Genomic DNA, 121,896 nt, shown 5'->3' with positions numbered 1-121,896 from the left:
TATTTCTAGTTCTAATTCCTTATTATTTACAGATCTAATTCATCATTATCAGTGTTATTTCCGGCTCTAATTCTTCTTAATTATCATTGTCATCACCTTCAGTATTATAATTAATTTCTACCTCAAAATACGCAGGACTTCTAATCCTCACACAGAGGGTGGAAGAAACTATAAAGAAGGCTCTCCAGAGATCCGGAATCCCCGTCCCCGAAGGTGTTCCGCCGCTTCCCCATTGGTGCCTCAGGTACTTCCTGTTCAGAGACACGCGACTTCTCTCAAATCTGCTCCCCGCCCGTCCCCGCCTCCTCCATCGTATTTTGTTCCTTAGCAACTGACGAAAGAGTCTCTTTTACCTTAGCAACGAAACTAGACTCCACCATGGCTGAAGAGGAGGAGGAGAGCGTTGCTCCGACCGAGAAAATCATCAGAAGCCAATTAGTGTTTCTGAACCTGCTAGATACATACAGCAGCAAGAATATCGGGAAGGTGAGCAGCGGGAGGCAGCCCGGGGCCCTGTCCCCCCATATTCATACACTCGTGGCTCCTCAGAATTGTGCATTGACCTAACCCATTCTCGGTCTCTAGACCTCGAATAACACCCCGCATACAATTTTGAAAAGGGTAGAGGAGTCATAGGCAAGAACCTGCCCCCCGATTCTTAAGATTTTTGGGGGGGGGGGAGGTTTGGGGGAGGGTTGTGCCAGAGAGGCCACAACAGCTCCTGCCTTAGCAACGTTACTTAGATTGTTGCAGATTTCCACTGATGATAAGTGATACACTGCTTTCCTTGGACCAGTCTGGATAGACAAGGCTTATCATCAGTAGGTTGGCCCCTATAGGTAATGAATTCTTTGACCATACTAGCCCACTACATAATTTTTGTTGTTGTTAATGGCCCTCAGTCCTAGGCAAATCCTCCCTCCCTCCTCTACTTTTGCAGGAATGAAATTGCACAAATGAGGCAGAAGATACAGAGAATTATCTACAAGCATTAATTTACTAGTTGTTATGTGAAATCACTGAACAACCATTACATACTGACCTCTAGGTGAAGGCGTCCAGTGCTTTGAGCTGATCTTGCATGGTGGATTTATGGAAGGATATATGAAAGGAATCATACAGGATAAGAAACTGTGAGATCTATCAAGGATGAAAGTACTTAGTATATAAGTACATAGTACATAGATACCAGTTGAACCCAAGCTCCTAGCTTCAGGGTCAATTATCCATTCACTATGCCATATAGTACATTTTAAAAAATTAATCAATGCTTATTGAAATGAATTGCACTCTGCTAGGCTTTATAGGATATACAGAGTTTAGATTAGATTTGATCTCATTCCACATGCCATGGAACTTATAGCTTAGTAGAAAGGGATAATATACATATCAACCAAAAAAATGTATGAAAGATACAAAAAAATGCAGTGACAATTGTGCATGCTTGTACATATATTTTCTGTATGTGTGCTTAGTCTGGCTCAGCTTCTCTTATATTCATTTTCTAATATAGCCAAATATTGAGTCCAAATGTGGTGATTCTATTGTCATTGATGAGAATAGTTTGTTATGGAAATGTATAAAAGCTACCCTAATTTTTTTTTATCTGCCTATTTTTCTGAGTTTCATCTTTAAATTCTTGGAAGAAAATGGAATCACAGAATTTCAGAGGTGAAAGGGAGCTCAGCAGCCATCCAGACTTAATCTATCTGCCTAAAAATGAAGTTCCACATCTGCACCCCTGACCATTTAGCCTCTGTTTAAAGACTCCTAATGAGAAGAAACCAATTACTTCCACAGGCGGCCCATTCTACTTATGAATAGCCCTAATTATCAGAAAAATTTTCCTGATATCAAACCTAAATCTACTTCTTTATTTTATTCCACCAATTTTTCTTCTCCCAGTTTTTCTCTGGGATCAAAAAGAATGATTTAGTCACTTTTCCACATGACCAACCCTTCAAATACTTGAGCCCAGTTATCATGTCCCTCCATCCTTTTTTCTCTAGGCAATTACCTATTCTTTCAGGTGCTCCTCCTATGGTTAGGATTTATATCCCTTCACCATTTTAGCTGCCTTTGTCTAGAAGCCTTCTAGCTTTTCAATATCCTTCCCCAACTTGGACTTCCCAGTTGAACAGATGTAGTATAAGTCAGAGCAGAAAACTATCATCTCATTCTCTGAAGCTGTGGCTTTCTTAACATAGCCCAAGAGATCACATTTGCTTTTTTGGTTGAGCTGTCTCTCCATTAAAAACCTCAGATCTTTTTTAGACAAATTGCTATCTAATCTTAGCTCTAACATCTTATACTTGTCAGGTTGGTTTTTAAAATCTAAAGCATAAGACTTTATATTTATTCTTGTTGAATTTCATCTCTTCTCAAATTTAGCCTAATATACTAAGCCATTGGTAGTCAAAATTTTTTTTGATCATGCACCTCTTATCAGTAACAAAATCTTGAGCAAGCATCCCCAATATGTGTATACATATTTATTTTTAATTAATGTATCTTACCATTCTACTAATAATTATGCACATATAAAATTTACACAGAAATAGATACTGAAAAAAGATGAGATAAAGATGAAATAATATACTGAGCTCCAGTGGAAAATCACTACCTGAATGTTGGATTGGAGAAGGGAGAGAGTTGAGGCAAATGAACCATTTATGGGAGTGTTGCAATTATTTAGGAGAAAGGTAAGGAAGGAGATGGAGCCCAGTGCAAAAGATTTGGGAAAGGGAGAAAGAAGGAAAGAGTGAGCATTTCTTAGGTGCTTAATATGTACCTGCCACTGTCCTAAGTTTGAGGATGCAAATACAAATAAACAAAATATAAAATGGAACTTGAGAGCTGAATGAAGGGGTGGGAGAGGTGTGAAGAAGAGTAAGGTATCAAATATAATGCCAAGGCTCTAAACTCGAGAGACTGGAAGTTTATAGCCTTTTCAACAGAAATGGGGAGTTTGGAAAAGGGAAGATTTAGATATATGAGTTCAGTTTAAGATAAGCAGATAAGCAAATATCTAATGAAATGATGTTTTTGTCAACTTTATTTAATTCTACCCAGAGAATTTGCTTGTCATCCTTACATATAGCCACAATGTCTTTATGTTTTTAGTTTTATTTATATCATGAATATATCAGTATTCTTTACTTGTGCATGAGAATCTCATATTAAGAATATTTATGCTTAAATGAATATTTGTAGATATATTCAAAACTATGCTTTCCCTACTGCTACTCTGTTGCTATAATTATAGTTGCTGAAGACAGCTGAACAAGACTACGGACCAAATTTGTTTCAGGGTTTGCCATGGTCAAAGAATTCATCACTTAGTAACAGCTCAATAGTAGAAGACTCAGATTCTTTCTTGGCAAGAAGGCAATAATGCTTCATTTGTACAGTACTCAAAGCCAGTATTCCAGCACAGTGTAGACCCAAAAAAGATTTGGTCTGTGGTCAGGATACTTGGTTTCTAGGCTCAACTCAGCTGCTATCTAGCCAAGAAACTTTAGGTAGATCACATCACCTATCTTTGAGCTTTTTGTTTCCTCTTCTATAAAAGAAAGCGTTGTGACCAAATGATATTTGAAATCCTTTCCAGTTCTTAAGATTTGGGAAAGGAGAGAAGTAAGCTAGAGACAAAAATGTAAATTTAAATTTTTAAAAGAGAGACTGATAAGTAATAGGAGAGGTACAGATTAAACTAATCATTTCACTTACAATGTTTAAAATATTACAGTAACAAAAACTTCTGTGTGAATTTAGGCGAATCATTTAACCCCTCAGCATCTTAGTCAATGGGAAATTCACATAATCTCTCAGCAATTCAGTTAATCATTAACATTTATTAAATGCCTATGTGTCAAGGCACAAGGGTTTTAAAACTAGTTTTCAGTGGGGCAGTTAGGTGATGCCCTGGATAGAGCACCAGCCCTGAAGTCAGGAGATCAAATGTGATCTCAAACACTTAACACTTCCTGGCTGTATCACCCTGGGCAAGTCACTTAACCCCAGTTGCCTCAGCAAAACAATAAACAAACAACAAAAAAAAAACACTAGTTTTCCTGGTTGCTGACTTAAATCAATTGTCATACAAAATAAATTCTCATCTCTATCACTCTTCCTCTAAAAATGCCTCCCTCCAGAAAAAAAAAAAAAAAAAAAGACATCATGGGGAAGTTAATCTTTTTCTTAAATTGTTATTTGTACTTGAAATAGTTTCTGGTTTTCTTGTAGTACTTATCTAACTGTATAGTTGGGGCTTCACTTGAAGAAATTACAGAAGAAGAAGAAGAAGATATTGAAAGCAAATCAGCTGGTCCAGAAGCCTTAACAACTAAATCAAAGGAAGGTACTTTTCAGATAGTAGGAACTCTTTCCAGTCCTGAATGTGAGCCTCCAGAATTTGCCATGGAAACATACACAGTAAGTCTGGGCTATTTTGTCAGGTCTGGGGGAAAGGAATATATTAATATTAATGTCATTATGCACACCTTTTTAATAGGCTACTCTTCACTTTGCATGCCCTCTTGTTGCTAAAAGCAGGGAAAAAAATCAAGTCTACCTGGATTACGGCTAATAAGTCATCTCCGTTTCAAAGGTGAAGAGGTCATTGCAAGCTAAATGATTAAACAATAGAAAAAGGACATGTTATTTCTGGATTTCAAATTCAGAAATTCCTTGTCCTTTATTTTAGCTTGTGTTTTCAGTATATTCTAGTCTATACTGAAAACTGGTATTTTCCACCTTATTAAAACTGTAAATAAAGGTTCTTGGAATTTCAATAAATGAAACAGGCCTATAGGAAAAAATATTTGAAGGCAGAAAGGCCTTCACAGTACTCTCAAACTACACAGTAGGGAATAACATAATGAATAAGTCTAATACAAACTGGGATTGAAATGAATAGAAAGTGTAGTGATTCTCACCCTTAGCAATATAAAAAGAAAACAACTTTCAGAGTTTCAGAACTCTGATGGACAATAGCCAATTATGACCAGAAGACTTCATTATGAAGCATGCTTCCTGCCTTGGGGCAGAGGTAATGGAATGAGGTGCAGAATGAGATATACTTTTTCAACATAACAGTTATATAGATTTATTTTGTTTGACTATACTTACTTGTTGTAAGAAAAGACTAGTTATGCATAGATTTTAGTGGGTAGTAATAGAGAATAAAAGAAAAAAAATCAACAGAACATTAAAATACACAGAAGGAAAGGCAATTCAAAAGGGGGCCCAAACTAGAAGATTTTGGGGTTACTGTGTTAAGCCTGATTTGTACTTTTAAAAAGCAAATATACTGTGAATCAGGAACCCATGATTCTAGTCACACCCCTGCTTCTTTATTGTTTAGACTGCAGTTTCTTCACTTGTAAAATAAGGGACTTAAATTATATGATACCCCTTTATTAATGTTAGCTAAGAATGTGATGCCTCAGTTATAATAATATAGCCAATAGTCCTGACTCATTCTTAATAATTCTATTGAGTCTTTTACTTTGGGGAAAAAATGTTTTTTTGAACAGGTTTATTATTTTGGCTGTATTCATGTTTTCCATGAAAATAAATAGATTTTTCTTTCATACCTGAAAAAGATGTTATCCCATTGAAGTAATAATAAAGATATTTCTTTCCAAAGAGAATTTATCCAAAACAGTTGCAGTCTTTTTCTGATTCTTGTAAACTTGCATGCATACTATTGTAGCACTTGTCTCCCTCTTTACAGTCATATAAGTTCTCAAAGACTCCATTAAAACTCTTTAATAATTTAACAATTATATGGGTTTTTATTATATTTCAATAGATGCTTCATCTTTTCTCCTGTTTCTGTAGAGATTATCCCTGTCTTCCAGAGCATTATAGGAGGTTATGAAGGATTTTAATGGTCTTACTCCCTACATTTTAGAGCTAAGGAAACAGATTCAACCAAGTTTGGTAGTTAGGTAACTTGCTCAAGATCATAAGGCTATTAAGAGGGAAAGCTAGCACTTAAATCCTAGCCTAGTGCCCTGTTTATTACTTCATGCTTTCTGCCTTTTTTTTTTTTTAAACCTTTTCATTAATGGTTCTTTGCCCTAGACAAGTTACAAGTTCACTTATTCAGATGTTTTAAATTTGGGGGCTCTAAATATATTTTATAAATATTTTGATTTTATTTCAAATTAATTGATTTCCTTTGTGATTTTGTATACTTTTATGCATTTAAAAACTTATTATGAGAAGGGGTCCAGATTTCCCCAAGCTGCCAAAAGATTTCATAACACAAAGAAGTTATGAACCCCTGACCAATGGATTCTTCATGTTTTGACAGGCAAAATCTGATCATTTTAGGTACTTAAAACTTAATTATATTAATTCCTTGAATATTTTAGATATCCAAGATACTTAACACAAACAATCCCCACCCAATTGACAGTTTTCTTTGTCCTAACTGCATTGAATTGTGTTCATATAAAAACTTTTAAATTAAATAGAATCAAATTATTTTATTTTTTGTGATCTCCTTTTGTTATCCTTTATTTGATTAAAAATTATACTCCTAACTATAATTGTAAAAGGTATCTTCATATATTTTCCTGCATTTAAGAAATTATGTAACATACTATATTTAGGGCACTTATCCATTTGAAACTTGATACTATGATATATATGGTATGATGTTATACCAAATATATTGTAGTCTCAAGTCCTGTTAAAGATAAACTTTATACTTTAATAACAAATAGATTGCTAACTTATGGGAGGTATTGAAATTACAGGAAAATCCAAGCAATATGAACTACCCAATTAAAACAGAATAGATTAATATACTTTATAGTCATTCTTGAATGAACTAGAATATGGCTAAAATGATGCTGAATAAATTTAGAGATACTTATAAATACATTTAAATTATTTTATTCTAGTATTTTCTAATATTTTCCTTCTAATTCTGAATGAAACATAACACATAGACGTTCACTTAAAATCAACTATTTAGACTAAAAACTATTTTGTCTTATCTTAATTGCTTGAACTATTTTTATTAAACTTTTTTGTCCCATCAAAACAACATATGGTATTACTAGAAGTATAATTTTAAGTAGAAATTCCTTTGTAGATATATTTCATATGGCCTTCTTCTATAGTACTATTTTAGAAATTTTAATCTAAATATTTTAAGACTACTCTCTATTCGCTTCTTCCTACAAATGACAGTTTTGGTGGTCTTATCCTTTTAGAAACTTTCCCGAGAAGAGCTGCTGTTACACCTGCTTGAATGTGATATTATTATTTATAACATTACAGAAAATATACCACAAGTTGATGAAGCTATGTGGGCTGTTTCTGGTTAGTGAAGTGTTTTCTTTCATTAATTACAAAAATCATGTATATTGTATTTGTTTTGATAATGGCCTAAATGAATATTGTGTAAATCATGATCATAAAAAAAAGAACTGGATTATTCTAAAATTCTAAATTGAATACTCATTAGAATATCTCTGTACTTCAAGGATGGAAAATTTTTGATCATCAAAACAGAAGATAAACTTTTAAAATTTATTAGAAAATACAATGTCAATAAATACTAAATTCATTACTAACAGAACAATGCTTAGTATTTTATATATGCTGCTGGTTTAACCTTAAAAAATAGGATGGGCCAGGTGGCAAAAATAAAGGTTCAGAAATTCACTGAAGAAAAAATTCTCTAAAAATTAGAATTGTGCAGGTGAAAGCTCATGCCATCATGAATGGCAAGAAACAAGAAAATAAGATAAAAAGGATTAAAAAAAAAATAGAAGATAATGTGAAATGTATTATTGGAAAACAACTGACCTGGAAAACCAATTGAGGAGATAGAATTTAAAAATGATTGGATTATCTGGAAGCCATGATCAAAAAAGGAGCCTAGGTGTCATCTTTCAAGACAATTGCTCTGATATCCTGGAATTAGACGATAAAATGAAGAAGGGTCCAAAAAAAGGGTCAATAGCTGCCTCAGTTTATAGGCAAAGACACCAAGAAAAAGACCAGCTTCTTTTTTTTTTTTTTTAAAGGTTTTGGGGAGCATACAATAAAGGACAGAAGAGGATAAGTAACATGGGGTTGATAGAAAACTCATTGGTCATATAACTGAAGCATGAGGAATAATTAGTTGGAAGTTGGGAATGGGAGCTAGTAACAATCTTCTCCTTTCCTTTTGTGGCTAAGAAGTGTTCATAATTGGAGTCCATCTGCAAGATAATGACCTAGAAATCCTTGAAGAATCACTTGGTGGTATAACGATATTAGGCCTGTGTAATGACCGCGTACTTAAAATCAGCCGGAGTCAGGAATTCAGATTAAGGGAAAAATCTTCAATCGTCTTATTGAAGTGAAGAGGTGAAAAAAGAGTGCGATAGCAATATGGGCAAGAAGGATTGCGATAGCAATATGGGCAGCTGCGACAGGAAGCCAGCTAGCAGAGGGAGACATGAGCTGAAAGGCCATCGCAATGGCAATGAGAGCAGTCTCTCTTTCCCCTTCCTTTTTCCCTCCCCTGCCTCCACCCACCAAAATCGTCATTTCCTATACAACACATCAGGACTTGCACAAAGAGTGGGTGGGGGCCATTCTTTCTCCAAGCTTGTATATTAATAGAGTATGTGGTCCAATTACTATTTAGCCTCATGTGCTTGGGACCTCAGTGCATCAACTCAAGCCTCAGCCCATTACAGGCCAGCTGAATTCTGAACTGAATTCAATTAGAATACAAATAATTCCCCAATTGAAAAATGGTTTAAAAATATGAACAGGTAGTTGTTGTTGGTTTTTTAAATATAGCTTTTTATTTACAAGATATAAGCATGGGTAATTTTTCAGCATTGACAATTGCAAAACCTTTTGTTCCAACTCTTCTCCTCCTTCCTCCCACCTCCTCCCCCAGATGGCAGGTTGACCAATATATGTTAAATATGTTAAAGCATAAGTTAAGTACAATATATGTATACATGTCCATACAGTTATTTTGCTGTACAAAAAGAATCGGACTTTTAAATAATGTACAATTAGCCGAACAGGTAGTTTTCAAACAGAGTAATCGAACCTATCTATAGTCATAAGAAAAACTTCTCTAAATCACTATTGATTAAAGAAATGCACATTAAAATAGCTCTGTGACCCCACCTCATACCTGGCAGATTGGCTGATATGAAAACAAGGAAAATGATTAATATTGAAAGGGGTGTGGGAAAACTGGTACACTAATGTAATGTTGCTGGAGTTGTGAACTGATCAAGTCATTCTGGAAAGTAATTTGAAATTTTGCCCAAAGGGCTATAACAGTGTACATACATACTCTATGATCCAGCAATTCCACTTCTAGGTCTATAACTCAAAGATTTTTTTTAAGAGGAAAAAGATCTATACATAAAAAACCATTGGTGACAGGTTTTTTTGGTGGCAAATTGGAAATTTGAAGGGATGTTCATCAGTTAAAGAATGACTACACAACTTGTGATATATGATTGTGATTTACTATTGTACTTTAAGGAAATGACAAGATGCTTTCAGAAAAATCTGGAAAGATTTACATGAAATATGGTACAAAGAAAAGAGCAGAACCAGAAAAGTTAAAAAAAAATTCTCATCAGTGGAATGATCCAACACAATTCTGAAGTACTAATAATGAAAAATGCTATCTATCTTCAGAGAAAGAACTGATGGAGTCTGAAGGAGGACCAAAGCACCTTTTTAAGCTTTATTTTAAAAAAAAAAAATTTGGTCTGCTTCTTTCACAACATAAGTAATATGGAAATATGTTTTGCATGGCTGCACATGTATAACCTATATCCAATTGCTTGCCATCTCAATGAGGAAGGAGAGGAGGCAAAGAGGAAGAGAATTTGAAACTCAAAATTTTTAAAATGAATATTAAAAATTGTTTTTATATGTAATTGAAAAAATAAAATGTTTAATTAAAAATTAATAGATCTGAGAATGATGTGTATAGAGATGAAAAGTTATCCATGATGGCTTACTAAGGTCACAAAGTGAAAAAGTATAGAGGGAAAAGAGAAGAGAACCCAGGACAGACCCCTTATAGGATACCAGTAGATAATGGGTGCAACTTGTTTGAAGATATAGCAAAGATGATTGAGAAAATTAATGACTGAGCATTAATACAGTATGAGAACCAGGAAGGAGGAATATTGTAAAAACCTATAGAAGAGAGAGTATGCAGGAGGAGTGGTTTATTGACAGTGTCAAAAACTGCAGAAAGGTTTAAAAAGGATGAGAACTGAAAAAAGGCCATTAAATCAATGGTAACTTTGGAGACAGCAATTTCAGTTGATTGATGATGTTAGAAGCTAAACTGCAGAGAGTGAGAGGAAAGGAAATGGAGGCAATGATTATAGACTGTCTTCTCAAAGACTTTAAGCCATGAAGATGAGGAGAAGACAATAGATGGTGGGAATGGATGGATCAAATAAGAGTTGGTTTTGTTTTGTTTTTTTTTTATAAGGATGAGGAAGACATTGGTATATATAAGTGTCTACCTCCAATAGACAGGAAGAGACTGAAAACTGGTAAAAGAGTAGGTATAATAAAGGGCAATCTGCTCTACAGGACAGGATGGAATGATATCACTTGAATATATAGGAAGGTTCTCCCTGTCTTGGTAAAAAGGGCTTCCTCTTCTTGTGAAACAGTTTTGATAATAATAACTACAAATAATTGTACATAAAATGTGCTTGTAATAAACCTTTTTTTTTTTCCATTACAGCACTAAGTGAAGAAACAAGCCATTTTGAAAAACGAAAGATATTTATCTTACTATCAACCATGATGACCTGGGCAAGATCTAAACCCCTTGATCCTGTGAGTAAACAAACCTTCATTTTCTCATCCATCTATGCATTTATCTTTTTATCTAGCCATCTATTCTTTTAAGAAGCATTTATTTAATGTTGCCAATATCTACCTAGGGCCAATCCTGAATGCTAAAGGTATTAGAAAAAAAAATAAGATATTTCTACCCTGAAGTTTAATAAGACAGAGAAGACATGTAGATAAACATCAGTAAAGTAAAACAGAAAATGTGTAGAAGAGAGGCAAAGAAAATGCTATGAGACCTGAGAGTCAGAAATAATGTGCCAGAGTTGTAGCTGGTTTATGTGGAATTTTCTTGCACATATACTTGTTTCTTTGAAGTTCTTAATTATTTGGGATAACCTAAAAATAATTTGCTATACCAAATTTTCTCAGAGCCTAGATATTTGAAAGCTTTCTTTTAAGTTCTTCCAGGTTTTTAAAATAAATTTTTCTGCATTTAGGTATTAACTTATAGTAGGGATTATCTTAATTTTTTTTAACAATTTTTGAAACTCTATTGAATATAACTCTGATGAGATTGTAAGCTTTCTTCTTGAATAAATAAAAGTATAGTGCTGCTTTCTCTATATTTCTTTGCTTATATAGCCGTTTTAGTCTTTATTTGCACACTAATATATATTCAGTATATATGACTTTGAACTTGTCTACATATTTATTTTGTAAATATTTTTGATTTCCTTTTAAAGTGTATTTATTCTTTCCTCTCCATTTGACTAAACATTTCTCAAAGGATAGAATCCTACTATCTTCTCTATCTTCCCATAAACCATATTGGAATATTTATCTATCTCAAGAAAAGGATTGACTGGTTGGCTGACTGAGGAAAATGATCCATCCTTGTTTTAAAAAGGCTGATGTTTAGTATATTCTTTTCCATGCCATCCTTGGAGGTATAACATCTCCAAGGTTTTGTACTTTGAAGTTTCACTCTCTCACAAAAATTTCCTATCACCTTTTTTACATATTCTCACACTAAATCTATACTTTTCCTTCATCAAGATCTCTTAATTCTTTTATCACACTATATTCTTCAAATTAATCTCCCCCATTCTACTGTCTTTATACCTAGTATTTACCCTCTGGTCTTCCACATTAGTAGTTGGCTGGCCTTACCTGCAGGTACTCTGTCTAAATGAATATAATTTAGAAAAAAAATTTTCTATGGATTACTGAAATCTCCCAAGATATCTTAGGGTTTACCAGCTACATTTCTTTCTTCAGTATAATTCCTTAAACCAAAATCTCTCTGACTTTCATTGATTGGCCAATAACAAGTCCCAAGCCAAGCTTTGATTGGTCATTGTTTGTGCTCTGCTTGACTCAAAGTGAATGTAAATACCATGTTTCCCTGATAATAAGACACTGTCTTATTATTTTTTGGACAGAAAAAACACCAGAGAGCTTATTTTCAGGGGAGAGCTTATTTTTAATGAACATTGACAGCAATTTTAATAAACAGGTAAATGTGAACAAAAAAAAGTACCTTTATTCAATAATGATCATGTTGTCTTCTTCAACATCATCATAAGTGTCCATATCCTGAATTCCATCCTGGATGTCTTGAGCCTCTATTTCCTTCAGAAGAAGTGGACCCAATCTGTCATGTTCAGCAATATAGCTCTCTTTAAATGAACATGTCTTGTCCAGGTAACCTGCTCGTAATGCCTTGGTGACACAGCTGTGAGTAATTTTATCCCATGACTTCTTTACCCAAGTCATGACTTCTTGCAGACAGGGCTTCACAAAGTTTCAACGCTGATTTCTTTCCATTCTATTTTCAATGTAGTCATTGACGTCCATGCGCAAATGGTCCTTGAATGGCTTGTTTATTGCAATATCAAGGGTGTGGAGATAGGCAGTCATTCCTGCATGAATCATTACTTGATCTGTTCTTCTCTCTGCAAGGAAGTTCTTCATTTCTTTAGAGCAGTGAGTGCTGGCTGAATCCCAGATTATCAGACCTCTTTGGTTACCTCGCATGACAAGTGGCAGCATTAAATCAACCCACTTTCTTATAACGGCTTGTGTACACCAGGCTTTTTGGGTTTCAAGAACGTAAATGCCTGATAACACGTTCAGTCTTATCTTTCTTGCCCTTACTGATGATTAGAGGTGTGACTTTCTTTCCATCCAAACGAATTGCTAAAACACAGGTGACCCATGCACTTTCATAGCCAGTGGTGGGAATGTAGATTGACATTGCAACCCTGTGATGAATTGTTGTTTGAGATCCTTGTCCCATAAACACTGCAGTTTCATCCATAGCAATCATATTGCAGGTTTGCTACTTGGAAATGTCGATCCTATCAATAAAGAACTTGAATGCAAGTGCACGTTTAATAACTTCAGCATCTTCCAGCTTAAACAGTGTTGTTGATCTTCTTAGGGACAGTTCATACCGTTGAAGGAAACCGTCCAACCAGTGTTGTGATGCTTTGAATCCTTCTGAGACCATTTCAAACTCTGGTGCCATTGAAAGGGCAAATGCTTGAATATTAGCCCTGCGCACAACCAAGGCTTTTGCTCTCCTGTCAGCAATCCATTCACCAGTGAGGATCTCCAAGTCAGGATATAAGGGTTGCCGACATGATCCAGACCTGTGCTTTTTCCCTTTTCCCTCATCCACCTGTTGATTGAGGTTATTATAATCTGCTCTCCATTTTCTGGCTATTCGAAGATCCAAAAGTTTTTCTTTACAGAAAACTGCAAGATTCTTGCCATGTGACTCCTCTGCAATTGCTTTCTTGGACTCAACAGTATAGCTCTTCCTTTTTGTACTAATGTCTGGGGGGTCAAAACAGACAGAATAATAAAATTATGACCATCAGTTCTTCTTTTCACTCCATCATGCCCCTCAATAATGTTTTAACCCCATCATGCTCCCTGAGTGCTCCTTCTATCCTCCATGATGCCCCCTGAGTTCTTCTTTTATCTTCCATCATGCTCCCTGAGTTCTTCTTTTATCCTCCATCATGCCCCTTTTATCCTCCATCATGCCCCCTCACTCCCACTTAGAGGGTACTGAATGTAGCGTGTAGCACAGAGGATCACCTTCACTACAATAGCAATCTCAATAGGGCTTATTTTCGGGAGAGGGCTTATTTTAGAGGAATCTTACACAGTAACAGGAGGGCTTATTTTTGGGATAGGTCTTATTATTGGGGAAACACGGTAGCATTGTTTCTGTTTTGGCCAGAAACCTAGAAAGTTTTCCCCTCCCAAATTAGATTATTATTAATTTTTTTGATGAAGTTAAAAAGGCCATTTTTTGGCCTCAATTCTTACCTAGCCTTAATCACTGAATAGATATTGCCTCAGTCGAATTGAGACCTTTTAAAATCTTAGCTTAAAAAGGTCAAGGTCCCCCATTGCACACAGGGTTATTTCCAACATCCTGATCTGTATTTTACTATTGGACCCAGATGGTTCTGGATCAGAATATGAGGCTGGTAACTTTGCAAAGCTCCCCCCTCACTTACATCCAACTCATTGGCATGTTATGGCATCACCTCCCTGATGTCAAGGTCCTCTTCAAGAATGAAGGACACATGAGACACCAAGAATCAGTCAAATAAATTAAAAAGAATGGAAAAAATGGAACAAAATATGAAATTTCTCATTGGCAAAATAGCCAAGCTGGAAAATAGATCCAGGAAAGACAATTTAAAAATTATTGGTCTATCTGAAGGCTATGACCAAAAAAAGCAGCTGGATAGCATTTTACAAGAAATCATTAAGGAAAACTGCCCTGATATTATAGAAATAAAGTGGGAAATATTCATTCAAAGAATACATCAATCACCTCTGCAAAGAGATCCTATAAGGAATATTGTTGTGAAACTCCAAAACTATAATCTGCAAGTTGTTAGACAAAAACAATTCAAATATCAAGGAGCAACAGTCAGAATTGCCCAGGATTTGGCAACTTCTACAATAAAGGACCAGAGGTCCTGGAATACCATATTCCAGATGGCAAAGGATATAAGGTTACAACCAAGAATAAACTACCCAGCTAGATTCAACATCATCTTTCAGGGAAGGAGATGGTGCTTCAATGAAATAAGAGATTTTCAATCATTTCTATTGAAAAAACAGGACTAACCAGGAAATTTAATCTACGAATACAGACTCAAGAGAAACCCAGAAAGGTAAACGAGAAAATATATATTTAAAGGTTAAACGATATCTGTATACTCTTTGAGAACTGGATCTGTCACTGGGGCAGACAAAGGAGGGCATCACATAGATTGAAGGTATAGTTGTGAAGGACTTTGTTGTGATAACATCAAAGAAAAAGACATTATGGGGTGGGAGACAGTCCAAAGTAGAAAAAGAGAAAAGGGGAGGTATAATGGGACAATTAGATCACAAGAAGAGGTGCAAAAGACCTGTTACAATGAGGGAAAAAAGGGAGGGTCATGAGCATTGTCTGAAGCTTGATCTCATCAGTTTTAGCTCTAAGAGAGAATAACTTAATCATTCAATTGAGTATAGAAATTTATTTAATCCTATAAAGAAGTAGGAGGAGAAAGAGGAAAAGAAAAAGGAGGAACAGGTAGAAGTGAGGGCAGAAACACTAGTAAAAAAGGTAAGAGAAGAAGGGGCAGCTAGGTGGTGCAGTAGATAGAGCACCAACCCTGAAGTCAAGAGAACCTGATTTCAAATCTGATCTCAGACACTTAACACTTCCTATCTGTGTGACTCCAAGTGAGTCACTTAACCCCAATTGCCTCAGCAAAAAAAAAAAAAAAAAAAAAAGTAAGAGAAGGGAGGAAAGATAAGGTAGTGAGTGGGGTAGAATGGGATGAGAGAACAAAAGTATGTACAGGGGAGAAAATAGGATGGAGGGAAATACAAAGCTGTTAATATGACTCTTAATATGAATGGGATGAATTCTCCCATAAAATTGAAACAAATAGATTAGATTAAAAAGCAGAATCCTAAATATGTTGTTTACAAGAAACACATTTGATAGATACATACAGAGTATAGGTAAAAATTTATTATGTCAGCTGAGTAAAAAATTACAGGGGTAGCCATTCTGATCTCAGATAAAGCAAAAATAAAAATACATCTTATTAAAAGAGATAAAGAGGGAAAGTACATCTTGATAAAGGGTACAGTAAATAATGAATTACTAGTGATACTAAATGTTTTTGCACTAAGTGGTAGAGCAGGCAAATTCCTAGAGAAGATTTTAAGCCAGTTATAGGAAGAAATAGACAACAAAACTATTCTAGAAGGGGACCTCCACCTTCCCCTCTCAAAATCAGACAAATCTAATCACAAAACATACCAGAAAGAAACTAGGGAAGTTCATATGATCATAGAAAATTTAGATATGATAGATCTTTGGAGAAAATTGAATAGGGAAAGAAGGAAATATATCTTTTTCTTGGCAGTATATGACACTCAAAAATTGACCATGTTTTAGGACATAAAAGCCCACAATCACATGCAAAAAGACAGAAATAGTATATGTCAGACCACAATGTAATAAAAATTATATTCAATAAAGGGCCAGGGAAACAGACTAAAAACCAATTGGAAGTCAAATAATCTAATTCTAAAGAATGAATGAATCAAACAGTAAGTTACAGAAACAATTCATAATTCTATCTAAGAAAATGACAATAATGGAATAACATACCAAAACCTATGGGATGCAAACAAAGCAGTTCTTAGGGAAATTTTTCTATTTCTATATAGCTACATAAATAAAATAGAGAAAGAAGAAACCAATGAATTAGGCATGCAACAAAAAAAGCTAGAAAAAGAACAAATTAAAAACCTCCAATTAACCACCAAATTAGAAATTTTGAAATTCAAAGGAGAGATAAAATAGAAATTAAGAAAATATTGAACTTATTAAACTAAGAATTGGTTTTATGAAAAAAACTTAACAAAATAGATAAATCTTTGGTTAATTTGATCAGAAAAAGGAAAGAAAAAAACTAAATTACCAGCATCAAAAATGAAAGGGGTAAACTCACCACCAATAAAAAAGAAATTATAACAACAATTAGGAGCTATTTTGCTGAACTCTAATGCAAGTCTGGCAATCTAGCCAAAATGGATGAATATTTTCAAAAATATAAATTGCCCAGGTTAACAAAAGAAGAAATAAAATACTAAAATAGTCCCATATTAAAAAAAAAAAGAAAAAAGAAATTGAACAAGTCATTAACAAACTCCCTAAGAAAAAATCTCTAGGGCCAGATGTATTCACAAGTGAATTCTACCAAACATTTAAAGAAAAATTAATTCCAATACTATGTTAACTATTTGGAAAAAATAGATAAAGAAGGAGTACTGTCAAATTCATTCTATGACACAAATATGGTACTGATATCTAAACCAGGAAGAGCCAAAACAGAGAAAGAAAATTACAGTCCAATTTCCCTAATAAGTAATGCAAAAATTTTTAAATAAAATATTAGCAAAGAGATTATCACCAGGATAATACAATATGACCATGTAGGATTTGTACCAGGAATGCAGAACTGGCTCAATACCAGGAAAACTATTACCATAATTGACCATATCAATAACAAAACCAATAGAAATCATATGACAGTCTCAATAGATGCAGAAAAAGCTTTGGGCAAAATGCAACGCCTATTCCTATTAGAAAAACACTAAGAGTGCTCATAGGGATAAAGGAAGCTTTCCTTAAAATAATAAGCAGTATCTGTCTAAAATATAAAACAAGTATTATTTGTAATGGAGAGAAGCTAGACACATTCTCAGTAAGATCAGGAGTTTAAAAAAAAAAATGCCAATTATCACCACTATTATTTAACATTGTACTAGAAATGTTGATTTTAGCAATAAGAAAAGAAAAAAAAAAGAGAATACACAATGAGAAAATAAAACTATCACTCTTTGCAGATGATATGATGATATACTTAGAAAATCCTAGAAAATCATACAAAAACCTACTGGAAACAATTCACAACTTTAGTAAAGTTGGAGAATATAAAATAAATCCACACAAATCATCAGCATGTTACTGACAAAGTCCATCAGCAGGACGTAGAGAGAGAAATTCCATTTAAAATTACTGTAGAGAAAATAAAATATTGGGGGTCTACTTGCCAAAACAAACCCAGGAACTATATGAACACAATTATAAAACATTTCTCACACAAATAAAATCAGATCTAAATAATTGGAAAAATACCAGTTGTTCATGGTAACTATGGACTGAGGCTGAACCGTGGCCAAGGTAATATAATAAAAATGACAATTCTGCCTAAGTTGGTCTACTTGTTCAGTGCCATAACAATCAAACTGTCAAAACATTATTTTATAGAACTAGGGAAAAAAATGGCAAAATTCATCTGGTCAGGAATATCAAGGGAATTAATGAAAAAAAATACAAAGGAGGATGGCTTAGCAGTACCAAACCTAAAACTATATTATAATGCAGCAATAATTAAAACCGTTTGGTATTGGCTAAGAAATAGATTGATGGATCAGTGGAATAGATTAGATATACACAATACAATAATCAAGGCCTATAGCGGTTTAGTATTTGATAAAAACCCAAACTCCAGCTTCTGGAATAAGAACTCACTATATGACAAAAATTGCTGGGAAAACTGGAAAAATAATATGTCAGAAAATCGGCATACATCTGACACCCTATACCAAAATAAGGTCAAAATGGTTACACATTACATGGTTACATAAAGGATGATAACATAAACAAATTAGGGGAGCAAGGGATAATTTACCTGTCAGATCTTTGGAGAAGAGAGGAATTTATGACTAAAGAAGAACTAGAGAACACTAATGCATTGTTGGGGGAGTTGTGAAATGATCCAACCATTCTGGAGAGCAATCTGGAACTATACGCAAAGGGTTATAAAACTATACATACTCTTTGATCCAGCAGTGCCATTACTGAGTCTATATCCCAAGGAAATCATTAAAGAGGGAAAAGGACTCACATGTGCAAAAATGTTTGTAGCAGCTCTTTTTGTGGTGACAAAGAATTGGAAAAGTAGTGGATGACAACTTGATTCTTCTTAGAGGTTCAGTGATCTGAACCAATTTCAATAGACTTTGGACAGAAAATGTCATCTGCATCCAGAAAAAAGCTTAAGGAAACTGAATATAAATCAACACATGCTATGTTCATTTCTATTTTATGTGTTTTTTTTAAATATCTCCCCTGGTTTTTCCCTTTTTCTCTCCCAACATGATTCATAAAGTAATGTGTGCTAAAAAATAAATAAACTCACCACCATAAAAGAAAGAAGAGTGAAGGACACACAACAAAAACAATAACAAGAAGGTTCTCTACAATCTGACTTTTAAGATAATTTTCTGGCTTTATTTCCTATTATTATCATTCTTGAATTCTGTTATAGGTCAAACTAGATGACTAGCCATGACTCCAACCAAACTTCATGATTTATTTGAACTGAGAAATAAAAGGGAAAGTTCAGGAACCTGAGGCTTTAATTCATTGTACTAAAGATATTCTCTATAAGTTATTTATTAATTAACCCATCTTAATAAATTAAACACCAAAAGGAATTTTTTGCTAGCATACTTTATTTATTTATTTATTTTTAATAACTTTTTATTGATAGAACCCATGCCAGGGTAATTTTTTACAGCATTATCTCTTGTACTCACTTCTGTTCTGATTTTTCCCCTCCCTTCCTCCACCCCCTCCCCCAGATGGCAAGCAGTCCTTTACATGTTGAATAGGTTACAGTATATCCTAGATACAATATATGTGTGCAGAATGGAACAGTTTCTTGTTGCACAGGGAGAATTGGATTCAGAAGGTATAAATAACCTGGGAAGAAAAACAAAAATGCAAGCAGTTTATATTCATTTCCCAGTGTTCTTTCTTTGGGTGTAGCTGCTTCTGTCCATCCTTGATCAATTGAAACTGAATTAGCTCTCTTTATCGAAGAGATCCACTTCCATCAGAATACATCCTCAAACAGTATTGTTGTTGAGCTATATAATGATCTCCTGGTTCTGCTCATTTCACTTTTGCTAGCATATTTTAACCTTGATTGCTTTTACACTAGTAGATGAAAGAAATGGCCCACCTCATCAAAATGAGTAAATGATGTTTTAGAATGTCATTTAAGATTTTTCTTACTATATTTATATCCTTAATAATTTGACTAATATTCAAATTAGTTTGTATTTTCTTGAGAATGTATGAACTAGCATAATGGAAAGCTATTCAAAAGCACTTTACCATCTGGCAAGGAGAAAGCAGGAAATAATTGATATTTTACTTCCCAGAATGGGAAACTCAACCATCTCTCTAAGCAGGTTAATTCCATTTTTTCTTTGTTTTCTTTTTTTAATAATAGTTTTTTATTTTCAAAATATATGCAAAGATAGCTTTCAACATTTACCTCTGCAAAACCCTATGTTCCAAATTTTTCCTCCCTTCCTTTTCCCCACCACTTCCCCTAGACAGCAAGCAATCTAATATATGCCAAACATGTGCAGTTCTTCTATACATATTTCCATACATATTTCCATTTATCATGCTGCACAAGAAAAAAACAGATTAAAAAGAAAAAAATGAAAAAGAAAACAAAAGTGAGCAAACATAAAAAAAGATGCAAATACTATGTTATGCTCCATATTCAGTCCTTTTTTCTCTTTCTGGATGTAAATGGTGGTCTCCATCACAAGTCTATTGGAATTGTCCTCAATCACCTCATTGTTGAAAAAAGCCAGGTCCATCAGATTTGATCCTCACATAATCTTCTTGTTGCTGTATATAGCTAATTCCACTTTTGGACAGCTGTAGCTGTTTCTTCTGACATCACTCAGATGTATTTTATATAACTTCAATTGGATCCTCACTGCTGCTAGATAATTCTACCACATCTCACTCTTTAACTCATTATCCCACTCTTTTCCAAACAGATATGTCCATGTCTCTCTCATCCCTCACTTTATCCTTTTGTTCCCACTATCATCCCATATCTCTTCAATGCTTTGTGGCTAAACTCTTTACTATCTACAACAGGTGACTCTACTTCTTCTCTGACTCTCTTTTTCCCTTTACAATCAAGCTTCTGACAATTTTAAGGAAATTGCTTTCTTCAAAGTTGATAATGAGCTCTTTGTCAAATCCAATGGCCTTTTCTCAGTCCTCATTCTCCTTAACTGCTCTCTAGCCATTATACTTGATTACCTTTTCCTTATTGCTCTCTTCTCTCTAGGTTTTCAGGATATCATTCTCTTGGTTTTCCTGCCTACCTAACTACTCCTCTTCAGGCTTCTTTTCTGGATCCTCATCCATATCTCCCTCTAACCATAAATGTCTCTCAAGGTTCTGTCCTGCTTCCTTTTATCCCTCTCTCCTTCTTTCTTGGGTGATCTCATCACTTTCATGGATTTAATTACCATCATTATGCTGATGATTTGCAGATCCATTGAGAACTTCTAATCATATAACTCCAAATAACTTTTAGACATCACAAACCAAATGTTCAGTAGACATCTTAAACTAAACTCACCCATAACTGAACACATTATCTTTACCTCTAAACCCCCTCTCTTCTTCTACCTTCCCCAGGAGAAGGCAACCCCATTCTCCTAGTCTTTCAGACTGGCAGTCTGCGTGCTATCCCTCAACTCCTCATTATCTCTCATTTTCTATATTCAGTCTCTCACCAAGGCCTGTTGATCTCACCTTTGTTACATCTCTCAAATATGCTTCCTTCTCTCATTTGACACTGTCATCACTCTAAGGGCAGAGCCTCATCCCTTCCCACCTAGACTATTGCAGTTATATGCTAGTAAGATTAACTGCCTACTGACTTTCCTGGTTTCCTTTAAATCCCAACTAAAATCCTATCTCTTATAAGAAGTCTTTTTCAACCCTTCTTAATTCTAGTGTCTTCCCTCTCTTAATTATTTCTCATTCATCCAGAATATAGCTTACTTTGTATATATTTGTTTGCATGTTGTCTACCATGTTAGATTTTAATCTTCTTGCGAGCAGGAACTATTTTTTGCCTTTTTTAAATAGTGCCTGGCACATAATAGATGCTTATTAAATGTTTATTTTGACTGATGGGAAATAAGTCAAAGACAATAAGGTGATGAAGTGGAATGCCTTGATTAATTGAGAACTATCTGTTTGCAGAAACTTAGCTATAGGGTCATATATTTAGAGTAGAAAGGATCTTAAAGTCATCAGTCTTTCAGTGTTTTAGATGAGGAAACTGAGACATAGGAAAGTGAAGTGATTTTTCTTAAGATCTTAAATTATTTGCAGTTAGAAATCATATCTAGCTCTGTGACTCCAGATCCAGTGCTCTTTGCTGCATCCCACTAATTGTAAAGATCAACTTTCTAATTGTTTGAAAATCTCACATTGCCAAAAGAAATGAATCTTTTTTTTTGCAACATGAATAATATGGAAATATATTTTAAATGATTGTACATGTATAACCTATATCAGATTGCTTGCTGTCTTTTTTTCTTTTTTCTTTTTTTAAAAATTTTATTATAGCTTCTAATATACAAAACATATACATGGGTAATTTTTCAATATTGACTCTTTTTTTCCCCTTCCCTTCACTCCCCCAGATGGCAAGCAGTCCTTTACATGTTAAATAGGTTACAGTATATCCTAGATACAATATATGTGTGCAGAATCAAACAGTTTTCTTGTTGCATAGAGAGAATTGGATTCAGAAGGTATAAATAACCCGGGAAGAAAAACAAAAATGCAAGCAGTTTATATTCATTTCCCAGTGTTCTTTCTTTGGGTGTAGCTGTTTCTGTCCATCCTTGATCAATTGAAACTGAATTAGCTCTCTTTATCGAAGAGATCCTCTTCCATCAGAATACATCCTCAAACAGTATCGTTGTTGAAGTATATAATGATCTCCTGGTTCTTCTCATTTCACATAGCATGAGTTCATGTAAGTCTCGCCAGTCCTCTCTGTATTCATCCTGCTGGTCATTTCTTACAGAACAATAATATTCCATAATGTTCATATACCACAATTTACACAACCATTCTCCAATTGATGGGCATCCATTCATTTTCCAGCTTCTAGCCACTATAAACAGGGCTGCCACAAACATTTTGGCACATACAGGTCCCTTCCCCTTCTTCAGTATCTCTTTGGGGTATAAGCCCAGTAGAAACATTACTGGATCAAAGGGTATGCACAGTTTGACAACTTTTTGAGCATGGTTCCAAATTGCTCTCCAGAATGGCTGGATGTGTTCACAATTCCACCAACAACATATCAGTGTCCCTATTTTCCCACATCCCCTCCAACATTCCACATTATTTTTCCCTATCATTCTAGCCAATCTGACAGGTGTGTAGTGGTATCTCAGAGTTGTCATAATTTGCATTTCTCTGATTAATAATGATTTGGAGCATATTTTCATATGTCTATAAATAGTTTCAATTTCTTCATCTGAGAATTATTTGTTCATATCCTTTGACCATTTATCAATTGGAGAATGGCTTGATAAAAGAAATGAATCTTGAAGTCACAATTTAAAGAACTAACTCTGAGCAAATAATAAGTAGAGATGAGACTAGTATTCAGGGGGCATAATGAATGATGGAGAAGGAATTTTACCTCCCAGTTTAGGCATTTACTTATAAACGAAGGGTTGAGTACCAATTAGGGGCCAAGTAATAGGTAAATCAAGCACTACAGAAAGGAGGGGAGCTAATATAACCCTCTCTTTCTAGTTGATGCTCCCATTGAGAAGTTGTATTAAATGCTTTTATCATAAAGTCTTTAAGTTCCATTCATTACCAAATACCATGACAGTGATAGACACAATAGAAAAGTTGGTATATCCTTCTAACACTGGCTCTGCAAATTTGTATTGAGAGGAAAAGAGCATAATTTTACTATTTTAGAATTTTGTTAAATATGAATATGAAATATAAAACATTTTCTACAAAATGTGAAATTTTATATAAATTAATAGAAATAGGAAATATTTTGTATGCTTTAACAAAACATGACTAGATCATTTTTAATAAGATAATTTGAAGAATTTTGAAGTGAAAAATAGAATTTAAAGCTTTGTGTGGGCCTATGTTAACTAATTAGGTTGGAATAGTTGTATTTAAGGGAACAAACTTTGGTCTTAGAATCATTCAAAAAGTATGTTTAATTCATAGCTTTGTTACCTGAAGAGCTGTGTGTCCTTAGGAAAGTCATTTAAAATGGAAATTATAATACTACCCGCCAGGACTGTTTTAAGAAGAGCAACTTGTAAATTATAAAACACTAAATGTAGTTATAAATATTTAGTATAGAAAATATAAGTGGTTCAATTTTATAAGATCTGCTTTTTATTTTACAGGAAGATCTTGAAATTCCCTTTAGTGAAGAGGATTATCGTAGGAGAAAACCTCATCCTAATTTTTTAGACCACATAAATGCTGAAAAATTGGTCCTAAAAACTGGAAAAAATGTAAGTTTAAAATCAAGAATACTATGGAGTAGAAGAAAAATTCCTTCTGGTCAATAATTTTAAATGTTGTTGGATATTTTCTCCAACTTCAACTATTTCTTTTTCAATTTTTAAGTTTTTTGTTTTTTTGGTATTTATTCATTCATTCATTTATTTTATTCATTGCTTTATTTCTTACTAAATTTGACATAGCAACTTTAAATCTACATCAAGGGATGCATATTTTCTTATTATCTAACTTCTTTAATGTTGAAGAAAGGTATAGTTAGAAAATAATATATTTCTGACACCATTCTTCTGTGCAGAATATAGCATTGGTAAGACAGTTAAAAAGTTAATAAAACATTTTAGAATAAAATAATTAATAAAACAGTCATTCCTAGACAGACATATGACTAGATCTTTTTTTCCTCCCATATAAAGGGAGAATGAAGCTAACAAATTTAGAACAGTAGCTAGAAGGTGACACCAAGTGGTTTCAGCATACATTGCAAGTAAGAAAAAAAATGGACTAGACTTAATTTAATAAAACTGTGTTGTTGTTTTTTTTAATTACTTAATGAATTCATATTATGGATTCTTGTCTCAGGAAACAAACAAAAAAATATTTTTAACACTGTTATTCTGCTGGTGAGGTTATATGTCTTCAGATTATGACAGCTCACAGTCTCTAAAGAAGCAGAATTTCAGATGATCCAAAAAAACAATCTAGAGATAAAAAGTATTAGCTACAGCAGCACATTGTTGACAATGATTCACCTATAAGAAGTAACATAGCAGATCATAAGATTAAAAATCTAGAATTGAAAGGGACTCATAAACCCTCTATAATTCAACCTTTTCATTTTACCAATGAGGAAATTAAGACCTAAGGAGGCCAAGTGACCTTCCAAGATCACATAGATATTAAGTGTCAGAGGAGTGATGTGAACCCCTATTCCTCTCATCACAAAACTTTTTCCAAAGTATTATTCAGCCTCCAGGAAATGAAAATGTAGGAAAGTCATCTGTTGTCATCTATTGAAAACAGTCTTTAGTGTTGCACCAATATTCCCATGATATCAAAACATGTAGAGAAAGTCCTCTGAGATGTTTAGCCCTCTTGAGAAAGTATAGAAAATTATGGATAAGAGTTGTAAAAAATGAAAAGGCACAATTGTATTATGATCTTTGCCATTAGAGAAAATAGCCACATTAATAAACCATATTTCTATTGAAATATTGAAGCATATGACTTGTCACTCTACTGAGTTGCCACTTAGAAAGTCAAGGTTTCAATGACTAAGGAGGTTTTTAGACTCTTTTGATTTCCTCACCAAGGTGCCTAATTTATATTAATTATACTTCTTTAAGAAATGGAAATAACTTCACATATGCCAGTTATTTTGTTCATTTTAAATTTTTTGGTCATTGGCAGCATAAATTGGTCAGGTTAGAATTACCTTAATTTTACATGATGTCCTATTTTTTCCTGTCCCCTGATTTAGTATTAATTTTGGGTTTATGCTCTTAATAAGTCAAAAGCCTAACTATACATTTTCAAATGATTCCAACAAAGATAACCATTTGTTTCCTATTTTTTACAAATAAAATCAATTTCCTTTGTCATTCAGAACTCTTCTTATATTGTACATTCCAACTATCTTTTTTAGGTGTATATTCTTGATGTGTAATGATAGAACTAATATGTAATCTATAAATCTTTGAAATCTCGTATTCAAATCATGATTTCCACTATATTTTTTTATTATTCCTCCTGTGCTCATACTTATTTGGAAGTCACTGAGAATTTAACTCTAAGCTGATTTCATTTGGAGGATTATAACTGAATTTTTCATAGAATTTCTTTATATTCTCATTTTATACAACATTTGTTAGTGCATAAGTCAGTTATTTTCATGAATCTTTTTTGGTATATCATCAGCACAGCAATAAGAAATAATCTAATATATCATGAAATTATGCTTCTTTTTAATTATGAACACATGATAAAACTAACTCCTCTCCGAGGATAACCTTTGCACTGTCCTTCATTTAATTGCAATTTTCTTTTGTTTTCTGGTTTTATATAAAGAATGTCAAGATTGTTATAATCCAATTCCTTCAGTAGTATAGACCTATTATTGGTCACTGGAAAAGAACCTCACAATTAGCATACCAGGAAGAATTGGAAGATGTAGTGTTCTCATTTGGTTTTCTGGAATTCTTTGAGGCAGCCTTCTTTTCAGTTCAGTAATCACCACAAGAGTAGCCAGGGGTTAAAGTCCAAACCCTTTATTATCTCTTTCAAAGTCTTGTTCTCCTTTCCTGGGCCCTGGAATCTTGGTTTCAGTGGAGAAAATGCAGGAGGATAGGTCTGCCACCACAGGGTGTGAGATGGGATGAATGAATCTGGGTCCAAGGGCTTGTGCTTCAACCTTCAGTCCCTCTTGTCTTCCCTATCTCTGAATGAATCTAGCTGGAGCTCCCAGTTTATATGCTCTACACTGAGTATAAATGAATCATTATATCACTAGAAACCATTATTTGTTGTAAGATTAGATCAATTATGCTGAACTCAGAGAACTATTAATCACCATGCTAAACTAGATAACCATTGTCTCATCAATTACACTGATTTAACATCTTGTAAGAATCCTTGTTTCAGAGTTCTGGCCCATAACTTCTCCCACTTTCTTTTGTTTTAGAATATAAGGTAGTCATACTCTGCTTGGCTTCTCAAGGGATGAGAACCCCAAAAAAGGAGGTGATCATGCCTTCCTTGACTCCTCAAAAAAGGGTTGAAAAACACCAAAAAAGGAGGTGATCACGTCCTTCCTGACTTCTCAGGAAGGGAGATGCACCAAAGGAAATGGTGCAGATTAGCGGGTTTCTGAAGGGTCTCACTTGAAACAGGTATACATAAATCCATCAACATGGGAGTTATTACAAAGAAATAACACGAATCAGCATGAGGAATTATACATGTCCATAAATTCTAGAAATAGTCCAAAACCAATCCATTACTTCATGTGTCAGAGAATCCAATGATTCCTGCAAGTTTTGAAGTCCTGCAATACTCTCATCTTGTATTAGGGAATCCACTGATTCCTGCTGGTTTTGAAGTTCTGCAACAATCTTATCAACAATTTTTTATCTCAGAAAATCCAAGATTCCTGATAGTTCTGAAGTTCTGTAACAGTTTCATTATCAGCCATGCTCTTTCAGTGTCAGATGTTTCTTAGGTCTTCTCTTTTGTTTCGAGGTTTTTCTCTTTTTTTTGTCTCTCTTCGATGGACAAGGCAAATACGGCTCTTTGGCACCCATCTGATTCCTTCTCCATTTGTAGAGATGCAAGCAAACCCTCTCCCCCAAGCAATTAACCTATCTAGTCCCTTCTGTTCACCATTTTCTAGATCTCTCCTCATCACCTGGCAATTACATTGGAGCTGCTTGCACTGGACATTGCCCTCCTATTGGGTTAAAAAGCCTATATTCTCCCCAATTGTAATCCCTTTCTCCCATCTGATTGCTTTTTGTCTGATTGATCATATCATGGTCCTGAACTTCTAAAGGCTCTTTGGGTGTAAACTCAGCTGCTGTCATGCCCCACCTGTTTTCTGTTTGAGGACTTGGAGCTGAGCCTTGCCTCTCATTTCCCTGGGTCAGTCTATATTCTGAGTTCCAGTGGAAACCCTTTGCATTTTGGACATGGAGTTTGGGGTCTTGTTCTCTCACTATGTTTTCTCACTTTATCTCTATGCCGACATTGAGTTTTCAGATGCCCCACTTTACCACACTGAAAGCATTGACAAGTCTCTCTGGAAGTCCCTTGCAAAGGGGGACTCCATTTTCCCATGTTCTGCATTATAGCCTGGATATAAAAGACATTTGTGCCCACTGTGGCACAGTGTCTTATGATCTCCTCTAAAGGAGCATCATTGTGTAGTCCTAGTATGATTCTTCTACAAACCTTATTAGCATTTTCCTTAGCCAGTTGTCTTATCATAATACCTTTTTCTCTAATCGTTTGTATGACAGCTGTTTGAAGACATCCTACAAAATCAGCAAAGGTTACATTTGGACCTTGCTTTTTTTTTGTGAAGGCTTTGCCTTGATCTTGTTTTCCTGGGAGAGTGCCCCATGCTTTTATACTAATAGAAGCAATTTGCTCATATGCGGCTATGGCACTGAAGTGTCTGCATACTGACCTTTACCTGCTAGTTGGTCAAAGGTGATTTGTATATTAACTCCAGTTTGCCTATTTTGTTGGGCTTGTATCCTGCATAGTTCACTATACTCTGAAAGCCACAAGTTTTGTCCAGGTTCTAAAACATGACCTGGCTATGGATTTCCAATCACTAGGGGTTAAAATTTCATAAGCCAAATTCTCTAATAACATCTTAGCATAAGATGATGTAGCCCCATAAAGAGTGCAAGCCTTTTTCAAATCCTTGATTTTTTTCAGATCAAAAGGAGTATATCTTTTCCTGGCTTGACTTGAAGAATAAAATTCTTCAATCACAGGGTATGCATTTATCAAATCAGATATATCCTGTCCTTTTTTAGCTTTAACTAATGTCTTTTGTAACCTTGTCATAGGCTGCTTCATAGGTGGTATTGATTGTGTTGCTGTCCCTCCCCCTCCTCCTTCTCCCTCCACCCATGAAAGATTAAATCAGGGAGATAGGTCAGGGATTTGGGAATGCCCTAATGGTTTCTGCTGTGAAGCACCACACTCTGTAATTTCATTAGAATTGTACTTAACTCCTTTATTGTCTAATTCTTCATCCTTTTCACCTAATTTGTCAATATCCTCCCCCTCCTATTTTTTCTTCTTTTTCCTTATTCTAATACTTATATAATTCTTTAAAGCCAGTTGTATTAAGTTTTATATATAAATACAAACACACACACACACACACACACACACACATATATATATAGATAGTGTTTCTTTAGAAATTGATTCAGGACCATTATCGTTATAGTATTCATATACTTGCTCTCCTACTAATTTCCACTCATCTGGATCTAATTCTTTTTCCTTAAAGAACCAACGAGATGTGTATTTTAATATGTCAAAGAGTTCAATGATCTTCATCCAAGTTACAATCAGACCTTGGTTTTTCATAAATCTAACAATCTAAACATTTGTCCCATTTCAGCTTTAATCCTTAATAAAGTTGCCGTGTCTATTTTTGTACTTACCCTAATTTCTGGGTCACAGATGTAGGTCCTTGGTCCCACATTCAGGCACCAAAATGTAATGTTCTTGGTTCGGTTTTCTGGAAGTCGTTGGACCAGCCTTCTTTCAGTAGAGTAATCACCACAAGAGTAGCCAGGGGTTAAAGTATATATCCTTTATTATCTCTTTCAAAGTCTTGTCTACTTTCTTGGGACCCAGTTAGCTTTCTTAAAGATCTTCCAGAGTCTTGGTTTCAGTGGAGAAATGAAGGAGGAGAGCCTTCCATCAAGGTGGTGTGAGATGGGATGAATGAATCTGAGTCCAAGAGCTTGTGCTTCAACCTCTAGTCCACTTGTCTTCCCTAACTCTTAATGAATCTGGCTGAGGCCCCCACCTTATGTGCTTTATACACCGAGTATAAACCAATCATTATATTACTAGGAAACCATTATTTGTTGTAATATTAAATCAATCTTGTAAAATTAAATCAATAGAGAACTATTAAGCACCATGCTAAACTAGATAACCATTGCCTCATCAATAACAATGACTTAACATCTTGTGAGAATCCTTGTTTCAGAGTTTTGGCCTGTAACAGGAAGGTAGCCCCATATAAGTACCATTTTAAACTTCTCTTTGTTGCATGAGTTGTTCCAGCCAGAGAATTCACCATCAAGTAATCAGTTTACTGATAATAAGTTTTTCTGTTTTTAGCTAGGCTGGCCTCTATAGTTGAGGGACACCCAAAGGAAAATAAAGAAGTAGTTAGATGGTATAGTAGATAGAGCACTGAACCTGGAGACAGGAATATATGAGTTCAAATCTATCCTCAAACGCTAGCCATGTGACTCAGAACAAGTAACTTTACCTCATCTGCTGTAGTTTCCTTCATCTGTAAAATGTAAATAAAGCACCTAACTCTCAGAGTTGTGAGAATGTCAAATTTGTAAAATGTATTGAATTTCTTAAAGTATTATATAACTACATAAATGCTAGCTATTGTTACTATTTATTATTGTTATTAGAGAGACATTTGGGAGTGATGGGTAGGTTACAATACATTATAATCAAAGAATTGCATGAGAAGCAGCACTAATGATGTCATCAAAGACATATTTGACTAGAAAAGAATCTAGACCAGTTACATAGTAAAAAGATGGGATAGCAACTATCAAACCATATGTTGTACTGCAGGACTTCTTAAACTTTTTCTCACTTGCAACTCTTTTTTTTGTCTGAGAAATTTTTATGCAACTTTGTCTCAAATCTGATCCGTGTTTCTAACAATGTTTGTGCATGCATAAAGCAAAGTGCTCATGCTATGTGTTCAGAACCAAGGTTGCAGTGACAGCAGCAGCATGAGCAACACTGTCAGATTCATTATACATTTGATTTTGAATTAATTTTTGGTCGTTGTGTTTAGAAACTTTTTACTGTTGCCAAATTTTTCATGATTCCCATATTCAGTTATGCAACCCCAATTGAGGTTATACCCTCATCTTACACTTATTGATTATACTAAGTTGGGTCCCTAAGGGATTGACTAAATCGATATTCTAAGACTAACCTTTTGGGTAGCTACTTAAAACCATAGCTCATGAGTCATGAAGCCCATACTTTGCATTTAGAATCATCTAATAGACTCAATTAGAGCTTATCAAAGCCCTCATTTGCTCAACTAACAACAAAAAAGTAGTTGTTTCCCCCACTCCCAAACAGGAGTGCCATTTATGGCAAATAACCACCATATTCCCAAGAGTACTTTAAAAGTACATTTATAGTAAGGCAAAAATGTAGAACATACAAAGCACTCAATGGTTCCTGGTAAAGAGCTTCAAAGGCTTATCAGTGTGAGCCACAGGGTCTACAGAGGATCAGTTTTTTGGCTTTTCTTTTATCCCCATTTTGAACAGTGTCTGATATATAGTAGGTATTTAATAAAGGTCTCTTAACTTGGCTCTTACATCCTACACATCTTCCAGAGTCTGAAAGGAACATAATCTTATAGTAACAAGAAAAAAAGAGGACTTCTGGCCACGATGGCAGGGAGGACACACACATCTATCTAAGCACCTTCTTGCTCTCAGAATACTTTAATGGAATTAGGGCTTGACTGAAAAAAAAACCACAAATAATTACCAACAGAAGATAGCTTCAAAATTTGACAGAAAAGGTCTGTTTTTGCTCACGGCTGAGGATAGTTAGATCAGGTGCAGACTGAAGGCAGGAAGACAGCGAGAGCACGGAAGGCAGTGAGAGTACTGCAGGCAACTCACACTGAGCAGACCTGAGAGGGGTGGAGTGTGATCCCAGCCATTCCTGTAGGGAGAACTTTGCCACAGTGTGGCTACTTTACTCTGGCAGCAAGCCAGTAAATCATCAGAGAAGCTATAAACACAGTGGGTTGTGGTGAGCTTTTTCTTCTCAAAACACAGCCAGGTGATAAAAGTTCAGATCTTTTATTATCTCCAATATATCCCGGTTAGCTTAGAGGCCTATCTCTCTGCTTGGTTCCAAGAGCTCTTGCCACTTTGTCCTTTGCTTCTGCCTCTGCTTTCTTCAGCCTCCAACCAGCACAGAGATGGAATGAATCTCTTGTTTCCTTCACTTGGGACTCGGCTAGCTTTCTGGTGAGTCTTTCAGACCAGCTTGGTCTCAGTGGGGGGCGTGCAGGAGCCCAGCCACCTACCACAGTGGTGTGAGATGAAGATGAATCTGGTTGTCCACTGAACTCTCGACTCGTAGCTTCTTCCTCTGAAAACTCTTCTTCTGCCACCAGCCAGCCAAGTGGAAAATATTCTGCCTTGCCTCGGAGAGAGGGCTTCTGGCGTAATTCCACTGAAATCTGACCGAGAGCCTCTGTCTGTTTCTTTTATACAAGAGGGAGGAATTGTGGGATACGAGAGAGAGGGATTATGGGTTTTCTCCCATAGTGCTCTCTGGCCCAAAGAGCTTCAAGGGAGGTGTGAACTCACAAAGGTACAAAGTTTACTTTGTGAAGCTGGCATACTTGTGAACTCCAATGAGTAAAGGTGCAAACACAAGCATTGTACTAATTAGTTCTACTTAGTACCTTGTTTCAGGTTCTGCCCAAAACATCTTCTCGTAAGGTTAGATCAACTCTAATTAGTTAGCAGTTTGTAAGGATTCCAACAGTGGGTAAAGACCATAACCCGGAAAAACTAGAGTCTCTCTGGACCTGGCCACACCCACCTGGAGTGTCTCAGAGTCTCAGAGCACAGATGCAGTGCAACCATTTCTGTCCTGCTAGTGCCTCACTGCTACCCCCTGCAATCTGTAGAGGAAGCTCTGTAATACCATCCAGTCCTCACCCCAAAAAAGCAGACTGCATTTGCTTTTTTTGTTAGTTTGTTTTCTTTGACAAAATGAGCAAAAAATTAAAACAGGCTCTAACAATAGAGAGCTTCTATATGAATAGAGAGCAGACTTTAAACCCTAAGGAGACTAAAAACAGACTGTCTCCAGATGAATCCTCAAAGGGGCATATGATCTGGTCCTCAATACACAAGACTCTCATAGAAGAAATTAAAAAGGTTCTTACAAGAGAGCTAGAAGAAAAATCGACAAAGAAAAGGAAGCTTGGCAAGAGGATCTGGATAAGTCATCCCACTCATTTAAAGATAGAGTGGAAAAAGAAATCAAATCCCTTAAAAACAGAATTACTAAATTGAAAAAGGGAAACAATTCCAAGGAAAACAGAATTAGTGAATTGGAAAAAGAAAATAGCTCTCTAAAAAATAAAATAGGCAAAAGAGAAAAAAGATTCATAGAACAAAACAACTCACTTAAAAACTCAATTGGACAATTAGAAAAGGAAATTTAAAAAGTGAGTGAAGATAGTAATTTATTAAAAATCAGAACTGAACAAATGGAATTGAATGACTCGAGGAGACACCAACTATCAGTCAAGCAAAACCAAAAAAATGAAACAATGGAAAAAAATGTCAGATACCTTCTTGGGAAAACAAAAGACCTGGAAAATAAATCTAGGCAAGATAATCTGAGAATTGTTGGACTTCCTGAAAAATATGATGGAAAAAAAGAGCCTTGAACACTATTTTCCAGGAAGTTATCAGAGAGAACTGCCTAGCTGTTATAGAAACAGAGGGTAAAATAAACATTGAAAGAATTCATTGATTATCTGCTGAAAGGGGCCCTAAAAATCAAAACTCCAAGAAATATTGTGGCTAAATTCCAGAACTATCAGATGAAGGAAAAAATACTACAAGCTGCTAGGAAAAAAACAATTCAAATGTAGAAGAGCCAAAAATAAGTATTACTCAGGATCTAGCAGCGTCCACGTTAAAGGACTGAAGGGCCTGGAATCTGATATTCTGAAAGGCTAAGGAACTTGGTATGCAGCCAAGAATAACTTACCCAGCCAAAATGAGCATTTTTTCGGGAAGAAGATGGACATTCAATGAAATAGGTGAATTTCATCTATTTCTGATGAAAAAATCAGAACTAAACAAAAAGTTTGATCTCCAAATATAGGACTCAAGAGAAAAATAAAAAGATAAAAAAGAAATATTGGGAACTATATTTCTGTTATAAAGTTATATAAAGAACACGGTGTATAATTTGTTCTAGAAATTAAAGGTAGAAAGGAAATTGTACCAGAAAAAGGGTAAAGTGGGGGTACTACATCTCATGAAGAGGCAGAGGAAACCTATTATATCTGATGGAAAGAAGGGAGGGGGATGAACATAGTGTGTATCTTACTCTCATCAGAATTGGCTTAAAGAGAAAAATATTAGACGTATTTGATTTATGAAGAAACTTCTCCCACTTCATTGAAAAGTGGGAGGGGCAAAGTAAAAAGGGAAGGAGTAAGCTAAGCAGAAGGGAATACAGAAATTGTGAGGAAAAGGGGTAAGAAAGGGGGAAGAACTCTAAGGTAGGGGGAGGGATCCTAAAAAGGGAGGGCTGTGAGAAGCAAGTGGTGCTCACAAGTTTAATACTGGGGAAGGGGGGAACGAGGAAGGAAAGAAGTTGAAAAGCATAAGCAGAGGTTAACAAGATGGCAAGTAATGCAGAATTAGTCATTTTAACCATAAATGTGAATGGGGTAAACTCCCCCATAAAGAGGAAGTGGATACCAGACTGGATTAAAAGCCAGAATTCTACAATATGTTGTTTACAGGAAACACACTTGAAGCAAGGCGATACATACAGAGTAAAGATAAAAGGTTGGAACAAAATCTACTATGGTTCACGTGAAGTCAAAAAAGCAGGGGTAGCCATCTGATCTCAGATCAAGTAAAAGCAAAAATTGATCTAATTAAAAGAGATAAGGAAGGGCACTATTTCTTGCTAAAGAGTAGCATAGATAATGAAGCAATATCAATATTAAGCATATATGCACTAGCTGGTGTAGCATCTAAATTCTTAAAAGAGAAATTAGGAGAGCTGGAAGAATAGCAAAACCATAATAGTGGGAGATCTCAACCTTGCACTCTCAGAATTAGATAACTCAAACCACAAAATAAGAAATAAGTTAAAGAGGTAAATAGATACTAGAAAAGTTAGGTATGATAGCTCTTTGGAGAAAACTAAATGGAGGAAGAAAGGAGTACACTTTCCTCTTAGTAGTTCATGGAACCTATACAAAAATTGACCATATATTAGGACATAAAAACCTCAAATTCAGATGCAGAAAGGCAGAAATAGTAAATGCATCCTTTTCAGATCATGATGCAATGAAAATCACATTCAATAAAAAGCCAAGGGAAAACAGACCAAAAAATAATTGGAAACTAAATAATCTCATACTAATAAATGATTAGATGAAACAGCAAATCACAGACATAATTAATAACTCAATCCAAGAAAATGACAATAATGCCACATGATACCAAAATGTGTGGGATGCAGCCAAAGTGGTAATAAGGAGAAATTTTATATCTTTAGAGGCCTACTTGCATAAAATAGAGAAAGAGAAGATCAATGAATTGGGCTTGCAACTAAAAATGCTAGAAAAGGAACAAATTAAAAATCCCCAGTCAAACACTAAACTTGAAATTCTAAAAATAAAAGGAGAGTTTAATAAAATTGACAGTAAAAAAAAAAAAAACTATTGAATTAATTAATAAACTGAGAGTCGGTTCTATGAACAAAGCCAACAAAATAGATAAACCTTTAGTAAATCTGATTTAAAAAAGGAACAAGGAAAATCAAATTGGTAATCTTAAAAATGAAAAGGGAGAATTTGCCATTAATAAAGAGGAAATTAGAGCAATAATTAGGAGTTATGTTGCTCAACTTTATGCCAATAAATTCGATAACTTAAATGAAATGTAAGAATACCTTCAAAAATATAGCTTGCCCAGATTAACTGAGGAAGAAGTAAATTGGTTAAACAGTCCCATTTTAGAAAAAGAAATAGAACAACCTATTAATCAATTCCCTAAGAAAAAATCCCCAGGACCAGATGGATTTACATGTGAATTCTACCAAACATTTAAAGAACAATTAACTCCAGTGCTATGTAAACTATTTGAAAAAATAAGGATTGAAGGACTCCTACCAAATTCCTTTTATGACACAGACATAGTACTAATACCTAAACCAGGTAGATTAAAAACAGAAAAAAATTTATAGACCAATTTCCCTAATAAATATTGATGCTAAAATCTTAAATAAAATATTAGCAAAAAGATTACAGAAAATCATCCCCAGGATAATACACTATGACCAAGTAGGATTTATACCAGAAATGCAGGGCTGGTTCAATATTAGGAAAACTATTAGCATAATTGACTATATCAATAACCAAATTAACAAAAACCATATGATCATCTCAATAGATGCAGAAAAAGCATTTGATAAAATCCAATATCCATTTCTAATAATAACACTTGAGAGTATAGGAATCATATTGGGAGAAAAAATCAGAACAAAAGGAGAAAACCATGGGAGAAGGAAAAAAAAAAAGTGAAAATAGCATGTATAGATTTATGTTCAATCTTCATAGTTCTTTTTCTGGATACAGATGATATTTTATGTCCAAAGTCTTTTGGGATTGCTTTTGATTATTGAACTACTGAGAAGAACCAAGTCTTTCATAGTTGATCATCGCACATTCTTATTGTTACTAGGTACAATGTATTCCTGATTCTGCTTGTGCTTGTTTCACTCAGCACCAGTTTGTATAAATCTTCCCAGGCCTTTATAAAATCAGCTTGTTCATCATTTTTTATAGAATAATAATATTCCATTACCTTCATATAACACATCTTATTTAGTCATTCTTCACTTGATAGGCATCTATTCATTTTCCAATTCTTTATTGCTACAACAAGAGCTGCTACAAACATTTTTGTGCATGTGGGTCCTTTTCCCTCTTTTATGATTTCCTTAAAAATAAAGAGCTAGTAATGGCACTGCTGAGTCAAAGCGTATGCCGTTTTATAGCCCTTTGAGCATAGCTCCAGATTGCTCTCCACAGTGGTTGCATCATTTTACAACTCCACCAACAATGCAGTAGTGTCCTAGTTTTCCCTGTCATCTTTTCCTGCCATCTTAGCCAATCTGAGAGGTATGAGGTGGAACCTTAGAGTTGTTTTGATTTGCATTTCTCTAGTCAATAGTGGTTTAGAACTTTTTTATATATATAACTATAGATAATTTTAAATTGTCTTGTCTCACAGTATTTTTTCAGAGATGTCTGGACTCTTCTCTCTGTCTTGGATGTCATCATTCTTTTTGTTATTAATAGCTTTACTGTTGATTTGTCTGTTTGTGCTGAGTTTTATTCCTTGTGAGATCTTTAGTAATTTCACTTTGTAGTGGCAAGAAACAGGAAACTGCATGGATGCCTATCAATTGGAGAATGGCTGAGTAAGTTATGGTATATGAATATTATGGAATATTATTGTTCTATAAGAAATGACCAGCAGGATGATTTCAGAGAAACTTGGAGAGACTTACATGAACTGATGCTAAGTGAAATGAACAGAACCAGGAGATCATTGTACATGGCAACAAGATTATATGAGGATCAATTCTGATGAGTGTGACTCTTTCCAACAGTGAGATATTCAGGCCAGTTCCAATTGTTCAGTGATGAAGAGAGCCATCTATACCCAGAGAAAGGCTTGTGGGAACTGAGTGTGGATCACAACATAACATTCTACTCTTTTTGTTATTGTTTGTTTGAATTTTGTTTTCTTAGTCATTTACTTTTCTTTTTCATCTAATTTTTCTTGTGTAGCAAGAGGAGAATTGATAAGATACTAGGAGTTAATCTTACATCTTTGTGTCAGATGTGCATTTTTTTTTCTGCTTTGGTTTGTTAAATAAACCTTACTTCCAATTGGTGTCAGTTCTGTCTCTCCAGAAGTCACTTGGACTTAGAGCAGGAACTGAGGCTATATCTCCTTTGGTTTCACATTATTACTGCTTTTCAGAATCTTCCTTCTATGTTCCTGAGTACTTGGTTTCCTAAATGATTAAGCTGGACAAAGAATTGCCACGGATGGTGTGGGGGCATTGGATAAGATGACTTGCTGGGTCCCTCCCAACTTTAAAATTCTCCTTTACCTATGAAAGAGTCAAATATTTTGTCCAAAATCTCTCATTTCTGATTCTCTTTACCTTATTTCTGGCATCAGACATTTCAACTCAATGAATATATTTTAAGTATGCCTGCACTTTTCAAGGTACTGTACTAGGTACTAGAATAAAACTAATGATGAAGAACAAATACAATATGTGAACAGAGAAACATTCCCTTCATTATTTCATATAGCACAATAGAACCCCATCACATTTATATACCATAGCTTGTTCAGATATTCCCCAATTGATGAACACCTTCTCAAATGCCAATTCTTTACCACATTTTTCCTTCATTTTTCTTCTTTACCACTTTAAAAAGAACTATAAATACTTTTGTACATCCTTAGAATTTCTTTTGCTTTATGAGCCCCACCTTCCCTTTTATTTCCCCTTCCTCCTTCTCCTCTTTCTTTGCTATTTTCCTTTTGAATGAACTCAGATGGGTATTTTTCTATTCCTTCCTTTGACCAGTTCAGATAAAAAGTGTCAGCCACTCACCCAACCTTCCTCCTTGTTTGAATAGACTTTTAGTTATATGCTTCAATTATCTTGTTTATATTATCTTCCTAACTTTCATTTTCCTAATCTTTTCCTCCCAAAGTATTTCTCTTCCTTTCCTTTTTCCATTCTTCTTTTAAGTTCATGAAAGTATAACAGAAGCACTCCTGGGAATTTTGTCTTGTTAGCTGCCTCTTGGGACTCCTGATAAGAGGAGATATCTGGGCATTTCCCTAATTAGAATGTAAGCAATTTGTCCAAGTATAGTTCCTTATTTTTCTCTTAATTTTCTTAAATTTCTCCTAATTTTGCATTTTGGAGTTTCTATACAACTGTGGTCATGTCATCAGGAATGTTTTGAGGTCTTCTGTTTTATCAAAGATCTATATTTCTTCAGGACTATATTCACTTTTGCTGGATAAATTATTCTTGCTTATAAACCTATATTTTTTGCCTTCTGAAAAATCATACCCAATTTCCCTGCTTCATTGTAATGGTGGCTGCTAAATTGTATGTAATCTTGACCATGATCCCATTGGTACTTAACTTCTTTCTTTTTGGCTTCTTGCAGCATTTTTTTTTTTTGACTTAGAAACCAAATTTTATTTATAATGTTTCTGAGAATTTTTCTCTTGAAGATTTTTTAAAGCAATAACTAGTAGAATCTATTCCACTTTGCTCTCTGGTTCTAAAAAATTTGACCATTTAAAAAATTTCTTGAAGTAGCATTTCCAGATTCTATTTTTAGCCATAGTACTCAGATAGTCCAGTGGTTCTTAAATTTTTTTCTCCTTGCCCAATTTTCTAAGTTATTTGCTATAAATTACTTTATTTTTTATTTACAAGATATATACATGGGTAATTTTTCAGCATTGACAATTGCAAAACCTTTTGTTTCAATTTTATAAGATACTTTATATTTTCTCCTATGTTTCCATTCTTTTGACTTTATTTTAAAATTTCTTGTTGTCTCATGTAGTCTTTATTTGGTCCACTCTAATGTTCAGAGCACTTGTTGCTTGGATAAGGTTTTATCTCTTGTGCTAACCTGTTAAATCCTTTTCCAATTATTTCTTTCATAGCTTTCATATTTTTCCAATTTTTTCCATTAGTGCTCTTATTTCATTATAAAAAATAATTTTAAATTCTTGCTTCATCTCTTCTAATAATTTTAGTTGAATTTTGTAGATGAGTTGTGTTTTTTCCTTGAAGTCTTTGCTTCTTCTGGGTTTCTGTTTTTAACATTCTTGTCATTATGATAGCTTTTTAAGATGGCATTATTCTTCCAGTCTAACTTTCTAACCTTGACCTTTATTTTAGAGCCATATTTTGTAGTCTTTTGAAGGGAATGTTTGGGCTGATCATGTTGCTCCTTTCTATTAAGTATGTGTTATTCCTTCAAGCTTCTCAGGGACAATCAACCTTTTAAGTGCTCCCAGTGTGGACTAATAATCTAAGGCAAAGTCTGATTTTTTGCTTCCCTGTTCTGAACTTTCCAAGTTCCTGATCTGATTTATAGTAGACTATCAATCAGCTGAAAAACTCTGCAGATTCAGAGTGACAGAAATGTAGGCTTCCCTTTGATATGCACTTTCTGTGGTTTTTCTTTGGTAGGCTTTGGATCAGGGGTCCTCAAACTTTTTAAATAGGGGGCCAGTTCACTGTCCCTCAGACTGTTGGAGGGCCGGACTATAGTAAAAACAAAAACTATGAACAAATTCCTATGCATGCTGCATATAACTTAGTTTGAAGTGAAGAAACAAAACAGGAACAAATACAATATTTAAAATGTAATAAAGTTAAATCAACAAACTTACCAGTATTTCAATGGAAACTATGGGCCTGCTTTTGGCTAATGAGATGGTCAAAGTCTGGTTCCATAATTGTCCCTGCTAGTCGTAACAAGTGATGCAAGTGTGCATCCTTTAATCTTGATCTGGTTGGAGATTTCAAATGTTTCATTCTAGAAAAAGTCTGTTCACAGACATAAGTGCTGCCAAAGATGGTTGCCATTTTGAGTGCATGGTTCCTGAGATGAGGATATGTCTCAGAAGCGAGAGATGCATAGAAATTATGAAGGCTGCTTGAATGCATCTTTCAGAGAGTCACAATTCTGCAGTTCAGCCAGTTCCATTTGGTAAATTGTATCCACATTTTCAATGTCAATAGAAAATTGATTACGGAAAAGCTGTATGCCTTGTTCATGGAGATGAAACTCTTTAAATCTAAATTGGAACTCCTTTTGCAATTTTTCCAGTGAATCCACACATATTTTGTTTGGGAATGCAATCAGCAGTTTTTCTGCTAACAGATTTTGAGTTGTGGGGAGATGGCAGAAGTTTTCCTCCTTCAGTTGTTTGGTGAGGATGCCTAATTTTACTTCAAATGCTTTGACATGTGATTGCATATCACAGATGAGCTTCCCCTTTCCTTGAAGTTGCATATTGAAATTGTTGAGTAGTTCTGTTACATCTGTCAGAAAGGCAAGGTGCCATTTCCATTCTGCATCATTGAGCTCTGGTACTTCTTTGTTTTTTGAAAGCAGAAAAGTTGTAATCTGTAGAAGTAAGTCATAGAAACGTTTCAAAACTCTCCCTCGACTCAGCCAATGGACTTCTGTGTGACATAGAACATCTTCATACTCAACATTTAGCTCAGACAGTAATTCCTGAAATTGTCTGTGATTTAGTGCATTAGCTCTAATGAAGTTAACACAAGATACCACAATTTTCATAACAGAATCCCACTTCAGTGATTTACTACATAGCACTTGTTGGTGGATGAGGCATCTATTAGATGAGAATGGTTATGTTTGTCCATTTCTTGGTTAATGCGAGCAATTACGCCTTTCTTAGACCCCACCATGCTAGGAGCACCATCAGTTGTCACGCTGGCTAGTTTAGTCCAGTCCAGCTCCAAATCATTCATAGTTGGGCAAACCTTTTCATAGATATCCTCTCTTGTAGTTGTTCCTTTGATGCTTTGCAGTGCAGCAAGCTCTTCTATGACTTCAAAATAATCATTCATCCCACAAATAAAAATTAGAAGTCGTGCAGAATCACGAGCATCATTGCTTTCGTTGAGTGCTAAGGAAAAATATGAAATTTTTTTATGGAATTTTACAAATGCTGTTGCAGATTGTCTCCTATTTCTTCAATCCTCCATGTAATTTTAGGTCCTGAAAGACTCACGTACTAAATGAATCGGCCTTCTCTGGACACATCTCTAAGGCATTCTTTAACAAATTCTTGCTCCACGAATGGTCTGCCAGTATGTGCTATTAGCTTGGCAACTTGAAAACCTGCTCGCAGTGATGAAATATTTTGCTGCTTCTTCTTCACAAAAGTATTTTGCTGAGTTGTCAATGTATTTTTCAGTTTTAATATTTTATCTTTTCTCACTTCTCCAACCAAACAATCACATTTATCTTTATGTTGAGTTTCATAGTGTCGATGCAAATTATATTCTTTGAACACAGACACTATATTCTGGCATATCAGACATACAGCTCTTTCCTTGTACTGCATGAAAAAGTAATCATAAGTCCACTGTTCTTTGAATATCTTACACTCTGAGTCAATTTCTCTTTTTCTTGACATCATTATTTCCTAGGGATTCCAAATTGCTATTAGTAAAATACCAACATATATATATACAGTGCTACAGAAACAATATACCAGCAATAACTTTGCCCACACAGAGACATACAGACTGCAATGCCCAACTTCCTCCAAGCTGCCTCTGCGCTGTGATGCCTCCGTTTCCCGCACTCTCTCCCCCGCTCTTCACACTCCCACTTTCAACCTTCACCGCTGCAGTGAATTCCCGCTGCAGCAGCCGTAACATGCGCAGCATGCACTGTATATCCCTCATGCCTGTCTGTTGTGGTGGCTGCCGTTACTGTACAAGGCTGCGGACCGTCAGTTCTCTGCCTTCTGCATCTCTCTCCCTTCCCCACACCACACACCCTGGCCTGGGAACTCACCTCACTTCTGTATTGCCTCACATTCTGTCTCTGCCGCCTCAGCCCAGTGCCGGAAGTGTGCGTCGCTAACATGAGTTTAGGCCAAACGTCACTTCCAGTATGATTTTGCCATAACCCGTCAGGCTGCATAAACGTCCTCAGCGGGCCGCATCTGGCCAATGGGCCATAGTTTGAGGACCCCTGCTTTAGTTGGTGCTAGAAGCTATAACTAAGACCTCATTCCAGTCCTGGGGTCCAAGCTATACAAATACTATTTGCTTTCAAACTTACTTCTTGCATGGTACACAGGACAGGATTCATGACTGCTCTTCATCCTGGACTGTCATCACTAGATACAGGTTCCCTATTTTGGCTACTCTGTGTCTTTGACCTGGAAGTGGGCAGTGGGCAACAAAGCTGTCAGCTGACAACTGTACCTGTACCATATGTTAGTTTAGTCCTCTTCATGCTGGATCTAAGACCTCTTTTTGCCAGGATACACAGCCTCTGCTTAACTGGGAGAATTCCCCAGTTTCTACAGATTTACTTATTTTCTTGTGTGACCTGGACCCAAAAAATTACTCACTCTACTTTTTTCCCCTCGGATTTCTTAATTAGAATTCAGTCTGGGTGTATTTTCTAAATCTTTATGAAGAACTTTTGGTGGGGAGTTTATTGTTCTTCTTGCTCCTCTACCATCTTGGTTCTGCCTCTTGATATTAGATTTTTATAGATGAATTTTGGAGGTATTTGGCTAGATATGATCACTGAACCCATGATGAATTGATGAGATCATAGAGAGTGAAGAAAAAGAAAAATTAGAGGACTGTATTCTGTTGCATCAAGCTATCTGGAACTACAAAGATGATCATTTCTATTCCAGTTTTTCCTCTGAAATCAAGTGGTTATATTGTCATCATTTCCACTATCCCTAAAATGAAATCAGAACCCAAATAACAATTCTTATATCAATAGGAGGTTCATTTAAGTCTATAAGACAACTAGCCAGGTCTGGGCATGATAGTTCATATGGCTTAGAACTGGAAGGACCTCTGAAAGACAACTTTGTATCTTAATAGATAAAAAATTGAGAGCTCAGGGTAGTTAAATGACTTGCCCAAGATTACACAGGTAGCAAATGACAGTCCTAGGTTTTGAAATTTGGTACTCTAACCTCAAACTCAATGTTATTTTCAGTGTTTCATGTTCCTTCTTAATTGCAGCTTCATCTTGTCTTTTGGTATTCTTTATAAGAAGAATATCAAGATTTGATAGAGTAATTCCTGTAATAGGTCTACTCACTCGTCATTAGACAAGGATCTCACATTTAGAGGTCCAGCAGTTAATGTTTATAGAAAATTTCTACATTTTCATTTTTCTTTTTCTTCCATTCTTTCATTATCATTGCAGCAGCCAAAGAAGGCCTCAGAAACAGAGTAATTTTGTATTTCTTTTTGTTTCATTGCTTGCAATGGCCAAAGAATTCTTCCCCTACATAGTGGCCAGTCTATTGCTGAAGTATCTCCATTAGAATGGCTCTTACTTAGCAACAACTTTACTGCATCAATGAGATTGTATCCAAAGCCCTTCAAGCATAGTAAAATCTGCCAGACCTTTTGCCCTTGAGAGTGCAGAGTAACCTTCATGGTGCAAAAGACTCATGGGAGTCAGTTTTGTGGAGGGTTAAGATAATTGCCAGAAGATATTACCATTTAGTGTATTTTTCATATGGTTTATTAATGGTATTCATTTCTTCTTTTAAAAAATGCTTGTCAGTATTCTTTAACCATTTGTCTTTTGGGGAATTACTGTTATTCTTGAATATTTACATAATTCCCTACATGTCTTGGATATCAGATTTTTATCAGAGAAATATGCTGTAAAGATCTTTCCCCCATTATTTGTTATTTCTTCTTATTCTAAGAGCATTGATTCTGTTTGTGCAAAACCTTTTTCAATATTATATAATTAGAATGTACATTATCATTTAACCTCATAGTGGCCTCATGAAAGTGTTAAATATCCAACTTTTTATGTAGTTTTAGAAGTTTGCGGAGGAAACCAATTGGCTTAGAAGCATTAATTCATAGCTGAATTAATAGTGCATTAATGTGCCCATCCCCTCTTATCTTATAAACAATTGTAATTTTCCTTTCATTTAGTCTTTGCTAGTCTGATGGGCAGGAAGTCATTTTAATTCACATTTTATTTTGAATGATTTAGTGTATTTTTCATATGGTTTATTAATGGTATTCATTTCTTCTTTTAAAAAATGCTTGTCAGTATTCTTTAACCATTTGTCTTTTGGGGAATTACTGTTATTCTTGAATATTTACATAATTCCCTACATGTCTTGGATATCAGATTTTTATCAGAGAAATATGCTGTAAAGATCTTTCCCCCATTATTTGTTATTTCTTCTTATTCTAAGAGCATTGATTCTGTTTGTGCAAAACCTTTTCAATATTATATAATTAGAATGTACATTATCATTTAACCTCATAGTGGCCTCATGAAAGTGTTAAATATCCAACTTTTTATGTAGTTTTAGAAGTTTGCGGAGGAAACCAATTAGCCTAGAAGCATTAATTCATAGCTGAATTAATAGTGCATTAATGTGCCCATCCCCTCTTATCTTATAAACAATTGTAATTTTCCTTTCATTTAGTCTTTGCTAGTCTGATGGGCAGGAAGTCATTTTAATTCACATTTTATTTTGAATGATTTAGTGTATTTTTCATATGGGTTATTAATGGTATTTATTTCTTCTTTTAAAAAATGCTTGTCAGTATTCTTTAACCATTTGTCTTTTGGGGAATTACTGTTATTCTTGAATATTTACATAATTCCCTACATGTCTTGGATGTCAGATTTTTATCAGAGAAATATGCTGTAAAGATTTTTCCCCCATTATTTGTTATTTCTTCTTATTCTAAGAGCATTGATTCTGTTTGTGCAAAACCTTTTCAATATTATATAATTAGAATTGTCTGTTTTATCAACTATGATCTTTTCTATCCCTTATTTGTTCAAAATGTAACTTTACTTAATGTAATCATGATTTGTTCAATCAAATATCCCTTATTTGTTCAAAAACACTTTTTCTGCTTATAATTGTGAGAGGTAAATGTTTGTACGTTTAGGCAGCCCATCTATTGGCATACATTCAACGATGTGAGGAGTCAACTGTTATCTCAGGATAGGTAGCCTGCCCAGTACAGTTTCTTACTACTATCTTAGGGAATGACCTTGGGGATGGCAACTGTTATTTTAGTGACCTTGGAGATTGCTTCCCATGGATTTCAGGAATTTCAGACAGAAATGAAAAAAACAAAAACAAAAAAAACTCTGAACTTTTAACAAACAAGCAGGAAGCTTAGAATAAGTTACAATGACTTATACATGTATGTAAACACAATTTTTTTTAACCATTTGGCAAGCAAAGAGGTTAAAGTATCTAATGTCAAAATCCCTCATCTTTACTTAATGTAATCAGAAAACATGGCTGACTTGAGGTGCTTATATAGTTTTCCTCACAATGAACATCTGTAGGGAATAGAAGATGGATAATAATCTAGCTAAAGAAAACAATTAGGAGAACCTGAAAGAAACTCCATTTACTCTGTTGGTGTTTTTGCAGTGTCAGAAAAAAGGGACAAAGACCTGCAGCCTGTTGAATAGACCACTTGTGGTCACTTTATGAGAAGAAATAAACTTTGAGAATCACACAATGAATGGGCAGGCATAGATGGGTTGAGATCTGTATCTCTATAGGCAATATCTCCCCATTGAGAACACATATCTTATCCTTTAGCCTAGCAAGATATCTGAATTGAAAGATCAGCTTTGAGAGTTGCAAATACAACTAATTGTCATAGTATAGATAAAATTCATTCTAGTTGTTATTCCTGTGTATATAATTAAGTTGAATTATTTTGCATAATTAAGGATTTCATTTGGAAATCTTCAGTAATCTATAATTTAATGTAATTAAGAAGATCTTTTTTATTGTTTTATTTTTTCTGATTGTACATTCATTTTTTTAACACACATTTCCTTATGAATCATATTGAGAGAGAAAAATGAGAACAAAAAAGAAAAACCACAAGAAGGGAAAAAAAATAGAAGAAAAAGAAAAAAAATGAACACAGTCTGTGTTGATTTACATTAAAGTCTCCATATTTTCTCTCTGTCCATTCAAAGTTTATTGGGATTGCCTTGGATCACTGAACTGCTGAGAAGAACCAAGTCTTTAATAGTTGATCATTGCACAATCTTGTTTTTACTGGGTGTAATGTATTCCTGATTCAGCTTGTTTCACTCATCAGCAGTTCATATGAATCTTTCCAAGTCTTTCTAAAATTAGCTTGTCATTAATTTTTTTATAGAACAATAACATTCCATTACTTTTATTCAGTCATTCCCCAATTAATGAACATCTCATTTTCCAATTCTTTGTCTCCATAACAAAAGTTGCTACATTTTTGCACATGTGGATCCTTTTCCCTCCATTATGACTTCCTTGGTATATAAACCCAGTAGTAGCATGCTGGATCAATAGATGCATAGAAAACATCATCTTTAAATAGATGTATCTATAGGGAGTATCCTGAGCCTCAGGTTTCTCTTTGGCAAGCTTTACTAGATGACCATTAAGATTCCTTTTAGCTCCAAAAAAAAAAAAATCTTTGATCCTATAAGCCTGTAAATGATGTTTAAAAACATCATTTCCATTGTGCCATTCATTCATATAATTCATCAAATTTACTTTTGCTTTAATTATTGAATAAATTGCCCAGGTGGATTTATAATCTAATAGTTTTATATCATCCTCTATATACCTTATATACTTTCTTTTGACTCTGGGCCAAGCCTTCAAGTAGGTTGCTCTTGTTGCTACTTTAATTCAAATTTAATGTCTTACTCACCTATGATTCTATTTGGAATTTATTTTCATTACTAAGTTAGTTTGAGTAGATAAATGTCTTAAATCATGTTAAATTTTATAAATGTTCATTGAATGCCTGTCCTAAAACTTTTTGCTAGTAAGTCATAAGAAAATACAAGAAAATAAAAGATATATAGTCTCCTGAAAAAATTAATGAGATTTTAAGAATTATTACAAATTTGATACCTCAAAGAGATAGAAGAGAAATGGAAAAAGGACTTAAATCTGCAAAAACAACAGCTCTTTTCATCGTGATTTTTTGAATTGAATTGAAAATTCAATGTGAAACTTCAAAATTAAAAAAAATTGAAAAGAATTGAAAAATGAGGGACAGTCCATTAATTGGGAAATGGTTGAATAAGCTATGAATGTGATAGAATACTACTGTGCTATAAGAAAGGATAAAGATCATTTCTCTCAGGGGAGACTTATATAAACTGATGCAAAGTGAAGTGTGCAGACATAAGAAAACAATTTATATACTGTATAAACAAGTAACTTTGAAAGACTTAAGAACTCTGATCAACCTAACAACCACAATTCTAATGGACTCATGATGAAAGATAATCTCCAACTTGGGATAAAAACATGATGGATTTAAAATTACTCTTGAAACTTTTTCTTAGCATGACATTTAGGAATTTGTTTTGGTTTACACACGCACACACACACACACACACACACACACACACACACACATATATATATTTAATGAGTTTTGTTTTTATTACTTATTCAGTGTGGGAAAGGAATAAAAGGTAGGTAGGAGGAAGGAAATACAGAACTGAAAAAAATAGAATTAAAAAAAAGAATTATTACCAAAGAACTTTAGAGGATTAATTATATAATAATCCATTTGGTTTCTATTAGATGTATCCTTCAACAAACACAAACTGAGTAACATTTTGCATCATAAGTGAATCAATACTACTCAAAATGTGTTTTTAAGTTTTGTGAAATTCATGAAAAAAGATTCAATTCTATATTATGTACAGTCAATTGGCTTCCAAGTGATTAAGTACTGAAACAGAATCCTATAATGCCTAAACTGGTACTTAGAAGTATTAAGTTCAGTACTACTAGAATTAGATGGACTCTTACTATTCATTGACTATAGCTATGCCAGTAATTACTATTCATTAAATGTTCCTGATTTAAAGATTATGAAAACTAGGAAATACAAAACATATATCTTGAATTGATTGATGCTATATATATGCCTAGGCACTACGTTCCCTCTGATCTTTCTTCTACTCGAAAAAAAGTGCTGCTCAAAGTCAGAAAACATGTGTTCAAATTCCACTTCTGCCATTTACCAAATATGTGACTATATAACCATTCATCTGTTATGGGATAATGTAATTTGTCTTAGAGATTGCTCTCAGGATTAGATACAAAACACTTTGTAGTCATATATTTTGTTAATAAATATTACATAAAGGAAAGGGACCTGTATGTGCCAAAATGTTTGTGGCAGCCCTGTTTGTAGTGGCTAAAAGCTGGAAAATGAAAGGATGTCCATCAATTGGAGAATGGTTGAGTAAATTGTGGTATATGAATGTTATGGAATATTATTGTTCTGTAAGGAATGACCAGCAGGATGAATACAGAGAGGACTGGCGAGACTTACATGAACTGATGCTGAGTGAAATGAGCAGAACCAGGAGATCATTATATACCTCAACAACGATACTGTTTGAGGATGTATTCTGATGGAAGTGGATCTCTTCGATAAAGAGAGCCTTAATTGATCAAAGATGGACAGAAGCAGCTACACCCAGAAAAAGAACACTGGGAAATGAATATAAACTGCTTGCATTTTTGTTTTTCTTCCCGGGTTATTTATACCTTCTGAATCCAATTCTCCCTGTGCAAGAAGAAAACTGTTCGGTTCTGCACACATATGTTGTATCTAGGATATACTGCAACCCATTCAACATGTAAAGGACTGCTTGCCATCTGGGGGAAGGGGTGGAGGGAGGGAGGGGAAAAATCGGAACAGAAGTGAATGCAAGGGATAATGCTGTAAAAAATTACCCTGACATGCGTTCTATCAATAAAAAGTTATTTTAAAAAATGTTACATAAATGTAAGTTGCAATTATTATTAACTCCTTCTCTCTCTGCATTTTTCTCTGTCCCTTTTTTCTAAGCATTCTGTTGGTATACTTTATTTCTATCTTAATTCATAAGATTATATCCTAATAGAGTTATATATGCTTCTAAAATGCCAAATTTTTGCACTATAGTATCTCTGTATTAGATTATAATATTGTGTCTTTTATATAATATGTAATATATATTTTTTTAACTTTCTTTTGTACTTTACTTAATAGAACAGAAAATTTTCAACCTATGTAGTTGCTTCTGGACTAATTTATGGAGCAGAAGAAGGCATCTTACATTTATTTTTTAAGGTATGATCTTTTTATAATTTTGTTAATTTATAGTACATATTTTCTAGCTTTGAGATATAAAACATTTATTTGTTGTACATTAACTGGGACTTTATAATTTTAAAATCTTGAGGAAAATGTGTGAGATAGAATTTGACCCCTAATTCTTTTTTCCCTACTTAGAACAAAGACTTTACAGATTCAAAGTAGGGCTATTATTTAGTAGAAGCTGCAGAAGAGTTTAAAAATAACTGATATATTTCATATATTACATCAGTTTAGCATTTGACTCAAGTACAGTACTATCACAAAACTCCTTGTTTCTAGTCTGGTCCATATATAATTTTCCTGAAAGCAAGAAGTGGTTTTCTCTCTTTCATTAATGTTTATATGAGTTATCCCTGAAAAGCACTGTGGTGTAGTAAATAGGGAGCTGCTCTTGAAGTGGAGTCAGGATAGAGGTTCCAAGTCTTGCCTCTAATTGGTAGTATTATGTGCCCCATGGCAAGAAATTTTAAGATGATTTTATCATGATAAAAATATCTCGAATACAACTCTTCTCCTCTTATATGCTTGCACTTTAGTGCAGGCCCTCATCATCTCATCACTGGGTCTATTGTAATAGCCTCCTTGTTGAGGTTTCTTCCGTGAGTCTCTCTCTACTGCAGTCCCCCCCACCCCCACTCCTCACCCCCCTCAGTTCTCAAAGTAATCTTTCTGAAGCATAGGTTTGATGATGTCACCTTCCCTACCTGGTAAACTCCAGTGGTTCCCTCTCACCTCAGGATCAAATATCAAATCCTCTGGCATCCAAAACCTGATCTCCTTACTCTTTACCATCTTTCTAATCTTCTTACATCTTATAATCTCCCTGAACAATGACAATGATTCCAGTGTTGCTCCTAATACAAAATATTCTATTTCTTAGCTCCACATTTTCACTGGTTGTCCTCTATGCCTGAAGTGCTCTCCTCCTGACTTTTCTGGCTTCTTTTAGCCAGCATCCCAGCTAAAATTCCATCTTCTACCGGAAGGCTTTCCCTTAATTATGGTGCCTTTCCTCCGTTGATTATTTCCAACTTATCCTGTATAAAGCTTGTTTATACATAATTGTGTCCATGTTTTCTCCCTCATTAGGCTCTGAGCCTGATACAAGCGGGTGCTTTTCTTTTCCATAAGGCTTATTAACACAATGCTTGTTAAGTAGGGAGTGCTTACTAAATGTTTATTTACTAAGACTAAAAATGTCAGAACATTGCTTATCTGTCAGTAGAGGAAGTTTTCCCCATCCTCAATAAAATCCTAAATTGATGCTCCCATCTCTGCCAACCATTGTTTTTACATCTCTTCTGCCTTTTGTGAGGAAATTTCAAAAGGCAGCTTATAATAGATATCTCCACTTCCTTTCTTTCAACCCTTCTTAACTCTCCACATTCTGGTTCTGATCTTATCACTCAAAAGAAACTGTTCTCCCCAAAATCAGCAATGATCTTTTAATTGCCAAATCCATTGACCTTTTCTCAGTCTTCATCTTTTTTGGCCTCCCTGTTGACCATTCTTTTCTGCTTGATAATCTCTTCCCTTCAGATTTTCAGGATACAGTTCTCTCCTGGCTCTCTTCTGCCTGTTTTATCATTCCTTCGCAGGTTCTTTTACTGGATCTTCATCTGGATCATGCCTGATAACCCTGGATATCTCACCAGAACTCTGTCCTTAGTCTTAGGCCCTTTTTTCTTTTCACTCTATACCGTTTAGCCCCATGGTTTCATCTACTCCCATGGATTAAATTATTATCTATATGCTGATGAATCTCACAACAATTTATCCATCCCTAACCTCTCAGCCAATCTCCAGTCTTACAATTCCAGCTGCCAGTTAGACATTTTGAACTGGATATCCTATAAACATCTCAAACTCACTATGTTTAAAACTAAACCTATTATCTTTTCCCTAAAATCTTCCCCTCTTCCAAACTTGCTTATTATTGTCAAAGGGAGCAGCATCCTCCCAAGTCCTGAAACCTGCAACCTGTCATCCTCAACTCCTTATCTCTTATCTCCTATATTCAATCTGTTGCCAAGACCTGTCAATTCTACCTTTGCAGTTATCTCTCAAATATTCCCCTTTCTCTCCTCAGAAACTAACATCATTCTCGTGCACGACCTTATCTGTGCCGGCCACATATCTCCCTGTTCCAGTCCTAAAATAAAATAAAGGTCTGATCCCATTATCCTCCTATTCCACTAGCCAGTGTCTCCCTCTGATCTCTAGGATTAAATATAAAATCATCTGTCTGGTACTCAGAGCACTTTATTACAGATAATCTATAACTTTCCAGTCTTCTTTTTCTTTATACATCCTCTCCCCTCACACTCTTCAGTCCTGTGACATTGGCCTTCTTGCTCTTCAAACACTGTCTTGGCTATGTAAATTACTGGCTATCCTCCATGCACTCTTTATCTCTGCCTTCTTGCTTCATCTAGCTAAAATCCCACCTTCTACTGGAAGCCTTTCTGATCCTTCCTAATTCTAGTGCCTCCCTCAGTTGATTGTTGCTATTTATCTTATATATAGCTTGTTTGAAAACAACTTGCTCATTATCTGCTTTGAAGGCAGATACTGCCTTTTGTTTTTCTTTGATCCCCTCCCTCCCTTAGCACAATACCTGACCCATAGTTGGCATTTAGTGTTTATTAACTTATTGACTGACTGTAGAGATCTCTATGCAAATAAAATCTCAGGATTAGACAGAAAAACAAGACTTGCCAAAAAAAATTGTTTGTAATGATGTTAAATAACTTGCTTCAAGAAGTATTCATATTTTCATTTTTTTCTTTTCTATTTCCCTTTATCAACATTTCATAATTAGATCATAGTAGGGCTGTCCAATAAAGCACCATGTGAGATACAAGGAAATAGAGCTCTCTGCTAACCAAGGGGACTCAAATAAAGCAACATTTGAATTATACTTAAATATAATTCAACATTTTTTCTATAACTTTTGTCTCAGAGGCTCCTTTGTACCACAGAAAATTCAAGTACATTTTGAGTGCCTTTTATTTATGTAGCTGTTACATTACACTCACCCAGAAGGATGTTGGGCATTCTCCTCAGGGTAGCTGCCAGCTCTTATAATTTCTGAGGTCCATAGAGCTTGAGAACATAGAACAATTTTATTTACACAATAGAGAAAGAGGCCAGATTATGAGGAACTTTAATATGAAACAAGAGTTTATATCTCAGAGGTAATAGGGAGCTACTGAAGTCCACTGAGTTGGGATAGGAAATTTAAACTTATTTTTCAGGAAAACCACTTTAGAAAGCTAAGTGGGGGATTTCAATGAAATATAAAAGACTTGAGTTAGAAAAAAAAAGCAATTGAAAGGGCTTGTAATAGTTCCAGAAAGAGGTGATGAAAGCGGAACTAGAGCAGTGGCTGCCTGAGTGAAGAAAAGAGGACATATATGAAAGCTGTGGAGGTAAAATCATCAAGACCTGGCAATTTATGGAGGGGGTGAGTGAGGTTGACAGTGAGGTGCTGAACTGGTTGATTAGTTCTTTTTCTCTACTATCCTACCATTACTCCTTTTAATCACCATCTTCAGGATCAGGGAGTTAGTTCTACTTATTTCCTTGCTGGTGTTATCTTCTCTCTTAACCCAAGGCTACCATTTTGTTTGTTTGATATTTTTCTTCATTAAGCTGTGTGTGTGTGTGTGTGTGTGTGTGTGTGTGTGTGTGTGTGTTCAAACTTCCTTTGACCATTTCAGATGAAAGTGAGTGTGTTTCTAATACTCTTTTCATTCCTTTTTCCATATTAATATATTCTCAACCCATTTATGAGAAATAACAAATTTCCATCACCTTCTAATCTGTTTACTCCCCCTTTCCTTTATTTTCTTAAAACTCTCAAAACAGAACCAATCCACTCCCAAGTGGACCTCCATTTTTCTTATTAATTTCCTCAATACAAGTTGAAGATATTATGATTCTGAAGACATACTTATTTCTTCTCCCTCTACTGGTATTAGCATTATAGCATTGTAGAGCTCCTTCCAGTTTCTCAAATATCTTTCTCTAGGTATTTCTGGACTCTTGGATTTACATTTCAAAGTTCCTAGCAGGTTGTATATTTTTATCGTATATTTAAAAGTCTTCTCTTTTATAAAAGTCCAGTTTTTTTCCCTGTAGAGTTATACTCAGCTTTGCAGGATAAGCTATGTTTGGTAATAAGTCTAAATTTTTTTGCCTTTTGGAATATTATATTCCAAGATTTCCTCATTTTTTTAAAACTGAAAACTGCCTGGCCCCTACTAGATTCTATTCTTTTTGCAGACTGCTTATTTATCTTTGTATTTCTAGCACCTTTCTAGCACTTATAGTAAGTGCTTCATATGTTTTTGTTTAATTGTTCTTTAAATTTTTTTTTTTCATTTTTTAATTACTGTTGCACAACAGACAATTTTATTTGGCATCTTCCTAATTTTTTTTTATATTAACACTTCTACTTTCCATCTTGTCAAGACTTGGGTTTATGATTAAGAATCTTTTTGTGATCCTTGTTCAGATTTAGACTAGTAATAACCATCCATGCTATGCACATTTATGACATTACCGTGTTTCCCCAATAATAAGACCTATCCCAAAAATAAGCCCTCCCCTTACTGTGTAAGATTCCTTTAAAATAAGCCCTCCCCTGAAAATAAGCCCTATTGAGATTGCTACTGTAGTGAAGGTGATCCCCTGTGCTACACGCTACATTACAGTACCCTCTGTATGCAACCAAACCCCCCCCCGCCGCCCCCCTGTGAAACGCACACCATGCTCCGAGCTGCATCCAATCAGAGCTGCAGCAGTGAGCGCATCATCCTGTTCTTCCCCAGTGATTTGCTTGCTGGCGCCATTGAGAGCATTAAAATAAGCCCTCCCCTGAAAATAAGCCCTCTGGTGTTTTTTCTGTCCAAAAAATAATAAGACAGTGTCTAGATGATGTATTTCTTTCTGTAACTATAGAATCCTAGACTACTTTCCCAATTTGCTGTCCCCACCCCCCCCAAACCACACTTGGACACCATCATCTTAATAGATAGGTATGGAATGAATGTTTTATTTCTGTCTTACGTCCTTGAAAACAGGGAAAATAAGATCTTTAGATGAGTATTAGAGGGTGGATTGAAGTCTTTGGTTAGAGATCTTAATTAGATCATTTATTTTGGTTAAATAAAATTGGAAAGGGGAGGGAAGAAAAGAATGTGGATAAATAATCCATTCCTATGGAATTTTAGGATATATTGTTTGCCTTCCTCAGACCCACCCTTTGAAATCAACAATGCAATTTATATACTCCATTTTATGAATGAGGAAAAAAGGCTCAAAGAGGTTATGACTTACTCAGGATTACATAGTGAATGTCAGAGCCTCCTGGACTTTCCACCCCATAGTGACTGGTCCTGTGCCCCATCTTACTTCATCCTCTCCAGGGATCCCAATACTATAGTTCTGAACTCCTGGGTAGAAGGAATCATTCCAGAATTGGTGGGGAACCAGACCTAACCAGTATACTATGAGGGAGGCATAGGGATAGCAGTACTCACTAAGACTTAACAGAATTTCTATATCAGCTTTTTCAGATATGTTGAAAAATAGTATATATACAAAACTATTACTGATCTTGTTGGTATGAATATTCTCTCCAATGGTTCACATCTTCTTATCCTATGTAGTTTTTTTCAATGTATTTCTATAAATCTTCCATGAAGGATATATCAAGGTGCTGGAGATTTTCCTCTGGTACTTTTATTTTGGTGGATGCCACTATTGGGCACTAATTGGGGTGAAAGTTACAGATTTCTGTTGCCATCCCTTTTTCCACATGTTAAGCTTATCTCCTTTTTCAGGCTCACATTTTTGATGATATTTTTACTCTACTTCTTACATGCAAACCATCTTTAACTTCCATGTAATACATAGTACTAATATAACAGGAGAACAAAAATTAGTTATAAACATGTTTTATTAAAGAGTATATAAAACAGTTATATTTCATGTAAAAGGTGGACTATATCACAGGTATCAAATTCACAGCTTCCCTAGTCTGGCCAGAACCACATTAAAATGTAAAAATAAAACATAGGTCATATTAATTTGTGTTTTTCTAAGTTATTATGTGGCCCACAAGGGGATCCATTTCTATCTGAGTGACACCACTGGACTAGATGATCTCTAAAGTCTCCTTCCAACTCTTAGAAGTTAAAGATTGAACAGTTCTATGATCCCAAAGCATTTGTTCCAGGTATCATGTTACCATGTAGCACTTGCTGCTTAGAACAAATTACCACTTATCCAGGACAAATAGACAAAGAATGGAAATTAGCAAGGATGACATCTGCTACTTTTATTTTATTTTTTTTACAGATGGCATGGTTAGGTGAAACCACTACATTACCAGTCTTTGGTGAGGGCACAAATATAATTCCAGCAATTCATGTCCTTGATTTAGCAGGGTAAGCATTACTAACAGATAACCTCACTGAAAGTATTTTATGCCTGCTCTTTCCAAGCCTTGAGATTTTGTTTTTTCCAAATTGTCAGATGAGCAGCTTGGGCTGTAGTTTTTAAAGAGAAATGAACCATTCTTCTTATTCGCAGCCATCAAGGTTCAATAAAGATTAAAAATGGTTTGTAAATCTTTGAACTTCTTTACAAATTGTAAGTTAGGTTTGCCTTATAATTTTCCACCTTTCAAAATATTGAACCCTTCTTTGAGCTACTTTCCTTATCAGTTATGCTCCCAGAGAGGACATTAGCCTGGCTTAGGCAAAATTCTATAAAAGAATCTTGTGTGTAGGTTTTAGAAATAGATATGGGAATATACAATAAAAATATAGGCATAATTTCAGGCTCACTTTTCCCCAAAGGCATTACCATGGAAACTGGAGCAATAGAAATATCTCCTTATAAACATTTACATAGTGTTCCCTAAATTTCCTTGATTTTGAACCCAACAGACTTCTGAGAAGGAGCTGGAGGGTAGCCATGTCAAGGGGAATTTTCATGTGTGTTTGTAGACTACATTGCCGTAAGAAAGTAGATGTATTCATCTTAAAGTCAGTATATTTATTCATCTGTCCACAGAATTCCATGAAGGTACTTTCACCTTACTCGGCACTGTACCTCCTTTGGACATATAAATTTATCCAAGATGTATAGTATGTACATAGCAAGTAGTTCTTCCCTCCTTTCATTTAAATGTGTAAAGATAACCTAGCAGAGGAATGATATTTAATCTCTCTCTCTCTCTCTCTCTCTCTCTCTCTCTCTCTCTCTCTCTCTTTGTCTCTCTTCCTCTCTGTCTCTCTGTCTCTCTCTAATTTTGTCTACACACACACACACACACACACACACACACACACACACACCAGGCATTCCCCTCACACACACTTCATTTATTCATATAATATCCACTAATTTTGCTAACAACAGAACAATTGTTAAACATTTTCTAAAAATTTAATCTTCCAGGCATGAAAACAGATACCTGTGTATATACATGTGTTAGAGGGTAGGTAGAGGAAAAAAGAAGATAAAGGACCAGGGTTTAGGAAGAGGAAAGAAGGAAAAGGGAGAAGGACAAAAAGAAAAAAATGCTAAGAGAAGATAGAAGGTTATTCTATTTACGTTGTCTATGCCTCTGGGAATTTCCATGGCTCTAGAGACTCTTTTGGTCCTTTAAAATTTACAACATAGCCCTTACCTAAATCAGGTAGGATAGAAACAGAGAAAGAATATTATAGATCAATTTCCCTAATGAATATTGATGCAAAAATTTTAAATAAAATATTAGCAATGAGATTACAGAAAGTTATCGCTAGGATAATACACCATGATCAAGTAGGATTTATAGCAGGAATAGAGGGCTGGTTCAGTATTAGGAAAACTATCAGCATAATTGACCATATCAATAACCAAACTAACAAAAATCATAAAATTATCTCAATAGATTCAGAAAAAGCATTTGATAAAACAGAACACCCATTCCCTTTAAAACACTAGAGAGTATAGGAATAAATGGAATTTTCCTTAAAATGATCAGTAGCATCTTTTTAAAACCATCAGCAAGCATCATATGTAATGGGAATAAACTGGAACCATTCCCATTAAGATTAGGGGTGAAACAAGGTTGCCCACTATCACCATTACTATTCAGTAATGTATTAGAAATGTTAATTTTGGCAATAAGAGAAGAAAAAGAGATTAAAGGAATTAGAATAGGTAATGAGGAAACCAAATTATCACTCTTTGCAGATGCTATGATGGTACACTTAGAAAACCCTAGAGAATCAACTAAAAAACTACTAGAAACAATTCACAACTTTAGCAAAGTTGCAGGATACAAAACAAATCCACATAAATCATCACTATTTTCATATTTTACCAACAGCAAGTTCAACAGCAAGAGATACAAAGAGAAATTCCATGTAAAATAACTGTTGATGATATAAAATATTGGGGAGTCTTTTCTGCCAAAACAAAGTCACAAACTATATGAACACAACTACAAAACACTCTCCACACAAATAAAGTCAGATCTAATCAACTGGAAACATATCAAGTGCTCATGGGGAGGCTGGGCGAATATAATAAAAATGACTACTCCCTAAATTAATTTACTTATTCAGTGCTGTACTAATCAAACTTCCAAGATATTATTTTACAGAACTAGAAAGAAATAACCAAGTTCATCTGGAAAAACAAAAGGTCAAGAATTTCTTTTTTTTTTTTAATTTTTATTTAATAATTACTTTATATTGACAGAATCCATGCCAGGGTAATTTTTTTTACAACATTATCCCTTGCACTCATTTCTGTTCTGATTTTTCCCCTCCCTCCCTCCACCCCCTCCCCTAGATGGCAAGCAGTCCTATATATGTTGGATATGTTGCAGTATATCCTAGATACAATATATGTTTGCAGAACCAAACAGTTCTCTTGTTGCACAGGGAGAATTGGATTCAGAAGGTATAAATAACCCGGGAAGAAAAACAAAAATGCAGATAGTTCACATTCGTTTCCCAGTGTTCTTTCTTTGGGTGTAGCTGCTTCTGTCCGTCATTTATCAATTGAAACTCAGATCTCTTTGTCCAAGAAATCCACTTCCATCAAAATATGTCCTCATACAATATCGTTGTTGAAGTGTATAATGATCTCCTAGTTCTGCTCATTTCACTTAGCAAAGGTCAAGAATTTCAAAGGAATCAATGAAAAAAAAAAATCAAATGAAGGTGGCCTAGCTGTACCAGATCTAAAACTCTATTATAAAGCACCAGTCACCAAAACCATTTGCTACTGCTAAGAAATAGAATAGTTGGTCAGTGGAATAGGTTAGGTTCACAGGACAAAATAGTCATTGACAATAGTAATCTAGTGTTTGACAAATCCAAAGACCCCAGCTTTTGGGATAACTCACTGTTTGACAAAAATTTCTGGGAAAATTGAAAACTAGTATGGCAGAAACTAGGCATTGACCCACACCTAACACTATATACCAAGATGAGGTTGAAATAGGTTCATTATTTAGACATGAAAAGTGATATTATATGTAAATTAGAAGAACAAAAGATAGTTTTCCTCTCAGATCTGTGGAGAAGGAAGGAGTCTGTGGCCAAAGAAGAAATAGAGATATTATTGAACACAAAATAGATACTTTTGATTATATTAAGTTAAAAAGTTATTGTACAAACAAAACTAATGCAGACACGATTAGAAAGGGAAGCAATAAATTGGGAAAATATTTTTACATTCAAAGGTTCTGATAAAGACCTCATTTCCAAAATATATAGAGAATTGACTCTAATTTAAAGAAATCAAACCATTCTTCAATTGATAAATGGTCAAAGGATATGAACAGACAATTTTTGGATGATGAAATTGAAACTATTTCCACTCATATGAAAGGGTGTTCCAAATCACTGTTAATCAGAGAAATGCAAATTAAGACAACTCTGAGATACCACTCTACACCTGTCAGATTAGCTAAGATGACAGGAAAAGATAATGATGAATGTTGGAGGGGATGCAGGAAAACTGGGACACTAATACATTCTTGGTGAAGCTGTGATCGGATCCAACCATTCTGGAGAACAATTTGGAACTATGCCCAAAGGGCAATCAAAACCCTTTGACCCAGCTATGTTTTTACTGGGCTTGTATCCCAAAGAGATCTTAAAAGAGGGAAAGGGACCCACATCTGCAAAAATGTTTGTGTCAGCCCTTTTCATAGTGGCAAGAAACTGGAAACTTAGTGGATGCCCATCAGTTGGAGAATGACTGAATAAATTTTGGCATATGATATGGAATATTATTGTTCTGTAATAAATGATCAGCACAATGATTTCAAAAAGGCCTGGAGAGATTTACATGAACTGATGCTAAGTGAAATGAGTAGAACCAGAAGATCTTTATACACAGCAACAAGATTATATGATGAGAAAAAAAAATTATATGATGAGGCTCTTTTCAACAGTAAAACGATCCAGGACAATTCCAATGATTTTGTGAAGAAGAGAACAATCTATACCCAGAGAGAGAACTGTGGGAACTGAATATGGATCACAACTTAGCATTTTCACTCTTTTTGTTGTTGTTTGCTTGCATTTTATTTTCTTTCCTATTTCTTTCCTTTTTGATCTGATTTTTGTGTGTGCAGGAAGATAATTGTATAAATATGTATGCATATATTGGATTTAACATATATTTTACCATGCTTAACATATCTTGAATTACTTGCCATCTTGAGGAGGAGGCTAGGGTGGGGGAGGAATTGGAACACAAAGTTTTGCAAGTTGTCAATGATGAAAAATTGTTCATGCATAGGTTTTGAAAATAAAAAGCTTTAATAAAAAAATTTGCCACATATCTGAACAGTTTTGACAATTCATTTGAACATATCTTCATTTTTAAAACTTCATTATTGAAATAATAAAATAAAATTGAATCTCTTAAATAGAGTGAGATCTGAATTTGCTAGTATTTTCTTTGGAATTTTTCAGTTTTAGGTTTCAGGGGAATGTACATCTGTTATGATCATTGTACTTACTGAATTGCAGGATCTTACAAAATATAATCGACCATCTGCCAAAGGTTCACTACCTAATTGCAATGGATGAAGCTTTACATACACAAGAAGATATATTAAAGGTAAAATATTTCAGTTGATACTTTAAAAACCTGTGGCTTTATCAATGTAGGTACTCCCTCCACTAATGCAGATTGTAACCTCTTTACACCTTAGTAAATAGTCTGGTATTTGCATTTCTGACTTGGTAGAATCTTGTGGAGCTTGTATTTCACTAGGATAACCTTCAGGGACTCTGGGTCATCTTCATGCTAGGGAACTAGACAACTAAATAGAACTTTTTAAAGGGAGGCCATATTTTGATGATATTCTTTTTTTTTCCCTTAAGAAATTAAATATGCAAAATAAAGACTAGCATTATAAAATGGAACAGTCTTGAAATCTTATCTGTAATTTAAGGCTTTTTTTTTTTTCAGGGAGAGGGAGAGAGACAGAGACAGAGGTACAGGGAGAGGGAGAGAGATTTTGTGGAGCATACATATAGTAATGTTTACAGCTTTGCTTGATAATAGTTCAGTGGGGAAATGAGAAGAAGGAGTGCACAGAAAGCTGAAATAAATATGGACAACAGGATGGGGGAGAGCAAGGAGTGTTTATACAAAGAAGCACAGAGGAGGCTGTGAAGAGAAACGGATTCTCTGAAGGTCTTGAATTGTTGCTCTAGTAGGAGTGGGGGTGGGAAGGTGGGGGGAAGGCGGGTAAAAGTGCCCTGAGGAATGTTATATTAGGTAGATGGATGAAATCAGCTGACCAAAATGAATACCCCTTACTAGAACTAAGGAAAGGTTATTTTTGCTTTGCTTATTCTAAAAGGGATGACAACTCCAGGAGGAAGCTGGACTGGAGGATGGTAGAAGATACAGAGACTAAGGGTTTCTTCTGTTTTTGTCTTAAGGCAAACATAAATTTAATCAATTTATAAATATCCATATGTGGATTTACTTTTGAATCATCCTCTGCAGATGTTTAATCTTAAAATGGTTTTTACCCAGTTAACTAAGTTAACTAAGAATGTATGATGGGCTGGGAGCTAGGAATAGGTGTCTCAAAAATAAAACTGCCATGTAAAGAAATGACTAATTTCTTACCCCAACATGCTCAGGTGACACTTTTGAAAAATTAGGATGTATCTGTAGGCATATGTTGAAATTGCGGATGTATCATGACCTAGATTCACTAAAGCTAAAATAATACTTCTAAGGATACTGCCAGTATTCTTTCCTTTGGTCATAGCTGCTTTGTTCAAAATACATGCCTTTTCATTTAGTGTACAAAGGTGTATTTCTTGAGGTTTTCAATTTTATCTCCACCTATTTGAATATAATATGAAATCATATCTTCATATAAATATTACTGTTTTTCTTTAATAGTGCATCAGTAAAAATGTTGGTCCAGGAAAAATCCAAAAATATGCAAAAGAAAATGCATTTTTAAGCAAAGAATTAACAGTAAGTATAAAGTTACTAGCTTCCTTATTCTTTGTTAAAATAGGATTATTGAAAAAATGCTAAATATGAAGTCTTTTTTACATTTATGTCAAAAATAAACTATCACTAAATAAGTTCCAGATTATCCACTCCAATCCAATAAACAGTTATTAAGCATATACTATGTGTCAGGTACTGTCTTAAATGCTGGGAATATGATTAAAAAAAAAAAGACAGTCTCTGCCATCAAAGAGCTTATGATCTAATGGGGGTAAGGGAGAATGGATGATACACAAAAGGAGACAGGAGAAGGGGGAAAGTAATGCTCAGGGTACCAATCTTGTTTCATGAAGTTGAAATCAGAACAGCAGATGCAAAATGAAGACAAATTATGCAGGATATATATTGACTCAAATCCTCTGAGGAAGCAAACTTTGAAAAGCTAGTTATAGTTCAAGGGACAGCATTTAGAGTAAATATGCTATATTATGTTCTACATTATCATAAATTATAGTATAATTGAGATGGGTAAAAAAGAATGGCATAATAGGTTATGTTATTGCATAAATGCAAGGATAACAGGACTGTTATTTGTGCTTCAAAGATAAACTCTTGATGGCACCAGAAAGTAAGGAAGACTTCCAGCAAGTAGGGAATTGAGAACTTGTATGAGGAGCTTTTAGGAGTACATGGATAAGACCAGCCACGGATGGGTGGTTCTGTACATCATTGAAGGGAACTCCTGAAGTAACAAAATCATATTCATTTGAGTTCAAGTAATACAAATAGAAATTGTTAAGGTAATATCAGTTGATATTTCATTAATTTGCTGCCATGTAAATCTCCTAACATCCATTAAAGCTCATTTGTTAACACTAAGTAAGTGTTCTACCAGGTATTGGAAAAGATAATTAAATGACCAGTCATTACTGGATTTTGGTCATCACTGGCTAAGCTACTATATTAATCCATATACTCTTGTCATTTCATCTCTCTGCTCAGAAAATTTCATTTTTACATAATAAGTAAAGTTCAAACTCTTTTACCTAGAATTCAAGACCCTTTACAATTTAACACCACTCAACTTTCTAAAATACTAGTTTTTTCATATTGCTCTTCTTAATGCAATTCCTCCCTGCTAATCTTCAAGCACTTCTGACTTTCTCTGTTTCTGTCCCCCACTTCTACCTCCAGTTCCTAGTCCTCACTCCCTCCCATCTGCCCTACACACATACTCTTTTGTCTTCTGCCATTTTGACTGTTATTCCCTTTGTCTTGAATGTCCTCTTTCCTTCTGCTTCACTGTTGATTTTTCAGCTTCTTCAAAAGTCTTCACTATCTTCTGAAGTTGGTAATAATCTTCCTCTTTAGAGGAAATTGATTTCTAATTTTTAATACAGTTAGAAAACACTATGGCTTATTATAGTTAGCTATGTTTGCATCTTATCTCTCTACTGGACAACTTAAAATTTAATTTGTTTTAAGGAATGAATTGCATGACGGTGGTATATTTAAGAATATCATAGTCTTTAAGTATGTCCCTTATTTTCATGCTATTTCACTTCCTGTAAAAACCAAATATTAGGGGCAGCTAGGTGGTTCAGTGGATAGAGAACCAGCCCTGAATTCAGGAACACCTAAGTTCAAATCTGGTCTCAGACATTTAATATTTCTTGGCTGTGTTACCCTGGACAAATCACTTAACCTCAATTGCCTTAGGAGGGAAAATATTGCTGTCTACTCTAAGACAACAAATATAGATAGAACTTTTAGAAATATAATTGTTTTATAATTGATATAATAGTAAATATTAATTGCTTCATTCATTTTCATCTTATTTTATTAACTATGTCATGCTGTTGTAAGAAAATACTAGATAAACTATTATTAAGGAGCTATATTAACTGAATTATTACTATTTACTAACTTAAGTGAAACATTTTATTTTCTTATTAATTATTTACTTATTCTTTATCTTTTAGCAAGGACAGCTTGACCATTTGTTAGTCAACTTGAGAATGGAAGCTTTATTTGTGAAAGAAAATTTTAATATTAGGTGGGTTGCCCAAACAGGATTTGTGGAAAATATAGCGAATGTCCTCAAAGAATACAAGCAAAGTAGAGGATTATTGGTAATTATTTCCTGAATGTTGTTTAAACTTCTGACTTGTAAAAAATAAATGTTTTAAAATTTAAAGTACTAAGATAAAGATATATTTTTTAATTCTAATAATCCAGGAGAATTGATATATTTGAAAACATAAATTGTTTTCAACAATTGGGACCAAACATAGAAAATAAGAATCACTGACAACCATCATGTCTGTCATAAATTGAAAATGACTGATTTCTGTCTGTCTGCATAAGAGAAGCTTAGTAGGGTTTGGGAAAAGTTGGCATTTTTTAGTCAGGTAGATACTGTCTAATTCTTACAGACTGGGAAGGTTTTAACATTTACATGTGGCTTTCAATCTAGCCCTTTGAAAATTCTAACCAATATATAAGTTGTTATTGTTTTGTGTAAGGTGCTCTTCTACTTTCTTGATATTCTATCAGGAATGTCACGTTTCCAATAAGAGCTAAGTTAGAGTGATAGCTCTGACATTTAACAGGTTTATAGCTGGATTAATCACTTCTTGAGACTCATTTTCTTCCTCTGTTCAAAAAAAAAATCAAGCTTCTACAACTTATCTCCTTATTTAAAGGAGAGCATATAAGTTATAAAGTGCTCTCTGTGAACCAGTGTTGGAGTTATTACTGAAAAGTTAAAGACATGAGGCAGCTAAGTGGGGCAATGGATAGAGCCCAGCCCTGAAGTCAGGAGAGCAGGAGTTCAAATTTAGAACCAGACACTTAATGCTTCTAGCTCTGTGACCCTGGGCAAGTCACTTAACCCCAATTGCCTCAGCAAAAAAAAAGAAAAAAAAAAGTTAAAGAAATATGGAATCTATATATACATTTCCAGGATTCAAAGAAGTGTTTAATTTTTTAAATTAATATTTTATTTTCCCCAGTTACATGTAAAATTAATTTTAACATTTTTTTTAAAAATAATTTTAACATTTAAAAAAAATTTTGAATTCCAAGTTTTTTCCCTCTTTCCCGCTTCTCCTTATTGTTCCCCATCCCCCATTGAGAAGGCAAGCAATTAAATATTGGCTATACACATGTAGCCATGCAAAACATATTGCCATATAAGTCACGTTACAAAAGAAAATAACAAGACCAAAAAAAAAAAAAAAAAAAGCAAACCCAAACAAGGAAACTAAAATAAAGAACAAGTGTGCTTCAATTTATATTTAGATTCCACTAGTTCTTTCTCTGGAGACAGACAGTGAGGTTTATAATTTTAAAAGAAATATTGACATATATAAAACTTATTCTTCCTTATATGAGCTATCAATGAGCAATGCCTGAATGCATTGTTACCAACATTATTGTGAAAAGAGTGGTTGATTTTGAAGCTAGGACATGAACCCAACTCTCAATTTTTACATTTAACACCTTTGGACAAGAACAAATCACTGCTAAACCACAGTTTTCTCCTCTGTGACAGAGGCTTGAATAGATGATTTATAAAGTCACTTCCAAATCTAAATCTGTCATCCTAATCTCTGTATTTTTTTAAATTCTCTTTTATTTTTTAGCCTGTTAAGATTTGTATTCTTGGTCCTCCTGCTGTGGGGAAGTCATCTATTGCAGAAGAAGTGTGCAAGCACTACAAATTACACCATATTAAAGTAAAGGATGTGATTACTGAAGCCATAGCAAGGCTGGTAAATTCATATTTGTTCCTTTAGACTCTCCTTTGAATTTTCATTTCCAATTTTTTTTAAATCAACAGTTTTCTTTGTATAATAAATATGAACTCACTAGAAAAAACTATATCATTCCCTAAAAAACTGGATATAAAGAAATTTCTTTAGAAGTTAAACTCTTTTGACTTCAGTTATAAAGTTAGATCCTTGGACTTAAATTGTGAGCTCTAGGTTTTGATTCCTCTGCCCATGTAATCTTGTGCAAGTCTCTTCATTTTTAGGGAGTGCAGTTTCCTTATTTGAAAATTAAAGGATTAGATCGAATCAAAGTTTCTTAAATTGTAGTTGTGACCTCATGCAGGGTCACATAACTGAAAGTAGAGGTTGTGAAATTTATTATCAATAGATGTTTGATTTGTATATCTGTTATGTACCTATATACCCAAAATCATTTAAAAATGTCTTGGGCAAAAAAGGGGTCGCAAGTAGAAAAAATTTAAGAAGCCCTGATCAGGTGCCATCTAGAACCTTTCCAACCCTGATATCCTATCATTCTGTCATTCTCTTTCAGCTCTAATAATTTAAAAATTGGGACCAACCATGTAATTAAAAAATCACCCTTAAGAGTTCTATGCAATTTTTGTTTTTCTTCCCGGGTTATTTATACCTTCTGAATCCAATTCTCCCTATGCAACAAGAGAACTGTTCGGTTCTGCAAACATATATTGTATCTAGGATATACTGCAACATATCCAACATATAAAGGACTGCTTGCCATCTAGGGGAGGGGTGGAGGGAGGGAGGGGAAAAAAATTGGAACAGAAACGAGTGCAAAGGATAATGTTGTAAAAAAAAAAAAAATTACCCTGGCATGGATTCTGTCAATATAAAGTAATTATTAAATAAAAATTAAAAAAAAAAAGAGTTCTATGCAAATCTGTTTTTCCTCTTATTCAGAACTTGAAGAAAAATGAAGAGGAAGAGAAATCTTATCTTAAAAGACCTAGATTTGTTGTACAAGTGTTTATTAAGTGCCTACTATGTGCCTTAAACTGAAAGTTAAAGTAATATATATATATATATATATATATATACATTCTAAAAATTTTGGGACCTAATGGTTTAAAAAAGTGAAAAAGGAAGAAGGGAACCATTTTGTCTTATTTTATCCTCAGACCTTACTTGATTTTTAAAAATGAACCTATTAAAATTTAATTTTGGGGGCAGCTAAGTGGCACAGTGGATAGAGCATCAGCCCTGAAGTCAGTAGGACCTGAGTTCAAATCTGACCTCAGACACTTAACATTTCCTAGCGATGTGACCCTGGGCAAGTCACATAACTCCAATTGCCTCAGCAAAAAGAAAAACAAAATTAATTTTGTTTTTCTGAAAACCTTATCAAAATGTTTTGAATTAACTCAAGTTTTAAAAAAAGCTTTTGAAAAGATAGAGGAGTACCTCTGTATTTAAAGACTTGTTGAAAACATAAATGATGCAGGTGTGGTTGACCAGAATGATTTTCAATATGACTAAGCATTGATCTTGGAGTCAGCCTGTGAGACTTTAGTCAAGTCCATCAATGAACAAGCACTATGCTAAGTGCTGAAGATAAAAAAAACAAAAATGAAATCATTTCTGCCCTCAAGAAGCTTACATTTTATAAGAGGAGACAATGTGAACAAAGTAATTTCAGGGTAATTGTTAGCAGTAAATGGAAGGATTAGGAGGTAGGGCATGTAGATCAGGAAAACCCTTATGTAGAAAATCTTGGCGCTGAGTTTTGAAGAAAATTAGGCAAGTGATGAGAGCATGTATTCTAGCCATGGGTTCAGTCTTTGCAAAGACACAGAGATGGGAGATAGCATGTTGTATTTGAGAAAAAACAATTAAGATTAATTGGTTGAATTATAAATTTCATGAAAGGAAGTTATGCATAGCAAATCTACAAAGATTGTAAAGGGTTTGAAATAGCAGAAGATGAGTTTGTGTTTGATCTTTGAAGAGGAAATCACTGGAATCTACTGAGCAGGAGACTGATATGGTCAGATATGAATTGGAAATATCACTGGGGCAGCCAAGTAGAGGATTAATTGGAGAGGGGCAAGACTTGAATAATTGGAGGAAATTAGAAACCTCTTGAAAACTCTCTTGATGAGAGTGAAAATTAAGAGGTGGCTTTTTGAGTAGAAAGAAGAGAATAAAAATGAGAGATTTTACAGAGGCAAAAACTCAAAGATTTCACAACTGATTGGATGAGTAGAGTTAGAAAGGGAGAAGTGAAGCATGACTGACTCCAAAGTTGTCAAATGAAATGAATAGAAAGATGAACAATAGAAATTGAAAAATCAGTAAACAGGGTGAAATTTGGTAAAATTTGCTGAGATTTCATTCATAACATACTAAGTTCAAGAGGCCTCAGGACTCCTTTCTTTATCTTTAAGTATTACAAGAGATAGTCCATGCAATTGGCCCTTTGAGTCAAGGTTTACATATAAAAGAGGGGGTTAACCAGATGGTCTCCAAAGTCCTTATTAGCAATAGATCTTTGGACTGGTTTTCAATCCTTAATCTGCTACTAGCTTATCTTGAACCCATTAATATATATATATATATATATTATATATATATATATACATATATATATATATATATATATATATATATATATATATATATATATATATATATATATATCTTTAGACCCATTTTCTTGTATGTAATGAATGGGTTGGACTAGATGGACTCTAAAAATCCTTTATTGTTCATACAGTATATGATAATCTATGTTTTATACCCTGGAAGTCATTGAAATAATATTAAACTGAGGAGAAGGCAACACCTAAACTGTGTCTTAAAGTAAGAGAGGAATTTCAATAGGCAGATATGCTGGAGAAATTGTTTTTTAAGTATGAGTAACAATGTGAGTTAAGATATCAAAGTGAAATAAGATAGAACAAGAATGGGAGATGATTTGTCTATTATAATCAAGGTAAAATGTAGAAAGTAGAAATACAATGAGACTTAAAAAGTAGTTGAAATCAGATTTTGGCAGTTCTTTAATTCCAGCTTTATGAATGAATATTTTCAAGTTAGAAGAATGATGTATTCAGATTAGTGCTTTAAGAAGATTACCCTAGCAACATGTTGAAGGATGAATGAAAAAGGAGAGAGATTGTTGGTGAAATAGACAAGTTAAAAGGCTGTTATGGTAGTCCAGGGTAAAAAATGATAAAAAGGATGAAGCTAGTGGTTGTAGTAGGAATATTCAAGGAGACATACCCAGCAGGTTATTGTAAAGGAAGGGCTAAAATTTTTGAGGGACAAGTAGAGGCTAGAGGTACAAATTTGGAAATAATCAAATAGAGATGATAATTAAAAAACCAGGAAGTGAGTGAAAATGTCAAGAGAGAAAATAAAGTAGAAGAAGTCAAGACAAATATTTTGGTAGACAGATACACTTAGTAATTGATGGAGGATTAAAAACATGTCTCAGTTTTGATCTTATTCTATCTGAATCCTCATTTGGTATCTAGGAGCTTCTTATTGCCCCAAAAGAAGGAGAATTAGAAGAACAAGATGATACCGATGATGATGAAGAAGAAGAAGAAAACTTAGAAGAGATTCAGGAACTCTTAGATGGAGTCAAAGAAAGCATGGAACAGAATGGAGGTAATGTGTAAACATTTGAAGTTAAGTTTTGGGTTTTGTTTTTTTTAAGCAGGAAAATTGTGCCAAGTTTATAGGAAATTAATTTTCCAAAAATAATTCTCTTTTTGAACAATGTAAATCTATGTCCAAATTATACTGTACTTTTAAAATTAGCAAAGTATCAAGTAGATCATTTTTCTCTTATAATTTATAGTGTTCCTTTTTGGGGGGGAGGAAGACAAGGTAATTGGGGTTGTGATTTGCCTAGGGTCACTCTGCTAATAACTGTTAAGTGTCTGAGACCGAATTTGAACTCAGGTCCTCCTGATTTGAGAGCTGGTGCTCTATCTGCTGCCTCATCTAGCTGTTCCTAGTGTTTTATCTTTTAACTATGTATCTCTCCCCAGAATGTATAATATCAATATGTAACAAATTTAAATGATAACAAAAACAATAATAAGAATGATAGCTGGCGTTTGTACAGCAGTTTAAGGTTTGCAAATCACTTTGTATACATTATTTCTTCCAAGCCTCATAGAATACTGAAGTATTTTTATCAAATGAGGGACCTTAGACTCAAAGATTAAACAACTAACCCATGGTCACACAGCAAGCAAATGATGATACTCAAACCCAGGTTTTCCTGACTCCAATACTAGCCTTCTATCCTAGATTACCTCTTTAAAAAAATTTTTTTTGATAGTATTTTATGTTTTAGATACATGTAAAGATAGTTTTCAACATTCATTTTTGAAAGACTCTGTGTTCCAAATTTTTCTCCCTCCCTCTCTTACCTCCCCCTATTCTCAAGACAACAAGTACTCTGATATAGGTTAAGTATGTGCAATTATTTTAAACATATTTCTATCTTTGTTATGTTGTACAAGAAAAATCAGACCAAAAGGGAAAAACCATGAGAAAGAAAAAACAAGTAAAAAATGAAAATATAATGCTTTGATCTATATTCAATCTCTCTATGGTTCTAGCTCAGATTTATTGGAATTGCCTTGAATCACTGCATTGTTGAAAAGAGCATTATAGTTGGTTATCACATAATCTTGTTAGTACTGTTTACAATGTTCTCTTGGTTCTGCTCACTTCACTTAGCATCAGTTCATGTAAGTCTTTCCAGGCTTTTCTAATATCAGCCTGCTCATCATTTCTTATAGAACAATAATATTCCCTAACATTCATATACCACAACTTATTCAGTCATTCCCCAACAGATGAGCATCCAATCAATTTCCAGTTCCTCTCCACTGTAAAAATAGCTAAAAATATTTATAATATTTATGCATATGTGAGCTCTTTTCCCTCTTTTGTGTTCTCTTTGAAATAGAGATCCAATAGTGAGATAGTTTTCAACATTCACTTTTGAAAGACTCTGTGTTCCAAATTTTTCTCCCTCCTTCTCTTACCTCCCCCTATTCTCAAGACAACAAGTACTCTGATATAGGTTAAGTATGTGCAATTATTTTACACATATTTCTAGCTTTGTTATGTTGTATAAGAAAAATCAGACCAAAAGGGTTATGCACAGTTTTCTAACTTTTGGGGCATAGTTCCAAGTTGATCTCCATGTGGGTTTTTGGGGGGTGAAGCCAAAATGGCAAAGTGAAGCCAGGAAGCTGCTCAAGCTTTCCCAGTTTTCCTCAAAATCACATGAAATCCAGCCTTTGAATCTTTTGAGTCTGACAGAATGAAACTACTTTCCAAGTCAAGATTGATTGCAAGGATTTCAAGAAAGGTCATTTTCACTGGAGCAAAAAAGGTGTTCAGTCCAGCTCAGATGCTGTCTGGGAAAGCCAGTGAGAGAGTATTGATCACAGCAGATCAACAACTGATACCCTCGGTTGTGGCTTAGTAGCAGGATAGACCAGTAGGGCAGCTTCCAGTCCCAGCAGAGAAGGCAAATTCCTAGCTGGAAAATCGGATTGTTGCATGGAGAAAGTATATAGGATTACCCTCTGGTATGAGCAAGGGGCCTGTGTTCAAAGCCAAGGCTCACAGCAGTACAAGAAGGTTGAGACAGCACTTCTTGTACCTCAAATGTAGAGTTCAATCTTAAAGTCACAAAATAGGAAAAAAGAAAAAAAAGGGAGCAAGAAAAAGAAAAGAAACCATAGAAAGTGACAGGAAAGACCAAAACATCAACTCAGACTAAAACAAAATGCTCATGTGGAAAATCTCAAAGGATGATATGAATTAATCTCAAGCCCAAAGAGTCTTCTTGGAAGCACTAATAAAAAATTGTAAAAGGCAAATAAGAGAGGTAGAAAAAAAATTGGAAAAAAGAAACAAGAGATATGCAAGTGAGAGTCAACAACATGAGAAAGGAAAACAATTCCTTAAAAAATATAGTTGGTGAAATGCAAAAAAAAAAAAAAAAAAAAAAAAAAAAAAAAAATCACTGAAGAAAACAATACCTTCAAAAGTAAAATTAATCAAATGAAAAAGAGATACAAAAACTAAATGAAGATCATATATTAAAAACTAGAACTGGGAAAATGGAAACTAATGACTCTATGAGACATCAAATCAAACTAAAAGCAATGAAAAAAATGGAAGAAAATGTAAAATATCAAATTGGAAAAGCAGCCAACCTAGAAAACAGATCTAGGAGAGACAATTTTAAAATCATGGTCTACCTGAAGGCCAAGATCAAAAAGAGTCTGGATATCATTCTTCAAGAGATTAAGGAAAACTGCCTTGATATACTAGAACCAGAAGGCAAAATACTCATTGAAAGAATCCATTGATCACCTCCAGAAAAAGATCCCACAAGGAACCCCCCTCCCCCAAAAAATGTTGTTGGACAACTCCAGAATTATAATCTCAAGAAAAAAATACCACAAGCTGCCAAAAAAAAAGATAATTTAAATATCAAGGAGTGTAAAGGGTCACAGATAGTGGGGGAATTCTGGGTGAGATTCAAGACCCTCCAGTCCTGCCAGGGAACCTCCTGACATGTCTGGTTTGGCTCCCCATCCTTCCAAGGGTGTCTCAGCCTTTCCTAGAAGTCAGGGGGCATGACAACCTATGCTGTAATTAAAGCAGAGAGATACTAAGTGGCAAAGGGACATCCACACACAATATCAAGTTGTTTATGTGGTCCTGCATGTGCAGTTTCTAGTTAGCCCAGGCACAGTGTTCTATAGTTAGATAAGGATATTAAGGTATATAAAACCAAGAGAATCTGGAATAAACAAAGCTCCTGTTTAACCATCTTTGTTGACCATATTCTGCCCTTCACTCCTCACTCATGATCAGGATTTTGGCTGGTACCGAAATCCTCCAGTGAGCAGATCCAGACAAAGGAGCAATAGTCAGAATTAACCAGAATCTGGCAGCCTCTATAATAAAAGATCAGAGGCCTAGAATTCCATATTCTGGAAGGCAAAGGACCTGGGATTACAATCAACAATCAACTACTCAGTGAGACTAAGCATCATCTTTCAGGGAAAGAGTGAAAATCATTTTTAGGGGAGGAAATGAATCTTCAATGAATTAAGAGATTTTCAATCATTTCTATTGAAAAAAATAAACAAATTTTTATCTTCAAAACACGAGTCAAGAGAAGTATAGAAAAGCAAATAGAGTAGGAAAAAAACATTTAAAGGTTAAACTATTTACAACACTAGATAGGAAAATGATCCTTGTAACTCTTAAGATCTGTATTTATTTATTGGGGCAATTAGAGGAGGCATATACAGACAAAGGGTATGTCTATGTGTGATGTGATGATATCAAAGTAAGAGACATTAAGGGGTGGGGAAAGGGTTTTATTGGGAGAAAAGGAATGAGAGATAAAATGGAATAAATTAGATCACCTGAAGAGGCACAAAAGATCTATTACAATAGAGAAAAAGAAGGGAGGGGGATAAGGATTGTCTGAAGTTTAGTCTTATTAGTTTGGGCTCAAAGAGGGAATAACATTCTCTCAATTTGGAATAGAAATTTATCTTACCCTATAAAGAAGGAGGAGAAAGAGGAAAGAAAAGGGAGAGGCTGAATGGAAGGAAGAGTAAGTAGAAACATTAGGAGAAAGTGGGAAAAGAGGAAGGATGATAGAAGACAGAGCAGGTAAGGGGTGGGTTGGGTTAGAAACAAAACAATACTAAGAAAGTACAGGGTAGAAAGAGAATCTTATAATATGTTGTTTATAAGAAACAAATTTGAAATAGATACATATAGAGTAAGGGTAAGAGCTTAAGCAAAAAAAGCAGGTTTAGCAATTCTGATCCAGATCAGATCAAGCAAAAGTAAAAATATATCTAATTAAATGAGATAAGAAAGGAAACTATCTTGTTAAAGAATAATATAGACAAAGAAGTAATATCATTATTAAATGTATATGTACCAAGTGGTTCAGCATCCAAATTCTTAGAGAAGTTGTTAGTTACAGAAGAAATAGACAGGAAAACTATATTTGTGGGAGACCTCAACCTCTCACATTCAGAATTAAATTAATCACAAAACAAACAAGAAAGAAACTAGGGAGGTTAATAGAATTTTAGAAAACTTATATATGATACACCTCTGGAGAAAATCAAATAGGGATAGGAAGAAATATATCATTCTCTCAGTAGTACATAGTACTTACAAAAAAAGTAGAATTTTGTATTAAGGCATAAAAACTTTACAATCAAATGAAGAAAGGCAGAAATAGTAAATGCTTCCTTTTCAGGTCACGATGCAATAAAAATTAGATTCAATAAAGGTCCAGGGAAAGATAGGCTAAAAACCAATTGGAAATTAAATAATCTAATTCTAAAGAATGAGTGGGTCAAGTAACAAATCATAGGAACAATAATTTCATCCAAGAGAATGACAATAATGCGACAAATTACCAAAACCTATGTGAGATGAGCCAAATGAATAGAGAAAGAGGAGATCAATGAATTGGGCATACAACTAAAAAAGCTAGAAAAAGAACAAATTAAAAACTCAAATTGTTCTCCAGAATAGTTGGATCATTTTACACCTCCACCAGCAATGCCTTAGTGTCCATTTTCCCACAATCCTGCCAACATTTGTCATTATCCTTTCCTGTCATCTTAGCCAGATTGCTTCTTTACAAAAAAAAATATTCTTTAAAAATAGACAAGTTTTAGATCTATAAACTTTGAAAGAGTATAAACCAATTTTTTGAAAACATATGAAAAACAGCTAGTTTCCCTGAATTTTAAGTAATTTCTTCCCTTCTTGCCTTCTCAAACTTTGAAATCTGATACTTTGAGTTATTTCACGGAAATGTGTATTACCTCCACCAGTATAAGTAGCAGCCATTTAGTGCCATCTCATCATTTGCGAATTTTGTTCATATTTGAGCATCATTTTCTCAATAAATCCAAACAGATTCTTGTCCAAGGGTTCTCCTCTTTGGTCTTTATAATACAGGGACAACTATATACTTCTTGTGTTTTACATCTGAGTCTAAATTCGTTGCAGAGCTAGCTCACTTGCATTTCTAAGCAGAACTTTATAAATCTGCTCAAATGAGACAATCTTTGTAAAACTTTAAAATATCATTAATATCTGTTATTTTAATGATGATAATGATGGTCATATATCTTCAATTATGTCTTCTTTTATATACAAGTCATTTTGGTAATAGGGTATAACTTGTTTATATGTACCATTCCAGTAGTCGTAATAATAATGGATATTTTATATTGCTTTAGTCCTATTCTCCAATCTGCTTACATGTACTGTGCTTCTTTCCATGGTCTTTGTGTCTACAAAACCTGTGTTAAATACTATGTATATTATATAATCTATAACAGATTTCTTGCTATGTTGAGGAAGGGGGAAGAAAGAGAGAAAAAAAGGAGGGAAAGAGAAAAGAATGGAAATCAAAGTAAATGTTGAAAACTATCTCTACAATGTAATTGGAAAAAATAAAATATTATTAAGGGGGTGGAAATTAAATACCATGTCTACCAGAAACAACATATACCATAAACTGTAATTGAACCAAGATATATGCATAATACTTATCTGAAAATCTGGCCTAATTGGAAAAGGAATTGCTGAAATCATTCATTAGGAAGCCATAGGAAAAGCACAATTTCTCGAGTTAAAATGCACCTCTGTGATAATATATTAAACCAAATAAAGATCCATCATAACTCCCGCAATTGTTTGTCTTTCCTTACCCCTTTGATTTTTAATACTCACTGCCTTCTTTTCAAATTATCATGTTTATATTATCTATGTAAAGCATGTGCGGTAGGGAGGCAAGAACATTCCCATGCACAAGAATATTTTCTTTTTATTGACATTAAAGGGGGGGGGGGCCCTAAGGCTGGAACAGCTGCTCAGGGTGCATATAATCTGCAGAAAATCAACAGATAGTGTTTCAAGCTCAAGCAGAACCAGCTCCTTTGCTCTCTACACAGGAGTGAGCAAGGACTCATTGTCCAGATCCAAAGTTCTTTGAAATCTTCTGCACATGTGAAGATAGGGCCCAGGTTCTGATTTTTCATCTCATTGCTTTGGTGAGGGTTTGCTATAGTCTAAAGATAGGGATATATTCCCAACAATAATTCATAATTTATGTGATTTGTAGTCGCCGTCATCCTACAGATTCCTTTTTTGGGGGGAAGGGGAGGCAATTGGGGTTAAATTACTTGTCCAGGATCACAAAGCTAGTAAGTATTTAGAAGTTTTCCTGACTCCAGAACCAGTGCTCTATCCACTGTGCCATCTACTTGCTCCTTTCTCACTGAGATTCCAATCTCCCTGACTATCCAACTATTCACTCATATATAGATAAGAGTGTGGTTTTTAAATAAAATTGATAGTTGAAGGTACAGCATTAAAACTCTCTAGCAATTGTACCTAACAGCTCCTATTAAAAATCTGCATCTTGGATTCTCTTTTCCCAGTTGTTTATGCATGGTCCTCACAAGCACAACTTTATGAAGGGAAGCACTCCCCAGCACCCTTCCTTCAGCGTCTCACAGGAGGAGCTGAAATCTTACAGCCATACAGCTCTTGACTGGTGAGCCAGGGAAAGGTTTTTCCTTTTACCTTCCCTCTTTATAACAACCCCACAAGCCTCTCATTGGAGAGCCTCTCGTTGGAGAATCTGCCATTCCTCATTCTCCATCTCAGGGATTGTAGTTAGTCAGTGTCTACCATATTCCCCAAGCATGTAATCCAGATCACTCTGGCTCTCATTGACTGGCCAATTAACAGGTCCCAACCCAAGCCTTATTAGCTCATTGTTTAGGTTGAATGGCTGAGAGTGAATATAAATAACAATTGTTTCTGTTCTGATCAGAACTGAAGGTCTCCCTTTCCCAGATGGATTCTTGCTAAGGCAAACTCGGCCATCTTTTGCTTCAATTCTTACCTAATCTTGAATTCCTGAATGTTGCCTCAGAAAAACTGAGACCTGGGGGAAATCTTAGTTTAAAAAGGCTAAGGTCTCCCACTATTCCTGGCGTGTTGCCATTTGCCTCACCTGTGTCTAGCCACTGTGGAGGAGAGAGTGAAGCTGATGACTGTGTGTGTGTGTGTGTGTGTGTTTTGTTTTTTGTTTTTTGAGGCTGATAACTTTGCACAACTCTGCCTCACTTCAGTCCAATTCGCTTGCAAATCAAGATATTACTCCGCTGATGCTGTGGGTGCTCTTTGAGAAGGATAACAGCAGCTTGTAGCCTCCAGTATTACTTCCCATTAAGCCACTGTAGACTTGCTTAGGTAGCCTCCCTGTGGGTGGGTTCATATACAGGCAGATACACTCCCATTACTTTCTCCATATAGAGAACTCTTCTACTTCTCTTTAGTACTAAACAGAGAATCAAAGGAAAAACTGAGTCATGCTATTAATATCAAAGGCTTGGACACATTTTCTTACTTAATAAATACAGTTCAGTAAGCTTTTATAATATATGTTATGAAGAATATAAATGCATCTAGGCTTCAAAGGGAGAAAAAAGATGTTATTTTCATTGGGCCAAAAAAAAAAAAAAAAAGGGAGGGGAATGATATTTAGATGGATTCTTGAGACCAAGGTCCTCCCTAAAATTTATATACCATCACCAAATTATCTATCTCTAGATTATTCAAGTGCTTACTTCCTTTTAGGTTATCATATAAATTTGTCTTTAGAGACAAATCTGTTGGCCTTCAGTTCATGCTGAGCTATAAAAGCACCATAGGTGATAGGGTGATTTTATTAGTAATTTTCTCATTTGGAATTTGTATGATATTTGTATTTGTATAATAAAATGATTATAGGAATTTTTGTAAGTTACCCAATTTTGTCTGTGGATTTGTATTTGTTGGTTTTGAAGCAAGAATTTAAAGTTCCCTCTCACAAAGTTTGATATTGACTAATGTGTATTAAGTGTATTTCTGGAGAGACCAGTATTTTGACAAAATAAAGGCATTTGAAAATAAGACAGCGGATCCATTCCTAAAAATATTACTAAAATGTAAAGTAAACATCAATAATTCAATATATCATACTTTTTTTTTTTTATACCAGTTAATACTTGTTGAAAAAACATAAAAAGCAAACCTAAGTACCAGGACTACTGTTAACATACTGAATATTTTCACTTCATTTGAACACAAGCATTTAAAAAATAAAATTTGTTTAATAAAAATAATCTTGAAACATTTAATAAACAAAAACTCAATCATTTTGAATCTTTCTGGTTCTTCTTTCTTTAAACCTAATAAAAGCTTTTTAGAGAGGTGATAGAAATGTATTTCCATAAATTTAAATAAATAAAATCATATGTTAATCATTTTGCCTTTGGCATAAAATTTAAACTATTGAAAGATATAATAATGATTTTCTAAAAGACACGTCCATAATATGAAGGTACATATGTATGAAATTTAAGTATAGAAAAATGAAATATACTATGCTTTTATTGCTTATAGAATGAAATAAAGAAACTAAGAACCTGCTAATTTGAAACTTTATAATTCCAAAAAAAAAAAAATAAGCTGAAGTCTTCAGAAATCTATTTCTTAAATAAGTTAATCTTGATATTGTAATTTTGTACATTAGACACCTGGGTATTTTATATACAACATATTTTCTGCTTATATTTAGGTCGCTTGGAAGATCAGTATGTAATTAGATTCATGAAAGATAAACTAAAGTCTATGCCATGCAAAAACCAAGGTTATATTTTGGATGGATACCCAAAGACCTATGAGCAAGCAAAAGACTTGTTTAATCGTAAGTGTCAGTGTTTTCTTTGTTAGGTAAATAGTTCACTACAAAAACATTATTTCAACCAAAGCAAATAAGAGAAAATATTTCTTAAATATGTGGTTGAATATATTTTCATTAATATTTGCAATTTAAAAGTATATATTATTATTAGTATGCTCATTTTCAATAATCATAATGCAAATTGTGGATTTTCTGTTTTTAGAAGAAGAAGAGGAAGAAGAAGAAGAATCTAGAGGCAAAATTCCTCCATTTGATAAAGTAACCATACCTGGTAAGTTTAAATTATTTCTAAAGATTTTTTTTAAAGGTGTGCTATTCAACATATTTTTCACACTAAAAGAGTAACTTTGACTTTTAAAAGCGCTCCAATAGTTCAGGGGGAAATAATTAAAAACTAGGGGTTGCATAAACATAAACAGCAGAGTTTGGGAAAGTTCTCTCTATCAATAAACCAATTTAGGAAAATGTGTCCAAGTCTTTGGTATTAATGGTATTAATTAATTAAAGAGTAAGGAGAGAGGAAAACATATTCAGTCTAGGACCATATTGGTTTGTTAACATAGAGAACAAATAGGTAATATACAAGGCTGAAATCTGTGATAGCAAACAAGTACTGCACAGTTTCCAAGTGTGTTCCAATCTTACCTTATCCGTTTGCTAGGGATTTCATTGAGAAGGCTTTGTAGCCTCAATGCCAGGAATATAATGTCATCTGTGATTAGTATTTGAAGAACTTTACTATTTTTGGAGAAGTTTCTATACTCAGAGAAATGGGGTCTCTTGGAAGAAACATACCCATCAATGGGGAATCTGATGACTTGGGTCAAAGATAGAATGGCCAACAAAGCAAAGAAACATGAGCATTCAAAGGAAATTACTGATAGCAGTTTTAACTTCTTATAATACTGATTTAGTTTTTATAATTTTTAGATCTGTCTATAATATTCAGTCAGCAACATTTTGTGGCAACTTAGTTTAACATCTTTCACAGGAGAGAAAAGGGTAGAGAAAAGAGGAATCACTCAAAGGAGAAAAGGGACATAACTGGCAGGATTTGCTATCACAGTGGGAAGACATTATTTGTTTAAGGGCTGGAAGCAAGGAGCGGTAAGCAAATACTTCTACAATTGTGAAAAAGGATCCTTTAGACAAAATTGCAGGGTTGGAATTCAGACCAGACTGGTGTGTCTCTTCTCCAAAAATCAAATGCGTTTTACTCCAGTGGATTGAACTATTCATTTTCACTGTGTCTTTACGTACTTAATTATATTGTATTTTTTTCTTAATTAGGGGTCAAGAACTTTCCATTTTTGGCCACCAGATTTGGGGATGGGTTCCCCTATATTGTTAAGCATCAAAATGTTGCAAAGTGGTGGTAGTTCCTGTTTTTCTCCCATATTCTTCAATAGGAATCCTTTTAGTCATCATGCAGGATGTCATCATATCATTCATAGCCCTTATACCTTTATGTTTCATATCATAGATTTTGTCAATACTACGGAAATAAGCATCACTATAATGCCATCTTATAAATAAATAAATTTTATAGAGTTTTAATATTTGCATTGGAGAAAGCTTGTGTAAGGAAAGTTTTCATTTTTAATGAAAATTTATTTTATTTTATGAAATCATAAAATAACTAAACAATATACAACAGTAGGATTTTATATTTTTAATTTACTTGTAAGAACTATTTTAGAAAATCATCTGCAGAAGCCTAGGTTGTTCCTTTTTTGTATTTTCATCAAGGAGAAGGATGAGAAAATAGCCTTGTATGTATTTGTCATTGCTGACACAACTCTTCACATTTGCAAATGAACAGACATGGGTAGTGCTTGTCCTCCATGATGGTTTAGTTTGGGTTTTTTTTTTTTTTTTAACAGCATCTACAGAGATGTAGAAGAGTTCTGCTCTTCATCCATGGAGGGAACACCTATTCCTACAAAAATGTAGATCCTGAAAATAATAAAATTAATTAGCATTTTGCTTAACACTTTTCATTCATTATGAATGAATGAGCTTTACTACTCTGTGAGTCAGATGGAGGATGGTATCTATCAAATACATTTTTCAGACAAACTATCCAAAATACACAGAGGAAATAATAATGCATGTTTATGTAGTACTTTTAAGTTTACAAAATGATTTCCTCATAACAATCCTTATTTTTATTTTTATTTATCTATTTTATGAGCCTAATAAGTACAAACCAGTTTAAGCAATGAAACATTCAAATCTGTTATCATCTAGTGTCTTGTAACATTCCATATTATTTTCAAATCATTTTAATGTACTACTATTATTTACTGTTTTCAGTATGATTCTTTTTACAACTGCTACTTAAAATATATGACTTTAAGGATATGTCAGGAATAAAAATAGAAAAATTAAATTTCAAATATGGATACCTTTATAATTCCAAATATTCAGCCCTCAAGTAGCTTATATTTTATTTAGAGGAACACAAGAAATAACACACACACAATCATACACACATAATCATACAAAGTAAAACATGCAACTGATTAGATCTGGAGGCGAGAGAAAAGAAATACCAAGTGTTTGAAGCTGGATGAATAGTGAAAAATGTTAGAAATAAGAAAGGCAGGAGAAGCAATTTTGGAGAAAGATACTAAATTCAATTCTGGAAATAATGAACTTGAGATGATAATAGGACACCTCAGTAGAGATATCCAGTAGGCAACTGGACATGAATCTGAAGAAAAAAATCAAAGGTAGAAATAAAAATTTGGGCACTATCTGCATAAAAGTGATGGTTGAAAGCAGTGAGAATACATGAAATTGTCAAAGAATACTGTAGGCAGAGGAAATATGAATGAAAGGTCAGAGCTTTAGGGAATATTGATTTTAAGCATTCAGAAAGAAAAAGAGCCAGCCTAGGATATAGAGTTCTTTAAGTGATAGAAGAAAACCAGCAAAGTTGAATGTCATGGAAACCAAAAAGACCATCCTGAAGGTAGGTGATGGTAAATTGTATCAAATACTACAAAAATATTACAGTGAATGAGAAATAAGAACCAAATCCTTCTTATTTTCCTTTCCTTTATGACATGTCTTGAATTTCTGAGGACAGTCCAAGTAATTTCAGTAAAAGTAGAAAAAAATTTTAATGTAATTTTGCAACAGGAAGTTTTTATATGAATCTATGACCCAAATTTTGTTGTGGAAAATATGGAATCACCATATTTATAATAGACTTTTTTGATACAGTAAACATGGGAATGTTTTTTTCTTCACAGAATTTGTTTTTGCTTTGGATGCATCTGATGAGTTTTTAAAGGAGAGAGTCATGAATCTTCCTGAGGCCATTGTGGCTGGAACCCACTATGTCCAGGATAGATTTTTGAGATCACTTAGTAACTATCGTGATTTAAATACTGAAGATGAAACTATTTACAACTATTTTGATGAACTTGAAATCCATCCACACCACATTGGTAAGGAATGAAATTAAATGCATATATAAAATTAAAGAAACTTTAATTAATGCATGAAATATAAATTCCTATGCAAACTTCAGTACCTGAATCACTTGGGGGCCCATAATAAGAATGTTTTTGGAAGCTTACATTATACTGTACTTTCATGGGTACTAAAATATATATATATAAAAGTGAAGGAATTAACAGGAGTAAGGAAATTGACTTTCACTGGTAGATGAGATGATCAAGATAGACTTCCTATAGGAAATAGCCCTTGTGCTGAACTTTGACAGAAATTAAAGATTTGAAGAGTCAGAGATGAGGTGGGAATGAATTGCAGGTGAGGGGAAAGGCCTGGAGAAAGGAAATTGATAAAGCTACATAGCAGGAAAAGCAAAAAGGCCAGTGTGGCCTTATAGAGTATATATATTATATATATATAATTATAGAGTGCATGATGGGGCGTAATCCCCAATATATCTGCAATAGTGGATTGATGCCAGATCGAAAGGGCTTTGCCCACCAAAGAGAGGAACTGCATTACAGATTTTTGAGCCAGGGAATGGCATAGTAAGATCCATATCTTACTTATTTACTTACTTATTTAGAAATAGCACCTTGATAGCTACATGGAAGGTGAATTATATGCAAAAGCTTTTTAAATAGTCTCCCTGCCTCATATAGATATATATAGATATAGATATATTTGAGGCAGGGAGATTATTTCGGATGTTTTTGATATTATCTGTGTGAGAAGTAATGACAGGCTGTAGTAGGGGGGGCCTATGTGAGTAATAAGGAGGGAACAAATATGACCAGCATTTCAGGTAGAATCAACTGATTGGATGTAGAGGTAGTGAAATAAAAGAAAGTAAAGGACTGTGAGTGCTTCTTAAATTGTGAATCTGAGTGACCAGGAGAAAGATAGTACTTCTAAAGAAATAAAAAGGCTAGGAAGAAAGATGAGTTTGGGGGGAAAATAATGGATTCTGTTTTGAATATGTTTAATTGGATATACCTGTAAGACATATATCCAGTATCTATTTGCTGATACTGTTCAGGAGACAGTGGGGTTGAATATATAGATTTGGTGGTTCTCTGTAGAGAGATAATAATGGAACCCATGGAAACTGCTGAAATCACTGAGATTCATATAGAGAAAAGATTAGAGGACCTAGGATTGAGCCCTGTCCTAGCCAGTGGAATGTGGATAAGGACGTTACAAAGAAGATGAGATTACAGACAGAAAGAAAACTAGGAGAGAACCAAAACAGTGTCTTGAAGAGAATAGTCAATAGTATACTATGCTTTAGAAAAGTCAAGGAGAATGAGGGCTGAGAAAAAGTTATTGGGATGAGCAATTAGAGGTCATTTGTAACATTTGAATAATGTCTGATCCTAGATTACCAAGAGTTGGAAATCCTCATCAAAATTATTCTTTTTACTTCGAATATATTTTGTATATACTTAAATGTGTACATATTGTCTCCCTTAATGGAATGCAGCTTGAATATTTAGGAGGCCTAGAAAATCCAGGAAACCAATGTTTAAATACTACCTCTAACACAAACTGGATCATCATGAAGTCACTTCATAACTCAGTACTTTAGGCAACTCCAAGACTGTAGGTTTATGGGAACATGCCCAACTGCAGTGGTAGAGAGAATTTTCTTATCTGGGAGTTCCTCATATTATATCAATGAAACCACAAATCCACTTCCTATAACTATCTCTTCCTCCTGGAACATAGTGGAACTGAATTGCTTGTGGATTATTTGAAGGGACTTCTACTGAGTTACAACTACCTCTATTCTCCCTTCCCCCAAACCATTTTGCACACTCTTGCCAGATTAATCATTATGTACAGATCCAATCTAATCCTTGGCTTAACTGACTAACTCTCCCTGGCCCCCTTTATTGCTATTTTAAATGAAGATAATAGGGCAGATTGTTATTAAAGACCCTTCAAACGTTAAAAAAGAAAAGATCTGATTCTATGAAATGTTACAATTAGAATGAGGAACCTTTTCTTCTTGACAACACTAGAGATACAAAAATAAATTCTTAATTTACTTTTTTACTTATCTACATTTTTTGCATGTTATAATTAATTAACTCACTTTATATTAGTTATATCTTAGACTGGTGGAGTAGTCAGTGGCTTTAAAAATTAGAAAGTACCCAGTTCTATTTGACTGGATTTGAGTTCATCAACCCATTTACAAACTCAGGATGAGTGATGGCTAAACTACAAATGTCTACAGCTATACCTATTTTATATAGACTTTTGTTTGATGAGTTTAAGGGAGTGACATTTTCTAGCTTTGTCCACAAAATCTTGTGATCTGCCTTATTTGAAATATCCTCTACACTGACTACACTTACCAAGATGATTTTAAAATAAGAAGCTCTAGGAGAATTTTTGCTTTAATAATAGCAATGAATGTGTTCCTATTTACTCCTTATTTTAGTTGATATTGACATTACCTAAATGGTATGGAGGTATCTTTACTTTCCTCAAACCCATTAGCTAAAGAGTTTGTAGACTCTTAAAATTATTGTTTTCATCATAATCATTATTATTGAATCAATAGTAAGTGCTCAAATTGTGAGAAAAATTGTATAGAAATAAAACTGAAAAGGAACTGGAATTTACGTGATCACAAAAAAGAGAAACTCCATTAAGAATTATAACAGCTAGAATTGAAAGAAGCTACTTATTTTCACAAATATTGACAAATATGGACTAACTATATGCAATATTAACAAACTTTTATGAAATCTTAGGATTTAAGATGTCCCCCTGCCATAGCTCGGAGAAAGGAAGGGAGAAATGAAGTGCCATACCTTGGACCATGAAACAGTAAATGTTTCAGGAACCAAAAAATAAGTGAAGGCCAGTCATTCTTCTGTAATATATTGCCCAAAGCCAAGCAACATCTGAGTATGCATATAATAGACAGAAATATGATTTCACCCATTTCTTCCTTGCCTCTAAAATTTAAAGATGTAGGAAGATTTGACCATCCTGAGAATAAACTTGCCATTGGACAGATTATCAAAGCTATTGGAAAGCCTCGAAATTATGGTTTAACAGATGAAGAAAAAGCAGAAGAAGAGCGTAAAGCTGCAGAGGAACGCTTAGCAAAGGAGGTTGCAGAGGAGGCAGAGCGAGAGCAGAAGGAGGCCATTGAAACAGCAGAAAAGATAGCTCGTTGGGAGGAGTGGGTAAGTTGTTTTATTTAACAGATACTTTTATAGATTTTTTTTTAAACACTACTGTCATTTCTCTTATGTGTCTTTTTCTCTCTATACATATCTGTCTCCTTTTGAATAGTGTTTAAAAATCAAATAATTTATTTTGTTGCTTTCTTTGACAACTGTATTTATCTTTTTGTGTTTCCTTTCCATGGGGTATTTGAAAATAATTTGCTCACATTTTTAAAAAGAAATATTTCAAATGCCTCTCTTTTATGGAATATCTATCTTTTTTTTTTCATTGATGAGTAGGTTCATATTTTCAGAGTATGTATTGTATTACATCCTTAATTCCTTTACTTTTCAAGTAATTTTTTCCATTATTTTCTGTAATTTGCAGAGGGTATGGAATAGTCTTATGTGATTCAAATTTCCTTTTCTTTACATTTGGAGAGTTTTTTTTCCTGTTAACTTTACAAAATCTATTGTTAATCATTAGAATTGTTAAATTTAAACACTATGCATTTGGGGATTATCATTTTAGTGAAAGGTACTTAATTCCTGTCTTTTTAGCCATTTTATCATAAATGAATGCTATGGTGGTTAGAATCTTCTACATCTATTTATCTAATCAATTTTATTAATTGTAGTATTAATATGCTGTATTGAATTTATAATTTTGCCAAAGTGAAATTGATGCGGTTTGAGTAATCTCAATTCCTGGTGGTCAAGAGGTTAGTGGCAATAAGAGAGTTGTTAAGAATCCCCTTTAAATCAGCCACAAGTTTTAGGAATAAAAGAATTCACTCATTCCTGAATTATTAGTTGCAAAATGAAAGTTTATTGTTGAATAGAAATCAGTTTGCCAAGAGATTGACTTCTATAGTGGCAGATCTATTGGGAAAATAGAGTTCTGGCGCTGAGAGAATGCTTTCTCAGCGGGCAGAAGGATCCGGACAGCTGAGTGAACTATCTAGGTCCATCTGCAAAGACTTGGGTAGGAGGAAGCTGTTATACTGGGTATCTTTAGTGGGGGCTGGGACAGCCCAAGCAGATCAGAACAGGTCGGGGGCTGGAACAGATCAAATCAGGATTCCTCAACTGAATGAGAATTTAGAATTTCTATGGGCGTTGATTCTCTTATTCTGGAAGGTTTGAGTTCTGTCTGGACTCCTTGGAGCCTAATAATCTTAAAGGGAACAGTTCCCCTCCCCCTTCAAAATCATCTCAGCATTTTTTATATAAATCCCAACAGTGAATAGTGAAAACATTAAAAAAAATATTACTCTAACCTCCTCATTGGTATTTTATTTTACATTTGTATATCTGTAGTCCTTAGATATAATTGTTCAAGTTTATTTTTTACTTTTTTTCTCTCCATAGTTTAGAGATCTCAGGATCACATTTGTCTCAGAGAAAGAATATGATTAGTGGTCTTCTTTCTTAATTTTATGAATATTACTTTTTGTAACTTGATCAGTTTAACTCTCTGAGATCACATTATTTTATTTTCCATTTTGTTAATTGAGACATTTATATTTTTGTAACCACATTGCTTTTGACATGTAATTGTGATGAGGTTTAGGTTTGGGGGTTCCCTCTTGTAGGGAACCAAATGATAAGGTTTAGATTTAGGGAACCAAAATGAGATTAGGGTTTCTGGTGGTCAGGGAGTTAAATGATAAGTTCTAGTGGCAGGTTTGGGATTCAGGGAACCAAGTGGAGAGGTTTGGTTCCCCTACGCCATCTTGGGATTCGGCGCAAGGATAAGGAGTTTTGGGGAACTCCCTTCTGGCCGTGCAGATTCTCAGTAAAGGAATTTACAGACCTGAAACTTAGTTTGATAAAAAGAAGTTTAATTATAGGGATTGGGGAGTAAGGTTAGAAGTCCTGACAGAGAGGCATAAACGCTGATTAAGGAAATAGGGAGGGTAAAGAGAGGATAACACTGGAAAAGAATATTATTCCAGTGGGCAGAGGTTTCCTTGGCATGGCATAGCATGTTTAGAACATCTGCAAAGAGAGAATTTTAGATTGGCTCTTTTATAATAGGAGCTTTGGCTACAAGCTGAAGGGGGCTTGTGGTTGGAGTCCCAAGTTGGCTCATCTGCTAGCTCAGTTTCAGCTTGAGCTGGAATTTGAATAGAATGAGTTTCTTGAATAGAGTTGGAATTTTTTTTGCTAGATAACAGAGTGAAACTGTTTGCCTTGTTTCCCTTGGGCAGGGACCCTCACTTAGGTAGAGTAGAAGGAGATTTGTCCTCAGTCAGTCATCCCATGTTCTCCTGGCTGAAAGTAGAAAATCCAAAGCTTGAAGCCTAGAGAGAACAGATCTCAGGAGCAGATTAAAAGTGGGGTGTCCTCCAGGGTTGAAATGAGGACCTTAAGGAATAGGGCCTTTTTGCAGGAAATGCATCAGGTCCCTTCTGTGGACTGCCTTTAAGAATGCTAACAGCATATCTAACAATACAGAATACCAAAGAAACGGAGAGAAAATGCGAGGAGCAAAAAGTTCTTGGTCTATAATAAAAGTAACTTAGAGTTTAATTAACCCTTTCACTCCAATTTCCAAAAAAGCTAATTTCTCCTGGGGGGAGAGGGAGAGGGAGGAGTCAGGGTGGCAGGAATTAAGGGTAGTCTGGACTTAGAGAATCAGGCTAGGCAGAAGGCCTTGATATCTATTAGGTTTAATAAGCCACTGATGTCCATTGGCTTTTTTTTTTTTTTTTAATGCTCTGAATCCCTGGGGTTAATGGCTATCCCAGGGTTAATTTTTAGACCTCTTCAGTTAAGAAGCTTTTAAAATTAAAAACAGCCCTACTTTTTTTTTGTGAGGCAAGGTCTGGGGATGGGCGTGTCCCTGCCTGTCAGGGCTGCAGATCAAGATAAGGATGCAGTTTAAGCTTTTCCAAATCTCTTAACTGAATGTGCTAAACGTTTGTGCTTTTTTAAAGAATCCTATTGGGGGGTTGAGAAGAGAGAGTTGATTCCTCAATCTCACCATAAAATCACCAAGATGGTTTAGGCAAAGATCTTGAGCCTTCCTCCCATTATCCCCACTCTTATGGAGAAGGGTGGAAGAGAGCAGAGGGTCAGAGAGCAGTCGTATACCCATCTTATCGGCCATGAGGTGTTCAGCTGTCTGGTGGAAGGAGGAACTGGGCTAAACCCCAAATTCCTATCAGAGAGCAGGACACAACGGGGTTCCTGTGGTGTTTGCTGTTGTGGTGGAAAGGCAGTTCCTCCAGTGCTCCTCCTGCTTGAACTCAGGACAAGGACTGGGGCCTCTGAGGAGACAGTTTCTGTGACACCTACAGCAGGAACCTCTGGGATTCCCGGCCTAAGTCTGGGAGGGATTTGCATTAAAAAGGCACTTCTGCTCTGAGTGTCTTTCCTAAGAGGCAGAACTTGCCCTGAGGAGAAGAAAAGAGCTAGGAGTTTCAGTTTTAATTCAGGTGAGAGAGTTAAAAACAAAACAAAACAAAAAAACCAGCTGTTTGTAACAGCAGAACCGGAGAAACATTGAGGGCTCAAAATGGGCTCCTCCAGTTTGGGCGTTAGTATATTGGCCTTAGACCCCTGAAAAAGTTGGGGGGTGGGTCCCAAGTTTTTCCTTAGGTTGGGAGAGTTTTGGCTTCAGAGGAGATACTTCTACTGGGCATTTCTACTTCTACTTTTGCCTGAGGACAGAAGTCAGTATCAGTCCCAGGATTTGAAAGAAAAAAAGAAGGCACTTTAAGAGTACACTTTTAAGATGCAAAGAAGGCTCCTTCCAGGGCTCCTTTGACTCCAGAGAGTTGTTGGGTGGAGGGAGATTGGATCCCCTTCAGCTAATCTAATCAGAATTCAAGTTTCCAAATTTTGAGATTGAGGTATTTTTCAAGCCCAGTGTCTCTTCATTAAGAGATAGCCTAAAGGTAGGAACAGGAGCTAAGCTTTCCAAATTCTATAGCTTTTCCCATTCTCTACAGGCGTCCCTAAGAGAGAGAAAGATATGATAAAAAAAAAACTTTAATTTTTGTCAATTTGCAGGAGTTTTATGCCATGAGAGTCCCTAGGCAAAAATTTTACTGAGCATAGAGGCTCCAGACAGCTTCGACCATGCCCTGGGGTGTCAAGCTGTAGCTCCCTGCTATAGAAACCTCTATCTGAAAACTACCTGTTCGGCTAATTGTACACTATTTAAAAGTCCGATTCTTTTTCTATAGCAAAATAACTTTATGGACATGTATACATATATTGTATTTAACTTATACTTTAACATATTTAACATGTATTGGTCAACCTGTCATCTGGGGTAAAGGGTGGAGGAAAGAAGAGGAAAAGTTGGAACAAAAGATTTTTCAATTGTCAATGCTGAAAAATTACTCATGCATATATCTTGTAAATAAAAAGCTATAATAATGATAATAATAATAATAATAATAATAATAATATATGAAATAAAATAAAATGTATGGGACAAGCATGCTTCCTGAGAGGGTTAGAAGCTGCGACTCCTCTAAGAGCCAGACAAAGGGTCTGGGAGGGGAGTGGCCTACTTGTCCAGATTGCAGGTAAACTTCTGTTAATTTAAAAGTTGGTGGAAAACTTTTCCAGAGATTTGAGAAGATAAGATTGAGTCCCCAATCTCCCCACTGTATAGTACCCCAATAAGGGGATGTGAGGGATGTAGAAGACCTTGACCCAAAATGACTATTTAGACATCACTCAGTAGAAGGCAGAAAAGTTGTTTATTAAAAACTTCCCATCATAAGATAAGAAAGAGAAAGCTCCTGGTGGGAGAGCTAAAGAAGTAGTAAAGATATATAGCTTTTATACAAGAGATTACATCTCAAGTAAGAGAGCCTTAAGAAGGGGAGGGGGAGGCATCTAATTGGTTGTTGCTACTTGGAGAGATTGGAATGGAAGGTTTCTGTTTCCCCAAAATTGCCTGATTTCTAGGAAACAGAAAATCAGGCCTTCAGGCTTAATCAAGCAGATAGTGGTCCAGCTAATAGACTAAATATCAATAAATGTCAAATACTGATAAATGTCATCAGCTCAGCTTAAGTAAATATGTTTATAGCTAGCCAAGGCTCAAGTAAATATGAGCCTGCACATATTATACAGGTCACAGGGGAAACACAGAAATAATGAAAATAAAATACAGAAAAAGAATTCATACATTCCTGTGTGTTCTTCACCTTATCTCTCTCTATTCCACACAGGGACAGGATTAGGAGCATTTAAATGACAGGTTATATAGGAGAGTTCTGAAACAGGCTTTGAGTTTCTCTTCAATCCCCATTCTGTGGGGGAGGGGAAGGAAAGACCAGAGTAGCCAAGGAGAGTGAGGGAGAAAGAAATGCAATATTACCCGGCTACTTCCCGAATAGCAAGAGTTCCTCTGTTGATTCCACATTAGGACTTGAGGGAGGGGGAGCCGACCAAACCCCAAAATCTTGCTGGGAGAGCAAGACATGAAAAAGACTACTCAACCCCTATAGTTCCCTGGAATAGCAGTCAAGGGTAGAGAGATGTCTCCAAAGCTCGCTTTAATTCCATGACCTTTCTCCTTGTGGCCACAGTCTGATCATTAAAGACCCCCAGGAATTGTATGTAACAGTAGAGTGGGAGAAGGGCTCAAACTTTGCTTCTGTTAAGTTTCTTCATTTATCTCCTCAGGACAGATCAAAGAGAGTGCAGGCCTCAGACCCCCAAGAGGGGTCCCCAGAATGGCCATGTGTTTCCTTGGTCTGGAGGAGTGCTTAGCTTTCTTAAAGAGACACTCTCATTTCTCACAGTTTCTGCCTGAGGGCAGGGCTTTAAAAGCAGAGTCCTGGAAAAGCTTAAAGGCCCAGGATTCAGGTCTGGTAGGAGAAAAAATGAGTTTAGGAGTGCCTTGAGATGCAAAGGAAGGTCCTTTGTCTCTGGAGGGGCTGGGCAGAGGGAGTTTTATTCCTTTCCAGCAAAACCTAAGTATCTTAAGCTTTCCAGTTAGGGGAGTTTTGTCAAGCCAAGTATATCTATCTGCTCAAGGAAGGATTTTTAGAGGCAGAGGTGTTTCAAGATTGTGGACAGGTAAAAGCTTTAGTTTTCCCAAATTCTTGCAGCATCTCTCATGTGTTTGGACATCTCTAGAGACAGAGAATGAGACAAAAGAAGGCCGTTTGTGAGAGAACGCAGGTATTCTCTCTGGGAGAATACTGCTCCAACAGCTCAAAACCTAACATGGTTCTGAATGTCCAGAGTTTTGGGGTTCTGTTCAATCACCGATGAAGATGTCTAATTTTTCGGGGTTCCGTTCAGTCAGGAAACCAAAATATGATGAGGTTTAGATTTGGGGGTTCCCTCTCGGAGGGAACCAAAATGAGATTAGGGTTTCTGGTGTCAGGGTGTTAAATGATAAGGTCTAGTGCAGGTTTGGGGTTCAGGGAACCAAATGGAGAGGTTCGACTTCCTTATACCCTCTTGGGATTTGGTGCAAGGATATGGAGTTTTGGGGAACTCCCTTCTGGCGGCACAGAAATTCTCTATAAAGGAATTTACAGACCTGAAAACCTAGGTTGATAAAAGAAATTTAATTATAGGGATTGGGGAGTAAGGTTAGAAATCCTGACAGAGAGACATAAACTCTGATTAAGGAAATAGGGAGGGTAAAGAGAGGATAACACTGGAAAAGACTATTATTCCAGGGGGCAGAGGTTTCCTTGGCATGGCATGGCATAGCATAGCATGTTTAGAACCTCTACAAAGAAAGGATTTTAGATTGGCTCTTTTATAATAGGAGCTTTGGCTACAAGCTGAAGGGGGCTCTTGAGTGGAGTCCCAAGTTGGCTCATTCAGCTTGAGCTGGAATTTGAATAGAGTTGGAATTCTTTTGCTAGATAACAGAATAAAACTGTTTGTGTTGTTTCCCTTGGTCAGGGTCCCTCACTGAGGTAGAGTTGGAGGAGATTTTCTCCTTCAAGGAGTTTTAGAGTCTTGGGGTCCCTTCTTCAATTGGGCATATAATAGTATCTGAAATTTTCATTTAATTTTCTTCATTATTGCTAATTTCTCTTTTCATTTTTATTTTGCTAGTATAGTTGTCTTTCATATGTGAATTTGTTAGAAATTTGTTTATTTTGATCTTTAAAATTTTTTTCCAACTTTATCATTTTTTTAATTTTCCATTTCATTTCTTCATTGACGTTCTAATTATTGTGCTCTTTTGGGGATATTAATTTGGTGGTCTAGCTTTGTTTTGTTTTGTTTCAGTTGCTTATGCAGATGATGTAGTCAGATGTTTCAGTTGATGTATTCATCATCTCTTTCTCTACTTGATTTTTTTCAAGTGTTAAGAAAGATAAATTTTCCCCAGAAGGACTGTTTTAGCTACATGTCACACATTTTGGTTGTCTCATGATTACCATTTTTCTTTAATATAATTATGTGTTGTTTCTATGATTTGTTCTTTAACCCACTTATTCTACATATTTTAGAGTCCTCATTTAATTCTGTCTCCTTTGTTCATAATTTCCTCATTGATCATATGTGATCTATAAAAGATATGTATAGTATTTCTACTTCTCTGATTTTATTTCAATTTTTCATTGTGAATTTAAACATTAGTAAACATGAGTATCTTCATAAGGTATAGAAAAAGAAGATTGATAAAATCTATGAATCCCTCTATTTTGTTGATGTTTTAAATGTTTCAATAGCATTCTTTTTCTTTTGTATCTTTGTCACAACCCTGTCACCACTCTCCTCTTGAAACAAATAGTTTTAATCACAAAAAACTCATTCACTCAGTGATTATATCTGAAAGTATCTCATTGCTGTACATGCCTAGAGATTCCCATTCTTTCTACCAAAACATAGGATATATACTGAAGTCTTCATTATTCTTAGTGGTGATATTATTTTGATCAGAATTCTTAAGTCTTTCAAAGTTATTTTCTTTTAGAATGTTGTAGTGATTATTTAAATTGTTCTTTTGATTCTACTCACTTAACTCTGTAACATACCATAAAGTCTTCTCAGTTTTCTTTGAATCCATTTCTTATTTTTATGGAATAATAATATTCCATTACATTCATATACCATATATATATTTACCATTCCCTACTTTATAGGTATTCCCTTTATTAATTTTTTTGGTGTGGTCTTTGAAATATAGAACTAATCTCTGTGTTGAAGGGTATTTTAATACTGTGGGAACATAATTTCAAATTGCTTTCCAGATTGGTTGAAACAGTTCACACTTGCATCAAACTGCATAAATGGATCTGTTTGCCCATAGCCCTTCCACCATTTTAATCTATTTTCCTTTTTTCTGTCAGCTTTGTCAGTCTTATAGGTATGAGGTAGAATGCTGGAGTTGTAATTTGTATTTTCTAATTATTAGTGATTTAAAACATTTTTTTCTATGATTATTATTGATAGCTTTGACTTTCTTTCCTGAAGAGTTCCTATTCATATCTCTTGGCCATATCATTGGGGGAATAATTTTGTTATAAATTTAAATCAGTTCCCTATATTAATCAGGCATTTATTGAGTGTCCTTTCTATACTCTAAGATGTTGTGAAGAAAATGTTATATAGGAGATAATTAAAATGGATTAGTCAAGAAATGGCTGCTAAGAGAATGTGCTAAGAATAAAGAGTGCTACATACTGAGTCAGAAGACCTATGTTTGAGCCATTGCTGTGTAACCTTTGTACGTTTTCACATGCTACTGTTGAGACTCTTCTTCATTCTAAGTTCAAAGCTTTTTACAATATTGCTTATGTATGAGCTCACACAAATGTGTTTCTTTTCTTTTTTTTGAATCAGATTTTCTTTTTTTAAAATTAAAAGTATTTTATTTTTTCAAATACATGCAAAGATAGTTTTCAACATTCACCTTTGCAAAACTTTGTCTTCCAAATTTTCCTTCCTTTCTTCTTCTCTCTCTTCCCCTAGAAAGCAATATATTAAATATGTGCAATTCTTCTACGCATGTTTCCACATTCTCTTATGCTGCACAAGAAAAAAGTAGACCAAAAGGGAAAAAAAACATGAGAAAGAAAAAAAAAGCAGACAAACAACAACAAAAAGGTGAAAATACTATGCTTTGAACCACATACAATATCCATAGTCCTGTCCAGATGCGAATGGCTCTTTTCATAACATCTATTAGAGTTGCCTTGAATCAACTTCTTGTTGAAAAGAACCAAGTTCATCACAGTTGATCATCACATAATTTTGTTGTAGTTGTGTGTAATGTTCTCTTGGTTCTGCTTACTTCACTTAACATTGTGTAAGTCTTTCCATGCTTTTCTGTAATCAGCCTGCTCATCAATCCTTTTTTTTTTTAATAATAGCTTTTTATTTTTCAAAATACTTGCAAAACTTTTCCAACATTCACCCTTGCAAAACCTTGTGTTCCAAATTTTTCTCCCTCCTTCTCCACCTCTCCCCTCCCCTAGACAACAAGCAATCCAATATAGATTAAACGTGCAGTTACTCTAAACATAATTTCTGCATTTATAATGCTGCACAAGAAAAATCAGATCAAAAAAGAAAAAAATAAAACAAAAGAAAGAAAAAAAACAAGCAAACAAACAACAACAAAAAGGTGGAACTACTATGTTGTGATCCCCCAGTCTCCATAGTCCTCTCTCTGTATGCAGATGGCTCTCCCCATCACAAGTCTATTGGATTTGGCCTGAATCACTTCATTGTTGAAAAGAGCCAATTCATCACAAATGATCAACATATAATCTTATTGTTGCTATATACCCACTTCACTTAGCTTAGTTCATGTAAGTCTTTCCAAACCTTTCTGAAATCAGCCTGCTGACCATTTCTTATTCCATTATATTCATATACCATAACTTATTCAGCCATTCCCCAACTTATGGACATCTACTCAATTTCCAGTTCTTTGCCGCTACAAAAAAAGCTGCTACAAACATTTTGCACAAGTGGGTCCTTTCCCCTCTTCTATGATCTGTTTGGCATACAGACCCAGAAATGACTGCTGGATCAAAGGGTATGATCTGCAGAATGGTTGGATCATTTCACAACTCCACCAATAATTCATGAGCGTCCAGTTTTCCCATATCCCCCTCCAGCATTTATCATTATCTTTTCCTGTCATTTTAGCCAATCTAAGAGGTTTGAAGTGCTACCTCACAGCTATTTTAATTTGCATTTCTCTAAACAGTAATGATTTAGAGAAACAAATGTGTTCCTTTAACAACCAACTAGAAGTCACAAACTCAAAGCAAAAGAATTAAAAGAATAGCAAAATAAGTGGAAAAACTCCTTATACACACAAGGGTACACTCTCCCATAGATATAATTCTTCTCTTGGGAGAAAGGACAAATTCAGGAAACATTGTGGGTGAGAAATAGTCATAAAAGGGGAACATACATGAAGGGCATACACAAAGAACTAAAGAGGCCCTGGATCACCAGTGATCAGAAGTTATATGTAATTAAGTCTTACTGTTAAAGTAGCATCTCTTCTGCAGTGCTTTTCTTGCTCAAATGTTACTACTTGCTTCTTCAACAGAGCTGAAAATGTTTTTGGTAATATCATCAGGCTATGAGCTACTCTTTCATGTTAAGGTCTTCTTTCTTTTCTGCTTGATGTCTCTGCTACTAATCTTCTTTTGTTGTTTGTGTACCTTCAGCTTTTAACTGCCTTTTCTTCTATGTGGTATAGTGGATAGATCAGAAGTCATCTCATAGAATCAGAGTGCTTAAGCTTCTGTTTTGAACTTTTTGTCTTATACTGCTATACCAAAGGTTCATTAAGTTCTTTGACTTAGAGAAATTCCATTCAGTATTTCTTTTTTATTCCCAAACATCTCTTATTATCTCTTAGATCAGGAACAAGACTGAAAGGGGCTAGATGGTACTATTAATTTTTGTCCTACTTCCCTGTGGGTAATAATGTCACTCTTCTCTTAATCTCTGCTTAATCTCTGAGTATGGTATAGCACTATATCCTGAGTCCTTTCCTAGCTATGTGATCTTATCAGCTCAATGGCAAAGTAGATGTAGATGACTCCCAGTCATGCACATAAATATCAGATATATATGTATATATGTATGTATATCATGTGCATATATATATATATATACACACACACATATATATATAAATATATATATCCATGTAGATAAAGATATATGCAGATATAGAAAATTCTATTCACTCTCTTGAGTACTGTACCTATATTTCCAGCTGCCTTAACACACACACACACACACACACACACACACACACACACATATATATCCAAAATTGATGGAGATATTGATGTCACTTAGGCAAATCAAAGTTTCCATGTCTAAAACAAAGCTCATCATCTAACCTTCTGAACTCTTCCTTCTTCTGATTTACTTCTGTTGAAAGCACTTCCATTCACTGAGGCTTGCAACTTTAGAGCCTTCCCTTTCCCTCAGCCAATCAGTTGCCAAATATTATTATTTCTACCTGCACAATGTCTCTCACATCTAACAACTTTCTTCATTCACATAGCCATTACTCTAGGTCAGGGCTTTTTACCTAATTTTACTTAATTGGTCTCTTAGCCCAAAGTAATTATCTTATAACATAGATCTATGTCACTCTCCTTTACAAGAAGTTCCAATAATTTCCTTGTGCCTCTAGGATTGAATACAGTCTTCTCTATTTGGTATTTAAAGCCTTTCACAATTAGGCATCAGCCTACTCTTCCATGCCTATTCTTCTCCTTCATGCAGATTGCATTTGTCAAGAGTAGCCTGTTCTTGTTCACCAATTCCATTTTCCATAATATAACTCTATGACTTTGAGAGACTGTGTCCCAGATCTGGAACACATTACCTCCCCTCTGGTTGGATTTTGTTTTTGTCCAATCCCTAGCATAGGATCTAGCACATAGTAGGTGCTTAATAAATGCTTATTGGATGAATAAGATTGTGTGGCCTTTAGCATAATAGTTCCACTCTTAGATTCAGTTTCCTTTTCTGTGAAGTGAAGATAATAACAACTTAAACCTGCACAAAGTTGTTTTGAAGGAAATGCTTCAGAGATGTTGAGACCTATGCCAAGCTTTAGAATCAAACATATGAATAAATAATAACTCACACCTATATGACGCTTTACAGTTTATAAAAATCCCCTGTCCTATACAGTTTATTTTTGGTGATAGGTTATACACATATGAAAAATAAATACTTTTTTTCTGGATTCAGAAGACGGGTTCAAATTCTGACTGCTACTTAACCTTATTGGGCCTTATTTTCTTCACCTATAAAATACATAGGGGTTGAAGTGAGTGGCCTGTGAAATGTTCAGCTTCTGATCTATGATCCCCTGACTTAACTGTCGAGTATAATTGTAGTAGGAATTTGCAGAAAAAAGATATAAAATCATTATCACCTGGAGCTATCAGCTGCATGTGGAAGGTAAACCTTGAAAAGTGGATAATATTTGGATAGGCAGAGAAGAATAATAACAAATTAATAGTTGACACATATATTGCTTTAAGGTTTGCAAAGCACTTTGCATAGCTATTTTCATTTGATCTTCACAGCAGCCCCTCTGAGTTAGGTGACAGAGGAATTATCCCTGTTTTACATATGAGAAAAAATGAGATTCAGAAAAGTTAGATGAAGTATCCAGGATATCCACCTTATATGTACCAGGGTCAGAATTCAAAACTAGGTCCCTCCTAATGCCAAGCCTATTCCTTTTTCCAGGATACTGTGCTACCTTTTCAAAAAAAAAAAATTAATAAGAGCTTCTTATTTTTAAAATATATGCAAAGATAGTTTTCAACATTTGCCCTTGACAAAACCTTGTGTTCCAAGTTTTTCTCCCTCCTTTCACCCAATCTCCTTTGCTAGTCAGCAGATGATTATATTTGTTAAACATGTGTAATTCTTCTATATATACTTCCACATATATTATGTTGCACAAGAAAAATCAGATCAAAAAAGAGGGAAAAATGAGAAAGAAAACAAAAAGCAAGCAAACAACAACAAAAGAAGTGAAAATACCATGTTATGATCCACATTCAGTCCCTACAGCCCTCTCTCTCTGGGTACAGATGACTCTGTCCATCACAAGTTTATTGGTATTGGCCTGAATCACCTCATTGTTGAAAAGATCCACATCCATCAGAATCGATCATTGCATAATCTTGTTATTGCTGTGTACAATGTTCTCTAGGTTCTTAGCATCGTTCATGTAAGTCTCTCCAGACCTCTCTGAAATCATCCTGCTGATAGTTTCTTATAAAATAATAATATTCCATTACATTCATATATCATAACTTATTCAGCCATTCCCCAGCTGATGAGCGTCCACTCATTTTCCAGTTCTTGGCCACTACAAAAAGTGCTGCTACAAACATTTTTACTGTGCTACCTCTAAACAAATAGAAATTTTTTCAGTTGTGGGAGAATAGTATGAACAAAGACAAGGGGCTGGAATTTAGCATAATGTGAAGGGACCATCAGAGAAACCATCCTAATTAGAGGAAAAGATATGTTGAGAAATAGTGAGATATAATGCTGGAGATCTAGTCTATTTTAGAGTCAGTTTATATAGAAAACCTTAAGAAATAGCAAACAGAAAAACTTGAGAGGTATAATGATAAAGAAACATTTTGTGAATAGAATTGTGGATCCATAATTAAAGCTATTGATGCCTATGTACTATATAATTTCTCCCTCAGGAATTTTTTTTAAGGTAGCATAAGGATAAATGCCTAAAGAAGATGAAGATGGACATTCAGTGTAATGTTCTAACTAGCTTTCTGGAGGGCCTTCAGACCAGCCTTGATCTCAGCAGAATAATTACAACAAGAATAGTCAGGATAAAGTCCAAAGTCTTTATTGTTTCCTTAAGTCTCCCAGTCTGTGTCAGCAGTCTCAGTCAGTCAGCCAGTCAGCAGTCTGCACATCTCAGTCTCTGCTCCTATCTAGTCAGTCTCTGCTCTGACTTAGGTCTGACTCTGACCTCTTAAATACTCATATTACACTAAGGAACCAATTATCTCATCAATTCCATTGAGTTAATATCTTGTTGTAGGGTTAAATCAATCATACTGAGCCTTAAGTAAGGAACCTTTTCAGAGTTCCTGCCTTGTACAATTCAAAAACTGTGTTTTCTTTATTGTTCTCTACCACACTTAAGTTTAATATCATTGATATTTTTATACTTTAGCTTTGCATTTTAAAAACATCCATTTATCAATGAGGCTTTTAAAAAAATTCCCACCTTATTCTACCCTACCTCAAGCTGGTAATAACTTCCCACATCAAATTAACAATTTGTACCAAATTTGTATATATTTATTTACAGATGTACACGTGGTCTTTTCTGATAGAATATGCTCTCCCTAAAGGCAGGATTTTTTTCATTTTTGTCTTTATATCCCCACAGGCCTACCACAGTGCCTGGTATATAATAGGCACTTGATAGATGCTTGTTGATTGATAGATTTGTCATTAGTATTATAAACTCATATATAAGTCAACCAACCTTGAAGTTTGTATTATTATAGAATATCTGGGATTCATTATCATTTTAACTGTGACTTGGTATAAAATTGGGGTGAATGACAGTAGTAAATGGAGGGAAAGCAGTGAAAAGATCTGACGATTTGCATTAATCTTAGAGGAGTCTGCACAGCATGGGAGCATCTAAGGAAGGTAGATAATTTACAATGTTCATTGCAGAAAATACTAGCAAACATCATTCAGTAAGGCTTACAGATCCTCACAATCACCCTGTGAGGTAATATGATGTGATTTTCCTATTTTATAGATAAGGAAACTGAGGCCAAGAGATTGTAAGTGCTTTAGTACAAGGTCACTTAGATAATAAGTAACCAAGTTAGATTTTGAAACTAGGTCATCTGATTCCAGATACAGTGGCTTATTTCTTTTCTACCTCATGGCTAACCAGTGTTGAGGCCATATTTGAACCTCAGACTTCCTTATTTCAATTTCATTATTCTGTTTCATTATTCTGTCATTGTGCTTTGGAGCACTTCTCAAGTATGGATAGGAAGAGAAAAAGGAAATGCTGCTTCCAAGAAGAGAGAGAAGCCAAGCTCTGTCTCCTCCTTTCTTCCTCTCCCTCCCATCTTCCCCAAAGTGGGGGTGCATCTGTGCACAGTCTAAAACAGGCACTATAGTCTCCCACACCCTCCAAGGTCTAGAAGGGTAATTTGTATTCATTGATATTTGATACTTCGTTGAGTTTCTTCCTTAAATATTCTCCTTACAGAGTAAACGACTAGAGGAAGTAAAAAGAGAAGAAAGAGAATTACTGGAGGCACAGTCTGTTCCACTTAGAAACTATTTAATGACCAATGTGATGCCGACCCTCATGCGAGGCCTGAATGAATGTTGTAAGGTCAGACCAGATGATCCTGTTGATTTTCTGGTAAGGAAAAAGTTAATTTTCAAAAAATACCCTCTTGAAAATGGATTTTAGAACAATTGCACATATATAACATGGGATTACTTGCTGTCTTAGGAAGGGGGCAGGGGAGGGCAGGAAAAAAATTGGAGCTCAACACCTTACAAAGATGAATGTTTAAAATTATCTTCACATGTAAGTGGAAAAAAATAAAATACATTAAGTAAAAAAAAGAAGAAGAAGAAAATAGATGATAGAAAAAAGATCTCTGATTTTGTTTATGTACCTACATAAAGGATGTCTTTAACCCATTCACTTTATCAGTTTTTGTGATGGAAATGTCCTCCATAGAACATATATCATACACTGAAGGTATTTTGATTGAAAACAAAAAATCTGAATTAATTAATATGGAGAAATGTTTGTTATAATTTGGTTTAGAGTCTTAAATATATTTAACAACTTGTGTAGCATGTTATAAAATTTTTGTTTTTGTCATAAAATTCCAAATGTTAATTGTACAAAAATGTATCTCATAAGAAATGTTTTGAAAATGGCTAATGTTTTATTTCTACTTCTATTATAGGCAGAGTATCTCTTCAAGAACAACCCTGAGATGGAGTGAAATTGAAAATATCTCATGTTTTTAAAAAACTAGAGAGAAATTTAATATAGTAATCTGAAAAAATAGCTTAATTTTTTTTTTTTTGGTATTTTGGGCAAACAGTTGTATTTCCCTTCAAACAAATGTTCTATTTCTTTAGTAAAACCATTATTCTAAGCCACATGGTAATGAGTGACTTTTTCTTTGGCCTAGATTATAATTTTATCAGTACAGGGAACTCCTTATGAGTAAGTTTCCTCTACCAATGCAGATCAACAACTGTTTTGCAATGTATAATATTAGAGTTGCCTGGGAAACTGAAGTATTAAGTGAGATGTTAACTCATATAACCAGTTTATGTCAGAAGCAAATTCAGATCTTCCTGACACCAAGGCCAGCTTTCTCTCAGGCTTTGTTTCTGCAAATGATCAATACAAGCAAAATAGAATTTGGAAGAGATATAGTTGGGGTAATTATTGATAGTTCACATAGAAAATGTAGATCTCATAGCTTGTCAATTTTGTTCTTAGATTATCATTAAATATTTTACATATCAGTGATTATAGATAGTATTAATTTATAGTATGAAGAAAAACCAAATTAGTTTTAAATTGTGTAGGTGAACTGATGGATTTCTTTGCTTGGGTTTTTTAATAACCAAAGCATCCGTGGCCTTAAATGTATATTTCTAAATGATGACATACTTTTAACTCAAAATAAATCAAACATAATTAACCTTTACTAGAAATTTTTTTTTATACTTCAGTATCTATAGAATAAGGAGTCTAACTTACATACATGAAATAATTGTAAATTTCTTGGAGAGAAATTCATGTAATGGTTTATATGATTTGAATAAAACACTTATAATAAATGGAAATTTGTTTCATGTGTAATAGGGGTTATACCTCATAGACCATGTGTGGGAAGCTATTTGCTAGGTCTATCCACGAAGAGTTCATTTTGTTGCTCTGGTCATTTCTGAAGAATTTATATCTTAGGGTTGACACAAGAAACTTGCACAGATCTTTAGTTTCTCCTTTATAATGGCTAAAGAGGACTGCATTAAACTTTAAAATGGGAAACTCCAAACCCTAGACAAATCAAACTTCAGTTTTAAGTGAGAAAAAAGATCCTAACCCTGTTCTTTAGATGTCAGGCTTCCTTAGAACTGAAACTGGTCCTCATAAATGGGTTCAACATTGAGAGAATTCCTTTGCAGAATAGGAGAGTGTAATGGGCTGAGGCTTGAGTTGATGCACTGAGGTCCCAAGCACATGAGGCTAAATAGTAATTGGACCATACTCTATTAATATATAATCTTGGAGAAAGAATGGCCCCGCCCGCTCTTTGTGCAAGTCCTGATGTGTTGTATAGGAAATGACGATTTGGGTGGGTAGAGACAGGGGAGTGGAAAAGGAAGGGGAAGGAGAGACTTTTGGGATTTGCCATTGCCATGGTTGGCTCAGCTCGCATCTCTCTCTGTTAGCTGATTTCCTGTCGCAGCTGCCCATATTGCTATCGCGATCTTTCTTGCCTATATTTGCTATCGCAATCTTTATTCACCTCTTCACTTGAATAAAGACTGAAGATTTTTCCCTTAACCTGAGTTCCTGACTCCAGCAGGAGAGGGCCTAGCTTCCTACCTTCTTTGGACCCAATAGTGAGGCTTATTGTCATACCTGAGAAACTGATATCTGAAGGACCAACTCCTCTAAATTCCATTGCTTAATTCTTTTTGATAACCTCTTTTGTGTTCCACTTTGCTTTCTTTATGAGTTAGCTCTTTTTGTCCTACTGTGGGATAAGAATTGGAACTAAATTTGAATGACCCCACACATTAACTGAAGCACAGTGGGGAAATGTCAGGTATTCTATTTGTTACAAAAATCCAGAGGAATTTTAAAGGGACTTCCAGTTGATTCCATGTCCTCAATCCCTATAGAAAGAGCCCACATGTTCTATTCTGATAATGCAGGCTCTTCTTAAGTATAAAAAATCAGGGAAGAGGAAGGATTTGCTTTTTTGTCCATCCTAGTAGAGCTTTTGTCACATGGGTTGTACTAGGTGAATTGAGCTCAAGACTTGAACTCCCTGGCTTCATTTTCTGTCTTTATTTTCTTTCCTGAGCATTGAACAGCAATCATAAGATGGATGTGACGAGCCTTTGAGGCAAGTAATCTTGTGAGTTCTAGTAGCCTGCCCTATTGCATTATAGGAAACATCTCTTATGTCTCCTATAAGCACTAGAGTCCTTCATAATAGCACTGTAGCATTTGACATTATAATATTTAAAACTTTTGTAAAGTGTCATTTACTTGTTGAATGTGTATATACTGGGGGTGGGAGAGTGGAAAGGGGAGAGTTATAATCTTTATGCCCAGTAACTCTGTGCTTCAGCTACCTCATCTGTAAATGAGGCAGTTGGAGTTAATGACTCTTCTCTCCCTGATCCATGATCTTATAACTCAATAAAAGCTGTGGAAAGCTTGGGCCCTCCATAAAAATTTTTGGTATTATTTTATAACTCAACTGTATCTTTTGAGATTCTTTAGTACAAGACAAGTGGGTGAAAGGATGAGGACACTTGAAAGAAAAATGCCTGGGCCTCCCTAGGAACTCAAAAGAGTTTCCACAAATGGGGATAGGAACAGTTGCACTTCAATCAATAGTTAATCAGGGGAAAACTCTAATAAGGCATATATTTCATATAGTTAAGGGGCCTATGATGGGTCATCCCATGAAGTATATGCTAGGATTTTCCTGGAAATTTTCAGAGACTCTACAGATATATGCAACTACATGTTAAATACAAAGGTTTAGAGCTTTGAGATGAAGTTATTTATTAGCTACTGAGCATAAGAGCCAATAATAGAACTGCTAATATGCCCAATAAACAATAGATTGGAGGTAAATGTTCAAAAAGTGTTAAATATTTATATTCATTCAAATTACAGAATTTAGTATATATTTGCTTATTGTATATATAGGAGAGAGTGAATTTATACAGTTACTCTGTACAATAATCCAATGCTTTCTACTATAGAGATTTGCCAATTGTTAGAACAAAATATGAATATTAACAGTACAAATATTGAAATAGTATTGACAATAAGTTAATTTTTCTTTTATGAGCTCCAATTTATTTTTAATATATAATTTTAAAAGTTTGAAAAATATGAAAAAACATTTTTACATATACATGAGAACATAAAAAGAATGTTGCACATAAAACTGAATCTACATTTCATATTGCTTTTTTGATGTACTGTAAATAATGTCACTTATTACTTTTTTTTTTTTTTTTTTTTGCTTTTTATTTACAAGACAATGCATGGGTAATTTTTCAGCATTGATCCTTGCAAAACCTTCTGTTCCAACTTTTTTCCTTCTTCCCCCTACCTCCTCCCCTAGATGGCAGGTAGACCAATACATGTTAAATATGTTAAAGTATATGTTAAATATAATATACGTATAAACAGTTATCTTACTTCACAAGAAAAATTGGATTTAGAAATAAGGTTAAAAATCACTTGAAAAGGAAAACAAAAATGCAAGCAGATAATAACAGAAGGAGTAGAAATGCTATGTTGTGTTCCCCACTCTTTTCCCATAGTTCTTTCTCTGAGTGTAGCTGGTTCTCTTCATTACTAAACAATTGGAACTGATTTGGTTCATCTTATTTTTGAAGAGAGCCACGTCCGTCAGAATTGATCATCATATAGTATTGCTGTTGAAGTATATAATGATCTCCTGGTTCTGCTCATTTCACTTAGCATAAGTTCATGTGAGTCTCTCCAGGCCTCTCTGAAATCATCCTGCTGGTCATTTCTTACAGAACAATAATATTCCATAACATTTATATATCACATGGATATATATATATCCATAACATTTATTCAGCCATTCTCCAAATAATGGGCATCCATTCAGTTTCCAAAAAGGGCTGCCAAAAACATTTTGGCACATAAGGTCCCTTTCCCTTCTTTAAGATCTCTTTGGGACATAAGCCCAATAGTAACACTGCTGGATCAAAGGGTATACACAGTTTGATAACTTTTTGAGCATAGTTCCAAATTGTTCTCCAGAATGGTTGGATTCATTCACAATTCCACCAACAATGTATCAATGTCCCAATTTTCCCACATCCCTTCATCATTATCTTTTTCTGTCATCATAGCCAATCTGAAATACACCACTTATGTAGTGGTATCTCAGAGATGTCTTAATTTGCATTTCTCTGATCAATAAGTGATTTGGAGCATCCTTTCATATGTTTAGAAATAGTTTCAATTTCTTCATGTGAAAGTTGTCTGTTCATATCCTTTGACTATTTATCAATTGGAAAATGGCTTGATTTCTTATAAATTTGAGTTAATTCTCTATATATTTTGGAAATGAGGCCTTTATCAGAACCTTTGACTATTTTTTTCTCAGTTTATTGCTTCCTTTTTTCATATTACTTTCAAAAACTTTCTGATTATCTGTGCTTCCTTCTAAACTTCCTTCTGTTCTCTTCTATTCATTTTTTAAAAATGTTTTTGTGGTCTTTTTTTTTTTTTTTTTTTGGCATCACTATTGCTAATCCAGTCTCTCTAACGAATTTAATCATTCTTAAGCAAAATGAAATCATTCAGTGGCTATATAATCAAACTTTTTTTTCCTGTACCCACTTGATTATGTACATGAGTTTTAAAAAGTTATAATAATTTAACATTAGTGCTTTTTGAACAAAAACAAGGATTCTCTTTACTGTTAAGGAGCTCACATTCTTACAAGACCACTATATTCATAATTATATACAAAATAAATATAAAGAGAACCAACAAAAAATTATTACACAATAGTCAAAGAATAGGTAGTTTGGGAGGGAGGATATCAGCAGCTAGGGAATGAGGAAAGATTCTATTTAGAAGATAACTGAGTTGCATCTTAAAAGGAAGAGAAAGATTTTGAGCCACAGGTGAGAAGGGTGTGTATTCCAAATATGAGGAATGGTCAAAGGAAAGGCATGGAGGCAGGAAATAGAGTGTCCTATATGAAGAAAAAGAAAGTCAATTTGTCTAGACCATAAAATACAGGACTATTTTTTACTATCCCCACCACCCAATTGTGCTCTTACCTTCCCAGGTTATTTAGTATTGACCCAGTTGTTTCTGGGACAGCTGGGTACAGAGGATAGAGCCCCTAGCTTTCCTTCTATGTTCAGATCTGGTCTCAGATGCTACCTGTGTAACCCTAGGAAGATCACTTAACTCTGTTTCCTCACCATAAAATGTTATGGAGAAAGAAATGGCAAACTATTCCACTCTAGTATCTTTGCCAAGAAAGCCCCAAATGATGAGTTGGACATGATTGAAAAAAAGTTGGACATGATCATTTATGGATATTTCTAAACTACAATTAGATAATTTATATTTATACATAATGGGAATAATCAGTTCCGTTTTCTGTCCATCTATTGTAGCTCCTATAAGAATATGCATAGAACCCAACTAACCACCTCTGGCCCCTTCTGGTGTTTGTGGTTCAGGACTGAAAGATCCACCCTTTAAAATAATGCAGTCAACTCTTTATTCAAGACCAGCCCACTAAGTGGATTTAAAAGAAGAGATGACTTCTATTATTAATCTCTTCTTTCCCTCTATAAATATAAGGCATAAAAGTCTCTCTGGGACTTCTTGTGAAGGGATAGTGAAATTCCTTTCTCCATACCCCATTGCAGCTGCTGTGGGTTTTTCCACATAGCAACTTGAGCATGTGCTTGTCTAGGTAAGCCTCAATTAGAATTTTAAAGATCTGACTACATCCTTTGCTTTGTGGTTTGTTTTTTTCTTGTTGTTTTTTTTTTTTTTTTTTTTTTTTTTTTTTGCATGAACATTGATGATTGAACAATGGTTCATATGTGGATATTTCAAATCTTAGAAGCATCATGAGTTCAACAAATTGGAAGCTACCATGTTCCTTGTAAGTGCTGGTTAGATAGTGGGATATCTTCTCTATAACTACTACTTATAGGGAATACTACTAACAGAAGGATTTACCCAAGCCAAAATCTGACTTGCCAGAAGAAATGAACTTCAAGATGACTGTCTAGAACAAGATAAAGGGATAGTCCCACTAAATATGCCATATTTTAATAATCAATTTCTTGAATGAGTATAATTGTAGGATACTGTATCATATTTTAAGACTTTATGAATGTATGTTCATGAGTCTTTTGTACTTTTAACATTTCTTTTGTATGAATGGAATAATGAATATCTTTGTGATCTTCTTTTGGAGGAGACAGACATGAGCCACTCATATATTTTTTTTAAAGTATTATTTCAACTGCAGAAATCCTAAATTTAAAAAAAAATTATTTTGTTAAATATTTCCCAATTACATGCAAAAACATCATAACCTTTTAAAAATTGTAAGTTCCAAATTTTGTTCTTTCTTTTCCTCAACCCTTGAGGAAGAAGCAATATATCAATCATACATGTGAAGTCATGCAAACCATATTTTCATATTAGCCATATTGTAAAAGAAAACACACCTCAAAAAAAAGAAAAATAAAGTAAAAAAGTTATGCTTCAATACTCACTCAAGAGTTCATTATTTGGCTCTTCTCAATAGTGAGATGATTCAGATCAGTTCCAATGATCTTATGATGGTGAGAGCCATCTAAACTCGGAGAGAGATCTGTGGGAATTGAGTGTGGATCACAATATAGCATTTTCACTAGTTTTTTGTTTTATTGAATTTTCTTTTCTTTTTTTTTCTTTTTGATCTGATTTTTCCTGTGCAGCAAGATAATTGTATAAATATAAATGCCTATATTCAATTACATATATTTTTATTCTGTTTAATATATATTGGATTACTTGCCATCTAGGGGAGGGGGTGGAAAGAAGGGGAGGAAATTGAAACACAAGGTTTTGCAAGGGTCAATAGCGAAAAATTATCCTTGCATATGTTTTGAAAATAAAAAGCTTCAATTAAAAAAAAAAAGTTCATCACCAAAAGTGGAATCAACTCCATCACAAAGATGTGAACTTCTCATTACAAGCAGGGTTCAGGTAGAAGTGATAGGCCCATTCAAAAATACTGTGTCTTCTTAAGCATGAGACTGATGTGCAATATTTATTGGGAAGCTACAAATTATGGCTTTAATCATGATACTTCATCTTCTACGTCTTTGCAGTTTTACTAGCTTTCCCCTATGCATGTAATATTTCTCCCCTTACCCAGTCCTAGTTTTCATGACTATTCAAGATTCAGCTCAAATTCTACCTTTTGTTGTAATGCCGGAGAAACTGAAGCAAGATAGAGATTAGAGAGTTTTTAATATTTTATTTGGTTTTCTGAGAGGGAGAGATAATCTGGAGGCAGAGCAGAATCCATTCTGCCTCCAGGGCTGAATTGGACTTTCCTTAAAGAATCCAACAGCAAATATGAGATTCCAACGATTTTTATATATGGCTCTTAAGATCAGGGGAGACAAAGGCAAAAGGTGAAATCTGAATATTGGTAAACAGTGGGAATTTCCAGGCATGGACCATCAATTTGATTCTGACAGTTTGGGAATAGAACCATACATTCTGATAAACTGGGAGGACTTAAGAGCCAGGATGCCTGAATTCTCCCTTATCTGAGATTAAACTTTTACAATTTATGACTTTAGAGTAGCCAGCCCTAAATTATATCAGTCCTAATAGTCAGAAAGTGGGAGAGGGAGGTTGCCATCAGGGGGATTCAGGCAGAACAATGCAAGGAACTGAGGCAGAACAATTTAGGGAAACAGGATAATTTAGGGAAACTGAGGCAGGACAATAAAAGGAAACTACGTCACAACACTGTGAGAGGGTTTTTTTCATCCCTTTCTTCTACACTGGTAGTGCTATGTCTCTGAGTCTCTGGTAATAATATATTTACACTAGATGTTTTTTGGATTTAATTTTTTTTGCGCTAATTCATCCCCATTAGAATGTTAAGACCTTGTTAGCAAAGTTATATTCTTACCTTTCTTTGTATCCACAACATTTAGTACTGTCTAATAATGAACAAAATATTAGTAAATACCCCCCCCCAAAAAAAAAAAAGAGTTCATCATTTCACTCTTTGGAAGTAGAGAACATTTTCACCATGGATTCTTTGGAATTGTCTTGGATCATTATCTTTATCAAAGTAACCAAGTCTTTCACAGTTGATTATCCTTGTGATATTGCTGTAACTATGTATAATATTCTGCTTCTGCTTGCTTCACTTTGTATCAGTTCATATAAATCTTCCCAAGTTTTTGTGAAACCACTGTGCTTGTCATTTCATTTAGCACAGTATTATTCAGAATCATATACCACAATTTCTTCAGAGATTATTCAACTAATAAGCATCCCTTTAATTTCCAATTTTTTGTCACTACCACACAAAAACTATATGCTATATAATATATGTAGGACCTTCGGACCAGCCTTGGTCTCAGCAGAATAATCACCATGTGAATAGTCAGGAATAAAGTCCAAAGTCTTTATTGTCTCCTTCAGCCTCCCAGTCTGCATCAGCAATCTCAGTCAGTCAGCAGTCTGCACATCTCAATATAATATCTGGCTTTCTAGAGTCCCCAAGTTGGGGTGACAAAACATACCATTGCTTTCTAGAGCCCCACACCAGGGTGGATTAAAATATAATGTCCAGACTAGCTCTTTGCAGGATCTCAGGACCAGCCTGAGTCCTTGGTCTTGTGGAGAAATGATGAAGGCGGGAGAGCCACTATGAGGCTGGTCAAGTCTTCTCTGTGTATCTCCCAGTCTGTCTTCTAGGTCTGATTCTGACCTCTTAAGTACTCTATTACAATTAAATCCATTCATCATACTGAGTATAAGCAAATCATTATATCACTAGGAAACCATTATTTGTTGTAAGATTAAATCAATCATACTGAACTAGAGAACTCACATGCTATGCTAGATAACAATTGTCTTATCAATTCCACTGAGTTAACACCTTGTTAGAATTTTTGCCTCAAGTATATTTCTCCAGAGTTCTGGCCCATTACAGGTAGGCAGTTTTTTAGTTCTTTGCATGTATCTGATTTTCCCTATAGATTCAAGGTGGAGCCAAAAGTCATGAATCATAACAAAGAGACTGACCTCTCTTTAGAGGTTTGGCTGAACTCAGTCTAGATGGGAAGATAGGGACAAAGACATCAGATTTGTGGGGAAAACTTGCAATTGAATCCTGCTTACTGGCCCTGTAACATTAAATAAAACAATTCAAATCTCTGAACCTGTTTTCTTAACTGCAAAATTTATCTAATGTATTCATTATCTACCTTGCAGGGTTGTTCAGAAGATCAAAAGAAATAGTAACTTAGAAATACTATATAAATGCAATCTATTAATGATGAGGTTGAAGTAGCAATACCTAGTTCCAAATAAACATATGACAAATTCACAATGGCCATTCTTTTTGCCAAAAGGAAGGTTTGTTTAGGGGAAAGGGTTGCAGACAAAATGAAGGGATACAATAGATACCAAGAATGTAAATGCGAAATAAAATGAGAAGAGCCTTTATTTGGACTAAGGAAAAAGAGAAATTCCCCAGAGGAGTCACAACCAGGAGAAAGGAAATATGCCATGAGGTTGAAGAAAGCCTTTATCTGGAAGATTAGACTAACCAGATCCAGCTAGAATATGGGAAAAGGTGCCATTAAAGGAAAGGGCCTATAAGGGAGAGAAAGAGTACTTCCTAAAGGTCTTAGTCTTGAAGAGAACTTAGCAAAGATCATCAGATCATCAGAAGCAAATTTTTTACAGGGAAATGTAGCCTTGGGGGTTTCTCAGGTACAAAGGAATTCAAGAGAGAGAGTAAGAGAGTTAGAGGGTCTGCACCTGGCAAACCATGTCTCAGACATGTCTAAAGATTTGCCAATCAAGACAATTTGGAAAAGTTAACTTTCTTTCCATGCAGTTATGATTGAGAGTTTATATTATATTTATGGTAATAAAACAGTCTGAGAAAGTTAAGTTTCATCAAGATTGTCTCAGGTATTGAATGTCTTTAATATTTGGCAGTTTACATCATTATTAGTTAGGGTACCAACAAAAATCATTGTTGCAACTATAAATTAGTTTTACATATATGTCTAAATGAATGCAAATTTTTATTTTCTCATTTTCATTGGAGGTATCAAATTTCAAAGGTTTTTAAAAATTTTTTTTTCATTGCCTAGCTCATCATATTTAAGCTAGTACAGTGATTTGGACTCGAGATGGAACAAAATGAGATACAAGGAAATCAGGTAATGTTTAACCAAAGGATCTTTATTATGTAATAATGTAGAAAGGATAATCTACAAAAACACATTGTGGATGCAGTTCTTCTTGCCTTCCACATTTGTCACTATGGCATACCTAGTTAACAAAGTGCTGACAGTGAGAAATCAACCATCAGCAGCCCTGACTATTCATGTACTGGGCTTAGGTAACTGGTTCCTTAGTCCCATTGACTTTTTGGAGAAAAACTAGCCTTTGTAGAAGAGACTTTACCCTTTTCTTTAGCCAACCACGATGATTGTCTACCTTAAGGTCTTAATCAGATCAATGTGGTAGAGCCCTTAGGAATCATGTAATAACTTCCAGGCTACCTGGCTTTAGGAATGCTGTAGTACAGCCCACAGCTGTTTTGACTTAGGAATGTTGTATTTCTCCCTTAGGCCATCTAGCCTTGGTTTACCTTGTAGGGCCAGGAGTCCAAAAGATTGATGTTTGTTAGATAACAGCCTGGGGAGGTGGGGGGGGGGGGGGAACCAAAGACAATGTTTGAATCTCTTGAACTTTAATAATGAGGTGCTTAAAGTTAATGCTATGCATTAACTGTGGAATACTCCCCAGCCGTTCAGGCCTAAAGACATCCCCAGAGATTTCCTCCTCCCCCAAGGTGAGCTCTGCCCAGAGAACTATGGGTAGGGAACTGTGTACAAAGTCAAGAATCTGATCACTCCTCAACTTTCACCTCTAAGCCATATATTAGCATATCAGTTACAAGAAGCATCTGGGTTCTCTCATTTTTCCCCTACAAATTTACCTGTTTGCTCCTTTCTCTTTGCTAACTTCTTTTGGAATTTAGCCTGCTTTAATTGGCATTACAATTATAATAAATTTTGTTCCTTGAGTTGGAGATGGGTCTGAGACTGCCTATTTTTTTTTTTTTTTGAGAGACCATCTGGAATCGATTCCCTTTGAACTCAAACAAGATTAGTAGTAGTTTTTTTTTTTTTTTTTTCTAGTTGAGTTATAATCATTCAACAAAGATCTTCATGTGCAAAGTTGTATCCTAGGTAACTAGAGAGATGTAGAAAGAAATTAGACTAGTGTACTGTCTTCGAGGAATATCTAATAGTAATCAGATGCTTTATAAATAATTACTCCGTTTTATCTATGTAACAAGGATATATAAATATTATAATCCTTGATAAGTGTTCATAACAGATGGCAATAGATGTTGAGATCTGGAATACTTCAATCTAAGTTCCCAAGGGAAGCCAGAGTTTTCACCTTTGTGGATAGTTAGTAGAATGTTGAAATTACAGAATGCAGCCAGACTCTTTCTCTTCCAGGTCACCAAAATGATGGGGTTACCCACTAAAATGATGGAGTAAGACCCCCCCCCCCAAAGGCATATAGGAGTTACAGGTCGGTGTCATGAGTTATCCCAAAGAATTTGTAGTCACAGACTTCCAAATTAAGGAGTAAAGATTTTATTATGCTCTTAAGAATACCCACAACAGAATGGAAAAGAGGTTTTAGTAATTAACAAGGGGAAAAACAAGTTCCATAGGGGAACTAACAATTAATCTAAAGGAAGACTAAAGCATAGTAAGTGAGGATTAACCCTAAAAGGTATTTAGGGTTCTAATAGGCCTTAGTTATTGTGACACTTAGCAATTGGAGTTAGCTATAACAAGGAGATAGACAATGAAAGTACACTATGGAGGACTAGTCCTAAAAAGGGGTTAGTCTTAATAAGAAATACATTACCTATTGGGCTAAATTCACAGAATAGTTTAGCAAGGAACCTACAGTATGAGCAAACCTTTTATAGTGAAAATATAAGGGAGGGAATGTTGACATTATAACTTGACTCTGATTGGATATAGACTTCCACCTGAGATGGGATTATAATCAACAGTCCACTTGAACAAAAGGCCTATTTAAGAACAAAAGATCCACTAAGACTGTGCCCTTTCCAGCTTGCCTCTGAGATAGTTAGGCTTCTAGAGATTCGGGCTTTCTCTGCCAGTGCCTACCTGGCTGCCCAGGATCTCATCAGAATGATTTTGGCTGAGCAATCACTCCTTCCCACTCATCTTCAAAAAAAGTTCATTCTTGGAATTATATCTTTTACCCAACTGACATTTGAAGGCAAAGGGGTATGATTCTTTTGGGATTTAGGATAAAAACTATTTTCCCTGATTTCTGGGAGTGAGGGAATTGTTCCAGCCCAAACCTGAAAAAAGCTTATAATTTAAAAAAGGCAATCACAGAGTAAACAAATATATTTGCCAAGCAAGCAAATAAGTTACTGGGAAAATCAAACAGATTAGTTTATATATAGCATACACAAGTTGATGGCTCTAAGACCCAGTTGTAAAAGAAATCTCAACAAAGAGAAGTTTCTCACCTAATCAGGCTACTTTTAGCATTCGCTTGAGGATGTAGAGATGTAGAGATATGGGGTACTGGTTTTTCTCAATAGTTCTGCACCTCCAGGGATCTATGGCTAATTATTCAAAGTCCACTCCTAGCCACTTAGTCTTCCTTTCCTGCCCATTTCTCTTCTAAGAGAGGCTCATCAATTTAGCAGCCCTATATATTGACTGCCATACTTCTGGGGATTAAGGCTACCCTAAGGGTGGGATTACATTCTAGAAACAATACCAATTGTTATTAATTATTTATTTATATACTTCTGATAAAGCATAAAATAAGCATTTAGTTTTCTGACAAAGTGTGAGATGATTTTAAGAATTCCATTTTCTTTTTCTTTTTGATAGCTATCTTTTATGGAGGGTAGCAAGCCAAAATAAAAGTAAAAGGTTATATATGTTAAAAACAAACAAAAAACAACAACAAAAAATGGGTTTAAGAAATAGAAACTATCAATTCAGTTCCCACTCCCTCAACAACACCATGGGTCTCAATTTGAAAGGGTGATGTTGTTATGCCACAGCTTTTTTTAATCATTCTACCTCAGTTTCCCTAAATTGTTCTGCCTCAGTCCCCCTGGTTGCAACCCCCCTTCCTGACCATTAGAACTGATATAAATTAGCCCTGACCATTAGTATTCCATAGAACCATAAATTGTAGATAGGTTATTTAGAAGTAGGTAAGCATATCCTTTATTTCGACATCCTGGCTCCTAGGTCCTCCTAATTTATCAACAATTTATGGTTTTCACTCCCAACCTGTCAGAACCGAATTTATGATCCGTTTCTGAAAATTCCCACTCACCTGTGCTCTATTCCCTCTCCCCCCTCTGTCTCTTCTGAACTCTGGAGCCCTATAAAGAATCTCTAGAATTCTTCACTTGTTGCTGAATGCTTTGAGACTCAAGTCCCATTTAGTCTGCTGGGGTCAAGGTAGATCCTGTTTTGGCCCCAGACAATCTCTTCATCTCAAATAAAATATTAAAAACTTTCTAATCTCTATCCTGCCTCAGTTTCTCCAGCATTATAATGTCAGAGGTCAGGGTCGAATCTCTACTCCCTTCTCCCTACCCTTCACCCCCAGAAATTGCTAAATATTTATATCCAATTTCCTATCTTTCTAGATCTTTCTCTCAACACCCAGTGGTATCCTATTAGTTGTTGTTGTTTAGTTCTGCCAACTCTTGATGACTCCATCTGGAACTGAGAAGAAGGTTAAGTGACTTGCCCAGGGTCACACAGATAGCGTTTGAGACTGGATTTAAACTCTTGAAGCTGTCTTCCTGACTCCAGACTGGGTGTTTGAGGTCATATTTGAACAAGGTAGGGAGAAGAGGAAGGAAGGGCAAAGGATCCCGGAATAGTTTTTGCTCCCCTCAAGCATGTTCCAAGTCCTGTGGTTAACTACTATGGCAACCCCCCATATCGCCAGGAGGACAATAATTGAAGTAAGGGAATAATTATTGTCACATAATCTGCAGCATCCCACCCATCCACCCACAAGGAATCACTTTTGTCAGAGCTCAACTTTGTGGAATTTCCAGTGTTGAAACCCAGCCTTAACCACATAACCTCACCTAACCTTTATTTTTCAAGTGGACCATTTTATAATAATAAAATAACTAGGAGTGCAAATGTTCTTACTGCTTTAATTTTGTCTTTATGTTTGATACCCTCATGTTATTTTCTTCTGTTATTCTTTGAAAGCATAATTCTTTCTTGACTGCTAGAGATCTAAATACTATTTTCCCAATGCTAGATCAATTGAACAAAATCAATCACCTATTGTTGTGAGGCAGCCTTAGGGATTGTAAATAAAAAAATTATGGGTAGCTAGGTGGTGCAGTGAATAGGGCACCATGAATAGGGCATCAGCTCTGAAGTCAGGAGGACCTGAGTTCAAATCTGGTCTCAGACATTTAATTTTTTGTGACCTTGGGCAAGTCATTTAACCCCAATTTCCTCAGCAAAAAAAAAAAAAAAATTAAAAATACAGTTTCTGCCATCTCTATATAAAGACCATATAATTTAAGTGGGATGGATATGAGGCCTGCTCAGAAAACTGCCCCTAGAAGAATGCCATAATTTAAGGCTATAGTTCCAGGAAAATCTTCTCTTGTACCCTTGTTTAATCTTGCACAAATTGCTTTAGGTGGAGTGGGTTCCTGTCACAGATTGTGAGCCCTGATACTAAGTCAGAGACAGCTGAGGCCCATGATGTAGTAAAGTTGTTTCAGGGTATAAAAATCCCTGCTTTGCTGGCTGTGCTTTGCCTCCCTCCACTAGACTATACTGGAGGAATATATTCCTGCAGGAAATGAATGAACTGCTTTCTATTCTGGCTCTAAGAAACATCTATTTGAATTATTTTGGATTGATAGTCACTGTCCTACACAGTTTTCTGGGGGCTCGTCTGGGATTTGTGCTTTTTCACCAGTGACTTTCTCTTGTCACTCCCAAAAGCAGGTCTTGTCAGAGCCCCAGTAGTCTTTGAATTTGACGGGGGAGATTACTCTGTTGGGAAGTGGGATCCTGAAGAGATGGATTTGTCAAAGCAGAAACCAAAAAAAAAAAAAAAAGCTTCAATAAATTAAAAGAGGAATAGCCCAGTAGCCAGTAAAGGGAACAGTCACATAACATATATCTATATAATCTGCAGGTATGTTGAGCAGGGCCCTAGGGAATTATCATTGGAGAGATAGTGATCTAACAAAAGGGGAAGTGCCTAGTAAGTCCTTCCAAGTGACTCGGGGAAGAGGGAGACCCTCTTGGGTAATTGGTCTGTAAGGAAGAGGTTCCTTACTAAATTCAGTAAAATGGGCAAGGAACAATCTAAGCCCATTAAGTCAGAATCTAAACCTTCGCTACCAGTAGAAAGCCCCTTGAAAAATCCTCAGAATTGGAACTAATTCCTTAAAAATAAAGGGAGAGGTAAAAGGAAAATGATAAAATATTGTTGCTCTATATGGGGAGGACATGATCTAGGAGGAAGTTATATTTGGCCCAAGTATAGATCCTCTAAGGATTGGGCATGTAAAAAGTTAAATTCATATGTAAATGCTAAGAAGCCTTTCAATCGGAAAGAAACCTCTATGCAGCACTTTGATTGCTGGGAAAACAACAGCTGCTAATGTAAAAAGAAGGTGGAAAGAAGGAGGAACCAAAGACCCATTCATGGGATTTGTTTCTATCTCTCCCACCTCCATATGTACTCCCTCCTCCTACTACAGCACATCTTGCCTTTTGGTCCTTCCAGAGAAAGGAAAAGATTTAATAACCTTGAAGGAACCTCTCCATCATCCCCTCAGACAAATAACTGTCTGTACTAGGCAAAAAGAAAAGAAGCTTAAAAGCAGTTTGTGTTTGTGTTTGTGTGAGTGTGAGTCTATGTTTTGTCTTCTATGTTTTTTTCAACTGAATTACAAAGTAAATGGCCATTTGGGGATTTAAAAGCACTTGTTTTGTGCATTTTGGTGCACAAAGTTTTTCTTAAGCTTTAAAGTTTCTCCTTCTAGAGAAGACTGGGAATGACCAGAGCTGTTGTCATGTGGACTTATGTCCAGTCTAATCTCTCTAAAAAATGGTAAACTCCTCCAAAATCCAATGCTCTGGAATCAGCCTCACTCTCTCTCTAGATGGGTTCCTATGTTCCCCAACCTCCGTAATCCCAACTTCTAAGGGGACTCTGGATTTTGTAAAAGGGTGGTTCCATGTGGCTTGGGGATAGCAGTCCACGTAGGAAAGAATACAAAATTTAGGGGGGGAAGATAGGAGCCATTGCCATTTTGCTTCCAGGGGCCATCTCAGATCTCAGTTTACTGCCATTTCAGAAATTTTGGGCAGTCTAGGAGAATGGAGTTTCAGGGGAAGAGTTTTCTCCCAAAAATGTGACCTAAATTACTGTATTTAAGCTTAAATACATATGGTAGAATTAAGTTGATGCATTTGAGACTAAGATTTTAGAAATATGTGTGCATTAATATCATAGTATTGCTATTAGAAGTTTAGATCTGTATTTGACTTGAAGTTTTAAAATGGCTATTAAAACAAAGTGGTAAATTATCGAAAGAAATCATGTTTTTATCTCCTAAATTGTATATTGGGTGCTTGCCATCTGGGGGAGGGGGTGAAGGGAGGGAGAGGAAAAGTTGGAACAGAAGTGAGTGCAAGGGATAATGTTGTAAAAAAAATTACCCAGGCATGGGCTCTGTCAATAAAAAGTTATAAAAACAAAACAAAACAAAACAAAATTTATTTTAAAAAATTGTATATTGAGTAATTTGTAAAAATTATGAGTTATGCTTTAAAATTTAGTCAGCTCTGCTGGATTTAAGTTTAAGTTTTATGAAAATTAGTCCAAAGTTTTTAGATATTACCTATATTGTGAATCTTAAAGTTAAAAAAAAAAAGGTTGTTTTTAAAAAAGGGACAAGAAAGATTGATTTGCAAAGCAATTGATAGTTTGAATGGAAATCCAGGTAGAATTTCACAAGCTAAAATACTGATTTTTAAAATAATTTTTTCTCAATTGGTATGTATCTTAAAATTAGAAACTTGACTGTAAATTGCATGAGATTCCTATCCATTTTTGTTATAGGCTATGTTATATTTATTTGGCTAGCACTTATGAAAATTGCTAATTAAGTTAGTTGAGGTGATTGTCATAATATTGAAAACTAAAAGTGTTAGGTATTATGTGGGTTATGTAGACACCAAATGCTGATAGGCACCAAAAGTTGAGGTTCAGTCATATTGATGAGATTAGATTCAGGGAACCAAAATAATGAGATTAGGATTCCTGGTGGTCAAGGAGTTAAATGATGAGGTTAGTGGCAGGTTTGGGGTTCAGGAAACCAAATGAAGAGGTTTGGCTCCTCTAAGTCCCCTTTAAGATTCCTGCAAAGTAGGGAGATATGGGAACCCACTTCTGGCAGCACAGAGGTCTTTTGTAAAGTAATTTATGAACCGAAAAGCTAGACTGATAAAAAGAGGCTTATTATTGGCATTGGGAAGTCAGTCTTTGCTGTGCATGAATAGAAAGACTGAATTCCTTATGACAAGGTCCTGACAGAGATGTGAAGTTTAGCAGAGAAATCCTGACAGAAAGATATAAAGTCTTATTAAAGAAATAGGTGAGGGAGATAGAGAGTAACGCTGAAAGAGAATCATTTCAGCGGGCAGAGATTGCTGCTATGCCAGGGATGGCATATTAGGTCTTCTGCAAGGAGTGAGTTTAAAATTGGCCCATTTTGTAATAAAAGCCTTAGCTACAAGCCAAGGCCTGTTCCTGATGGGGGCTGATCAGCTTGAGCTGGAATTTGAATAGAATTGAATGAATCTTTCTAGGGGCTTGATCTTTAATTCAATGGGAAGCTTATTCAGTAGTGAGGGTTGTCAATTGAGTGGTAACCGCCTCTCAGGAAAACAGAATGAAGCTCTTACTCTTAAGATGTTTCCCTCGGGTGGGGTCTCCTACAGAGGCCAGATTCAAGGAGACTTTGTCCTTAAAGGAGTTTTAGAGAGTTTCAAGGCTCCCTTGTCAATATGAAAAATTCACATTGACCATTATCTTTGGCAAAAGATAGATTTATGATGGAAAAAACAAATTCTTAGTGGAACTTGACATGTGCCAGGAGAAAGGAAACACCCCGTAAGGTTGAAACATGCCTTAGCTGACAAGCTAAATCCTGAAAGGGACTTAGCACCCTAAAAGAATTAGGTACAAGGAAAAGACAGGTTGGAAAGCATAGTGGAATTAGGAGAGACACCAAGTAGCACAGGGGAAAGGGAAAGAGAAAAATGTATTGCCTTGGGAAGATGAAGGTTTAATCCATTTTTTCCTCATGAGTGAAACTGCTCCTTAGAAGTGAGAAAACACTGGAGCTCCGCCCTACCCCCACCCCCACTCCCAACTTCTGCCACTCCCCTTGCTGGTTAAATGAAATTACTTTAACATTGATTGCTTCTATTGTTTAAAGGATTAGCTTACATTTGCTTGGTGTTAACAATTGAATGTTTGTTTTTAGTTTTCAAATCTGTAGTTTTAAGACAAAGTCATCTGTGATATTATATCAAAGGCTCTACTATTTAGCAATGCAAGGAACTTCTCAGAGAAGTTTTTTAGATTTCTGGTTAACTGCAAATTCTATGAAAGTGGTTATTTCAAAACTCATTCAGCAAATTAACTAATTTTTATTAAATGCATAATGGTCTCATTGTTTAATAAATATGATCTATAGATTTCTTGCTCTACAGGCACATGGGATAGATAGTTTAGGATTTAAAACATGATTAGTAAAATTTGATTTTGAAATGAAATCTCTTGAGATTATAACTGATATTGAGTTTTGAATTTGGAAATGATTATCTGATGAATTAATAAATTAGTAACTCACCATTTGAGGGCTGAATTGGTTAAAGTGGGATGGTTACTATATGATTGGTTGTCAACTGTGCAGTCAGGCTGAAGCCCTGAAGGATCAGTTTTGATGCTATTATAATCATGCCCCTGCTCTTTTTTTGTTTCTTATAGCAAATCTCTATAATCAGAGTAAGTGGTCAATAGAAGCCATAAGCACAGATCAATTATGTAATATTTTGTTGTTTTAGATCTGAAAATATGTAGTCATTATATCTTATAATTAGGTAAATGAAACCCTGTTAATAAAAGATTTTGTGAATACCTCTGTTATTCTGATAGGATTTCCCCCTTTCTGAAAATTGCTTTTGGAATATAATGTAGTCTCTAAAAAAAGAAATGATAATCAACTATTTACAGAAACTTCAGGAAACATAGAAACACACCTCCCAAAAATGAAAGTTCTGCTCTTTGTACTTGTTCTTTCTCTCTAGTTCTTTTAGGTTTGTTTTCCTCTAGGCTTTCAGCAATTCGCCTTCAAATGACCAGCACTAGACAGCTGTATTGACCAGCTTCAGGGGTCTGACTTAACCCACTGGATCTTCAATCAGTTCAAGTCCTTTCAAATGGGATCTATAGGATGATCCAACATCCATTCTCAGCAGGAAGTAGTTTCAGAAGATGAGATCATTGCCCTATACCCCAAAAGACTTTGAGCCCCCTTTCTTTGGGAAGGAACTGCAACTGGTTGATAAATGGACCCCAAACTACCTAGTATCTGAGTGTAAGGATGCCTTGTAAGACATCCATCAATCCTGTGAAGAAGAGATGTTATATAAGATTAATGCTATTCCCCTGCTGCAATAGTACTTGGGGCTTAAGTTGGAGACATTGGGTTAAGATTTAAGTTAATATTACTGGGAAAGGATATCTCATAAACAATTCAGTTTGATACTTGTCAAATTACAGAACTGTAGAGGCTTGACTAGCCTTGACAAGTAGGTACAATTGTGTCCTAATAGTTATGGAACTGCTTGCCCAATTTGGAATAACGTTTGGTTTGCTATAAGGGCTAGACATTTAGAAAATGCAGATCAAAAAGTAAGTTGGTTATATATGTAATTAGTAATTCCATGTGATTTGGAATCAAGATAAGGACTTAAGAC

General features: G+C 35.0%; 1 protein-coding gene across 2 annotated transcripts; it reads left to right on the top strand.

Annotated features, from left to right (window-relative positions):
* Positions 1-351: 351 nt before the first annotated feature.
* Positions 352-102,561, top strand: AK7 (adenylate kinase 7). Of its 2 annotated transcripts, XM_051978427.1 has the most exons (18): positions 353-486; positions 4,246-4,434; positions 7,233-7,341; positions 10,760-10,854; positions 24,220-24,330; positions 49,823-49,903; positions 56,297-56,385; positions 60,988-61,078; positions 62,387-62,464; positions 64,426-64,575; positions 66,091-66,219; positions 69,735-69,870; positions 78,929-79,057; positions 79,257-79,325; positions 82,315-82,512; positions 85,505-85,725; positions 100,943-101,101; positions 101,664-102,561. In XM_051978427.1, the coding sequence occupies exons 1-18, from the start codon at positions 379-381 to the stop codon at positions 101,700-101,702; spliced, it is 2,181 nt and encodes a 726-aa protein (XP_051834387.1). In that variant the 5' UTR covers positions 353-378; the 3' UTR covers positions 101,703-102,561. The 2 variants fall into 2 exon arrangements, with proteins under 2 accessions (XP_051834385.1, XP_051834387.1); XM_051978425.1 differs by lacking the exon at positions 101,664-102,561 and having other exon boundaries at positions 352-486; positions 100,943-101,644.
* Positions 102,562-121,896: the final 19,335 nt, after the last annotated feature.

The sequence above is a fragment of the Antechinus flavipes genome, chromosome 2, assembly GCF_016432865.1.
Source record: "Antechinus flavipes isolate AdamAnt ecotype Samford, QLD, Australia chromosome 2, AdamAnt_v2, whole genome shotgun sequence".
NCBI lineage: Eukaryota > Metazoa > Chordata > Mammalia > Dasyuromorphia > Dasyuridae > Antechinus > Antechinus flavipes.
The sequence above is the reverse complement of the archived record's forward strand: the minus strand, read 5'-3'. Positions and strand labels throughout refer to the sequence as shown.

Bases quoted from the DNA above. Each gene is read 5' to 3' on its own strand.
- AK7 (XM_051978425.1), top strand. From the start codon at position 379: ATGGCTGAAGAGGAGGAGGAGAGCGTTGCTCCGACCGAGAAAATCATC. The intron at 66,220-69,734 runs GTAAATTCATAT...TTTGGTATCTAG, and splicing joins CTGAAGCCATAGCAAGGCTG to GAGCTTCTTATTGCCCCAAA. The intron at 69,871-78,928 runs GTAATGTGTAAA...GCTTATATTTAG, and splicing joins AAGCATGGAACAGAATGGAG to GTCGCTTGGAAGATCAGTAT.